The 126,202-nt window shown below is 32.8% G+C and overlaps 4 protein-coding genes and 1 long non-coding RNA gene across 8 annotated transcripts; 2 read left to right on the plus strand and 3 right to left on the minus strand.

Annotated features, from left to right (window-relative positions):
• Positions 1–3,259: 3,259 nt before the first annotated feature.
• On the minus strand, positions 3,260–22,517 carry LOC130892805 (uncharacterized). Of its 2 annotated transcripts, none has more exons than XM_057798437.1 (3): positions 22,306–22,517; positions 15,552–15,803; positions 3,260–3,709 (listed from the first exon to the last, which is right to left on the minus strand). In XM_057798437.1, the coding sequence occupies exons 2-3, from the start codon at positions 15,757–15,759 to the stop codon at positions 3,306–3,308; spliced, it is 612 nt and encodes a 203-aa protein (XP_057654420.1). In that variant the 5' UTR covers positions 15,760–15,803; positions 22,306–22,517; the 3' UTR covers positions 3,260–3,305. The 2 variants fall into 2 exon arrangements, with proteins under 2 accessions (XP_057654420.1, XP_057654419.1); XM_057798436.1 differs by lacking the exon at positions 22,306–22,517 and adding an exon at positions 15,871–15,919.
• Positions 22,518–27,134: 4,617 nt separating this feature from the next.
• On the minus strand, positions 27,135–42,845 carry LOC130892806 (adenosine deaminase 2-like). The gene is made up of 4 exons (XM_057798438.1): positions 42,449–42,845; positions 34,780–35,027; positions 31,418–31,762; positions 27,135–27,741 (listed from the first exon to the last, which is right to left on the minus strand). Exons 1-4 carry the CDS (start codon positions 42,799–42,801, stop codon positions 27,152–27,154), a joined length of 1,536 nt encoding a protein of 511 aa, XP_057654421.1. The 5' UTR covers positions 42,802–42,845; the 3' UTR covers positions 27,135–27,151.
• A 25,199-nt stretch (positions 42,846–68,044) lies between these two features.
• LOC130892414 (uncharacterized) lies at positions 68,045–69,997 on the plus strand. The gene is made up of 2 exons (XR_009059033.1): positions 68,045–68,845; positions 68,903–69,997. It is a non-coding gene; the product is annotated as an uncharacterized LOC130892414 (long non-coding RNA).
• A 5,492-nt stretch (positions 69,998–75,489) lies between these two features.
• LOC130892321 (zinc finger protein 62 homolog) lies at positions 75,490–92,320 on the minus strand. 3 transcript variants are annotated; one of them, XR_009059021.1, is made up of 4 exons: positions 91,980–92,136; positions 91,845–91,929; positions 89,667–91,778; positions 75,490–75,558 (listed from the first exon to the last, which is right to left on the minus strand). XR_009059021.1 is itself a non-coding variant. In XM_057797694.1 (2 exons), the coding sequence occupies exons 1-2, from the start codon at positions 92,010–92,012 to the stop codon at positions 90,300–90,302; spliced, it is 1,647 nt and encodes a 548-aa protein (XP_057653677.1). In that variant the 5' UTR covers positions 92,013–92,320; the 3' UTR covers positions 89,354–90,299. The 3 variants fall into 3 exon arrangements, 1 of the variants encoding a protein (XP_057653677.1); XR_009059020.1 differs by having other exon boundaries at positions 91,845–92,320; XM_057797694.1 differs by lacking the exon at positions 75,490–75,558 and having other exon boundaries at positions 89,354–91,778; positions 91,845–92,320.
• Positions 92,321–93,771: 1,451 nt separating this feature from the next.
• Positions 93,772–119,169, plus strand: LOC130893275 (uncharacterized). The gene is made up of 10 exons (XM_057799238.1): positions 93,772–93,975; positions 94,026–94,190; positions 96,262–96,449; positions 103,754–103,849; positions 107,279–107,364; positions 109,756–109,915; positions 113,528–113,737; positions 113,857–114,185; positions 116,049–116,309; positions 118,572–119,169. Exons 2-10 carry the CDS (start codon positions 94,040–94,042, stop codon positions 118,708–118,710), a joined length of 1,620 nt encoding a protein of 539 aa, XP_057655221.1. The 5' UTR covers positions 93,772–93,975; positions 94,026–94,039; the 3' UTR covers positions 118,711–119,169.
• Positions 119,170–126,202: the final 7,033 nt, after the last annotated feature.

The following is a 126,202-nucleotide window of genomic DNA, read 5'->3' on the forward strand; positions in this document are numbered from 1 at the left end:
AAAAAAATGCGAAAAAAAGAGTTACTTCAGAATAATGTTATAAAACTTCACTGGAAACACATACGAATATTATAAAAAAAAGCAAAAAACTAAATATGGTTTATGTTTAAAGACTAGTTAAGACAAGACTGTAATTTTTAGTAGAGTAACGAGTAATTCAGCCATAGAGAAAATATTAAAGATAGAGAGAGCGAGATATGGGAGCTTCTTCAAGTGGACCCAAACTGCTAGTAGAGAGAGAAAAATCATCGGTATACCAGTCTCTAGTTCTCTCTACTGTATTTTGATTTAATCGAAACGACGGCGAAGTTTCAAGTGGTAAGAATGGCAGAAGAAGAGAATTACAAGTTTGGAATTTATTAGCGAATACAAGAAGATATAAAGCGGCAAATTGATGCTCTTTCTCTCTCATCCAATAGTACAATTTGTCTTACAGTCTCTGGCAACATTTTATTTTTATATTATCCAATCAATTATCGTATAATTTAATAAAAAATAGAACAGCATACATTAAGAAAATCATATGCTTGTTAGGATTCAAAGAAAACTGAAAATAATGTAGTTTTGCGCGGTAATCTGCAAGATTGTTCTGTCTCCTGCATTTGAGGATAGTGATTCCACAGATGAATGATTTTTCAGGAACTGGGTTTTGTTGGTGATCACCTCTTTAGCCGCTTCTTTTTCCATAATTGCCACAAATTTTTCATTGGATTAATATCGGGGCTATTACCCGGCCAATCCAACATAGGGATATTTTCTTCTATCATACAAGCTATAACAGACTGAGCAGTATGATAGGGAGCTCCATCTTGCATGAAAGTGAATGGTTCCCTATCTAGAAATCATTAGCTGCGGAATCAGTTCCATTTAGGACGTACAGACGTCAGTGCCCTTACCGCTGATGAATAAACAAATCATCAATTTGGTTAGGTGGTTGGGATGTTTGACCGTTGGAACGACACAGTCAGGATGATACTTCTCTCCATGACATGTCTCACATTCTACAAAATTTAAAATGTGCTTTCATTACTGGAACAGATCTGCCAACAATAGAAAATATATAAATACTTTCACGTTTCTTTGCTTTATTTAACTGAAAATCATATACGACAATGTATTGATATCTAGTTAGCTTAAACCAGTTCCATGCATAAACAAAATATTGCGTTACCATAGCAACGAACAATAACTTATTAGTAGTGTCAGTGTAAAGTTACGCAATAAATTAAAAGAAAAAAGATGTCTACCGAACTTATGAAAATAGACAAATTGGTGTATCGAGCCTTCATCGAGTACCTGTATTTAAAGAGGGTTAAGAGGTAAGCAGATTTACGAAGATACGCTTAATACCCTTGGTGATCAATTTCCTTCGTATGAGACCATGAAAAATTGGACTGCAAGCTTCAAAGGAGGTAAATTTCACATTGAAGATGATGACCAATCGGGAAGGCTAGTTTCTGTGTCAATACCCGAAAATATCGATGCAATTCATGACATGATTTTATCAGACCATCGAATTGGGCTAAAACGGATATTTTAAACATATTTCATACGAACGCGTTCATCATATAGTTCACGTCAATTTGGACATGAGAAAAATTGCTGCAAAATGGATCCCCAAATGTTTGAATTTTGACCAAAAGCGTGCAAGGGTAGAAGCATCGCGTTCGATCTGTGCTCTATTTGAAAACGATGTAGACTTCTTTAACCGAATTGTTACTATAGATGAGACTTAAGTACATTTCTACGATCCAGAAACAAAGCAACAATGGTTCAGTTTTTTGGTTTTTGGGATTGTCATGGAGTAATTATGATTGATTTTTTGGATAAGGGTAGAACAATAACTGGAGATTACTATTCGACATTACTGACCACTCTACGGGAAAAAAACTAAAGAGAAAAGGAATAGAACAGAAATATACAAAAAATAGCCACATCTATACTAACACTGTATACAAAATGAACTAATAACTGAGTAGTATAACACTGTGAAACAAACAATCACAGCCTATAAAGCCAAAGAACCGTCCCGACGCGATTTTGATACAGATTTGTACTTGTGTATGTTCATATATAATGTTGCCTTATGTTAAAAATGAAAACAACTAAGTAATCCTCTTGTTTTAATCTTTTCAATAAAAATCAATAATATTGTTTGAATTGAAATCACGGTATAGAAATCAGAAAACAAAAAATTATTGGAAAAATACAGTGCCTCCAACAACTTGGCTATTCTATTTTATTCCATTTCAAGTATTTTTGAATCTCTGGCTCTAATTATAGTATTTATTGAAACATTTTTCACGGTTTATGAAGTTACTCCCACATTTCGAGGTTGTCTTGACGTTATAAGCAATGGAATTATACTTAGAAGACTAAGATGAGGAAAAAAATAAATTTTAGCGCCCCGATCTTAGCACCCCATGTACGGAATTTCGATTGATCAACTATACCATATGAAATGTCAGAAATTCGTCATTAAAGATCCTTTAGTCTTATTAATTGGCCATCGTTAGAAAATTTCTTATTATGGGTAAAAGTTTTCAAAGGACATTGACAAATATTAGCACCCCATTCTCAAAAATTATCAGCGCTGTAGGCACATTTTTTATAATTTCTTTTTAAAGAAATCTTAGACGTATACTTACTACTAAAAATTTATAATAGTGGAGAAAGAAATTGGATATTGTCTTAAACTACGTGAAGATCAACGTGCATGCATAGGATTTGGGGAATGATAGTTAAACTGGCTTATTTAATAATAATTTTATATCAACATAGATTTTTCAAATTGAAAATATTTTATTTACATAAAAATTCGCCATGAAAGGCAATCATACCAAATTAAGAAATGAAAAATAATGTTTGGTCCCCATACGTAAGAGACCGCCAGTCCACGCTGACTTACCATCTCCACTGTTTACCAATCAAAACATCGAATCATAAACATAAATTCATTTCTATTGGCCGAAGCCGTACGTACAAAATTTCTTCGAAATATTCCTGCAAGTAAGTCTGCGATAAGCATTGGAGTGGCACTAAAAATTAGTAGGGTTGTTTAGTATAGTAGCCGATTCTATTTTTGCGGTCGATTAGAGTCCTCCCATGGGCGGCTAATTAAAAATCAAAAGGCAATGAATCAAAAATCGCTTAGACATACAAGGCCAATCGTACGATTGTCCGCTGAGAGTGATTTACTCTGAAACTGTAATAGGAATTGGAGGAAAACACAACACAAAACAACTACAATATTGTTTCCATACTTTCTGTTTATAGAAAAAAATATTATTTACAATAAACGACTATTATATAATACGATAATTTTTGGAAGCCAAATTATTTAATAACTTATTATATAAATTATAAGATTCTAGTCGATCTAATTCCATAATTTCTTCGTTAATTCTCGTTTTTCTGTCCCAATCGTGATCGTAACTGTCGTGCCCTATGTGATATCCATGGTGGTCATCATTATACTTATTTACGTGGTAATGTACAGTCGATGGTTGTTTGTCTCCTTTGTGAACGAAAGCAGCAGTTATTTTAGCTACGGCACTACTTGCATTTATCAATAGTAAAAGTATTAGTAATCCAAGAGATTTTATGGAAAACATCGTTAGAAAACCTAATAAGGTTATTATAACACCAGCACCGAAAATTGCAAATGGAATTAATGATCGTATTTTCTTGGCTAATTGAATACATCTTCCTGAAAAAAATAAATGACATTAGTATCACTTTAATGTTACCCGATGTTGTTGTTGATATGTTGTACACTTTATTGGTGGCGCTCCCAAAATTAACAGAAAAATATCAGTTTCTATCATTCACGTGTAAAATAGTTTCAATATTTTTCCACTTTTTCCATAAATTCTGTAAGTAACTCCGAGTTACCATCAATTATTACCTTTGGAAGTTAGTTGTGTGCAAATGTGCTAAGTCTCCAGACTTAATTTGCTATATTTGCGGTGAACACACAACTAAAATCTAAAAAAGTCTATTTTACCATTAAATAAGAAATGTTATCGTGCATATTTCAACCTGCATATCGCAACTAGTATAAATATTAGATGCCACACATCTGCTGAATCCCATATTAATTTAGCCGGTTGGTTAACCAGTAATATGGCACTTATCGAGGAAATCGAAGCGTACGGTAAAATACGCGGAGGTGTCTTCTGTAACAAAAACAATACCTCATTCGGAAGAAGTTCTTGTGCATCCTTTTGTTTATGAAGACGAAGAAACTTCAAGCAGTTAGGTAAACTAAGAAATTGAAATGTCATGATCTCATCAGAGATTTTGATTTGCACAAAAAAAAAGCAGAAGTATTAATATTCAAGTATGAAACAGTGGAATCGGTTTAAGAGGGGAGTTAAAGTTGCCATGTACAGTAAAGTTTATAACTCATACGTTGATTTGTTCTATAAAGGGAACGACATAGTGTACTGTAATGCAATTGAGGCTTTATGTCTGGGTTAATCTGGGTTATAAACATAGGCCAGAGAAATGAAGACCCTTCATTGATTTCTCAAAAACAAGTCTAAAGGCACTACTACTCCATAACGGAAATGAATTTCCATCACTACCTTTGGCTTACTAAGCTCATTTAAAAGAAGCATACGACATTATAAAACTAGTGTTAGAGAAAATAGAATATGGCAAATATCAATGGTTAATATGTGCAGATTTGAAATTTGTTGCTTTAGTTTTAGGTCTAAAAACTAGCAAGTGGAAAAATCGATGAAAAAATGATTACTATGTAAAAGCAGTATGGCCACCAAGAACTGTTTACGTTCCTGGGTAAAAAATAAATGTGAAAATGAACCGTTTGTTCACGTAGACGAAGATAAAGTTACCACTTCTGCATTTCAAATTGAGGCAAAACAAAAATTTTCAAATACTAATGACAATGATAGAGCTAATTTCAAATTTTTAAAACAAACATTTCTTTTTTTGAGTGACGCTATAGTAAATGAAGGTGTTTTTGTTGGACATGACGTCGAAAAATCAATCAAAGATCCGGCATTCATTACCAACTTAAATGAAAAAGAAAGAGAAGCTTGGATGTCATTTGTCAAAGTTACTGAAAACTTTTTGGTTAGGTAACTACAGATCTGCTCAATAATCTAATTCATAAAAAAATGCTGAATGTATATTGGGATTTAATATATCCATAAAAAACACTCTTTTCCATTCCACCTAAAGTTTTTTCCGGAAAATATGGGCTCTTTATGACACGCTTCCATCAAGATGTTTTCTCACAAATGAAAAGCGCTACCAAGGAAAACGGGAACGAGCAATGCTGGCCGACTACTATCAGTCTGTAATTCCAGACACTCCAGACTACGAATATGAGAGACATGTGAAACGGTCTAAGAAAACATGTTTTTGTAGTGCTGATAATAGAACTGGAGTTCATTGAAACATTGAAAAAGTTTCAAATTCTCCATGGGCAAAATTAAAAATTCCATATTGGTGATACTTATTTTTTGTATTTTCACAAAAATCTTTAAACTGAAATTCTCGGGAGAATCTCTCAACGCATACGTAAATATATTTCTCCTAGCTTATATTGAATGTGCTGACATATTAATCGAAAAACTCCATATTTATGTCTATCCTCATTAGGAAGGTTATTTTTAAAGCCGAATGAATCCAAAATTTCACGAAAAATTTATTATACCACAATTCTTGTTTCGTTTCTTCTTCTTTGGGTACTACCCTCTTCTAACGAAGGTTGGCGATAAACCCAGCAAAGTTTCTGTCTCTGGTTCTTCTTATCAGCGTCTAAGAGTCTAAACCGGTACACTCGCGAATATTCTTCAGCCATGAAGCCTTTTGTCTGCCAGGACCACGTTTTCCCTCGATTTTCCCTTCGATCAGAAGTTGCAAAAGTCTGTATATATATATATATATATATATATATATATATATATATATATATATATGTATATATATATATATATATATATATGTATATATATATATTTGTTCCCTGTCGATGCCTATTCTTTGCATTACTTCTTCATTATTGATACGAGCGGTCCAGGGAATTCTCAGCATCCTCCGAGAGATATACATTTCTAAATTCTCTAAGCACCTTATTGAGATCACCTTAAAAGTCCAAGTCTCCGTTCCATATATGTAATAAGGTGTTTTATACATAGTATTTCTCCATCCGGTACCGAATTTTAAGATCGAGTCCTCGGGATGTAAATAATAGGCTTGTTTCCACTAAGAATAAATCGGATGGTTTCGAGTTTCTAATGATTAACCATGATAACTAATAAATGAAAAAACAATTATTCCACAAAAATAATGAAAGATCAATAATATTTTTGGAAAAAAAATTGACAAAATGAGGCGTTTAATCAAACACCAATCAGAAAAGCGTGACGTTTTTTTCGTATAAAGTGACCAGGTTATTTCGAGTTTTCAGCAATTATTGTTAAATTAATAAAGTTCGTTTTAAGTTTAATCTTGAAAGACAGATATAATTTGCCTTGGAATCAAGATTTAACAAAGCAAACTGCAGTAATTTGCCCAAAATTGAAGCCGTTGTGCTTGATAAATTTTTTGTAATGAACACCTAGTTTTCTTCATCGGAAGTTCGCAGTGTTAAAACTTATTTGCAAGTATTATGTGAAAACCAAACAAAGTTATATTTAATTAGCAGTTATCAGTCAGAGAGTCGGATTTACCCACTGTAGAATGAAAATAGTTAACTCATTTTTAGGTTAGCGAATACAAAGTTTCAATAACTTTAACTTAATTAAGACATAACATTTTATATGTTATGTGTGATATATTATGGTAGATTATGCAAAATTCATTCCTTTTACTACTATATTTATAAATATATACATCAAGTTTTGTTTGATACTTACATCAAAATAATCTTCACAGAAATAATTTGTGGAATTAGTAAATAAGGTGAGAGCATCTTGCCTCCTTGCCATTTTTAACCACTTTCTTCGTATTTCTTTATTGTTTGGAACGTATATTAATAATTTGTCTGGTGTTTTTATCATTAAATTTCACATTGGATCACTATACAATATGTATTTATAATACGAGGAATTCATTATTTATTGAAGAAACACAATTGACTTCATAAACAAACACGGCTGTTTCGCGAGGTGTGACGTCATTGAAGACGACATGACAGTCTTGGCCTTTTTCGTGATCAATTTCAAGTTCATTTCTAATAACGTAAAAACCGGCTCATAAAGGGTTAGGGGCCATCCGTAAAGTACGTCACACGTTAAGGGGAGGAAGGGTATCACCGAAGTGTGACATCGTGTGACAAGGGGCATTGGGGGTCAATAGTTTTGTGACGTCACATGTTAAAATTTAAAATACTAAAACGCAAAGTTTGGATCTGAATTGAAAATTTAAAAAATTTTATGAAATGTTGGACTTTATGTTGATTTTATTAGATTATTATTTAATAGAAATAAGTAAAAAATGATAATAGCTGTTTTCTCTCGATTATTTTTAATTACATACATAAATTTAAAAAATGTGTGACGTCACATCAAGAGGGGGGGGGTTATAAAAATGTGACAACCTGTGACAAGGACGGGGGGAGGGGTTCAAAAGTCCTAAAATTCGTGTGACGTACTTTATGGATGGCCCATTATGTGAAATTTATGATACTGATTGCTTAAAAAATTTCGTTCTGGAGATTTTTTCCTCAATGATGAACAACGTTTTTGTCCCCTACTGAAGTTGAAGATGACCAAATTAAAGTCATAATTTATCGTCGTACAACTGTTCGAGACGTTGCGAAAAAGCTACATGTATCGCATACAACAATTGAAAACCACTTAAAATGTCTTATGCTAGTTAAGAAACTTGATATTTGGGAACCTCACGAATTGAAAGAAATTCATTTAACACAAAGAATAAACATATGCGATATTCACCTTAAACGAAATGAAACTGACTGTGATAAGAAATTGGTTTTGTACAGTAACATAGTTCGAAAACGATCATGGAGCAAACACGATGAACCAGCACAAACCACATCGAAAGCTGAAAAACGACAAAAATGCTCATGGTGTCAGTTTAGTGGAATTACAAAGGTGTTTTTTAAGCTGCTTCCAAGGAACCACTTCTGATGTTTAATGTCAATAATTAATGAAACCGGATAAATCACTCAAAAAATCGGCCAGAATTGTCAAATCGAAAAGGTTAAGTGTTCCACCATGATATTGCAAGGCCTCACACATCTTTGGCAAGTCGTCGGAGCTTAGCTGGGAAGTAATGTTACATCTCCCATATAGCCCTGATCTGGAACCATTCATATAGATGTTTGCAGAATTCTTTGAATGGTCAAACTTTTACAAATAACGATGACCTTCAATCGCACAAGGCTCTGTTTTTTGCTGATAAGGATCAGAAATTTTAGGAGCGCGGAATCATGAAGCTGAAAGGAAGATCATCATTGAGCAAAATGGAAAATATATGAATGATAATAATTTATTCTTTGTTAAGAAAAGTGTTTTATTTTGTATTAGAAAACCGAAATTACTTTGTCGCCAACCTAAAAAGAGTAAACGTTCAGTACTATTCAGCAAGGACTTTGTTTGAATTTATTTATATCATATTATGGGACATTACTTTTCGGACACTCATAAAGAAAAATAATTTCAGCATCAATTTTAAATCATATTTTGTTTAGTTTGAATCATAGTTGTGAATAATTCAAGTTATAATTCTTTTGATAACGTTCTCAGAAGCGGAACGTTAAGAGAATCAAATTGAAATAAAAATATTAATCTACGACCTGAGAAGTTTCAATAAAAAAATATACTCAAAAATTTTAAATAAATATATTCATAAATGGTAACCTCAGTATTATTGTTTTTTGGAAAGACTTCCGTAACATCCGTAAATCAACTAGAGTGTAACGATTTAGTTCAAGCTCAATTAATCAATGATTTATCAATGTAATTTCTCCACCTGTTCTTATTGTGGTCCGGAGATACCGAGTATCAATTACGTTTCTTCCAGCCTCAAATTATAGAGTTACTAATTTTTTTTTCTAATATATTGTCCCCAAAGATTTTTGATCGTTATCTAGCTACAAGAAATTACATATCGCTTTCTAGATATTTTAGCGTTAAAACTCGGTCATCGTTATCCTCTCAGCATTGAGAATCCTGTACAATTTTTAAAGGAAAGTATTGATATGTGGCGTATCTAAACAGAATAATAAGTGAAAACCATGAATTTCACCATTTATTCTGTAATAATTTATACTGATTTAATTGTATCTACGAATTAAATATAATATCTTAGTGAATATTTTTCCTCTAAATGTAGGCAACAATTCGTCTACTGTTATTTTTTCTAATTCTGAAAAATCGGAATGTTAAAATATTTTATTACTCAACATATTCTCCTCTTAATTGGATACATTTATTACAGCGAACCTGCAACGTCTCTAGACCTTCATACTTTCTTCTTGCACTGCAAACCAGACCTTCATACCTTTTAAACCTTTTTTTCAGTTGAGAAAAGAGGTGATAGTCAGACGGAACCAAATCTGGTGAATAAGGGGGGTGTTCTAGTAATTCAAACCTTAAATGACGAATTTTGTGCATGGCAACATGAGATTTGTGTGCAGGAGCGTTGTCCTTCAAAAACAAAACACCTTTGGATAGCTTTCCTCGTCTTCTCTCTTCAATTTTTTCCCGCAGAGTGGTCAGTAATGTCGAATAGTAATCTCCAGTTATTATTCTACCCTTATCAAAAAAATCAATCATGATTACTCCATGACAGTCCCAAGAACTTTTCCAGTAGATTTTTGGACACAAAACTTCTTAGATCTTGGAGAACCAGAGCGTCGCCATTCCATCGATTGTTGCTTTGTTTCTGGATCGTAGAAATGTACCCAAGTCTCATTCATAGTAACAATTCGGTTTAAGAAGTCTACATCGTAACCCTTTTAAATACAGGTACTTGATGATGGCTCGATACTTCAATTTTCCGATTTTCATAAGTTCGGTGGACATCTTTTTTCTTTTAATTCATTGCGTAACTCTGGTTTACTGTTTTGACGTCAAACTCTACACTGACACTTCTAATAAGTTATTATTCGTTGCTATGGTAACGCAATATTTATTTATGCATGGAATTGGTCTAGGCTAACTAGATATCAATACATCCTCGTATCAGGCAAAAATGCAAGGAGATAGGTCGATATGAATCGAGTATGTACCTTTAACTATGGATCGCAATTTTTGTTGTTCCGTCATTTCGGAAAATAATGTTATAGGTCACTTTGATCAAATTAAAACACGTACTCCTGCAAATGGTAAACACAATATATGTCCAAAGCATTGAATAGCAATCTTAAGTTTTTATTCATCAATCAACTTATACTACAGAACTAATAATACTTAAGTTTGTCCCTCTCGTTATCAAAATATATACTTGCATAATTTCTTTATGTTTACACTTTTATTTCGTACGAAACTTTATAGAATAAGTGAATTATTGATACAAGTTTAGCCGTGTTCTAAATACAAGACAATAAGGTACAAAAATGCCATGCAGTTGCATAAATTCTTCCAATCAATTTTGTTGCATGTGTAGAAAGTTCACAACTCAGTCTGCGTATATCGAACTATTTTGGAATTGGACGACATCATTCGTAGGTGCCAGTGGTGCCACATGTCTGCTGTACAACTAGGTACAAAAACCTAACCTCTCATAAGAAAATTGAGATGCTGACCCTTTTACACTATGATTTCTGAACATTGCAATGGGATAGAATAACTATTATTATTTATATGAATGTTTTCAGATAGTCTCAACTGTTTTCTATATTTGGAAATATAATTATTATATAGTAATGAAATATAACGGTAGCAGACTAAAAATAGAAGAATTCGTTATACAGTTCAGCAAAATTAATGTGAGGAGCCTTATAATAATATTGAAAATAATATTGAATAAAGGTTACTTTTATACATAGAATGAATCATAGACATGAAGGAATCAACATCAAATTTTAAAAGAGAAAAAAACCGAACGTTACCAACATAAATAAAAAATTTATTTTGTATTGATAATAATCGGGGAGTACAGAGTGAGTTATCGGAAAAAAATTTCAGAATATAACAATTTAAACGGTTACGGTAATATATTCGTTGGAAGGACTTCAAACAATAAAGTAAAATAAAAAATCCAGAAGTGTACAAGCAAATACCTCCAGTACACGTAGTAAAACATATTGAACTGAACTGTCAAAATATATATATATATATATATATATATATATATATATATACGTTTTTTCTTTAGCTCATTTTAATAGTTATTAGAAATAAATGGGATATAAACTTCAACTCAATTTTAGAAATTGAAAGTGTAAATAAATTCTATAACCGATTAAATAACAAGCATACATAAGTCAAAATGTTAAAGCTATTTTCCAACATGTATCATTGATGAAAGACCAAAAATAATGACAGTTTAAAATAATTAAATTAATTTTTGAATATTTGATCTAGATCATTATTTCAAAAATTATAACCATTTTGGACAATTAATCAAAATTTTATGATGAAGTTTTCACATTCACAACTCCCGGAGGGAGTTATTTATTAAACTTTTCTAGTATCGCCACTTTGTTAAAGAATGGTAAGTTTATTATTATTACTCCGTTGAGTTTGTTTTTATTTTAATTTTTATCGTGTATGATAATTCATCATGATTTCTTTATTCCTTCTTTCTTAGATCAACTACACCATTTTATTAGAAAATATAGTTATAGACTTAAAATTTTTACTTATATTATTTAGGTCTTTTTTATCATTAGAAGTTTTCTCGTTCCTATGTATGTGAACCATTTCTAAACATTTACATTTCCGTGTATTTGATTCCATTTCAAGTATTTTTGAATCTCTGGCTCTAATTATAGTATTTACTGAAACATTTTTCACGGTTTAGAAAGTTACTCTCACATTTCGAGGTTGTCTTGACGTTACAAGCAATAGAATTATACTTAGAAGACTAAGATGAGGGCGAAAATAAATTTTAGCGCCCCGATCTTAGCACCCCATGTACGGAATTTCGATTGATCAACTATACCATATGAAAGGTCCGAAATTGGTCATAAAAGGTCAGTTAGTCTTATTAATTGGTAATCGTTAGAAAATTTCTTATTATGGGTAAAAGTTTTCAAAGGTCATTGAGAAATTTTTGCACCTCATTCTCAAAAAGTATCAGGGAAGTATGCACTTTCTTTATAATTTCTTTAAAAAAAATATCTTAGACGTGTATCCAATACTATTAAATTTATAATAGTGTATAAAGAAATTGGATATTATCATAGCTACGAGAAAGTCAATGTGCAAGTATGGGATTTTCCAAATTAGAAATATTTTATTTACATAAAAATTTACCATGAAAATTAATTTCTAAAATACATTTATTATAATTCAAGTTTGTCAACTATAAATTTATATTTATACTACTACAATATACTACTTAATTATAGTTCTTCCAATATCAATCGCAGAGGACAGTTATGCGAGGAACAATCAATATTTCAATAATACGCACGGCACTCATACCAAATTGAGAAATGAAAATTGAAGTTTACTCCCCGTATAAAATTCGGTAAATATCTAACAAACCGTCAGTCCACGTGGACCCATCATCTCCACTGTTTACCAATGAAAACATCGAATCATAAACATAAATGCATTTCTATTGACCGCAGCCGAACGTACAAAATTTCTTAGAAATATTCCTGCTAAAAAATCTGCGATAACCAAGGGCGAATGAAGACAATGAAATTGCAAAGTGTAGTGAGAAGAAAGACAGGTACGAATTTAATAATAAAGATTTAGATATACGAACACTGCAAGTCATAAAGGACATAATACATTATCCAAATATTTCACTAAATTAAAATATAAAACACCAAAAAACAAAAGAAGTAATATTATATATCAAGTACCTTGTACTAATTATGACGTTGCCTACATAGGGCAGTCATCTCAATATTTAGACAATAGACCAAGAGGTCATCAATACGTTAAAAAAATAGAGCTGCATTAACCCCATGAAATATATAAAAAAACATTTCTTCGAAATATTCCTACTAGGAAATCTGCGACAACCAAGGGTAAATGAAGACAATGAAATTTCACAGTGTACTGAGAATAAATACGTGTATGAATTTAATAATAAAGATTTAGATATACAAACACAGCAAGTTATTTTAAATGTATTCGAATGTTTAAAAGAGGAAAATATTGAGCAATCTGATAATGCAATCATAATAAGAATAGCTGAATTAACTAGAGTAAATAAATTTACCATTTATCGAGTACTCACGAAAGGGGTGGATCATTCACAGAACCGGTAAACATGAGAACTGAAATCAGTAGACAAAGCTACTTAAGATTTTATAAGTAGGACAATTTATACTTTATATGAGGAGAACAGGATTACGACATTAGAAGTAATACAGCAAAAGTAGCAGATTATCCAGAATACCAGCTTAGAAACATTGCGCCAAGTTTTTTCAGCATGTGGTTTTAAACACAAAAAACTGAATAAACGGATGGCAATAACCGAATCGTCAAGGATAGTTCGATGGCGACAAAATTATTGCCGTCATATAATAGACTACCGAAGTTCTAATAGACACATAATTTATCTAGATGAAACATGGTTTGACAGTCACGGTGTAGTAAATTTCGGTTGGGTTGACAATAGTAAAAAATGCTCTTTGAGGGCCATGTTCTAAAGGGAAACGCATTATAATAGTACATGCTGGAAGCAAAAATGGTTTCGTGACCAATGCTTCAGTAATATCTGCTAAAAAAATTAAAAACAGTGCAGCTGATTATCATATAGATGTGACAGGAGAATTATTTTAAAAGTAGTTTAATGAACAGATTTTACCAAACATTATACCACAGTCAGTAATCGTTATGGATAACGATTGTATCCTACCACTCGTGGCAACTTCTTAAGATACCAAATAGTAGTAGTAACAAAGCTTAAATTTTAAAATTTATGTCTGAAAAAAATATTCCTATTCCTGTCAGCAATCGTAAAAAAGGCCCAACAAACAAAGAATTGCTTACTGTTATTAAAAGTCTAAAGTTGGAGAAAATTTATTATATTGACAAGCTGTGCTGTGCAGAGAACGGGTTCATACTGTTCTCAAACTACCTCCTTACTATTGCATATTTAACCCTATAAAGTTAATATGGGTAAACGTGAAATCAGAATTACGAAAATGTAATCGGTCTCCAAAACTCCAAAAGAGGTTGTAGAACTTGTAAAGAAAGTTTTAGCAGCAGACCGCCCAGAGCTTTTGAAAACTATGTTGTACATGTTATCAAAGAGGAAGATGAGTATGTGGTATTAGCCACAGTTTTATTTGCACAGAATTTATTTTTATTTATGGTTTTTGCTTTGAAATATGGTAGAAAAAGAGTTCAGTTCACGTCTGGTACCCTGTTTAAGCCAAACGCCCTTACAGGTAGGTACATTTTACTCCTTTATTTACGTTTTATAATTTAATATTCAGTTGTAGCAAGTTAACGAGGTATAATAATGATTTTTTTCTAATCCAAGTAGGACTACAATTAAGGGCATCATATTCATATCCAAGTTATCGTCTTCAGATACTGAAAGTACCTTCTGAAGACGATAACTTGGTTATCTAAATGCGCGTCAGACAGTGTTATTGTGTTGGTGCAGTGGTAGTATAAACAGTGCGTTCAGTATGTTCTCCTTAGGTGAGAGAACAAAGCTATTGTTTTATCGATATTTATGATTGACATTTTGTATAATTGAATTCCTCATTTACCAAAAAAAAATCATGTCATATATCACAACTTGTACTTAATTTCTGTGAAATAATGAGCTTATCCTTGATTAGAGACGTGTCACCTGGGTTCGTGTAAGTGTGTTGGTTTTACCTAGAACGTGTACCAGGTATATCAGAGGTGATCAAGTTAGTTGCGTGCCATTAGGATAATGGGGAGATTATAAAAGAAATACAATTTGGAAATCCCTAAACGAGGTAGCTTGGAATTGCTGGTGTCGAAGGATAATTGTTTTTTTGAGGAATTTATTCGAAGAATTATGTACCTGTATTATATATTTTTGAATACGAGAGCACGTGATGTTGTCTCTACAAAATAATAGTAACTCAATTTAAATTAAAAGAGTTCAACGAATAACATAGAACATATTACAACTGTAACTGAATTGATCGCCATTTTCTTTAAAACAGGGTGTATCTCTTCGTTTAAATAATAGTCTAACAACTCTTACAATGTCACGTAACTACAGCAAACACGTTCCTAATTCGCATTATCATATCATCGGGAGTAATCGTTGGAGTACTAGTTTATACAATATTGTACACACCCATAAAAAGAAATCCATCAGAGTCAGATCTAAGGATGTGGATGTCCATGGCAATCATGTTATCGTGGATAGTACGTACCACCGTTGTTATTATACTTATCTATACTGAACTAAAATTAATTAATAATACGTACCTGTGAAGTTGTTTTCGTTATTTTGATTGAAGAATTTTTTCAAATTGCCTATTACTCTATACAGTAATATTTCAGTAGTTTTCGGAGATGTTGGTACTAATAGAATATCCGTTCTGTTATTTACACGTTCTTCAAGATTCCCATTGTCGGTGCATACGATCAAAATCGGTGATATTATGAATGCCAGTCCTATAAACGCTAATTTCATCTCGGAGATGTTTGAGTAATACCATTCATATTCTTTCGCATAGTCTGGAAATAAATTTGAAATTAATTTGAAATATTATCAAAAATTGGGAGAAATTTGAATTACTGATACATAATAAAAACAGTGAAGGTCTTATAGAAGACATATTCTCAACATACTATCTTGTTCTATCAATAGAAATCAAACATAACAATATAAGATCGATTGTCCTCTTCACAAAATCAACTATGATACATAAGACAAGTAATAATTTCTTAATTGACAGTACAAATCGTGAAACGAGACGATATAATTGACGTTACGTGAATAACTGACCATATTAAAAGTTGAGTTTGACGTGAGCTTTGTTTACTGTGGTATTTTTGGCGAATTTTTGGATTAAAAGTGTATTTATTGTTTAAATCAGTTCTTTTAAAAACTAGTTTGTCTTTTTATTCAATTCTACTTTGGTAAGTACGAATATAATACATCATCAACTTGTTACGTTTTATAATACCTAAAATGCCGTGAGACGGAAATATTACAATACTTATATAACTACATGTGAAACAATCATACAATACCGTCCGATGTTCTTAACGTTTAGATTAAAGTCAGCCTACACTTGAAAAAAATTTAAGGAAATTAGGATCATACTACATGTGGTGTTATCTATATAGAGTTAAGCTAAGGACACATTTTTAACACGTGCCGTGTTAACACATGTAAACACAACACGTCAAAATGCGACACATCACATAGGCCGGACACATATCTGTATTGTAAAACGTGTGTGCCAGCTGTCATTTTAATGTTTTTAAACTGGTGAAGTAGTATCCTCAACCTTCACGTTCACACAACACATATCCAAAATCAATCGAAGCTTATAATATAATGGAGCACCTACCAGAAGAGATGGATTGTTTGGATGAAGAAGAGGTTGCGGTTAATGCAGCATTGTTGTGCTACAATATGAATCCAGGGAGTACTGCGTTCATCCAATAAACCAACGTAGGCACGAATGTGGTGAATATCATGATCTGTGGCCCGAAATTAGCAATGACGATGACAGGTGTAAAATGTGTGTCAGGATGACCAAGAAGGAAATCGACGTGGTTTACAATTTACTAAAGAAGCAAAATACAAATTTTAGAGAAGCAATATCTCCAGAGAAACGACTTTTAATAACTTTAAGGTAGAAAACAACAAAATACAATATTATATTTCCTCAAATACAACCGAGTATAAAATTATTATAAAACTAGACATAATATTATTTTTGGAAAAGTAGATTAACATTTTATAAAGTTGTAAAATTAATTTATGTATTGGAAAAGGAACTTCCTTGAGTACTTTCTGAAACTCATAATTTCGTACCTCTTCTATAAATTGTACCCCAATTAACATAAAGATAATTATAGATATATTATGGAAACGAATATAGTTAAGGAAACACTTTTCAGTCACGCTCAGAACAAACTCGGCCAAGGTGGTGAATATAACCTACAACACTTTGTAACACTTCTGACGAAAATCTGACCAACGTAGATATTGAAAACACGCGCTATGACATGTTAAAGCGTGTTGTCGATCTCTGACGACACATCACAATAATATGCATAGATCTATTTAAAATAATGTAATAGATATTTATATAACACGTGTTAATGCATGTTAATACGACACGTGTTAAAAATGTGTCCTTAGCTTTACTGAGAAAACGGGTAATTTGTTGTAAGTTTGATTATAGAAGTTCTGAGTAATAAAATTTTTAGAAAACCTATTCTTAACTTCAATGTGATAAATAATAGCTTCTACATGTGCTAATTTCTAAGTTGAGTACTATCTCTAAATGTTTAATAATTTATGATTAACTAGTTATTTCTAATGATTTCATAAAAATTGTATAAATCAGTTTTTAAAGAGCGTATACTCATACTATAAAAAAATCGAGTGTTTATTACCCGGTACTATTTAGATATATGTGCTTAAATTTTATTTCTGAGGTCTGTTATAGATATAGATATTTTCATGGTATTGCCCCGATGATGGTAATATATGCACCAAAAACGTTCTAGTATAAATCAGTTCATAAGAGATCACTTTTGTGAACTACATATTGTAACTTATACACCCAGTATATCGATATTTTTATCAAAAGAATTTTGCTAAATATATCGATGTTAATCATATAAATGAAATAGAAACAATTAAAATAGTTGAATTTCTTTCTTAATTACCAATTCGTAAGCGACCGACCTTTGGAATATTAGTCATAACTATTATTTCTACAGAGTTGTTAGAAATTTTGAATTGATTCATTTGAATATTGTGCTGAAGTAAAGGGTTTTCCAATAAGGATTGACAACTTTTTTTCAAAATAAAATGAAAACCATCTGAGATATTTCAAAAACTTTATTATCGGGTTGAAGTACATTCAAAACATTTATGAATGGAACTCGACTTCGCTCATATGGCTACAGCGAGCACGTTTGCAGCGGTTGATTCGTTGGACCCAATGTTCCATGACGCGGCCACACATTTCGGCCGAAACGGCTGCTATTTCGCGTTCAATGTTGGCTTTGAGCTCTTCCAACGTCGCGTCGTCGGCTTATTAGCATAGACTAATGACTTGATGTAGCCTCAAAGAAAAAAATCTAGAAACGTTAAATCGCACGAACGAGGCGGCCAATCGACTGGTCCATTTCTTGAGATAATACGCTCAACAAACTTGTTCTTCGATAAATCGATTGTAACGTGTGCTGTGTGACTTGTGGCGTCGTCCTGTTGAAACTACATGCTGTTCAAGTCCATATATTCCAATTCGGCCCAAAAATAATGGATAATCATGGCGCGATAACGATCACCATTCACAGTAACGTGGCGACCACTATCGTCGACGAAAAAATATGGCCCTATGACGCCACCGGCATGCAAACTGCACCAAACAGTTATCTTTTGTGGATGAAGTGGTTTTTCATTAAGCACATGTGTGTTTTCACCCGCCCAATACCGCATAGTTTGTTTATTGACAAACCCATTGAGCCAGAAATGAGTCACTGAAGAACGTCAAACTTTTTCTACTAGGTCGCGAATTACTACCGAAAATCGGAGTTAATGCTCTTAAGATAGCGGCCACCGACTCCAGATTTCTGTAGCAAATTTTTGAGATTTGCCGACGTTGTTCGTTCGTTTACTTCTCCATGATGAAGAGGTTATGTCTACTGAATAAACTGACAGTGACAGTTGGATGTTAAATGAAAAGGTGCGTTTACAAACTAAATTCAAAATTGTCAAGTTCCCATTGGAAAACTCATTATAGTCACTATAGTCGAGAAAACTTTTTTCTAAATTTTATGAATAATGTTCATAATTCTAATAACTGTACACTTAATATTCATATCACTTAATATCACCCATTTTTCTAAATCGATGAAAGTTTGACGTTGTTGATGACATAAAAATTTAAACATATTTCCTGTTTTATATGGTATCAATCATCACCTCAAAGGGTGGTAAATTGACTTAAAACTCGTCGTCAAGGGCAATCGATACCATTTTGGTAATTGTTAGATATACATAGGTATATATACTTATATCCTTCAAAACATTGTTGTTTACAATATAAGGAGGATAAAAAAGATTTTTCTTCATTCTTTCTAAACAGCAATAGACAGAAAAAACATCTGAACTGCTGTTATCACCTCCAATTCCTTATTTCGTTGTCAATAGTTCTTGATTTATACGTCGAGACAAATTCTTCGTTAGTAGACAATTTCTTGTCTGTGTTATTTGATCGTTATTTTATTCATAGAAAAACATTGCCTCCAACTCAAAAAAAACCTTTTATATAAGTATATAATCTGATCGTATAAGAGTGATTAATATTATTTGGGTGATTCCACTATAGACAATTTCCGATAGACAATTTTTTAATCACGTTATAGTTGTTGTTTTGCGAATAGTACAAAGAATATTCTCAAAATTTGATATAAAAGAATTTTTTTTTTCGATGATTGACCATATTAAAATCTTTGGGGCTTATGAGAATATTTGGTACAAACTGAAAATCAAATCTAACAACACTGACGCGAAATAGCTGTTGCTGAACTTGAACTTGAACAATATTCATTCATTCACCGTTTTGTTCAAAAAGTTTCAGACCCGTACATGGTAAGGTGGGGTCGGATCCGACCCGCTACTCTCAGAAATAACTTTTTTTGAGGATTTATTTTAATATGGTCCCAATTGAAAAGACAAACAAAAACTAATAACCATTCACCCAAAAATTGTGAGAAATGCCATAAATCACGTAAAATGAATTGAAAACCAATATATGCAGCATGTACCAGTTTTAAAATGACTTTTAATTGAATAAAAGGATAATGATGCTGAGAAATATTAATGTGATGCTGGTGATTTAGAATAATTGTATTGTAGTATATTTGTTGCAAATAAAGACCACAGGTGAATCACTTGGTAAGTCTTAATTGCAGAACTTTCCAGGAGTTAAAGAGTTATTCACCAGTTGGATTTTATTGTTATAAAATATTCACTGGATTGTATCTATATTAAGGTACCAAAAACAAGAAGAAAGTTCTCAAAAAATTTTTCTGGAAAAGATTTTTTAGCTCTAGGAGTAATTTTCATCAAAAAATGTGCTAAATAACTTTTACTCTAGTGTTTAAGTTACAAATAAAGCTTTGAAGCAATAAATTATTTGTATTTTATTTTACAGAAAAGTGCAGCTTTGTACAATTTTTTATGATGGGTTCCTTATCTAAGTTTGTAAACCTATTATGGTTCTACAAAATGAGAACATTAGTGATAACATTTTCGCTATTTGATGACCGGCATTATACTTATCTTATTTGCTATTCTAATCCAGCCCTACATAAGTTTTAATGCTACATAACTTTAAACATGATATAGTCATGGAATTTATTTTTTTAAGCTTGATTAAGAAGACGATTAATAATAAACTTCTTTGTATAGTAAAATATCTTTTTTTAGATATTATGTATGAAAAGATGCCTGCTTTTTGCTGTGTAGTAAACTGTAATACTAGTTTTTAAAGGGGCCCATAAGTTCACTTAGTACTTAAGAGGGTAAAGATAAAATTCTACTGCCCTAATCAATCTCTTCCTCCCAATTGCTCCAGATTCATCTAATTCTTTATGTTTTTTATCGCTATTTCGATTGGAAATTGAGTGAATAAAAATCTTTATTATTTCATGGAATAAAAAGGGTACCTTCAAAACTATTTGTAATACATCCATTCAAATGACGTCACAATTTTATTCGAAAAATATAATTATTAATTTATTTCAATTTTATTATTATTTGAAAAGCACATTAAATTAAAATAGGATATACATATAGCTATATAGAACTTTCATTTGTGACTTACATACATTTATACTTGCTAAAAAAATAATCACAGGTAACAGAATAAAAATAAAATATAGGATTAGGTATATAAACATATCACAGTCGTAGGCCAACTCCACCTGAAGCTACAGTTTTTCTTCATACCTTTCAGTTGCCACTGGGTTATCATTTGTTATCACTAATGTTTCATGAACATAAATCTAAACATGAGCGCAACAGTTAAAACTAATGTCCAAAAAACTTAAATAACTCTCAATTTAAACACAACACACATATCAGATACAAGTGTTCTGATATTTGTATATTGCTTGAAAGTTTACTTGCAGATGAACTAAAAAATAATCATATTCAGCTGTATCAGTTCCACTGAAATAGATCTAACTATTCAACACCTTCAAACTATAAAATAATAAACAACAATTCTCACTACCCAAACAAATCAAGAAAATCTAACACGATAAAATCTATTGTTTACCCCACCGTCGCTATATTGACGTAAATCAGCTGTTTACTTAAATTGTCTAATTGATCAAGCTAAAATACCAGAAAATTATATAAACGGATGTATGCAAGAATACTCTTTTAGTCAGTAATTTATTTCGCCCGCTAATTGAATAGTCAAGTAACTTGAAACTTCTAGAACCGTACTTGAACGCGTGTTAAGAAAGTAATTATACTAGAAGCATTCCGCAAACGAAAAACCCGAAATCTATCTCAGAATCCGGTTTTGTATAAACTTTATTGGAATTAAAATTAAATTACGAATCATAAGAATAATGATAATTATGATTCTGTAAAATGTATTATGATGTTGATATTATACTTTAATATATCATAACGTTCATTTTAGGATCACGAGACAAATCGGAATCACAATTAGGTAAGGACCATAAAAAATTTGAATCAAGATAATCAAATGATAAAAAGTGAAAGACTATCGTTTGACCAACAAAAATGTTCCTATATCATAAAAATATGCATCTAGTTAAAGTGCTTCTCGATTGCATATGATTCACTGATTTTATAATACCATGTAGTTATATAACCTATCCTTAATATCTGACAACTGTTAGAATACCCTGTAGAACACATTGTGATACTTGTATAATAGTTCAAAGTAGAACATGGTGTTTTTTTATTCTATAAACTTTATCATTGTTTGGTACAATCACTCACCATTTAAGTTTCACTCTACTGCATATATATAATTTTTACACTGCTGTCCGATATTCACCTTGACACTGATCACAGCACGGCTACAAGAGAATTGACTTGCCAATGAACTAAATTCAACGGAATTATCGTAATTTCACTTGTGGTGGGCTGTTCTCAGTTTCATTTCATTCTTTTACTCAACTGATATAACTGATATAACAATCGTGATACTTTATTTTGGATAAACTGACCTTTATATTTGGGAATTTCCAATTCTACTACTGGCTTTCTCTTTGTATACATAAACAATTAAAAAAAGAAACATGAATATGGTCGAGTGAATTTTTCGTGATAATAATTGAGATACAGTCTTTCACTGATGAATCATTCTGTGTCCCTTTCTATCTTTCCCCTTTCTGCATTATGTTGGTATTAAATTCATTAATATATCAAATTCTATTAACTACTCTGTATCGTGCGTCAGATTAAAAAACCTTATTAATTCACTTAGCTGTTGAAAATAATGTTGATTAAATGTTATTTCCTGTTCTATTAACTTATATTATTCTAAAGGCTCATGCGCTACTCAGCTTAGAGCCGATGAACTTGAACATTGTGTGGCAAGTATTCAATATTACAGCCTTCTGGATATCGGCGAAGGTGTTTTTAGGTAATTTCAGTTTGGCGATGCTATCGTGCAAGGCCTTAGGCACGACGTCGGCTGCTGACATAATAACTGGGACTACTTCCACATTTTCGCTGTACCACATCTGTTTAAAGTCAATTGCTAGAACCGCGTATTTGGTCAATTTCTCCTGGTGTTTGTTGAGAACGTTATAGAGTGTTCGGTATAGCAACATTCTGTGTTTGGTACTTGTATCTGCGGTTGGTACTTGTAATAGGATAATAGTATACGTATTGAAAATACCGAATTGTTGGCCAGTTTCTGGTGGATGATGTTGCACACTTGGTTATGCCGTTGTAAATAGTCGGTATTAGCTAACACACTACAAGCAGATGTTATATGTTGGATGGTTTCTGATGTTTGTTGGCACTATCTGCATTTGGCAGATTGAGTATTGGGATCTTTAAAAATATTTTACTTATATTTATTCGTGTTCATAACATGACCCTGAAGCCTTCGGTCTCTGGAAAGAGATTACCGCTAGTAAGCCACCTGTTTAAAGCTCCTTTGTCAACATAGGGTTGGTTGAGGTCTTGATGATATCTACCGTGTAGTGCTTTTCGTGACCACTGCTCCAGCTTCTCGGTGTTCAAGTCAGAATCCTTATCCGCCTTAGATATAATCCGGTGTAGAGTTGAGATTTCCGAATTAGGATGAAAGAAATCACGTAGTTCCATTACCTGTCGAGAGTGCAGGTTAAGAAGGTCAATCAAGCCTCTTCCACCCTCTTTTCGGGGTAATGTTGTTCTAATAGTGGATGACTTCGGGTTGTGGTTGTTGTTCTTCGTCATTATTGTTCGTGTCAACCTCTGAATACCCTCTGGCTCTGTTTGTGTCCCCTTCAGGATTCCAAAGGAGTGCGTTAAAACAGGTGTGGCATAGGTGTTGATTACCTGAACTAAGTTGCTTGCATTTAATTCGGATTTCATAAGTGACTTGGATTCTAGCTTTTGCCTGCTTGTGGTCCAGCCTGCTGAAATCCTAGGTATTCGTAGGTTTCTCCGTTTTCCATCGCCTGTACGATATCTCCGTTGGGAAGTTGCACATCTCTGCTCATGATAATGCCTTTCTCGATATGTAGAGTCTTGCACTTAGACAGTCCATATGTATATCGGTAGAGAATCGATGTGTTATATCGAGAAGGTGATTGATTTGACGTTTATTTACTGGGTATAGCTTGATATCGTCCATATAAAGAAGATGGGAAATGGAACAGTTGGTGTCTCTGTTCGCTTTAATGTTGAATCCGTACTTTTTATCATTGAGCATGGTAGATAGGGGATTCATTGCAAAGGAGAACCAAAACTAACTCAGGGAGTTGCCCTGGTATATTCCCGTACGAATGGGGATTTCGTCAGTACTGAGAGAGTTTGGACCGATTTGAAGATGTAGGCTTGTTCTCCATTTCATCGTTGTTGAAAGGAAGCTTACAATAGTTGGGTGAACTAAATCTGCAAGATCTCTACAAGCCAGGAATCTGGTACACTATCAAACGCTTTCTTATAAGATGCTAAGATGTTATTTTCCTCGACGTGCCTAGAAATTTTGTTAGTGATATAGGCTGTAAGTATCTTATATAAAGTGGGTAGGCACGTGATAGGTCATTACTGAGTGAATTCTTTCAGTGTGAAATCATCAAACTGCATCGGAACAATTTTTAAACGCATCTCTTCTGCTGCTATCCAGCGGCATTTCTCTTGTGGATTTTGGGAGTTTTCCACATTTAGGACCAATACTTTTCCATTGTCTGTTTCGATGGTATAGTTTGATTGGTGTTTTTATTGGTTGTAACTACAAGTTTCCTGTAAAATACTTTTTGGTTGCTATGAATAGTATTATTCTGAATCTTCTTCTTTGTACACTCAATGTATCTTGATAAACGTTTGGATTTCGCTTTCAGCTTCTGATCAATATACTCACGCAAATGTTGTTTGTTCTGGATGTTCTGGATGCTATGTGTGAGTACCTATTTTCGTGAATATTTTTCTGATGTGGTTTCTTAAGCGGTTAGAGGGTTGTGCATAATTCTTGTACTCCGTTAGGCGTCCTATCTCACTCCTAATGGTATCGATGGAACGTTCCAGGCGGCGTTGCCACCAGGGTTTTCTGTTGGTTTTATTGGTAGGGATATTTGTCACGTATATTTGCTGATTATGTAGACGGAATACTGCAACAGCTCCACAATAAATAAGTTAATGAAGTCGCTCGAGCATACTGTAGTCGGTGTAGAGGCTTCCTATTAATAAGTCGACTCCTGCAATGTTTTTATTAGTCCTCAGCTTAGGTAATTTTGGACGACGTATAGGTTTGTGCTCTTAAAATCCGTTAGTAACTTGTGCATTTCGAGTGACACTTTATCGACGATATTTGATTGATTATTGTTAAAATCGGGTATAGTTTGATTTTTGGTAATTTTATCGTCATGTTTGCCAGTGTGGGTTTCATCGTGTCTACCGCACTGGTGAGATGATCATCTATTCTTTGAAGATCTAGAAGGACCACTCCTCTTATTTGCTGCAGGATAGGTACAGGAAGCAAATTGTTTTTTACAGTACTCCTTCTCTGGTCAGCTATTCGTTGTTCCGTTTAATGCTGGGTACCTCTTAACAAAATCACGATGAATGGCGTATCGGTAGGTGGTCATATCGGTCTCTATGTTGGTTGCTCTATAATAGGAGCGCATAATCAATGAATTCATCTCACTGGTCCATTTCATGCGTTTCCTAGGCAATCCGGCTTTCGTAATTGTAGGCACATTGACTTGCGTCGCCGTAGAAACAGCAACCGATTATCATAGTAGCCCTACTCGGCGTTACGCTGCAATTGCCGCTTGCCGAAGTAGTCTGTAGCTCATTTTTCGAACAGGACCCACTACCTAAATCCTGAACGGGACAAGAGGTTATGGTGGTACAATGTCCATTCACCCGTTTACTCCGTAAATTATACATCATGTTTTTTTGCACTTTAACCCTTCTGCAGGGGATAGGGAAGATATGAAAATTAAAAAGATGGCCAAGGCAGGCAAAATAGACAATAATGGTGTGATCCCACAAAAAGGCTGGTTAGAGAGGCCAGTGAAACATTATTATTCCACATATTTTATGGCTTGCCTTGTATTCTACAGTGTCTTCAGTCTCGATCGTCAGATCGCAAGTCTTCATAGTCTAGGTAAAAGTAACCGTACTATTGCTGCCGGATTAAAAATACCTCGACTTACCGTGTGGGTTACGAAGTGAAAAAGTATGAATTCACCAGGAGCTTTAGCAATAGAAAAAGTTCAGAGCAGCCTCGGAAAACCACAACAGCTGAAGATAAACATATTGTATCGATCAGTAAACGTGATCAACGCTCAGAGGCCCAGAGGTGGCAGCTTAGATCAATGAATCAAAGGATATGACTTTGAATATCTACTTCTACATAAAAAGAAGATTAAGAGAAAGGAGAGATGGCCTTTATCTACCTCTAATTACTTCTACAATGAAAAGGATTTGGAGAAAAGCTGGCCTTTTCTGGAAAGGTGGCAGTGAAGACATCAAGATGATATTAAGAAGTTGCATAGGCTAAAGAACATAAAAATTAGACGCAGATAGAATAGAAGAGTGTTTTATGGAGTGATGAGTCAAAATTTGAGGTTTTTGAGTATAAGAGAGATTATATGTGAACGAATGGTACACCCATTTGTATTACCGACTGTGAAACACAGCGAAGACCTGGTAAAAATGAGGATTCTGAATAAAGAAAGCCATGAAAAAATATTAAAGGCATGACAATAATCCAAAACATTCTTAGAAGCTGTGCAAAGAGTATTTGAAAGAAATGGAATGGAAGAATTTACTGAAAGTAATGATTTGGCCGTTATAGTTGCCCAACCTCAATTCGATTGAGTTGTTGTAGGATAAATTAGGCAGAGAAATGAGAAAGCATTGTCCTATCGCCACTCTACATTTTCAGAATATCCTAAAAAGGAATGGAATCAAATATACGACGATTATTTGACAAAATTGCAACAGACAATGTAAAAATTGTGCACCGAAATGAATAAAGGAAAAGGGGATTACATTGATGAATAAAAAATTTAAACCACACAATGTACTTTCATAATTAAATTATTTTCATCTAAATATAAATATCAAAATCGATCGTACCAAACTAAAAAAGTACGACGTTTTCCTTCATTGCTCATTAATCATTTATTTCAATAACATTTATTACATTTGGCAAATCATATGGATATTGTCTTTGTAATTCGGCCTCAATGAATAAATTCCAATCACTTTCCCACTCATTCATTGCTAATTTCTTTTTATTTTCATCTAGACTACTATATTTTATGGAATTGATGGCCAACTGTTTTAAAAACCTTAAATCGCTATTTTTTCCAGCTAAAGCCATAAACGCCATATACCAATCATAGCTAAGTCCTCTTGATCCCCAAAACGATGGATCATCAGCGGAAATAACAACAGGGAAACCGTTTGCTATTAAAATAACTCCAGGATGGTTTCTTAAATCCGTCACTAATTTCAACACTTGATTTGAAATAGGACAAATTTCGAGTGCTATATCTTTTTCTTTGACTAGTTGGGCCGCAATAGGATGCTTTAAAATGGCGTAACTGTGTCCAATTCTTGTAGTATTGAGCAGAATTGCGTCTAGTATGTTAAAATCTGTAGATTCGCCTTCCCAGTTTGTTTCGCCAGCGTGAAAGAAGAAATTCGCTCCCATTTTCTGCAATTCTTCCAGTTGAGGCAAGAAAGATATCAACGGATTTCCTACAACACATGAAAATTTAACAGTATGTGCAAAAATGAATTGAGAATCAAAAAAATATTGAGCGAACATAGTTTTTGTTATACGAGTTGTCTCAGAAGAGGGTTCACATTTAAAAAACAGAAACAAGGAAACTACTTGGGAATTTATTTCTTAAAAATGATATCGTCCAAATGTATCACAGAATTCATTTACTCGAGCTCTGAAATTGCCTATGACGGCTCGACAGGTATTCTCCGTGAAGGCTGCCATTTAGTGATGGATAATTCCTTTTAATTGTGCCAGGGAATTTGTTAGTGTAAACTTTAGATTTGTCATAAAATCCACAGGAAATCGGGACTGCGTGGAGGCCAACTTATGTCACATCTCCTGGAGATCAATTTACCAGAAACAAATTTAACAGAGATCTATTGGACGTGTGTGAAGTCGCTTCGTTCTATTGGAACCGAGTATAACCATTAGTGGTTTGCAGTTCAGGCAAGAAGAAATCGTCCACCATCTGCACATAGTGTCTGAATTCACTGTAACTGTGCAGTCCCTAATATATTTGTGAAATGCAAAATATTGATGATCTATGCAAGTTTAAAGCAACAGCACGCTTCCAACTTTTTCGACCGTTCTAGAAGACCATGGACGTCCGGATTTTGGTTCATCCAGCGTCGATCAGTTCTCTTCATTTAAGTGAAGAACATTGTCAATATTGCACAATGTTTAACGCGCTACAATCGCCGAATTACCGTTTTTGTAAAACTCACGCACGGACATCGCGAAAATATGATTCTATTGACTAAATGACCTCAATTGACATAAATTGACGTGAATCGACATCAAAAGGATGTCAATAGACATCATAAGGCATCGACATCATTACAATGGACGTCAATTGGGTCCAGTAGAAATCAATAAAGTCATCTGATTGAAAACAACCAATCAGCATAACATTATACTGAAACAGATCCTACGGTGTCGGTCTCTTTTCAAGCAACAAACTTTTGAATTTTTTTCGAATAATTATCTATCTTGAGTTATTGAGAATTGGCAATATATATTGAGGTCAAAATTATTAAATGCATGAAATTATTGATATTTTTTTTGCTCTATCATTCATGGAAATTTCCTTTTAAAAATTAAGTTTTTTGTTAACATTCACCAATTGTTAATGCTTAAAGTGCACTGTAGTTTCTCACACTAAATTTCGAATAGGCGGTGTGGAAAGTTTCAAACAGCTTTATACATTTAGACATTATATTCAAGCAACTGGTCTACTAAATTTTGATACACTTAAATCTTATAAGAATTAAATATTACTCCGATTATTACTAATGAAGCAGAAGATATAAATGTAAACTTTGGGATTCAATACTGAAACAAAACAAATAAACATGCTCATCTACCTCGAGAAGACCAAATGCCTAGTGACGTCCAAAGAACCGATAAGATGCTGGAAGTTGGTAATCGATCTAAAAATTATCGAATAAGTAATTCATTTTAAATATATGGGAGTATAAAAAACGAGTCTTAGAAATGAAAACAATGAAACCGGTACGAATTTCGTGATGCTTAAAGATATCGTTTCGAAGAATAATTACCTGAATACCGAAAGTGAAATCGAGATATATAAAACGACTGTAAGACCTATGATAACAATCCCAGCAGAAACAAGTATACAAGTAGACTTGTTAAGAACGCCCAAATGAAGAACCCAAAAGGAAGAAGACCACAGGGAAGACCACAGCGATGGCGTGAATGCTGGCAGTCAATAGGCAATAGCCTACTAATGGTCATTCTTGTTAAAAAAAAAACAGGAAAAAAGAAATACTTATTCTTATTAACATGAATCGATAGAGTTGATAATAATTAATTATATAGGTTGCATGAAAGGACGGAGATTAACATAAGCGTATTTTTAGAAAAAATTGAGTATAAATCGTACTTGAATTCGTTTAAATGAGAATATGAACAAATCTATTCACCCAAATCAAAAATTAACTGAATCATAGTTGATCAAAAGAAAAGTAATAATTTATCTACTGATTCAATTAGATCTAAACAATGCTCTTTCTAATATTTGATCACGATTAAAATTCGTAATGTGCATGGTTAATAAATTTTTTTTTCCTAAATCGGCACAACCTTTTTTGATGTTCGTGTGCTCCACATATCATAAAGTAGGTATATATTTCACAGCTATTTGTTTACAATGCAAAAAGTTTATCTGGCGATATTGAATATGAAAAAAAAGTGCACAACCAGTTTGCTTGAAATTTTTTGTTTCCAATAGAAATACGGCAAGAAAATTGACGAAATGGTGCTCAAAAATCGTCATAACGGCACTGCTAGCCAAAAGATAGATATTTTGAATAATGTTTTGGGTCAATGCTAGACTCGTACCGAAACAATAAAATCTTTTGTGAAAATAATGTCAAGTAGAGGTCGCAAAATTTTGTGTCCCGAATATTTTGCTGAGATATAGAGCTGAATTTTTTTACATTTTTTCTAGATAGTCTTCGTAAGACTCCCCAGAAGCTTTCGGACACCTTTTTCGTAAAAATCCCTCGGCTTGTCAAGTAACCATTCGTTCACGAAGGATTCTACCTTCGCATTGGTTTCGAATCGCAGCCCGCCTAGTGCCTCTCTCAATGGACCAAGAAATAATAGTCGCGTGGCAACAAATCAGGACTGTAAGAAGGGTGTTCCAGTGTTTCCCAACCCAATACGTTCAACGTTTCCATCATAAGCCGAGCTGTATGCAGTCTGATGTTGTCTTTTAGCAATATCGCACTACGGATTAAGCTTTCACAGTTCGTGATAAAATCAACAGCAATTACCCCTCTTATGTGCCAAAATACGGTACAAAACACCTTTTCTACTGACAGTGAAAACCTCGCTTTAGCTGGCGCGCCTTCGTCTTTCTTCCTCCTCTCCATAGACGCTACTCTCCAGAATATAGAGGTGCAACAAATTCTCTCCTTCTTCATACTGCTACAGTAGGCGCAAGAAAACTTCCCAGCGCGTGAATTTCAGAAGTCTTGGCACCCATCTGGCGGATTTTACAGTATCTGTGACCAAAAAACGAATAATGATGCGTAGCACAACAGACACTGATACATCCTTCTCGCTCATGGATATGATGTCGAAACTGACCAACAATCTAGCGCAAATCCGAAAAAATCAAATCAAAGTTGGTCTAAAATGCTCCAGAGGATCAAACGGACTACTAGTTAGCCATTTTGACGCGTCTACATAAAGTAATTGTGGCTGTTTTTTAGTCAAACACGAAATGAGAGTTGCCTAATTCACCAGATTTGGCTCCTTGTTACCTTTTCCTCTTTTCGAAACCTGAAAATCTGCTTTGGATAGTACGCTGTGTGCCTATTGAAATTAGAAGAAGTAATTACTGAAGGTACTGAAAATCATCCCAGCCAATGTTCACAACAAGTTCATAGAAATCTGGATTCATTATTCGCATGGTTGTTTTATTAGAAGACGATAATAAATCTTGTATTAAAATACGTGGTATGTTCTACTGAATCATGAAGAATTAATACTACAATAAAATACCAGATTTAAATTTCAATCAACTTGAAATCCCACAATATTGGACATTTCTATTTATAGAGCAAAAAGTATTCTTTCTATCTTGATTTCAAATCTTTTTCAAATTATTAACAGCATTACCTGCATCTTCTTGACCAACCAAGTCAAAACCTGCAACAAATCCAGGATATTTCTTCCTAAGTTTTCTAAATGTATTTACATATTCGTCCATAGTAGCATTATCAACATGTCTATTAGGTGCATAAATAAATCTAGCTCCGAAAAAATCAGGATGATCCGTTTGGAACTTTTTAAATGTATGCACGTACATACCAAGAACCTCCAGCTTGGAATAAATATTTCCATCAATATCATATACCTCTGGTAAAAATCCTCTGAATTCTAAATACTTAACGTTGTCTTCGTATAGTTCTAAGAGTGCCTCATAGAAATATTCTTCGAAAATTGGTTTATATGTTAATAAACCTAAAATAAGAATAATTTGAATGATGTTATTTAAGATATAATGAAGAGATAATTTATATGGATTAATAACAGGGTGTGTTTATGGTTCGACTCACAGTGACCGTATCTGAATTTTAAGGACCATATTTGGCATTTACTGACATCTAATGCACTTGAAATTAATATCGCAAATGTTTTCGAAGAACTTTAAAGTTATTATCGTTGCCTAATAATTTCATCATAAATTGCAGAAAATGTTCAATATTCAATTATTTAGAAATAAACAATAACTTTAAAACCTGTTTAAGACGGCTTAGAAGGACAAAAAGGGCTAACAATTGGCAGTCAAATATTGGTATGTGAAAAAACCACATTACTTTCTTTCTCACAAAAATTTATACAAATAATATGTTGAGTAAATAATTATATTTAAGTCTACAACTGATTTCACTCTGCGAGTAAAACTATCCGATTTTTAAGTAAATATGACGACTACTATTAATAATCGTATGCTTAGGACTTTCTCTATACATTGTTTATATTAAATAATTATATAAAGTCCTTTACAAAATATTTCATCTTGCGTACGAAGACCGCCCTGAAATCTACCTTAATTTCCTTGACAACTCTCCCTTATTCATAAGATAAAACCCTTTCTCATCACTTCGTCGATAACCCCACTCCATACAAAACAAAACTCACAAAAAACTTACAAAAAAATCGCCAAACCGAGAAAAACCACACGCAAACTTCACAACTCCATACCTCCAGAGAAGCAACTCCTATATCAGGGCCAACTCCAACATACCTTCCTCCTATAACAAACTTCATATATCCTACCAAAAAATTCTCCAACGAATCTCTCTCTCTCTATTTTTCTTCTTGACTTTTTGCCTGCAAATCGACAATTATTCCAAAAAGCTTTAAATTATAAATATTAGAATTTTTCACAATCTAATAAAGTGACTAAATTCCAATTAATGCATGCAATGATTTTTTTTAATAAGAATTAATTCGTCATAATGCAGAACAAAAAATGTGTGGCGTACTCTACGTAGTTTGGGGTTTTCATTAAAAATAACACACGAAAGACAAGGCATAATGGAGTCAAAGCGTTTGCAAAAACTCAAAATAGAATATCTCTAAAAGATAAATACGCTAGATCGAGAAACACAACGAAAATCTTCGTAGATAATAATGATAATAAATGTGAAATAATAACTTTTCTACATGCGGGGCTAGAAAAAATATGGATACCAGATGTCTTTTTTAGAAGGCATTAATATTTCAGATTCTAATCTGGATTATCATTGCAATAAAACCGCGGCAGTTTTCGATGATTGGTTTCAAAATAAATAATTCCGAATATACCACTGAATAGCTGCATTGTGATGAACGATGCATCATCACATAGTCGGAAAAAGAATAAGATACCTTGTTCCAGTAACAAAAAAAGGGAATGAATGAATACGAGACTTTTTGTACGAACGTAACATCTATTTCCACGAAAGTGATAATGATCAACAATTGTTAGAAACTGTAATAGTTATAAGTTATAATTTTTCAAAGGAAAATGTTTGTGACGAAATTGCAAAGGAAGTAGGTTACGAAGTTATTGGGCTCACATTATAGTATTTTATTTTTAATATGATCGAAAAATGTAGCCGCTGAAAACTGGAGAAACTGTATTCAACACGTGAAAAAAATTAAGAACTCATATGTACAGATGTATGTACAGGGTCCTTCACGACGAGCTGAATCGATATGTATAGGGGAAAGTAATGCGACTAGTCTTCTGAAAATTTGTTTGCATGGCTTTTTCCAAATGCTCGTTTCAGTTAAAATAATTTAATTTTTTTGAAACTTTCGATTATACCGGAAGTGGACCCATACTTCGTTATTTTAAACGGAATGCTATGGTTTTTATTAAATTTTTGGAATCTACACGGAATTTCGATATAACTTTATATGAGGGATTTAAACAAATAACACTTACAGCTTTCAAAATCTGTAAAAACCTTGACAAAAATTTAAATAGGGTGCTCAAAAAATGGTGCCGAATTTCGCTATCTAAAAACTTCGAAAACTTAATTTTTTCAAATGGCAACCTCCATTTTTCTCTTTACCGTTGGATTCTACGCTTTAAATTAAGGGGACTTCGTCAGTAAATTTATACCTATATCTCAAATTAATGGTTTTTGTGGAAACCTGAAACAACTGAAATTTTCATGATTTTTAAATATAAATTGTCCAAATCCCAAAAATATTATACCTGACTCACTTAAAATTAGAAATATATTTTTTTAGTGGAGAGCTGCATGTGTCCAAAAGTTTCGATAATGTGAAATAATTAAAAAGTGGTGGGCTTAAGGTATAGTATGCCTTATATAAACTTATTTTGATATTTTGTGTAAATTTTAAAAATCTAATAAAAACCAAAGCACTCCGGTTAAAATAAAAAAGTTTGGGTATAACCGGAAGTTTCAGAAAACTGAAATTATTTTAGATGAAACGAGAATTTCGGAAAACCCATGCAAGCAAATTTTCAGAAAAGTAGTCCCAGTAGTTTCCCATATAAATATCAATTTAACTCGTCGTGCAGGACCCTGTACACAGATATAAATGATTCAGAACCCCTAAAAAACTCATAAAACTCTCTAAATTCTAACGAAAATGCCAGTTGTCAAAATAGAATAGCCCGGCCCTGTATAATGTCCTCCCAATAAACAGTCATCAATTTACGACTATTGGTTCTTATCAAATTTTAAATAGATACGTTAAGTTAAGGTACTTTCTTAGATTTTGAGAAATACTATACTTAACAAATAAATTTATTTTATCCTTATGTCATATTATTGAATTTGATTAACGGCTTTAATACAAGTTCATTTTTCTCGAGAAAATTGCTTATAACGACCTGATAAGATACTGGGATTAGTATTTCAGATTCCTAACCACCTACTTAAAGATTATTACATGTAAGTACCAGATGTTTATTCTTGTCATGAGAAAATACCTTGGAACCAACTATACTGTACCTCCAATTGTTCTAAAGATGGTTTGAAATGCTTTCCAAACAGTATTTGAATTAGAATATGTCTTATCAGGATCATCGCATATCATTGATATTTTCGATTTCAAGTAACTATCAAAGTTCTTATCAGATCTTCTTAAATCGCTAACCAAAGTCCAATTGCAAGAGTCGCTGATATTGTTTTCTCGAAAGAAATGTAGATTAATTTGATCCTTTTCAATGCATATATAGAGGTTGTCTCTATAAGTCAAACTAAAAATAATGATAATTATTAATTATTTATTATTAATATTATTAATAAACTTAGCCGTGAAGCAAAAAGTGATATAGTCATAGAAGTCAGTAAAGCTCGGTATGGCAATGTCCTCGGGTAAGACAAAATAAGTACCGCGCTCTTTTGACACCTCTTGTTTAAATATTAAATGTTGTCTATTTATACAAAGAAACTCGTGAGCAAAAAAGTCTATTTAAATAGCACGCTCGCGGTCAAAAGTCACGAGCAAAAAATCTGCAGCTTCCATTCTTTTTGTGATTTCAGCATCTGAAAGCCATTAGTCTCATCTTCATATTGAGTAATATATGAAAAAGGTTTATATTTTATAAGCTTAAATTTGTCAAAATAATAATTTATTTGAAATTAAACTATTAATATTTAGTGTTGCCTCCCCTAGTCTTGATAACAGCTTCCTATCGCTTTTTCATGAATCGAATAAGTTGTTTATTCATTTTTATCCCATGCTTCAGCAAACGCCGTTTTCCTCTTCAGATCCAAGTCCGGGATAAGCGCTGGCTAATCTCGGCATCCTGTAAATACTGACGCGCAGAAGTTTCAGTGTGTAAAAGGGCATTGTCCTGCATTAGAAAGAAGTTTTTGCCGATGAAACGTTCTTCTATGTATCGGTCCGCCGTTAATCCTCTCGCTCCACCGCCAGTTTCCCTGAAAACCAACTCGGTTTTGTTTCCATTGAAACCAAACAGAAACTGCGCAAATTTTTATCAGGTCTTCTATAAAATCCCCTTATTCATGACTACCATGCAGGCACACTCTGCTTTCGTCTAAGAAGAGAGCTGAGCCCCATTGTTCGTCAGTCCTATCAACATATTCTTTCGCATACTAAGACGGTCAGCTCGGTGCGCTGGGGCTAAATTGAGGCCAGTAGTTAGCCTTTTTGATTAATGGTTAGATGACTAGTACTTTTCTGATTGTCCAGCCACTCACAGCAATTTATCGCGTTTATTTGAGCTCTTGTTAGACTTTTGTAGACCAATTTGGGCCCAATGCAGCGATGTGCTGATAATGAATCATGAAATGAAACAACAAATTTGTCTGCTTTTTCTAAGGCTTTCGATTGTGTTGAACATAATATTTTAATCAACAAATTGCAGTACTACGTTTTCAGGGGAACACCTCTCGCATGGTTTAAGTCATACCTTACCGACATAAGATAGCTTGTAAGGGTTGATACAACGATGTCATCTTGCAAGCCAATAGAATGTGGAGTGCCCCAAGGCTCAGTACTAGGCCCTATATTGTTTCTTTTGTTTATAAACGCCATCGCCTATCTAGAGATCAGTGGTAAAATATGTTTATTTGCAGACGGCACTAGTTTCTCTTGGAGCAGCCTTGATCTCACGGCACTTCATAGGACTATATCTAGTGACCTCATCACCCTTAAATCATGGTGCATGATGTGATTCTCACCTTCTCTTTCTCAATGTCTCTAAAAACCAAGTTTTATCCTATAAAAATACATTACAGCTTTTTTTTATTAAATAACACCGCCATTGCCGTCGTTGAATCTGTATAATTTTTAGGGCTTGTTGTGGACAATTCCTTGAAATTGGAGTTACATATTGTCGCATTATCTAAAAAATTAAGTTCCTCCTGTTTTGCGCTGAGTTCAGTTTCCAAAGAACTTATCGATCTCCTTAACGACTCAGTTTGAACGAATCTTCAAACTACAAAAGAGAGCTGTTAGTATTTACTCGGACTAAATAGCAGGGCTAATTCGTAAGCACGCTTCTCCAATTTCAGAATTAGTTAAGGGCTCAATATTCCACAATGTATAAAAATGCACAATCACTTGCCAATCACTTAATTACTAATTAATACCTAAAAATTAGTTACTCATTATGGTTTTATTCTGTACATTGAAATTTTATTTCATTTGTTCATCTTTATTTATTTATTTTTATGTTAGTTTCTTAGTTTTTACAAGCTTTTGTCTACAAATTGTAACAATTTTTGGACAATAAAGCATTTCTCTCTCTCTTTCTCTCATTACAAAATTTTATATCATTCTGAAGCTAATAACATTAGTTTTAAGATTTGACCAGTGACTTGCGATTGCAGGGGTGTCGCTGGCTCGATTTTTTTGCTTACTCGCGCATTTGTAAACTATAAATATTTATAAAATATCACGAAACCGTAGAAGCCAATATTGTGGACCAAAATTTTGAGATAATTTATGCCCAAATAAAGGAATTTGTTTGTAGACTCAACGCTAATATAAATATTTCTAATTTGCGCTACATCGCCTGATCTAATTGCATCACTAATTAAGCACCATTTTTAAATTGCTAATAGATTGCAATTTAGAACTTTTAACAGATTCTATATCCATACCATATATATAAAATGTACGGCATATAAAATTCTCGATTTCAATTTTGATTTTTTAAGATTGTTCACATAAGTTTTGAAAAATCCAGTATACCTCGAGTATTTTCCAAAAACACCAATTTTTCTGTAAAGCGTCTTTTATTAATTTCACCTGTTAGTTTGTATGAGTGTAACTGATATTTTTCCATACTTTGAACAATCAGATTTAATGAAAAATTAAGACAATACAGTAATTCGATCAAAATATCTGATTATCCTGATTATATTCTCCAGAATTCATAAGTTTATATCTGTATCGTTTATATAAGAGTAAGAGAGATTGAGCTAGTGGTCAAACTACGTAAGCGCGCAGTACCATACATAAAAAATCGAGATGTAACTATTAACACACCTGTACATATTACAGACGGGCTTCAAATCGCAAACTGACCTAAATAGAAAGAAAGAAAATACAGTTTAAACGAATTTTCTAGTTAATTCTAGAAAGTAGAAAATAAATTATAGTTAAATAAAACTAAAAAGCACGCTTTTAACAATAATCAAACTAAAAGGAAAAAGGCTTTCTATCATATTTTTAAAACTCTGTGTTTCGGAGCGAAAGTTAGGTAAATAGGAAAAAGAAAAATAAAAGAAAGAGAAGACCTACTCAGTGAGGAATTTTCGGTAAAAAAAAAATAATTCGGACGAACCGAAATTTTATAAAAAAAATTATATTTCAGTAACGTGCATAAGAGTTCCAGCGAGAAACATAGTCTAACTTTGAGACTACACTAACGAGAAATGTCATTATTTATCGCGATAATGGACGTTAACCGTAGGTGTAGTCACGACTTGACGCGATAATTCAACAACGGCATTAACATTGCCTTTTGACGTTAGGCGATAGCTCAAGCGGGCGGTGGTACATCAAAGAGATTCACGCGAGAATCAGTGTCATGAAGCGGCCACACTACGTATTGTCTGTGTGCGTCTTGAGCGCGACGGGATCGCACATCTTCAAAATACGTACTATGGCTATGGAGTAGAGTAACGAGAAAGTAATTGCGTTTGCCGAGATTCTGCAAACAGAACCATGTTTGTGGGAACCGAAACTCAAAAGTTTCAAAAATCGTGGAACGCAAAGTAGGGCTTGGCGACGAATAATGGAATTATTACTTTTTAAAACAACTATCGAAGAAATGAAAAAGAAGAAGGAAACATTAATGGGTTAGTATAGAACTCATTTAAACTTTTTTCTTTATTTGGTAAGGATGAATGAATAAATACAAATAATAAAAAATTACACTCATGAAATACAGAGCTATGTCAACGTACATCTTGCTTCAATTCAAGTAAAATTAACGCCGTTTTTATCACCAATAATGGGCATTCGCGTTGACCATTTAAGTGTAGCCACCCGCTAGCGCGTTAGAAATTATCGCGCCTATGGGCATTGACGTTAACCGCTAGTGTCATTAAGATATGCTCAAATATAATATTTTCGTAAATAGAAAATCATAATGGGTTACAATTATCACGGTTTTGACGTCAAGGTAGACGTTTTTAAAATTTCGAAAAAGAAATTTCAAAAATATTTTAACAAATCTTAAAGTATAATATTCTATTGTTAATAATATTAGGAGCTAATATTTTTCATGGCCGATATTTTCTCTGGTTATAATAGTCCGCCAAAGAGCAAAACTTTATCTATAGCGCGAGAATATGTATATATAGAGCTCACATACTTGTACGTTTCGTAGGTGATTAACACACATCCATTTCTGGAATTTACTGCACCTTTTTCTTTTAAACTTGCTTCTAGCACTACTACATACATAACACCTCACATGTGTTGCTCCTGGTTGGAGAGCGGGTGTCTTTTGAGAATATCAAGATTCAATAGTAATCTTCCTCGGATTTTTATTTCTCTTGGTATAGATTCTAAACTGATGCGATGTTCAATTTGAGGTTTTATTCGTTCGAACGCCAATTGTTTCAAAAACTCTATTCAGTCAAGTCAAGATGATTTTGGTTAGTTTAGTAGATGGTAAGGGCATTCACCCCTACAACATTCAGTAAGTGGAAAAATAATATCAGAGGCTATCTTCAATATATCGGCAGCGAACTTTGTCTCATTGTAATCGGTGATAATAACTATAGTTTATTTCAGAAATGTATAGAGTAATAAAACCTCAGGTAGGTATGCAAAGGGACCACAGAGTGACCCAACGAATATTTAAGCCACTTTCATACTTTGGAATTGATTTAATTTTTTTTATCAAGTACAAGTAGTACCCGGGTTGGGGTCAAAATATGGGTTTAGCCTATTGTTATCCATTCACAAACACTAAAAATTTTGTGCCAAAGGCATGCCGGTAGGATACTCGTAAAAAGGAAAGAATTTTATTTCAACATAATAAAAATTAGGCATTATGTACATAGTATTCGGTACACTTATTTTTTATTGAACATTATACAAAAAATACATTATACAGAAATTAAATTATAAAAAATCATAATATTCCTCGTGATCTGAGGAACTGTTATCTTGACGTTATAATTAACGAGTCGACGGTCAGATCGATCAAGTAATCAAGATCATACATTTTCTCTTCTTCTTTAATGACATGCTGCACCAATTCTCTGGTGTCACCTCCTTAATGGCTTGATCAAACAGTAGCTCAACGTCTTACATTTTTAATGTTGCTAATGTTGCTACAAATCCTTTCATTTGCGTCCATATTAGTTCTATAGTATTTAGTTCGCAACGATACGGCGGTGTGCACACTATGTTTATTTTTCTGCTATATCTTCCACGGCGTATTTCATAAAACTATGTTTGTGTAAATTTGCTAATAGTTCTTTTTTATCAAATTATCTTCAAATTCCATACTTTGGGTGGTTAACCAGTCAATAATTTCTTGTTTTCTCCAAGATAAAGTTGGAGTCTTCTTGTAGCATAGAAATCGTTATATGCAGATACAAGGACGAATATTTTCATCTCGTACTTTGAGGGTTTGGTAGACGGTTCCCTCTAAATGAAAAAAGCTGCTCATCTATAGTAAGGTAGTTTGAGGGTTTGTATGTATTCTTACAGTTGTCTACAAACCTGTTAAATATTTCTCGAGAAGCAGCTAGCTTATTAAAAGTCTTTCTTTTGTCTCTAGTGTTAATATTGTCAAACCTAAGGGAACGTATCAAGAATCTAAACCTTTTTTCACTCATCGTCAGGTATATACTTTCCTCTCCAGTACTCAAAAAATTATTTCATATTTCTGATACATTTCTTCTCCCGGATTTTTAGCCCCAGCAAGGTACAAAATTCTAATTAGTGTCCTTATTTTCCGACAATCTGCTTTTTAGCGCCCCTCTCCCTTTCACAATGAAGCCTTATTTTTCCAATATATCAATTCGCAACAATTTTCAAAATGATTTTATCAACAATCATGCACTCAAATGCTAATATAGGTGTAAAAGCTTGTTTCGCTTCACCTGGCCGGTATAACAAAGGAATTAAGTTATGTCCAGGCATGCTTAAAGTCCGACCTGCTTGGGGTTCTAAGTACCATCTTGTTACTTTATCTCTACCCAAACAGAATAAAAGATATACAAAAGGACTTTGAGAAGGTCCCTAAGATAGCTACACTTGAGGATCTGGTTCAAATTCCATATTATCAGGTATATTTGGTGAAATTTTTTTCGATGACACAGAACACAAAATCAACGCGGCAACCCCTTTCAGTTTCTTCTAACCAGCGGCGTAACTCCTCACAATCGTGTCAGATTTTATTTGTAATATGAATATCATAAAACCATAACAGTTGTACTAACCATATGTCTCCATAACATATTCAAAAGTCGTATGGTGTACGGATATACACCAACACTGAATGCTTCCAGAAAACATTAAGCAAAAATTCAGTAAACGTTTCACTGTGTCTGTACTGTGAGGTAGGTGAAGTAGTGCAGGAAGATAGATGACCGCCGAAAGTCATCGGTAGTGCCAACCGCCATCAGTAAGCAAAATGAAATTCCTGGTGTACACCTATATCACGCGTGACCACTAGAGTGTTAAGGAAAAATCGATTTCATTCGGTAGCAATAGATTGAGCTCCTGCCATCAGGCAATATCGGTTTTTAAGCCATCCTAAAATAATTATACCAGAAGTAACTTCAGACATACGTTCAATATTCTATTGTCCTGCATGATGATATTAGAATCAGATTTGAAGACATTTTGTCGAAGGAAATACCTCCAAGATTCGTTGAAAGGGAAGTGGAGAATGTGTTGTTATAAGAGGAGCTACTTGAGCTTATCACTAATGAGGAGTTGCGGTTCACCGAATCCAGCAAAATTTTGAGTTTGGGATCCAATGCTTTACCTTAATAAGCAATGATGTGTAATACTCTTTTGCCTCTTTGAGGATAGTCGAGAAATACAATCCGTGACTATCCCAAAACCAGTCGTCATTACCTTTCTGGTCAATGAAATTGTCTTTGCCTTTTTCGTGAGAGGTTTGTTTATATTAATCCACTACTTTGACTGATTTTAGTTTCAGAGAACCTCTCAATCTGTGCACAACTATAATTTTCAAGTTATATTGATAACAAGGCATCTTCAGATTGAAAATTTTCAGACAACTCTCGTAGATCAGAGTCTCTGGCAGAGATCTCAATGAAATGAGCATGAGCCGTATTAGACACATTACGACACTTCTGTTTACAAAACAGCATCAACGAAAAATATATCAGGCACTATATAGATAGAGAAAATGTTATTGATCAGTCTTGGAAATGTTCAGCAAAGCAAACTAAAATTTCACACTTTCCGATAGACATAATACAATAATTGATGCATTATTATTCAATAATTGGTTTCTAGTTTTTTTTCTCGAAATTTCGTATCATGTAATATTTGAAATTCTCGTTAATTTCTATTATGTTTGGGACCCCTTGAGTTGAGTTTTGAATTAACGAGAGTCGATTGTATTTAAAAAATTTATAAATTATAAAAACAATTCAACGCCCAGTAAATCCTTAAAGCATAAATTAGGATAATTTCGAAACTTACTTGTACAAATATTCTTGTGACACTAAAGCTTCATCGTGTGAATGTAAAGACGATCCTTTTGGAACTCGTTGAATGATGTCAAACACCTTTGATTTCTCAATTTTGTCCTTAACTTTAAAAAAATGTTGTCCGGCCAGAAAATCATTGGGATTTAAAAAACCTAAATCATATTCCTCAAATTTGTAAGTCATTAAAATATCACTGACTCGCTTTTCCTTTTCAGTTAAATTTAGTTTTGAACCTAATGAAAACTGTTTATCATAATTAATCAATTTTTCCCTTTCCGCCCAATAATCTGATGACGAAAGGGGAACGTAGGCACTTAACAAAACTAAAATACACACATTTTTCATTATAGCCGGATATTGACTGTCTAGGATTGAAATTTATATGAAGTAAATTGATTGAACGATTATCTATTAATAGTGAAATCAAATAAGACGATTCAGGCCCGGACTGCTTACATTATGAAATTTAAAAAAATAGATATTGAGAGACGACGCTAAAAAAATTTTTCTCTCATCAAGTAAGTTGGTTATTTGCGATCGATTTGATAATAAAATCACAACTTCTCAATTAAAGACGTATTTAACAAATACTTATAAACATTATTCACGTTTCTCTAGTAGGGTTTTGTAATTTGAATGCATACGCATCAACCATTTCTGTAGGTTTAGAAAAAGGGTTTACCTCGCAATCTATTTTTATCCGGGATTAAGAATAAATCATTGGGTGCCAAAGAACGACTGTATGGCAGATTATCCAGCAATTCGATGTTATCAATGTTTGAAAAAACTATTGTGTGATCTGATGCGTGAGAACTCGCATTGTCGTGGTGGAAAATAATTCGTCTTCTTCGAGTGGTTTCACTGAGTTTTTCGGAAACTTCTGGCAAAAAATGTTGCTGTACCGTTCTACGGTGCTCTAATAGAATAAATATTTTTGTCAGCCAAATTTTCATGGAATGTATGTGAGTTTTCTGGTACAACCGCCGATTGTGGACGGCCGTCATGAAAATCATCCTGGAGCTAGAGAACAACACGATTGAATTCAGATAACCAGTGAAACACTGACTCGAATGGGGCTTCATCCGTAAAAGCCAATGCTTTGGTTGGCATACTGCTGTTGGTTTAATCCATGATAATGTTCGTGATTTAATTCCATTATTCAACCAAGATGAATATTTCAAGTATCTGTAAACAACTCAAATAGCACTCGAATAACGTCACGTTCTGAGTACGTTCACCATCAAAAATGTCAATCTTTATGATGGCCATGTCAGGATTGACTGTACTATTCATTATATGTATATCATTGCATTCTGTACCTTTCTTTTTCTAAATTCGAACGTGTTTTTATATCTATTTACATCTGTGCTATTTAAGTTTGGATGTTCATTGTTGCTCATCACAGTAATGACATGTGACAATGTTAGGGATTATCTTCTTTCAGCTAGTGACGACTATCTTAGTTCTACTTGTAAGCTTTCGATATGAGATGTTCTGTAAGCTCCAGTAATTATGCGCAATACTTGAATGAATATGGCATCTAAACATTTTAGTATCTGCTCTTTAGCAGAAGCTTAATCGATCTGGGATCTTATGAGATATCCGTAGATTGAGCGTAAAGTCTCGTGTCTAGATCCTCACTTCCTGTTTAAAAAAGCTTTTAATGGTTTAGTCTATCCTGACATCTGACGGCAAGATACTTAATGTGTTTGTTCCAATTTAAATGCGAACTGAAGATAGTTGCCAGATATGTTATTTTTAATACATAAGCGAGAGGAATACCATTTAGTTCGAGTTGTGGTTTTTGGTCTTGTCGCATTAAGTATTTGATTTGCGATGCAAAGAAGCCAATCCGGATTCTGTAGACCATTTATTTATATGTGATTGTAGAATTGTGAAATTATCTTATTGAAAACAAGTGAAATGAAGTTACTTAGTTGCTAGACCGCATTGGATTGTTGGATGAGTAAGATGATTGTAGCACACATTTGAAGTAATTATAGATGAAAATGATGAATGATAATTGGAGGACAAAAAATGGTCAAAAACTACTCTACAAATCATAAACAGCTCAAAAATATTTAAGGAACTACGAAATAAGAAAAACATCTTAAACAAAGATTGTACATATTAAATTTTCCCATAAAATTGTATTGAAGCATTTTAGATGTATTTTCCATAATTGAATTCTATATATTTCATACACTTGGAAAATATTATTTCACGGTTTCAATGATGATGATAACAAGTATTCTCAAAAATATAATTTTGTATAAATTCGTTCAGACCTACTAAATAGTTTTTTCTAAAAATATATTTTCAACAATGAAGCCTTCTTTTCTCATTGAGAAAATTGCACAAATGGTATATTCCTTTCACCATATCTTCACATTATCATGTCAGTTAACTTAACCCATTAAATACGGAGAGTGTGCCAGCGCGCTCTTCGATTACTTACCTACTGACGGTGCGCGTGCCGGCACGCTCTCCTCTCCCTTCACCAATGATGGAGAGCGTGCCGGCACGCTCGTTTCCCTACACTTTACAACTCGACACCAAACTATCCGTTACAACCAAAGGACTCAGCTTTGAACTCCCGTGATTCTCGAAGAAACCGTATACCGTTTTAAAATCGTGCCTTTTTTTAAATTGAATTTCAGGTAAGTGAAAAACATTTTTCTTAGATTTTACTTTTGTTACAGCTATTAATTTTCAAATTTCACGTGTATATAAGTAAAATCATGTTGAAAAACCAATATGACAATTAAATAACTAAATCGTTAACATAAGTTGACATATTTTCTAATTAAAAATATTTAATTCCAACATTTCGTTTAGTCTATTTTATAAAACTCTTGATAATTAACTTTGCAAGTTGTATATAAAGATTTTTGTAAATTGGACTAAACATTTATTTTTGAGACCATAATTCACTTCATATACACAACACCCAACAATAAAAAACGCCAAGTATAATTATTATAATTAGAGGCTTATAGACCTAACCAATTTAGTAATGTTGCGAAAGACACATGGTCTTTTGTGAATCATTTAAGAAATAAGGCCTCTTGGTCTGGCACAATATCTACTTCACCTTAATAATTAGTTTGTGAATGTAGCCAAAAAATCTAACGAATTCCTTCTCACGACCTGCTTTTATATTTCCATAAAGTGAATTTACACAGGCTTTTAATCATATCTTTTTGAATATAAAATACCCACTTTCTCCTGAAAAATATTTACTACAGCCCAAGCAACCATCACGCCCCTGCAACAACTTTCTGTGATTTTTCTATGGCTCTCGATTGTGTAAATCATCAACTAATACCTTTCCAACAGACGTTATCTTGTAAAGATTGATACAAGATGTCTCCTTGCAAACCAATAGAATGTGGAGTACCTCAAGGCTCAGTACTAGGCCCTATTTTGTTTGTTCTGTTCATCAATGACATGACCTATCTAGACATCAGCGGTAAAATATTACCTTCTGCGGACGATAGTAGTTGAATTCTTTGAAAAAGGAGTTACATATATACAACATAAGTTTTGCATATTTTGCGCGAAGATCACTTACCCACCTCTATAACAGTTCATTATAGCCTTATTGAGTTGCATCCTTTGCCTTCTGGAGTACATTTTGTGTGACCCAATTTGAGCGAATCTTCAAACCACGGAAGAGAGCTGTTAGATATTTACTTAGATAAAACGTTAGAGCTCACTGTCGGGATTTTTTTTGAAAATTCAAAGTATTGACTCTTTCTTCCTTATTTATATTTGAATCCGTTTGCCTAATCGTAAGCATGCTTCTCCTATTTTAGAAAGGTCATTACACAGCTATCCACTTAGGAGCACAATCTTAATCTACTCACTCACATGTCAGAATTAGTTAAGGGCTCTATACTGTACAATGCACAATCATTTGCCAATTGAAATCAAATCTGTAACATTGTTCCCTGCATTTCGCAGGGATGTGAAGACATATTTGCTGTGAAGCACCTTTTACTCTATAAATGACTTTTATTCTAATAATAATATTTGGAGCATCCTACATACTAAAAAAACTTAAGTGAAGCTGTGTCAGAGAGAGCGCGGAGGTCTAATAGCGGTTTTTTTTATCAGGATAACATCTAAAGCAGGTGAATCTCTATTCGTTACTAGGTACTTTCTATTCTCACTAATTTGGCATCTTAAAACCTGATATCAAGCGTTACTAAGTGGTAAATTGTTCAGTTCAAAAGCTTAACTCTTCTCATAAGAGCTATCAAAAGTAAAAAATCCATAACTTCGGATCGTACACCTCCAGTCTTCAGAATTACTAACTGTCTTTTAATATCAAGCCATCATCGTTATATAGTATTCGCTTATTGAATCTTTTTCTAAGAACACTGAGATCATTATATCTCAACCTTCAAAGAAAATTTGCTAAATATTCTCCTCAATCTTGTACCTCATTTGAAACAGGATCGTTCTCTCGTATTTGCTTTTCTACCGTATGAGTCCACTCATAAATAATTACAATTGTTTTTTGTGACGTACTTCCTTTGGATCCCTCTCTGATGCATTATGAGTTCACTGAATTTTCTAAGTTCAATTTTTACTCCATGAAATGTTTGATTCTCATGGATGTTCCTTTTTTCTTAACATTCTTGTTAGCCATTCTTCAGTTACAATAAGTATTAATGGTTCGAGCTTTCATTACCATTAATATTTTTCTCATTAATTATCCTATACTTCTAAAGTATCTCTATTACCAGAATGACTGTTTTTTTTCTCTCAAATTATTTACTCTTTCAAATAGTTGATCATTGTCACCTTTAAGTGGAATGTTGGAGTTTCTACACGATTTAAATGTGAAATTTCTTTTAATTCCATCTATTTTCCCTCGTGACGAAAATCCTTTGTTCTACTGCTGACTCACTCACAATTAGAAAGTAGGAAGGTATAATTTTAATTTTCCAATATAAACTCCAACAACGTTGAACCTGGTTACCCGTAAAGACGATTGCATAATCCGAAGAAAATCGTTTACATGGCAAGTTTCTTTAACTCATTCCAAATCTGCTATATTGCCTTCCAAAATTACATTTACAATAATTAGCATGTCCTTTGCTGCTAAAGACTGTATGTTCCATTTTTTCGTAGAACATCGATGTTTCCACTCCTTTATAACAATCTTGCAATCAAATTTTACGTTGTCTACATTGATAACTTTCGAGGTACCCATTTTGTTGACAATTCTTTTATATTCAGTTCTGCAGAAGTATATTTTAAACCACGTGGTGTTAGGTTAGGTTGATGCTGCAGTTTCTCCTAATCCTCCCCAGTAATCACTTGCTTGTTGAGGTCTCTTAAATTACTCATTATCTTACATTTCTGACAACTATGCAAAATTGTTATTTATATTAACATTATACAATTCATAAAAAACACTTATACTTTAATCTATTTATATTCAATTCAGATACTAAAGATTAATAAAACGTTCTCATGCAAAACATACATAAAAGATTCTATAGAATTCCACTTGTTTATTAGTTGATGTTAATAAAAAGCAAGTGGCCAAGTCGCTTCTTGTGGTAGTATTTTTTTGACATAAAAAATATTTTAATGTTTCTTGCCCTCACAGTCCAAAAATATGTTATGATCGCTAACTACCTTTTTCTGCTAAGTAGGAGTAACTGATTCCTAGAAAAGGTTATCTGCTTGACTTACCACTATCAGTTAGCCATCAAACGTCAACCGATACACATCTCCACTCACAACAAACAAGCATTCGATCTTTAATGGACGCAACCAGTGATAAAGCTACTCAAGCGGTCATCCTTTTGCGACAGGACCAGAGTCAGCAAAAAGTAGCTAGTGCGCTGAACATGAGTCAGTTGGCCATTTCCAGACTTCATCGTTATTACCAAGAGAAAGATGATGGATTGATTGTCAGCATATCGCTGAGAAATATGGCCCTCACTGGTGTACAAGTCCAGCAAGAGCTCAAAGAAATGCAAGGACTTGCTGTGAGTGGCAGGGTAGTCATAAAAGGACTTAAGGCAGCTAACCTTGAACCAAAACTATCTTATGGCCCCAAATTGACTCCAGCCCGTCTACAATTTGCCAGAGAACACGTTAATTGGACTGACGAACAATGAGGCTCTGTTCTCTTTTCAGACGAAAGCAGAGTGTGCCTGCATAGTAGCAATAAAAGAGGACAAGTCTCCAGTATTATATAAACGAAAACTTGGCTTTGAGAGAATGTTTCTGGATGGTTTAGATGGGCATTTGAATATAAGCAAAAACCGAGTTGGTTTGCAGTGCAGAATAACGACAACCCGATAAATAGAAGAAATTTATGGGATCGCGTCTTTCCCTACGTCAGTTGCATTGGCAAAAACTTCATCCTAATGCAGGATAATGTCCGTCCATATAGTGCAGGTTTCCGTATGGCAGAATGTCGAATATGCCGCTATGGATTGGCCAGCGCATACCCTCGACTTAAATCCTATCAAGCATTTATGCGGCTTTAGGGCTAGAAATCTTGCACCACCCACGAAATCGGACCTGATGACGGCATTCGCTGAAGAATGGGGTAGCATCGAACAAGCTTGAAAAAAGAAAATGATTCGATCCATTAAAAAGCGATTGGAAGCTGTTATTAGGGCTAAGGACGGGAACACTCTTTATTGATAGGTTAATTTTTGCTTTATCAAAACATAGCTCAATAACAATATAGACGCTGAGACTAATGGTTTTGAAATGCTAAAATCGGGAAAACAATGGAAGCTACAAATTCTTTGCTAGATGCATTTGACCATGAGCGTACGACTTGAGTCGATTATCTTGATCACGATAATATTTTCAATATTTCACTCGACTCAGTTATAAGTTTTTGATTACAAATATGTGAAATGTAAAGAAATTGTTTTCTTCCATATATTTCATTTTTCTTTTGGGATATTCTCGAATCATTGATCTAGAGCAGGAGTCGTTAGATAAGCAGAAATGATATATTATTAGAATTTGTCAAACATTTTGAGTAGCGGGGACTAGACTTAAGCTAGATTTGTATCTCTTCCTACTGCATGCATTTTCCAACTACTTTTGAATTTCCATTGTATTATTCATCAAAAAATCAAAGTTTGTACGCGAAGATCTTGAGCCTAAGCTGGAAATCCGTGATAGATACTATTGTAAAAGTACATTACGTTGACTTAGCAGTGGTAAAGTAGTTTCTAGATTTGTGCTAAGTATGGGAGAAACTGGGTCTGTTTTGTTGCCAAAAAATCAAGGTGAAATCTTTTCTGAGAAAGATAATAAAAAATGGAATTATAATAGAATAAGTATTACGCTTGAACAGAAATTGAAGATTTTATTTATTTTCCCAGTTATTTGCAATCTTTAATAATTATTATAATAGGCAAATTGAGTAATAATATTGAGTTGGCACGCTAGACAGCTGTTAATTAGATCGTATGGACCATGTCGTTTAAGTCTTCGCTGGGCTGCTGGTTGTACCAGGCGACTATATTTCAATTTATTTGGATCTTAATCTATTTGTATAGCTTATTGATGAGCTTTCACTTGAAAATCACGGGCTTTAACAGAACTTGGCACAAACCATTCTTATCACTTTCGATTAAAATCGCTCTAGAATTTCAATATTGGAATCGGCTATTGATTCCTACCTATAAGCCAATATAAATCTATTAGTTTCCAGCCCAATTGTTTGCACTTGGAAAAGACATGTATTCCTCAGGTCAGGCGCTTATCTAGATGCATGTGTAGATATTTGATATCGTTCGGTTGTGGTAGAGTTTGATTGTTTATAGTGACTTATGGACATTCGCCTTTTTGGCTGGCGAAAGCTACCTCAGTAGACTTCAATTCATTCGCTATTTCTTTAAGCAGTTTTCATTATTATTGAGACGAAGCTGTAGCATATTTGACGATATAATAGAATCTTCGTATGATAATAATATAGCGATACCACCTGCAAATACAGCCGATAATACGTCATTGCTATTCGGTAGACGAAATACAGTAGCACCCACAGAACACTACCTTGAGGAACTGTGGAATTTATTTAGAATGGTGTCGTTTGTTTATCAAGGTATTCAACTAGAAGAAGTAATATTTGATGTAGGATTGATTGATTTGGCGATAACTGATAGGTAAGGATTTACTGATTTAAAATAATAGGTCATCATGTCAAACCTTGTCAAAAACCTGCGTGATGTCTAAGAACGATGCTCTATAATATCTTCTATTTCTTAAATCTTAGTTATTCGATAAACTTCTTCGATTGTTGCGTGATTCCTACTAAATCCAAACTAATGATTTGGTAGTATATTTCTTAAGTAAATGATAGGTTGCTTTTCGATTTTGATCTTCAGCATATTGGACTTAGAAGCTACGAGTTATGGAAGACAAAATTTGTGGAAAAAAAGGAGTTTCAGAAGGTGATCCTCATGATAAATCGAACAACATTCTTTATCGGATCAATTAATTTGCATATATACTTCCTTCAACAATTAAGTTTGAGCTATGTTCCCATTTAGATGAAAATCGTTCTTTTATTGCATACATTATTTTTTGCTTAAAAATAATACAGTTTCTATGGTGGCTCTATAGTAGGCTTTGTTTAAAATTCTAGATGTTCAAGAATTGCCGAGTCCTAATCTAGAGATTTGTTCCTATTTTCAAATTATCAAGTCAAAGCAATCGCATTCAAAAATGAGAGCTTCTGGATTATTATATTAGGGTTGCTTCTTAAGTTTTGAATTAGACAAATAAAAACAAATATTTATAAATGAATATCGCTTTATTATTATTTTCCGAAAAAATTAATTTCAATACACTTTTGCATGGGTTTGAACCAATAATTGTCGATTCTTCAGGTGTAGAAAAACGTTGACCTGGCAATTTATTTTTTATCTGCGGAAATAAGAACAAATCATTGGATGCCGAACAAGGACTGTACGGCGGATAGCCCATCAATTCGATGTTTTTACTGTTCAAAAATTTTTTTTGTTTGAACTGATGTATGCATTGTTGTGGTGGAGAATTATTCGTTTTCTGCGTTTGGTTTCCCTGATTCCTTCAAATACTCCTAGCAAACGACTGCTGGAGTGATATTCAGAATTGAGGGTTCTACGTTTCTCTGATGGAACATTGGCGGCATGTCCAGTTATTCCTAACAAATAAGCGACCATTTACTTCGAAGTGTTTCGTGCGAGATCAACTCTTGTTAAGTTCGGCTCGTCTTGAAAGACCCATACAGTCGATTATTGTTTAATTTCGGGTATATATATATATATATATATATATATATATATATATATATATATATATATATATATATATATATATATATATATATCCATAGATCCATGATGTTTTGCATGTCACGATCTTATAGACGGCGATTAAATTTTTTCAACATTTCTTTGCACCAATTGACATAAGCGTTTTTTGGGCGATTGTCAAAATATGCAGTATGCAACGCAATCAAATCTTTTTGACAGCCAAATGTTCATGAAATTTTGAATGTATGCGAGTATATTTTCTGGTACAACAGCGAAATTCATCCTGTAGTGAAGTGCGACCATGAGTGAATTCGGAAAACCAGCGAAACACGGTGACTCGAGATGGTGCTTTATCGCCAAAAGTCGAAACGAGTTAATCTGCTAACTGCTATTGATTTATTCGACGTCATAGTCATAGAAATTCATCGCTTGAAATTGTTCACGATTTAATTCCATTTTTGACCAAGATGAATGTTTCTAGTATTTGTAAACGACTCAAGAGTACGTTCACCATTAAAAATGTCGTCCAACTTCATGCTTCTAATGTCAAATTTGACATATTAACATCAGTGTTGTCATATTTTAAAACTTCATGAGCACTCCTCGTATTAGTACCACTACCAATCATGTAGGAATTAACAGAATTTAGAATTGAAGTAACTAATCGGTAGCGCGAAATTAAACTCATAAATTTCTTAAATCATGACATACAGATCGCTAGAAATGATTTAAAACAAAAAGAAACGCAGGAAAGTTATTTACGACAGAAACTACAGCAGATGGTCCAGTAACAACAGGAAATTACGAAACAATCTATCAGATAACAATAACCAAAGAAGAGCAGAGCAATTGACAATTAAAAAACTGCGAGTGATAATAATAATAATAATAATTTCTCACCTTTGCATCTTAAATATTAAACGACCTGCTCCGAAACCTATCTCCAACTTGTTGCTCCATTAGATTCTTGTTAAATTCCTTAAATTCGTTAAATTCGTTAAATTCCTGTTCAGGCAAGTCTGGACAGAACTATCTCAAAGGATCAATCTTCTGAACGTGTGTTTAAACGGCTGGACCGATTTTGATGAAATTTTTTGTGTGTATTCAAGGGGGTTCGAGAATGGTTTAGATTCACAATTCGATTAACTAGATAATGTTTTATCAATTACTTTTAAATTGTTGTTGATGTTAGATATTCAAAAGTATATTTGAGTTTCAGTTGCACCTGGTAAATGGCGCTGAGATCAGATTCTAAGTTAGCATGAGTATAGTCTAAACTATGGAGACTATAGACTTCATGTGTATGGTGTATACTGTCTAAACATTCATACTGCTATGCTACTCTATACGATACACATCTGAATGTAGATTCATAAAGGACAGTTCGCTGAAACCATTTGTTACTTTTTGGTACATCCATTACTTTCTTATTACGGATATTACTTAAAACTATTTATTTTGAAATTTGCTACCGTTTCGATGTACATATTTTACATAATTGTTCATAAAATTCTCCAAACCTACATAACTATCCTAACCTACAATTTTTTTTGTAATTTATAGATTTCAGAGATACAATTTCAAAATTATTTCTTATTTTGAATTATACTGTACTGGAAATAGTGAATATACAAAACTGAGAAATGAAATTATAATTACAATATTTATTTAGCCCTGTAAACTTTCACTTTTAGAAGTTACTACCTACATTGGTTGTTGTGTATTTTTCATAGTATTCTATTTCTACAAAAAGATGCCACGTCTTCGCGGAAGAGCAAGAAATATTGGTCGACGTTCTCATAATGCGCAAATGGTCCATAACCACCGACTGAACAGAACAGTAGAAGAACACTTGACAACTGATAGCAATGTAAGAGAACAAATAGCAAACTCACGTGCAAATGAGAATTCAGAACAACGCAATCAACGTCTTTGTGCTAATACATTAAGACAACGAGAGGCGCGTCAACGAGTCACCGACGCTCACAGAGTAAATGAGCGACAGCGGGTGCAAAATCATCGAGCACTGGCACGAGCATCGTTTAATCGCTTTGCGTTTGAATATGACCCTGAAATAGACTATTCATCACATTCGCTAATCATGATTGGTAGTATGGACAAAGAATGCCAATATTGTCATGCTTTCAAATACAAAAGCCGGTTTATGTTGCGCATCTGAAAAAATTTCACTGCCATCGTTAAATCCGCCACCCGAACCTTTGAAAACGCTATTAGCTGGAAACACATCTCAATCAAATTTATTTTTGCGTGAAATCTGTAAATTTAATTCTTGCTTCTACGTTGCGTGCTCGAGAGTGGGAAAACCATCGAATTTATTTGTTTATGCCTCTCAAGAATTAATCAAAAATATTGTACATCCAATGGCATTACGATAATTTCAGTATTTGTAGATAATTAACTCTAAGAATGAATACCCGTTATAGAATAGTTTAAGACTCAACCTTTTCACCTTTCACCTCAACAAGACTTAAAGTTTTTATTCAACACAGCTTCTACATTCAACATCTCTGAAAGCATACTAATACACATACTCACACGCTATCAAATGGTTGAATTGTGATAAATATACAGTGCTTTTCAGATAAAAGTATCCACCTTTAATAACTTTTGTAATACTGGTATTTAGAAAAAATCCAAAAACACGTCAATTTATGTTGGAAGGGGCAAGCATTATGGCTTATTCAAACTTACTGGAAAAGCCACCCCCTCACCCCTAGCAGCATCCCCTTTATTTTTTTAAATTACTTCTCATATTTTTTATGTAAAATTTGGATACTCCTCTTTGAGCTGATTTCAAAAATGTATAATACTTGTAGGTTAAATTGGTTAGTTTATGAGATAATCAATTTTTCTTTTAAGAGCACAAATTTTACTTATTATTTACTTTCACCTTATTTGCCTGTACTAAAATGGGTTGTACAACAGTTCAAACTCTTTAATCTTTTTAACTGTGCTATTTATTATGAAGTTACAATAAGTGTTCAAAATGAGTACCATTCATTTCCATACAATGGTATAATCTATTTTGAAATGCCTCTCTGACATTGCTTAATACGGCTGGATTTAATTGTCGACATTCATTTTCTATCCTCTCTCGTAAATCATCCAGAGATTCTGGTTGGGTAGCATAAACTTTTGTTTTTAAATACCCCCATAAAAAGAAGTCTAGGGGTGTTAGATCCGGTGACCTAGGTGGCCACTCCATCATCTGCCCCCTTCTACCTATCCAACGAGCGGGGAATGTTTCGTTTAAAAATTGTCGGACAGGCATAGCATAGTGTGGGGGAGCTCCGTCTTGTTGAAATACCAGTAAATCTTCGGAAAGGTTATCATCATTTTCTATTATTGTTGTAATACGTGGGTCAACCCCTTCCCTGAGTAACTCAAGATATGATTCACCATTTAAATTTCCGTTGATGAAGAAAGGTCCGACAATGTGGTCACCTAGGATACCACACCAAACGTTTAACTTTTGGGGATGTTGTGTATGGAATTCACGCATAATATGTGGATCACTTTCAGCCCAATATCTACAATTATGCCTACTTACTAAGCCATTTAATGACCATGAGCATTCATCAGAAAAGCAAATATTGTTTAACAATTGTGGATTGTTATTGATAATTTGCGTTATTGATTCGCAAAACTCCAGACGACGATCAAAATCATCTTCATTCAACTCGTGCACCAACTTAACTTTGTATGGGTGGTACTTGAATTTATGTAGAACTCGGAAAACTGTAGAAGATCACACCGATCGCTCTACTTATTGTTGACAACGATTGGGGTTGTTGAGCCTCTAAGCTGACTTGCCCTAAAATTGCCACTTGGATTGCTTCGTTATTTACGAGTCCCTCTCGCTTATGCACTTTATTGCAAACAGACCCTGTTGTGGTAAATTTCTCCATCAGTTGAATTACATACTTATGAGTTGCATGTCTTCCGTCATGTAATTCGTTAAATATTCTAGCAGCAGCTCTTGCACAATTATTATTTTGGTAGTATAAACCTACAATTTCAATTCTTTCTTGCAAAGAGTAAACCATTTCAGAGAAACAAAATAAATAATGTATCAAATTACACTATCAATAGTGACTACAAATTCTAGTTGACAATGTCAAACTTTAATAAAAAGTAGAGTTTTTTGTTGTTTGGATTTTTTAAGTAGAATAAATAGCACAGTTAAAAAGATTAAAGAGTTTGAACTGTTGTACAACCCATTTTAGTACAGGCAAATAAGGTGAAAGTAAATAATAAGTAAAATTTGTGCTCTTAAAAGAAAAATTGATTATCTCATAAACTAACCACTTTAACCTACAAAAGCACTGTATATGAATGACTTTAGGTATTGTAATAATTTTCTGATAAAAATTTTCATCAAAACGGTCTAATTGTTACAGCTAATTTCCGAAAGTTTACATTTAAGATGTGGGACAGGACAACGTCTGTCGGGTCCGCTAGTTTTCTTGTATTTGAAATTGATCTATTTGTGACAGTTCAAATGTCAGATGAAAGTTACGTTCAATACCCACACAAGCTTGATATAGTTATTTGTTTAGAGATTCTCAATCAAGTCAATACAGCTTTGTACCAATTTAGAGGAGATAACCACAACCTCTATTTAGTCGAGAGCTTGAAGGCTGCCTTAGCATATATAGATGTATTTGTTTTCATGCATTTAGTGTCCAACACAGGTTCAGATTGCCCATATTGCTGCATGAAAGATTGTGGCTGGTCAACTGATCCTGAAGGCTCATTCAGACATGCCAGTGTACTTGGCCGAGTAAAATCCGCGCGTATCACTAGCAAGAAAATTGGTGTTCACACATGTTAGTTTATTGGCATGCTTTTCTCATGTGTGTTAAGTTGATGTTCTTTGAATATAGCATAGCATTATCTAGATCAATTTTAGAAGTAAATAAAGGGTACTAATTCTAATACGAAGTAATACTAGTTATCAGGTTATGAAGTGTTGTATAGACAACTTGACAACAGTTTCAACTGACGACTTGGAGGATATATTATCACGTGAACAGAAGCCAAAAGGAAAAAGAAATAAAATGTGGATCAGAAATGGGATCGCACGAGGTTCATCTTTGTCCTATTTACAGCTCAATAAAATGAATAGTTTCTTAGTTTGGTTGTCCGCTCATTTTTATTTTTTTTTTAACACGACTCGCTAAACAGACGAAAGAAACGTAAGTGTATACACTTGGCAGTGTACTGGTGGTTACGGCCCGTCATGCATGCCAGTGGACTAGCAACAATGACTGTTCACGTGATTAATTTGTAAAGTACTCAGCCGAGTAAACTGGTATGTCCTAATGAGCCTTTAGAGACTCCTCTTTTCTCTACCTATCGCTACAAAAAAACTGCTCCTTCTTCCAGTTGTGTTTCGGAGCTATCTGTATATCTGTATATCGGTCCTTTGCTGCCTTAAGAAATAGGAGAATCTTCTTTCCAACCTCGCCTACAACAGAAGATGAATTTGGTTACGTAGTTGAACCTGTTGGGACAACAGTCAGACACTCTTTTTTTATTTTTTATTTTATGATGAAAAATTCCACTACTTAACCCAGAGCACCTAATACTACTCTGGATTGATGGATTAATTTTTGTTAGTTATTTCAGACGAGTTCACTTCTAGTACAAAAATTCGAATGAATGACACATATTGTATGTTTCATTGACCAATTTCCTTGACACAGTATAAAAATGAGGGAATTTACGGAACATAGTTGAAAAGAAACCACATTAAAGGTCGAGTTTATAACTGCAAATAATTTTTTTCCACACAGTAGTATGTTGAAGTATAAATTTATTTGGCACAATTTGAAATTTATTTATTCACAAATATAGAATACATAAAAAAGTTAATGCTGGTAATATTATTAAATTGTATTATTGATAGACTATCAATAACTTTTTTGGTAAAGAGAAATCAGAAAAAGGTTCAGAATGTAGATTACTTGTCAAACATCATTCAATTCAAAATCTATTCAGTGCAATTATTTTGTGAGATTCTTGTGATTGCAATGAACTTAATAGGATTCAATGTTTTAATAATTAAGTACAACATCCATTTAAATTGAAATATGTGATATTTTATTGTTTTGATTGTAACTTATGTATGATTGTGATGACATTTGTTTTTACGAATATTAATTGTGCCATTTTGGGAATTTGTCTGTCGACTACTATATATTTCGCGTACGAGATTAATGCTACCTACTACTAGAACAAGTGGTTGCTTGGATGAAGTCGAAATGTGTGAGAGTACTCCTATAGTCCAAAATAGGGCTTGGAATTTGAAATAAAAAGAAGAGGTGATAAATTCGTTCGTTTCGACGAAGGGTGAAATATAAAGAATCTTAAATAAAAATTATGAATAATTTTTGAGAACTTTCATATCTCTTCTTGCGAAAATCGAAATTATTTGAATTAGTTAGGTTATAAAATAGGAGATGATAATAAAAACTCTAATGGATACGACGGTTAATAGAAACGTTCAATCAAGGTATGACCCCTTGTCACTGCTAAAGATGTTATGCATATTGGTAATAATTCCAAGATTTAATAAATATAACCCATCATGTAATATTGACAGGCTTTCATATTTCAAGCCACTGTTCACGTCTTTTATAGTTAAATTTTCAAAATAGTATTATTATTTAATATTTGGCATAAACACAGATTTGAAAGATTCAAATAACAAAATCTACGGAATTTTATATAAATTATCAATATCTATTTAATCCTCTTAGAGGCGGAAAGTCTAATAATCATTAGTTAGTGGGAGGCACCTACTGCCTAAATTTCATAATACTATCTTCGGTCGTTACGGATGTGCAAGTGCAATAATTGGTCAATCATGTTATATATTCAAAAGATTATGATTAATGAAATGGGCAAAGATCAATATTAAGAATTATTTATCTATCATTGATAAGTGTTACATTTGTGGAAGTGAATGGAAAATTTCATTTATCAAATTGATAGCTCAACATATTGATATCAAAGGAGATGATACGGGTCTTATCTACATTCAAGTATGCAACTAACAAACATTTTGAACAAATATAATTGGAATAAAATAGATAGTAGATGCAAACAAAGTTGCAGGTACCAACTAAAGAGATTGTTCAATTAGCATAAAACACTTCTACTTTTTTATAACTAAAAAATTGACAAGACCATGAAGTTTACAATATAATGTCAACAAAATATTATTATTATTTCAAGTCTTGCGATTCCAGTCTTAAAAAATATATTTACAGTAATTTCCGAAAAATTTTCCAGTTTATGGTGACTCCGGGAGCATGTTGCGATGAGAGAGAGAGAGAGACAGAATATTATTAATTCCCCCAATAAACAAGGAAAGCGTAAAAATTATACGCGCGCATTACAGTTGTCAATAAACGTACTAGAATAAAATAGAAGATCGGAATTGTGATATAAAAAAGATAAAGATAGAAAGGTTGCTACAATTTTTTTTACAATTACGGTATTTTATGCAATACTTATTTATTAAAATAATTATCCAGAAATGAGAGGTTTCGATTCAAAGATTAAAAAAATAAACTTTTGAGAAAAGTCAAAGGAATAATTTCCCATTAAAATTAAATTAAATTCAAATTAAAATTCCAATCACCTTCAGGTCCCTACATATCTGCCACTTATACTTGTAGATAATTTTGTTTAAATGCAAGCGAATATTTTCATAAGTTTCTTTCATCTTCACAGAATGAACAACTGGTATAAAGGTCAATAAATAGGCGCCATTCACTGGGATTATGCTCAATATTAAGTTCCTTCATTAGACCATCAATATCCATACATGCACACAACGAATTTTCTATACTGTAGAATGCAGAAAATGTAGCATTTCTCTTTCTAAAGGTCGTAATTTTTGTCTCTTTGGCTAACAAGTTCCATTCCTTAAGACTGTTGCTTTGATAACCCCAAGTCACGTGCTAAATTAATCAACTCACTTTGAACAATCAAATGTGGCTCGCCGGAACCGATACTTGGAGTAAAAATAGGTTCGGTGCATTGTTCTTCGGATCTTCCTGATAATACGTTATCTCCAGTATCTTTTAATACAAAATTTTGCGGATCTAAAGGCGCTATCGGTACTGATAAATCTTCGTTATGAGGAACAGGTCGTATAGCAGATGGCAAATTTGGTTACTCGATCTTGTACTTTCCTTTCTTAGAATAACCTTCAGTCTTTTTTAGACAAAAATAGCAGTTGTTAAAATAGTTAGTAGGTTCCCGCCATACCATTGGAATTGCAAAAGGCATGCGTTTTTTCTTCCTATTCATCCACGGCACCAATGACACGCTACAACTAACACAGCACGCGTAGGGGGGCCACTACTTGTCTTGGTCTCCAATTAAAGTACCAAAATATTTGAAATGGGCTTTTTTCACATTTTCGGACAATAGCCTGGCTTGCGATTTCACTAGAAATTCTCCACAAATATAGCAAAATTTGTTAGGAGAAGTTTTGCAACAACGGCGCGTTTGATTCGGCATTTTCGTCTTAATAATCACTTTTTGCACTATGAACAGCGACCCACTTACCACGAAACTAAACAGAATACCAATTTTTGATGTTATTTTATGTTTATTATTTTGATTAATACAGTTTAAAATTACCTACCTGTTTATGTAAACAGAGATAAATAATTAAGCTATTGAAAACTGGTACATGTTAGGGCTTAATAAATATTCTCTGTATTATTGGACGGGTATTTCCATTTTAAAAATTGAGGTCTCGCCTGTGTTACAAATGAATTATTTCCTAGGTATTTATGATTGTAGTTTAGCCCTGTGAGACGGAATTACGTGCTGTGATTTATACTTTTTGGACCAAAATATCTTATTGTAAAGTTCGTATTCGAATCATTTATGATCTCACAAATTCAGACTTGTAAGCTTTAAAATGGTTTAAAACCAAGGAACTCGTGCATTAAACGGAAATCTTCATAGTCTAGGCAAACGTAACCGTACCATGGACTATATCGTAAAAACATATGCATCAACATGCAACAACAAAAGTGATCGGCAACTCACGGGGCCAGAGGTAGCAGCTCAGATCAATGAGTCTAGGGATCTGCTTTTGACTGCTTATACAGTGAAAAAGACGTTTGGAGAGGTTGGCTATTTTGGGCTAAAGAACATTAAAAATGGACGCATCAAGAGTGGAAAAAAGTTTTAAAGATTGACGTGTCAAAGTTTGAGGTTTTTGGGTAGAAGAGAAGAGAATTTGTGCGCAGGTCTAAAAAAGAACGGATGTTAGATCCATATGTAATCCCGATTGTGAAATACGGCAGTTGCTCAATGATGGTTTAGAGATGCTTTGGAGTAAGGACGACTGGTGAAAATTGAGGAGATTTGAAAGTAATAAGGCTATACAAACATATGGAAGGAAAATATAGTGAGCTCTGATCAGCGCCTAATTGGCAGAAAATTTATTTTCCAGCATGACATAGAGTCCCAAGCATTCCTCGAAGAGTATTCGAAAGATTGAAAAGAAAGAATATACTAAACGTCATGATTTGGCCGTAACTGCCGTCCGATCTCAATACATATAAAAAAAATGAAAATTAATAGGAAAATTACAAATGTGATAATGTCAACATTTTTCTTTTTCTCTTCTCCTTTTTCTGTTCTTTTAGATCTCTGGTGAGATATTTAATAACATAAAGTATACTAAGTCAAATGAACAGTTGAAATACAAATTCTACGGGAAAGAGACGGCATGGATGAACAAAAAGTATTTTCGTAAATATTTAATATAGCTTAGGTGAAATTCCTGTTGTTATTGAGATAACAGAAATGTTTTCAGAAAAATATTTCTCTAACATCTCCTTCCAGAATAAAATACTTTAAAATATGTGAGGAAGTGAATCATGTCCAGCTCCTCACAATCTTTTGAAAATTGCACAGTTACTATAAGTTGGAGTTTTTCTTAGTATGTTCCCACAAACAAATTTATACATGTTTTCATTCAATTATAATCTGGCAATGACAGTGTTTGAGCTGCATCTTCTGTGCAATTTTAAGTCTGGATAGCTGCAATATTTGTAGCATCAAGCTTAATTAATAGTTGGTCAAAGTCGTCTTTGCAATTCATGTTGTTAGAATGCAAGTAATTCTTAACTAACAGCTTTCTAAAAGGCTGTTCAGATTGAACAGCCTTTTAGCAGCTACGATTCACAAAATTTCTACATTGCTGTCTTATTGCTCTAAAAATTTTCTAAGCAGTCTCAATTTATTCTTTGTCTTAAAATATTTAGGCTTAAAATATTTAGATAGTCTGGGCCACAAATAACTTTCACATATGTATAATATTCCAAACAATAACGTTTGTTTAAAATCGCTTTAGTTATTTATATTAATGTTCAAGCGTACTTCACTCCCATTCATTGAACTGGATTTTAACCATCTTTTTTCACAGAAGTTACAAAGGCCTGTATATTGATTATCTAGCAACAGTGTTTTCTGAAAGGGAGTTTGCAGAATCATGTAGTTCTGTAGAAGGTCGCAAAGAAAAAGTAGTAGATCCATTCACTCACACAAAGGCACATATATACACAATCGCACCATTTTGTATATACCTACCTAGAATGCGTTATTTGTAACGAAATTTTGTGTAATTACTTTCTACGACACAACACAACGGTACATTGCGACAAACCACTGAAAGATATAAGTTACAGCTTTCTTCAAAGATACAAGGAATTACATGATACCAATGAATCTGTTTTCTACAAATAATGAAAACGCAACAGAAACATTATTCCAGTTACACAATTGTCATGATGACAAATTACGGTTGTAGGTAAATTGATAAAACAAAGTATGACCAAAATTGCGAAGAGAATTGCAGCAGTTCAGTGTTCTAAATCGAATTCATAAGATTTTAAAGCACATTGAAGATTAATTTATTGGAAGATTCAGAGAAAGTGAGATGTTTACAACACAGCTTGAGTAAAGTACAGATCTATTGAAGAAGATTTGCTTCTTCAAGCACCTTTGGAGACCAATAGAAAAGGAGAAAAAAGTTATTATTACATGAGTAAGTATGATTGCTGATTGAAACAATTGTGTGTGGCTATGATTGACAAAATAAAAAGCACTGTTATGTGAATAAAGCATGTTGCACCTAAATGTTATAGCAGTCTCCTAGTTTTACATCCGGTTCATCAAGTTTTTAAGATCTACAAATTGTGCATCACGACCACTCTACTCAAGACGTGTGGAGGAAGCCAGCATGAATCAGTGAGATAGCTTTTAACAGAAAAAGTCGTTTATGTGAATTGTGCAACCAGCGTAAGATATTCCTTTATTCCTTACCGAATAGCTCGTTTCTGCACCCATCTGTAAAATTCACAGGGAGCAAATGGTTCAAAGCAATATATATATATATATATATATATATATATATATATATATATATATATATATATATATATATATATGCACGAACACGTTAGCCTGTACAGAACGTCGGTTAACATCGTCGTGATTGACCCATACACTAGCAATTTTGTACGCGCAATTTTAACTGTCCGGTTAAGATTGTAGTGTTTACCCGTAGTGTATGGGAACCCTCAGACAAATGAGGATGTGCTAGCACATACTATGCGCTTTTTGCGAAACTTCTGGGAGATTATTTTTCTTGTGATTTGAAAAAGCTGAAAACATGCCGGTTTTATTTTATTTCTTGATACTCATTTCATTTTTGACGTGAATTTTTGTTTCTAAAAAACTTAGTTGCAAAGGTCACTTAAACAAACGTAGATCATTCTTAAACTGAGAGACTTTTGCAATTTTGCAATAAAATGCGTTCCATTGCTGCGATTTTTCTCTTGACTAGTCTTGTCATCATAGAAGGCAAACAACATCATCCCCATCAGCCAGTAAAAGCAACAGGATCACTAACAACGCCAACAAGACCATTATCAACATCTGGTAAGTAATTATAAAGCCATCAAAAACATGACCGAAGGTAACCATATTTCGCGATCAATTCTTCTACTCTAAGAAGTTGTGAGATCCATGTAATACCAAATCTGTCAATTTATTCAGTACCTACTAAAGGTCCTTATATCTTAAGTAATTACATAATTACGCGATTCGATAACCAAGCTATCGTCTTCAGAGACTGAAAGTAAACTGAAATCTATTAATTTGACCTACCTATTTGTATTAAATTTTCTCACCAATGAACTTATTTATTTCATCGAAAAATAATTCTAGCAGGAAATAACCACTTCGGGGTATCTTAAAAATATACGGCTTTGAAAAATGATATGAACAGAAGCATAAATTTGAAAATTTATCAGTTGTTCTGAGGTAGCAGTATAAATTTCCATAAAAAATTTAAATTAAGTCCTGTTAATGAAATTCAAATTTACAAGTATTGGATGTCATATAAGTAATTCAGGTTTAGTCTCCCAATCCATGTCACTTTGGTTAAAACAAATATCATTGTCTTGAACCATCTAGATATAGATGATCTAGTGTCTTCTTGGGAAGAGATATACATGTAATTATTTTTTTTATCTTATTGTATAATGTAACAATTTCTATTTTAAAACAAAACAATATAAAGCGGCATTACTTCAGCAGAAATACAATTGAGTGAGACCGTTGAGGAAGGATAGAATTCAAAAAATCACAATGTAGTGAATCGGTAACAAATATTTTTTTCACAATTCACTCTAGGCATCGTTATTACGGGCTTATTTTATAATTAATTTAAAAATAGCGAAAATTTATCTAAGGGGCAGTTTGTTTAAAGTGCCAAGTAAACGTTGCAGATCTTTTGTATCCATAAAAGAAGAAAGAGAGCTCATCGTAACGTACTACTGTTCGAAATATGAAATTTATAGATTAGCTGATTAGTTCAAGGGTACAGGAAATGTACGCTTTCAATGGTTGGTTCACGTAAAGGTTTCATCAATACACCTAAAGTGAAATATTGGAACTCTTGTTTGAATGGACGGTAAAACTAAATTCGCAGTCAGTTGGATCATGCTGGATATTTATCTTTTGGTATTATTAAGGTATAACTTCAGCCATAAGAATATGATAATTGAGTGAAAGGTTTTCTAAACTTCTACTGTATAGGCTTATCTATTGTATAACTCTGCATAATTTTTATTAGCTGCTGTAGTTAGGCTCTCTCTAGGTGTATATGCTGCACTCAGAACAGTCACAACGCGTTCTGTGCGCATTACGTTTGCCAGAACTCGTTGTGGCTGTTTTGATATCTCTAGAGCCCGAATTAAATTATTTTAGGTTTAGAAGATGTCAACTTACGTAATAGTCCGGTCAAATTAGACCAAAAAATAAGAGTGAAGCTACATGTATTCCCACCAAGCTGAAAATCAGTGAAATTGTTTAGTATACAATTGAAAATAAAATTTTTATGTTTCCCATCATTTCCGTATATGGAAAAAATTTTATTCAAGGTTAAAGATCAAAAAAATGAGTTTTTCGCGATTATCAGCTAGACGGTAAGTTTTATCATAAAAATACCTTGGACACAAATTGCAGATCATAAAATTGTTTACAAGAAATATATGAATACCTTTTTTTCTACGAGCCACCGTTTCTGAGATGTAACGATTTAAAAAGTTGTAAAAGTTATAATGTTTCAGATTTACTGTAGTATTTAATGGCCACAATGATTGCACGAGAAATACCAAAGCTGCATACCAACATCGGCGAACTTTAGCAACATCTTCGTCAATTTATAATTTATTTGGTAAACGTATGCCACTTCCCACCAGTCAACAGAAACTTATAAATACTCACAAGTCTCGGTTCATTTCAATGTTGTAAGGAAAGTTTATTGCTGAAAATATATTGGCGAAACCATTAAATATGACAACTTTTTGAATCATTATATTTCAGAAACGTTTTTTGTAGATAATTTAATGATCTACAATTTTCGTTTAAAGTATTTTTATGATAAAACTCACCACTTCGCTGAAATTTGCGAAAAACTCATTTTTTTGACCTTTGACCTGGACTAAAATTGTTTACATACACGGAAATTATGGGGAACATTCAAATTCTATGTTCAATTGTATCTTAAACAATTTTATTGATTTTCAGCTTGATGGGAATTTATCTAACTTCGAATGTCTAAATTGACCGGATTATAATATAATGCTGCTTATTAATAATCATTTGCTAACAAAATAGTACAACACTCATTATTTGATTAAATGTTTAATGACAAGGTTTTTATATATGTTTTATATTCATACAGTCAATAGTTAATATAAATTATTAACAGTCGTTTTAATGTAAAAAAATATATTACTAAAATCAATCTTCGCTGCATATCCATCTATTTGTTTTTGCATGAGGAATTGTTGTGGTATATTGAATTGCATTGAACTTTATGTTTGACGCAGTTAGGTTAGGTTAGGTTAGGTTAGGTTAGGTTAGGTTAGGTTAGGTTAGGTTAGGTTAGGTTAGGTTAGGTTAGGTTAGGTTAGGTTAGGTTAGGTTAGGTTAGGTTAGGTTAGGTTAGGGTGGGTTAGTTATATTAACTATATACATAATACATATATAAAAACCTTGTCATTGAATATTTATTCAAATAATGAGTGTTGCACTACTCTGTTACCAAATGATTATAATTAAGCAGTATTATATTACGTAAGCTGTCTTCTAAATTTAAAATAATTTCATTCGGGGTCTGGTTACATCAGAACAGCCACAACGAGTTCTGGCAAACGCAAGGCGCACAGAACGTTTCGTGGCTATTTTAAACGGCCACTGTCCGTTTTTGGTCTTTGAGTGTAACATATATAGATTTGGTTAGTTACTTTAGTTTCTGCAACTGATACTCTGACTTTGGCGATTATTTGTTGTCTTTGCTGACTAGTTAGCAGCTAGAACTGGGGAGATATGAAGGTTCCAGCAAAATTTTTAACTAATCCTATCCTTCCGCAACGATTTTTCCAATCAACTGGGAGAGTATATATTGAATATTGATTTCCAAGATGTCTGTATAACTTTGGTATTATCAACCAATGCGGATCAATAATTATTCAAAGATGTAACCGTGTATGTGTACGCATGAATTAATTTTTTTTCTAGATTCGTATTGCCCTCAAAATGAAGTTTTGAACACGTGCGCCTCATATTGTGAACCTGAAGCAACTTGTCAAAATCCTTATCCGCAGCAAAAAGAAACTTGTATTCAAGTTTGTTTAGAACGATGTGAATGTGAGAGAGGATTAATAAGAGACAATTCGACTGGAACATGTATCACTAGGGACGAATGCGGCTTTAGTGATAGTAAGTAAATTTCAGTTTCAATTTGGTAAATTGTTAGATATTTGATATTGCTAAATTTCACTTTTATTTACACTAGTTTCTCTAGTATGCGAAAGAAAAATCGTCAGGGAAATATGTGATCCTTTCAAAATGACAGAAGAAGAACTCTTGTAAAAAATGAAAAAATTTCGATTCAAATGTGCCTATCAGACAATAACGTTCTACTCAGATGAATGACTTGTCAGTTATTTACATATAAGGGAATCACTTAGATTTTAAAAACTTCCAAGTAATATTTATCACTGATCAAATCTTTGAGTGTGTAAACTAATGCTTAAATAAAAATAAAAATTACTATCTATATCATGTACATGCTCATTTTCGATTATACGAGGATTTCTACTCAAGTTTTGAGATAGAAAAATATATATTTTTGAACTAACTGTCAAAACATCTTTTCCATTCCAAATAAGGTACCTCCAAACCATGTGATCTGATCGCATCAACCGCTTCTCCAGATTATGTGAGGTAATAAAAAGAAATCATTGGGTGCCAAACGGAGAGTTTACGGCGGATGAATCATCAATTTGATGTTTTTACTGTTTTTGCTTGAACTGATGTGTGAAAGCTCGCATTGTTCTTATGGAGAATGATTCGTCTTCTGTGATTGGTTTCACTGATATTTTGGCGAACAAATGTTGGTGTACTATTCAGAATTGACCGTTGTACGTTGCTCTAATAGAACAGTAATTTCCTTCGGTGGGTTCGTGCGCGATTAATTTTTGTTGGGTTCGGCTCGTCTTTAAAGACCCATAAATCGATTGTTGTTTAGTTTCAGGTTCATATGCATAGATCCGTGATTTGTCGCCTGTCACGAGCTCATAAACGTAGTAGTACTGCGATTTCAAAGGCGGAAAAATCTTTTTAAGTGCCATTTTTTTGGTCACGATGAATACCCAAGCAGCACAGTGTCGTTATAATGACGTCAATTATTGGACATTATTAGTCGGCGACGTCGTAGACCAATAAGCGACGTCCATATGACGTGACATTTCAGATGTCATTTTGACGTCGTCTAGAGACGTCTTTCGTACGTTTGTTTTCGGTCGTTTTAAGTGCTTTTTAATCAACTATAAAAAAAATTAGAACGAAAGTTTATTACAAAAACTAAGCCCTATACGTGCTTTATAAAAAATTGTACATTTTAAATTGTTGTTTACCTAAAATTTGGATATAAATATAAATTCATTAATTAGCAATGAAAATACTAAACTGACGTTTTAAGTGGAAATGCAATTTGAATTTAAAGATGAAGTGAGAATGTTGTAATTAACAATTATTTAACTATTTTATTAGTAGGAAACAATTATTTTTAGCATCGATTCCTGTCGAGGCTGTCGACCAAGATTTAATTTTGGCGCGATTTTAATCGAAATGCCACGATACGATACGAGACGTGCAGGCGCATGCGTGCTGGACTGCTGGTGTGAACGCGTGTGCGCGTAATGGCGGACGGCAGCAAAAAGTTGTTTGGCGGTTTGGTGGGTGTTCTGTACCACTTAATATGTATTTTACAATTTAAATTATGTGATTCCAGTCGGCATATCTATCGACTTTTGGAGGGAGAGATTTTACTGGACATACAAACCGCATTTTAAATTTTTTGTTCATTTATTCTCTTGCAACTAATTGGAATTTTTGTGGCAAACGAGGTGAGAAAAAGGCTTTTAAAAACTTAAACGTAAAGGATGTGATTATTGGTAAGTGTTTTCACTTGTAGGTGCATACTTATTATTAATCTGAAACAACATTTTTAGGTGCTGTAAGAAAAAGCTAACCTCTAGTCAGTCAGAAAGAAATAGAAGATACCATCAAGGTGTGGTTGAAACATGCACCAGAGAAATTGAAAAAGCAGCAGCATGGCAACCCGTAAGAAAAAAAGTGTTGTTAGTCAAAGACAACTCTACAGAAGGGTGGCAGAAGCAAATTTAGCACCTGTGAGTCAGAATTGTTATAATACATCTTTAATAGTTAATAATGATTCCAATGAATCATCAAATTCCGTTTTTTTTTGCTGGTTCAATGTGTGAAAGTGAAAATGACACCTGTTCCTCAAGAGATTTAGATTTTAATGTAAACTCGCCTAATGAAAATTTGCTCTTCAATGATGCGACGTTATACAACCATTTGACTTCCTATTCCAGTAACGTGCCCCCTAACGATTTATTTTCTAATGAACCGCCGCCTAGCGATTTGCATTCGAAATTGTCAAACTGGGCAGCTTCAAGGTACGTTCGACGTACAGTAGTTACTCATCTCTTGCATTATCTCCACCATTTAAAATCGTTAGTTCAGTCTCCGAATAAACCGTTACAACAGATTAATAGACGCTTAAAAGAAATTGAAATGACAGTGTACGAAAAACATGACTCTACTTCACCTGATGATGAACACTTCTGTAAATGTGAATTGTCCCATTTCTTAGGACCAACGCCAAATTTCTCTTGCAAGCAGTATAAAAAGCTTCATTATAAAGATTTTATTTTTTCTATTGCATCATATTCAGAAGCAAATTGTTTTTGTCTTACCTTAGAAGGACTGGTTTTCAAAATAGAAAATGTAGTGGATAATAATGGAGCAGTTTTTATATTAGGTAGGAGGTTTCAGGATTACCGTTCATTTTACAAATACCCTGTCGACTCAAAAGAATTTATCCAAAATTTATCAGAGTATATCGAGTTATTGCACTGCCACAAAGTTTTTTCGAAATGTATTGTTTTTCCTTTCAAGCAGGAATGGTTGTCATTTTCATTATTGCATCATTAGTAATTCCTTATTTCAACTTTTATGTTCTATAAGTGTAATAGTATGTAGTTTTTTAAGATTTTGTAATAAACTGGTATTAATTTGAACGCATTTTTTTATATTTTTGATCCTACTTATACGTCATTTGTCAAAAGTAAGTACGTCATTTTGACGTCTCACCAGCCGGACTAGGTACGTCATTAGTTGACGTCTGTAGGATGTGACATTAACCTGTCATAATCACGTCATTTTAGACGTCTTTTTAGACGTCCCCATTGGTCGCCAATGGCCTATAATTGACGTCATAGTAACGACACTGTGCTGCTTGGGTATTTGAAGTATTAGTAAACAATTCAAAATGCACTCGTATGGCAACACGTTCTGAGTGCGGTCACCATAGAAAATGTCAAACTTTATGAGATTAATGTCAGATTTGACACGTTCACATCAGTGTTACCATATCTCAAAACTTAAGTAGCAACCCTCAAATACGAGTATATTGAGTGAAATTTCTGTAGTTAAGCCAAAATTAGTTCAATATTATTTTAAAACGCATTCGATTCTTTGCACTTTAACTATTAATTATTTCGTTTGTTCAACAGGGGACAGAAATGCTTGAAATGCTTATTGGTCAGCAAAAACACCAACAGGAATTATGGAAACCTCATCAATAATATCACCAGAATTACCTGGTAAGTCATATCAAGTCTACATTTAATGTACTATTTAAATTAGTATAAAACATTTGGAAAAAATTAATCCCAATATTGAGCATCAAGATTTCCTTTTGGAATGGTTAATCCAAATGAAAATGTCTTACACTGTCCTGATGAGATGCAATTAGACTGCAGCAGGTCGATTTCCTTTGTTACAATTTCGAAAGATAACGTTTGAACATGAAATAAAGTGTAATATGCAATTGAAATAACTACGTGATAATAGTGAGGAGCAATTAAGTTTGAAAATGTAAAATAAGAATAATAATTATAAATTAACTTCTCATTATGTATATATAGAAGACATTTATTATTTTGGGCGTTTTCCTAATAGCAACAACGAAGGGATTTTAAGAGATTTTTATTTCAGAAAATTAAATCTAGAAGGAAAAATTGAAAACTTAATATCACTTACCACCTTTCTGGGAGACACTTTTTTATAGAAAGATTCACTTAATTTCGTAAATATCAATTTATTCGCGTAAACTTGAGGGGACAAAAATCTGTAATAATTGCACTTTACTCTATATATCTCATTTAACTGAATTATTTTTTTTTGAATATTGCATTAAATTATGAAATACTGAATCTTGCGTTTGCCGGAGTTTGCTCAAAACTCTCTTTTTCAATTCTTCATAAGTAGTTGCTTCCGCTTGAGGCTACACTTTTTATTAAAAATACTATAGGCTACATGCTTAGAACTGTTTCTAGGGCTGCTGTGCAGTATTTCTCATGGCTCCGGTGATTCCCAGTGCTGCTATCCTCTTGCTACAACCAGTATAATACCTTTGGTTGTAATACCCATTTTCCTAATCGTCTTCCAGGTGTATAAAGCGTTGGTTACTTTTTTCATATTCCTTTTTCATCTATTATGATTCCTAAGCATGTCGTGAACTTGGTTATCTTGCATTTTCTTGTGAACAGAATTAGTTCGTTCTTTCTCATCTTCTTATGCCCTTTTCATGATGACGCTTAATTTTTGTCAGTCTCTCTAAGAAATCAGAACATCTACGTCGTCAATATACGCTACTATTTTCATTCTTCTTTAACATTTTTTTTGTCTTTGTGCGTGATCCTGACTTTCTTTCAATGGAAGTACCTGTCTTGCCACGCCAACAGATATTGTAAATTATTCCTTTGGCTATTCTCATTCTTACAAAGTGGTTAACCGTAAAAGATTTCTTCAGATCTTGATTTTGTTCATAAAACTTGGCAATTATTTTATATCGTTCGTTCTCTTTTAAATCTTTTTTACTTGAAACTAAACTTCTTGCAGGAACGCAATTTAAAAATGAACGAATTTTTTGTATCGACACCTTTAGAAACACACTGCATACACTTTCGTGAATAACTGTTTTTCATAAAAATAAGACATATTTTGAATATTTTGATTCGCTTCCCTCATTTATCAAAGTATTACTAGACATTGAAAATCCTAGTATATAAATAAATATTACTTTTTATGTAAACATGAGTATTTGAAATGTTTAAATTGTATAAAGACATTATGTCTTCAAATGCTGGAACTAAACTTTCAATACTCAAAGAATGAAGAATTCATAGATACGTCAATTGGATTTATAAATTTACATATGATATTATATCATAAGTAATGCAGTCATTCTTTGATAAAAATACCTACAGCTCAATCTGAACATGTCGTAACTTGTCTTTAATTTTATGAAAAGTATCTATAATTACTTTACTTTGTTTGCCGAGTTTCAGGATCGTTCGTACTAAACTCGACCGCCTGCATATGATATTGAGGATACAAAAAAAAGTTTCTAAAATCCACCAGTTATCGAATTCCCTTGGACCTTGAGATTCAAACGAAATGTTGAGTAAAGATGTGTAAGCAGTTCCTTGCCTTACTGAAAAATAATCATTTTATTGGACGAATTTCTACTTATGATCAAAAATGGATTCATCTAAAGAGCCCTGACACGAAAAATGAGTAGTCTGACAAAAAATAATTACCAATACTTCAAAATTATTCCAGATGGTCAAGTTATAAATGCCAAGGCGAGGTATGCAGTGGACAGCTGATGCAAATGTACGAGCCCCGTCCCATTCCAGTTGGACCAATTGAAAAAAATTAATAATTATTGCTTTTTCAGCTATTAAAAACCTGCAAATTGTTTCGTTTTGAGCATTTTATATTTTCTATAAATATTTTAGATACTTTTACAGGAGTTACAACATACTTTTAAAAGTTACCTTTATTTTTAATAACAGCCGTAATTCTTTGAGGCATGGTGTTTATTCAATTCTGGCAGTATTCGGTAGTGAAATCATATCAAATTTCTTGTATTCATTCTTTTAATGCCATGACAGTTCTAGCTGGATTTGCACGCAACTGCTTTTCCATTTCATGCCAAAGTGTTTCTATTGGTGATAAATCTGGACTACTTGAAACCCACTCTAAAAGTGAAATATTGTTGTCTGGGAACCATTTAAGGCCATTTTTGACTTATGGCATACTGCTCCATCTTGCGGTTAAAGTTACTTCCCTTGTTGGCAACAATGATTATTCTAAAATATCCAGGTACTTTTCAGTAATGACAATTCCATTTATGAAATGCAGGAAAAATATCCAGCTTTAGTTAACCGAAAGCGAGTTAACATCGATGAACTTAGTAGTATTGAAGTCCTATCGCATCCATAATTCAGGTCAGACCTTGCACCGTCTGATTACTATTTATTAAAATCCATGGCAAAATTATTGCACCGGAAAATTTTTAATTTAAAGGATATATTGAAAATGTGGGGTGACAATATTTTACAATCATGCTGAAAGAATGGTTTCACCAAATTCTGACAGAACATTAGATTTTAATACCGTAAAAATCGTGAAGGATAACACTTTGACTAACCTATTTTGAGCCCGGACCGCTTACCAGTCAGGTAGTATCAATTTTCCAAAGTCTGTCTAGAGATTAAGGCTCTCCTTTTCTGGGTTTAACTATAGTTAAAATAAGTACCGTAGCTTTTGTCGATAGATATTCTGACATTTACAGAGGAATTGCTCGATTGTTTCTTTTGTTTGCTTGAGTTATGGGAATTTTTGTGATTTTCTTCAGGTGGTAATCCACCAGACGATGTCCAGGGACCAAACAGGAAATTCTTCATAGCTTGTCTTTACATAATGAAAGGACTTTTTGGTTGCAGTCTAAGTCATAGTTGTTTTCTTTATTTGAATATATATATATATATATATATATATATATATATATATATATATATATATATATATTGTTATGGTATGAATATATCCAAAATAAATTATTAAATAATAATAAGATATAAATAAAGCAATAAGTTCAGTTCTGTTATTCGGTTACTTAGAGCAGTTTATCACAATAAAATAAATAACATTCTTTATATTAAGTTTTGGCCAACACTATATTCTAAATTATTATTTAATTTTGACAAATCCTGTATAATTAAAGAATTTAATCCATAAATTGACAGATAAAAACAGGAGCACCAACTTCAAAAATTTGTGTGACATACCAACATAAATTTTAAGGTTATAAATGATAAAATATAAAAATTTTGACAACTGCAATGATAAAATTAATAACATAGGAATGAAATAAATACAACAAAGAAATTATAGAATAATATTATTTGAATAAAGTCACAATAATTTAAAAATTTAGAAATGACAATTTAGTAACTAACTTTTAAAATAAATATCATTGGTTAAAAAAAAAGAAAAAAAAGAATGAAAAAGAGAATCAACAACGAAAAAGAAAAATTTTTTTTTGCAAGAGAAAAAAGAGTAAAATAATTTAATTGAAATTTAAAAAAAATAAAATCTTGATATAAAAGGCATAAAATATTCAAAGGATTGATAATTAATAATTGTATAACTGTAGTAATAAGAAATTAGTGAAACAATTAAATAAAGTGAAATAAGTGAGAATACTCACAAAGGGACAATTTCCAAGATAAAGAAGTTGTGAAAAGGAAAAGAACAGGAGTGGAACTACAGCGGAGTATCTGTTTATTCTGCAAGGCCGTAACAATTTCCAATTTAAAAAAAAAATAAAAACACAACATAACAAACACTTAAGGTACTGTTCTATTAAGTTTAAGTATTTCTTTTAGTATATAATATTTGAGTTCACATTTCCATTTAATTTAGTTTTATGAGTGTAATTATGAGTATGAATGAATGTTTGTAAAATAAAATAATTGTAATAGCTAGTTAAGAAATTGTATATTTTGAATATTTTATTCATTATAAAGACCCGGTCTTAAAACTATTATAATCTGACCTTATAACCATAACAATTTATCGCAATAAAATTTTTTAATTTGACCTCACAATATAATACCCTGAGAATAAAAAAAAATAATAATAACATAATAAAATAAAGAAATTCAAATAATTATTAATGGCGCCCAAATTAAAATCTGATTTTATTTAAAATAAAATTTATAAAAATATTACATTACACACTATAATACCATAACAATATATATCCCACGTAGGCTTTTGTTTAGATGTATGACCTGGTGATACGCGCTCTCACATCACATCACATCACTCCGGAAACAAAACGATCATCATCTGAGTGGACTGCAGTCTGCGAACCACGTCCAAAGGCACAGTAAGCTAGGAAGGTTTTGGCTTCAGTATTTTGGGATGCACATAGCATATTGTTCATTGACTATCTCCAAAAGGAAGAGACAATCAATGGCGAATGCTACCTAGAATTGTTGGATCCCTTGAATGCAACAATCAAGGAAAAACTGCGTCATTTGTCGAATAAAAAACCACTGTTTCATCAAGACAGCGCACCGATTTACAAATGGTTGGTAGCGATGCCAATGGTTACATTGAATCAATATCGCTTCCTTATCCACTATATAGTCCAGATCTAGCCCCCAGTGACCACTGACTATTCGGTATCTTTAAAAATGCTCACTGGTAAGAAATTCAGCTGAAATAAAGAAGCAATTGCTAAAACTGGGCTGGAATGATTGTTTTGCTCTTGAAGGAGATTACATTGATGAATAAATAAATAAAATGATTTTTAAAATGTTATAACGAAATGACAAGTTTTCTAATATACCCTAATACTTATTTTCAATGAATATTCGGATCAGATATCATGTTAAGTAGATAGCAAAATTCAACAAAATCCTATGTATTGTATTATTATTCTTTAATACAAACTATTAATTAATTTTTTCAGTGTGTGGTGAAAACGAGTATCATAATTCATGTGCATCGAGTTGCGTACCTGAGCCTACATGTCAAAACCCCAATCCGACATCTTCAGAAATGTGTATTCTAATATGTGTACAAAAATGCGATTGTGATATTAATAATGGATTTATAAGAGACGAATTCTCAGGATTGTGCGTCCCAATCGAAAATTGTCCAAGTCGTATTGCTCCAAGTAAGTCTATTATTCGATTTTTTCAGATAACGTATCACACTATTAGGACTTTTAATGGTATTTTCTTGGCTTCATGTATACTACGCCATAATAGTAAACAGGAATTGAATTTTTCTCTAGATTCGCAATGTCCTCAAGATGAAGTTTTGAATACGTGTGCTTCGTATTGTGTACCCGAAGCGACTTGTCAAAATCCGTATCCGCAACAATATCAAATTGTTTGTCCAAAAATTTGCGTGGAACGGTGCGAATGTGGCAGCGGATTAATAAGAGAAGATGTAACTGGTAAATGTATCAAGAAAGATCAGTGCTCTGTTTGTAACAGTAAGTAACTATAAAATAATTGAGTTGATAAGCTGTACCTCATAATAAAAGTGGATTTCAATGTTAATTTGTAGTATCTTTTATAATTTCGAAAACTAGATTTCAATTTTCAACAACAAAATGAGTTTGTATGATCTATTAAAATTCTGTTCTAAACTCCAATAAGTTGTATCTAACAACAATCTTCATATAGATCTATATATAAAGGGGGTGTACAGGAGATTCCTGATTACGTTATTTTTTAGTTCATTTGTAATGGCAAATAAAAACACTAAACTTTCTTCTTATTCACCTTTACTACATCATTAAACTATAAACCAATAAGTAGTGGACTGTATTTACTATTTAACTAAATTGTACTTTGAAACTAAAACATTTATCCACTCTTGCTAATTGACATAAACCAAAATACAAAATATAAAAATATATTATAAGATAGTAGCGCAATAATAATCACACGCACATTACCAAGGCCAAAAAGCAAGTGTTACATTTTTTTTTTTCTATTTATCTTACGGCCCAGCGTTAGCCGATTAGACAAGCAAAAAAAGGTCTAAAAATAGAAACCACAATACAGCTTGTTGCCACGGTAACAAAATTCAGTATATGCGGTGAACAGATTAATAACACCAAAGAAATATACATATATACGAGGTGCGTTCACAACAGGGGGATTTGTACATATACTGGAACATGAAAGATCTCTTGTGTGTTACTTGGAGCTAGCCTCTACATGTATGCTACAGCTCGTCGTAAAGTCCCACAGCACTGATTAATGACTGAATGCTCAGATTTTATTTCGATACATACGGTGTGCCCGTATGTCACACTCTCCTGCAATTGCCGGTGTTTTTCACTTTTATTGACCCTTCAGGAACTTTATGAATATACATAGGTGGTTCCTACTTAAGTTGATGTATTTATTAGACCTTTAACGGTTTTACTTTTTTTTTATTACCTCGTGAGAAATAGAACGGTTCTGGTCCGGTGACAGGGATCTTGCCCCCCTTTTCACCAAATAATTTGTTTTCTCTTTCCATTGCAAACTTATCTGTACTGGCACCGATATCAGGAGAACATTATTTTCTTTATTTAGCTAATTTAGTGTTTATAGACAATCCACGACCACTTCCGCATAATTGTTTGTGAATTGATCGCTCTTATGAATGTTTGTTATCAAATATATCTACTATATCTCTTTTCAGATAGTTCGAAATTATGCACACCTTCAAATAGATAGAAATTCCGCCTAAATGGATTCTTATTGATTCGGAGCTTTTGGCTATTCTGCCTTACATTCTCACAGGCATAAGTATACCATACTATGACGTATGATATAATTACTGATCAGGTCAAGTGTATCATACTTCCAGTTCTTACTGCTAGAAGTTCTAGAAAAAACTCTTTTTTGGTAAGTCATCTACTAGAAATGAATTCCACAACTTTACATAAAAAAATTGTCTTTTTCTTGAAATTTATTTTGTGATATTTCCATTCACAAAAATAAAGAAAATATGCCACATCCCTTGAAAAGTTTGCTTTTGTGGTAATAAATTCTCTTTCTTGAGTTATTAGAAGATATTTTAGAAGTTACAAATAGACAAAAATGTCATCTCAAAAGTGAAAATATGATGCTAATACGATATTTAAATCTTTGAAGCCTACGAAGCTTATTTTAAATTCCTTGTTCGTAATTTAGGTAAACCGTGAGCTCCACACGTTACTTGCAGTAAATGCAAAAGATATTTAGACGGTAGGTTAGATTAGGTTAGGAAAAGTAACATCCATACTTATAATATTAAAAATGTGAAAGCATAGATGTTTGTTACGCTTTCACGCAAAAACTACTTGACTAATCATCATGAAACTTGGTACATATATTCTGGGAGGTACTAGAAGTAGCATAGTATACTTTTAATTAAAAAAAAATATTTTTTACAAAAATAAAGAAAAATTGTCAACAAATATCAATATTTTGCTACTTCGGCGCCATCTAGCATACTAAAATACTAAATTATCGTCAATTATCGTCGTACGATATTACCGGCAGTCAAGTCAATATCTATTTAATCTATACATCCAATTCAATTGACTATAGTTTCAGCAGTTTGGAATTTTTGAGGTTAGGTACAATAGTACTTTCAGTGACGGTCACTGAAAGCGTATGTCTAAAAAATGCCTCGGAAGCGTAAATCTACATTATCAAAGAATTCGGCCCGTGCAGCAAAAGTTGCGCGAAATCAAGAATCTACGGTGCATGCAGAGCTGAGAAGACAAAAGCAAGCAAGGCGACAAAGTGATTTGAGAGCTGCTGAAACACCTTTTCAGACCCAACGTCATTTAGAAAGACATGCCCAACAGCGGGTAGATAGAAGAGCGATAGAAACACCAGAACAAATGTTTTGAAACTTCATTTTATGTAGTAATGTTTAGAAATCGATAATACTAAACCAAGCAATAGAATAAAGTCATCATATTGATATATTTGTATTATAATGTTTTCTGATACTTATTTAATGGATTCGATGCGAGCGAAGCCGCGGGTAAGAGCTAGTTTCTTTTATATAAATGCATTTTCATTATTTGCTTAATTTCATTTAGATGGTATAGAGGTGAGAAATGGAATATAAAAGTCGCAGCACCAAGACCACGGTGACTGTTATTTCTAAGTTGTTCATCCAAAATAAAAAAAATTAACGAATTCTTCTTCTTCTAGTTCCTAAACCTTTTACAAAATTGTCTAAATCAAGCTCTTCTCAAAGTTCAAATAAATATATTGAAGATGAAGAGTTTGTATTGTCACAGGAACCACCATAACTTCATTTTCTCATACCAGAAGACTTTAATGACTTAATTTGAGTATTGAATTTGCCTAAAAATAAATCAGATCTTTTGGGTTTCCATTTGAAGCAATGAAATTTGATTATTTATATCAAAATAACAGACCAACGAAGTCGACATGAAATGTTTTCTACGTTTTTTGCCAAAGAAGATGGACTCTGTTATTCTAATTACATAAGAGATTTGTTTGAAGCAATTAGGATGCTCTGTGTTTCCAGTAAGTGGCGTGTATTTATTGACATCTCTACGAAAAGCTTAAAAGCAGCTTTATTACATAACGGAAATAAAATTCCATCATTCTGTACTTCTTAAAAAAACTATGAAAGAGTAGAAATTTTCACTAGAAGCTTTGAAATATAAAGAGTGGCATTGGAGATTTTAAGATAGTAGGATTCTTAATGGGGCTACAGGGTGGATATACAAAATATCCGTATTATTTTTGTTATGTGAGATAGTAGAGCCGATGCTCAACACTATATTCAACGAGCATGTCCACTAAGAACTAAATTTTGTATTGGGAAATGCCTTATGAAACAATTCGTAAAAAAGAGGTGAAAGATCTGAGACTTTTACATTTTTAAAAAACTTTTTTGCAAAGTTGGCGGAAGCAAATGCTAAAGCTGAAATTTTTGTTGGTCCACAAATAAAAAAACTCTCTACTAGTGATGAATTTCCAAAATTTCTTACCGGTGCCCAACAAAAAAAACACTTTCAAAGGAGTAGTTTTTAGATTTTTAGGGAATAAAAAAACTGGAAAAAGTTACCATATGTGCACTAGAGGCTTTAGTTTATCCAAAATTTTGTGGGTTATACACAAAAATGGTCCAGGATTTAAGTTTCCGAGAGTTTCCTTATCTCAATGAAGCCAGAATGGGGGAGAAACAATATCGAAAACGAGGCTTCCACACACGAGGGTTGCTACTTAAGTTTCGAAATATGGCAACACTGAGGTGGCTCACTTATAAAATTGTCGAAGCAGAAACTGGAAGTACAAAATGACTGAAATTTAAATGAGAATCTCAACGCATGCGAAAAAATATTTCCCAGCTTATATGGATAAGTGCTAACATCTTCAGGAATCTTCTCGGACAACTTTTATCAAATTCCATTACTCTACCACTATATAAATAGTAAGTGCGTTGAGCCTAACACTATAATAATATAGTGTTAATCTTATACCCTTTCTTTGAGTTGGATAAATGCTAAAGCGAGAATTCGAGCAGTTGATTTATCTTTTAGTTTTGAAACACATTTATGATACAAAATAGTCCATCAAAAGATGAATTTAGTCATGGTATATTTTTAGTTTTTCTATGGAAATGTATTTTGTGGTCTAATGCTACAGATACCGGAAATTCTTTTTTAAACTCACCATGTCACAAAAAAGATCAGTGATAATGAGTCTGGCTATAGATCTATTCAACTATTAGATCCTGAATTAAGATGCTTAGCTATTCAAAAAGCAAAAACTGCATTGAAAGAGAATAATTATCCGGAAAAAATGATAAATAACATATTCAAGAAAAGGATAAACAGACACTATAATCAATCAAAATACATAACAGAAACGAAACATCAAAACATAAAACATTTTTCCTTACCCTATGTACAAGGAGTTTCTCAACAATTATCGAATTATTTCAATAAATATGATATCAGTATAAGTCATAGAGGACATAATACATTATCCAAATATTTGTGACGCTGTCTACATAGGGCAGACATCTCAGTGTTTAGAAAATAGGCTAAAAGGTCCTTAATACGATAAAAGACAACAGAATCGCATTAACGAACCATGAAATATCAAAAAAACATAAATTCAATTATGAAGATTAAAAAATTCTTTGAACGGAATCTAATACACGAAAAAGAGAATTTTTAGAAATGAAAATGAAAACTACAAATAATTGATCTATAGATCAATATAAATAAGCAAATTGTCAGTGTCAATATCATATTTTGATAAAGACTTAAAGAAAAGTCGAAACGTCAAATTTTATCTTTCTTTTAAAAATTATCAAAAGAAAACTAATTTCAAAACAGAAATGACTTAAAATCAAGAACATTTAGAAGCATTAATATTTCAAAAGGTCTAAGATATTAAATAAATTTATATTATTTATTTACTCTAAGACCGCCAAATTAATATCATTTCAGTTCAAGTGAAAAATTGTTACACAAAATACTTAGTTGTAGGTCCTACATTATTGATTATCTATTTTTATAGGTGAATCCCAAGTACCAGGATGCCAGTCATGTTGTAATAACGATGACATTCCAACATGTAGAGACCCAAACCCATTGTTAGCTTGTAACTGTTTAATTTGTACTCCTGGATGTGTTTGTCAAGATGGATTTGTCCTCAATGAATATACAGGTGAATGCGTTCGTCCTTGCGATTGTTCTGTACTTTGAAAAATACTAAATATAGTTAATTCTTAATAATCTTGCATATTTAAATTCAAATAACATTCTGTTAAATAAAAAGCAAATCCCCCAATGGATTCATTTATTTGCGGGAACAATGCACACATTGGTCTAATATCTACCTACAAACTTTGGCTAAATAATGTCAGAAATGTTGTATTAAATATAAAGGAAGAGTTGATCCTCTAATATTGGGAAATATAGGTAATTAAACCAATTTTTAACAAGGATAAGAATATTGAAGGTGAGGAAAAACTTTGTCAAGCATGCTCTTTAAGTTGTATGAAAAAATATCGGGAAACGAAAAAATGAGGAAAGAATTCACCGTAATAAACTGAAAGTGGCGCTTTCACTGTCGATTTTCACTTTTAGCATTTTAATAATTGAATAAATATGAAATCAAAAAAAGTTCAGACAATAATATCGAAATCAGTTACAATTTTCAAATAATGCATGTTCTACAATATTAACAATTGACCAAGACGTACTACCACAAAGTCAACTCCACGACATAGATCCGTAAGTACAGAAAGACAAAAGGGTTACGTGGAGTGGAATTTCATCCAAATGACTGATAACTAATTATAAATATGCAGTAAATGAGTACTTAAGTTACTGAAGATAACGTCTATTTTACAAGTTTTTTTATATGAATGTTCAAACAGACTTCTTCAAATGAGATCTTTTTGTAAAAAATAATCATATACTTGTAGTCTTAACTCTAAGATTAAGAAGTCAACGCTGATTCCTTCCACTACTACTGATCCTAAAAATAGAAAAATGAGCATAGCCTAGAAATAAGATTAACAATTTTGATATTTTAGTTTTAAATAAAAGCATTAAACTTCTATACTCATAATTGGAGAGTCATTTTTAACAAACGACAAAAATTTTAGTTAAATGTAATAGTACTGGTAACATGTTTAGCAAAAAATGTTTTATTTATGTTTTCTCGATGTAAAAATCCAATAGGGCAGTTGAACTCAAGCGATCCACGGCCTATTTCAAACCCTTCGACCCTATACTTTTGTAGTAGCCATAGAGACTGAATTTTTCGACACCATGACTGATTCCAATGTAATCGACAGCCAATTATCTGTATTTACAACCAGGCATCACTTTCACTCTGTTATTAATTACAAAATTGCAAACAATTCGAAGTGGAGAAAACTTTAAACCTATATTATTACAATAAACAATTAACAGTCTGAACGTGGAATATGTAGTCATTTGCTTATCAATTAAAATCATGGAAGAGAAATCATATGTTTGGTTTGGTATGGTTAATAACAGAGTCTGTCTAGTTCAAGATACTTTTTTGCTCGGCAATTTTTTTTCTTATTGTAAGAATCGTGGTACTTACCACCGCCCCTTCCCTATATCAGCCGAAGCCATTCCTCCTACGAATTACGTCACTGATAATTGAAACTAATGTAAAACTAAACATATCTTTCATTAATAACTCATGTATCTTTTTTCTTTTTAATTCTCTAATGGAATTGCAAAACGTCTATAGAAATAAATCCTTTCTCTATATAATCATAAACCAAAAATGTGAGGAAACCGAATTCGGTCTAGGTAATATCTAGAGGTTCTTATTTAAACTTAAAATTATGTGTTTAAATGGTGTTATGCAACATTCTATCTAGTTGAAGATACTTTCTAAATATGAACCTGTTTTCCTAATAACATTGTTTGTAACTTCTAAAGTAACCCCTACACAAAACTTAGACATAAAATTGGTACACCCTGTATATTGTAATGATGATATTTTTTTACAACAAAAACTGAATTTTCGCGAACAAATGTTAATAGAAGAAATATTATAACAGGCTACATAATGTTACTACCAAAATTGAAGATTAAGTAGATAAAAGAAGTTTGAGCACGCTTTCACGATTTTGAACCAAAGATCCAAAAAATAAAAGTGAAATTATTCACATATTACAAAGTTCACCTAATTAGAAAATAATTGACCAAAAACTGTGATGGAAATAGTTTTCATAACGCCAAAAAAATTCATAAAGCCTTACATTTGAGCACTGACGCGCATGGTTCGTTTTGAAATCGAAGACCCAAAATTTCATCAATTTTTCTAACTATTGCAAAAGACACTATAGTCCAGTCATTATAGAAAGTTCACCTCGGAATTCGAGATACCCAGCTGTAAGTCTGTAAATACCTGTATATTGACACCCTAAAAGTTGTCTCTAAACCTACATATGGTAGGGTGTACGCAACTATCAAATTTCAAGGTCAAAGGTCACAAAAATCGGTTTTTTGTGCTTTTTTTGTAAATATCTCATTTCATTCGTTCACTCCGCCCTCTATCTTGAAAACGGTTCGCCGTAAAAAAATTTTTTTTAAACAAAATTTGTAGAGAATTTTGTATTTTACAATATTGATAAGAAATACAAATAGCAAAAAACCCATAAACTTTATGTTGGAGTGCTGAAGCGCATAGTTCGTTCTGTAATCGAAGCCACAAAATTTGTTCAAATTTTCCCAAATTACTGCAAAGGAGTAAATAAGGAAAGCAATAACAAAACATTCTGTATTTTTGATTACGTCAAAACTATGAATAACGGTCTGTTTCGCATCCGCTTGAGTAACTTCTGTCGGTGTCTGAAAGGCCCAAACTTATATTGAACAATTAAATGAACGTAAATAGAAAACGGTTTAGATAACAACACAAGAATTACAAAAAAAGTGTATGGATATGTTTAATTACTATATAATTCACATATAATTGTGTGCAACGTCACATCTTTGATATTTGCACATAATTAGTGATTATACCTGTTACAAGAAATATATATTTTTCGGTGGAAAAGAAATCGCTTTTTAGTGCCTAAGCACTGAAGTAACTGGATGTTATCCGCTTCATGTTCGACAGGTGTCGATTATTCGTCATCCAGCTTACAACCTTTTAATATTACGAATAATTCAAACTGTTCTATTACGATTAACATAAAAAAATGAAAAGATATAGAATATGCATTTTGATTTTAAAAAATAATCGTATTATTTAGCTCTGTAACTAATCGCTAAATTCATAACCTATTCGAAATCAGGGCGATTTCGAAAAAAATACAGAGTGAGTTTTATGTATGGAACGCCTCAATTATCTCGGAAACGGTTTGTGTTATAGTACAAATCAAATAAGAAAAACACACAGCGTAATTATGGTGTCACCACTCAGTTAATGTCGATCTCTATTTATCGTAAATCCATATCTTTTATTCTGAATAGCCAGACCAGAGAAGTATCAAATTCAAATAAAAATTCAAACAGCTGATTGTTAACCGTATACTTGAGTCTATGTCAACTAAAGTTGGTAGATCGCTTGAAATTGGTTCAAGATTATGACAAAAGCGGATGATCAATTAACAAATTACAACTCGCAATTTTACCAATGTTTAAACACTATAAACGTTCATAGGAGCAATGGGTAAGATGGAAAAATCATTTTTCCCCTTTTTAGCATATTGCTTTAATAAAATGGTCTTATAAAGCCCTTCGAATTTTAAACACATATCTCAAAAAATATAAATAAAGGGGACCTAGCTATGATAGAATAAAACCTAAATGTTGTGTTGTGCGCCACTACCCAGTTTTTTACTAACGACCAAACTTTTTCTATGAGGTTAAACTTGGTACGTAAATAATTAAGTATGCTTATTAGCTGAATCCAATTTTATCAGGAGAAATAAGATCAAGTTTTCTTTTCTTAGCCTCCTCCATTCAACTTTTTGAGCTTCCTTACTAATTTTTGGGACACACCTGTAGCAGCTAGTGTCCTTTCTCTGCAATATTATTTCATATTTTTCAGAAAAAGTAATGTAAAGTGTAAAAGTTGCTAATATAAAACTCAAAACACCTCTTGATCAGTTTAGCTTTGCTATTAAAAAAGCGCAAAATATACTAAAATCAGTTTTAAAAGACACTTAAGTTGGCCAAGTTGAAGTGGCAAAGTGCCCTGTTTTTTTTTTAGAACGCAAGTAAAAAGAAAAATAGGTAATATATTTTATGGTTTCAACCACACATTTAATTACTCTATGCAAAAAAAGGCCTTATTATGTAAAAAATCTTAAGTGTTTACCTGTAATTTTTTGAAGGAATGGTAATGTGGTGTGTGTGTGTGTGCAAAATATTTATGTGTAAATAATGTCGCCGAGATTAAAAGAAAGATTGAAACTCTTCTAGTGCAATATAGACAAGAGAAAAAGTTACTAGCAATAAATTGTAAGTCCGGGATGGGGACCCAAAAAAAATAAGCATTGGTGGGGATTAACTTATTTTGATTTTTTGGCTGACAAATCAACACCCCGGGAAACGTTTTTAAGCGTTGTATCAGTCCAATTGAAAAATAGTGACAGTCAAGTAGGATCGCCATCCATTAACACCGGTGTGGGTTCGTCAGAAAAAAGCTCCAGTAGTGGTATGCCGTCGACGAATTCTAATAACTAGCAAGAGGTAAGCTTCAAAAGAAGCTTACATGATAATGAAAGAGTGTTATGAGGGAATGAACAAAGAGAGAGATGAACAATCTGTTTATGGCGAAAATAAAGAATCTAAAGAGACTTTGTGTTTTAAAAAACAATATCGATAATTTATTATTTTAATATAAAATGGAGGAATATGAGGAAACAAGGAAATTTGTAACACCAGAAACGAGAATCGCAGGAGAGCTTAGCAATGAAATTGAAAATGAGGAAAAGGGCGATATATATGGACGAGTTCAGAGATTCACCGTTGACACCGTTTAGTTCGCTATGTGGTTTCAATTGACTAACCTTTATGGTTCATATCAAATTTTGAATTGGGTGTGTAATTTACTATTTATCATTTCGGAAATCATCACCACTATATTCATAACGTCGTAAAAACAATTGTCTTTGCCACCATCGACGATAACAAGGTTCTTCCATTAAAATATAAGCTGCTGCAATGCAGGCCAGACGACGGCGGCGGTTCAAATCACCCATTCTTCGACAAAACCTAACTGACTAATGTTTCATGCCGAATCGCAATTATTTAAATCTGTACTTTAATCAACGTGTTTGACAAACTTGTTTCCCCATTGTTTGTTCAATGGAGACGCACCTTTATATTAGCACGACACAAAACACAAACAAACTCTAAACAACTACAAATACATATATATATATATATATATATATATATATATATATATATATATATACCCCATGAATGAAATCGAGCAGCATCGGAAATCCGATGAGGATATTCTCACGCTCTTTGTCAGGTATGACGTGCCTGTATTTTTCTTATTTGATTTGTACTTTACAGCCGGTATTATGGTGTCATTGTTGTCAGATCTTTCCTTTTTCCGGAAAAGTAATAAACTTTGTTGTTTCAAATAGATCACCCTATATGTTTTGTTATTTTAGAAATCTTAAAAAAAATACTCAATATTTTTTATTTAATACTGTCTATAATAAAATGCCATAATTTCGGAGTTATAGCTACATTTACAGTGTCTCCACCAAAATGACAATAAATATTGTACATTTAGATGGCTACAATTAAATAAATTGCTTTAATTTGAATATTCTTCAATAATTCAGTTCTAGTAACAGTAAATTAGTAAAAAGTTTAACGAAACTAGTGTAGTAAAATATTTATCCAAATCTTTAAATGTTTGTGTCATGTTAGAAGTAGATCCACATTTTTGAAGTAGAAAAATTACGACTTATAGAAAATATACAGTAAAGGCGATTACAGCAGATGCTCAAAATGTGTCCATTTACTTGAGTACAAGCCATGAGATTTTTTAAACTTTTAATCCGTGACTGCTCAATTCTTCTTATTTCTGATGTAATCCTATCTTTTAACTCCTGAGTATTGGCAGGTTTTGTTTTATAAAAGATGTTTTCTAAGTGACTTCACAGGAAATAGTCTAAAGGATTCATGTCGGGTGATCAGGAGGGGCCATTCGATATAACCGTGCCTTCCAATCCATCTTCTAGGAAACAAATTATTTAGGTATTCCCCCACTACACACGCATAGTGAGGTGGGGCGCCATCTTGTAGCCAAATATTGTCACTTGGGATATTGTCATTGTCTGAAACTTCTAATAATGAAGTTTTTTTTTAATATAATTGAAAATATTTAAGTTCTTGAATTTGGAAATATCCGAGCCAACTCAGGTTATACTATATATACTAATAATACTATTTTCCAATAAATCTAAATACGCAGGACCATTTAAGTTACCCTAAATGAAAAAGGGACTAATTATATTGTCGCCTATTATTCCAGCCCATACATTCAGTTTTTCGGGATATTGGGTGTGGGATTCACGCATCCAACGAGGATTGTTACGTGACCAGTACCTACAATTATGCCGATTTACGTTTTCGTTAATATAAAAAGTGACCTCATCGTGAAACATAACATTACTTAAAAATTTTGGTTCGTTTTGAATGTAACATTTTTCCATCATTAGGTCTCCAAACTCTTCGCGTCTATCAAAATTGTCATCTGACAACTCTTGAACTAACGTTACTTTGTATGAATTGAATTTATTATCACGTCAAATTTTCATTACGGATGTTTGCGAAATATTTATTATTTCCTGGATATTTATCTAGTACTCAAGTGTGGATCGTCTTCTAACAGGACACAAACATCTAAAGATTTGTTTTCAGTTTAGATTTAGATAAATCTTTTACTGAACCAGTTTCGTTAAACTTTTTTACTAATTTACTAACAGTAGACCTTGTTATGGGACTTCCGTTAGGATATACATTATTAAAAATATTACACGTTTCTTGTTGACCTCAACGCCTATCACTATATCCTAATATCATTAATTATTAAATTTTTCTTTTTCAGATAAACGATCCAATGGGACTTTCAATAAACTTTAACAATAATCATTTAGTGCAACGTCAAATTTGTTATTGTAGCAGTCATAGCTACCTAAATGTATTATTCTAACTTCGGCGGAGATAAAGCAAATATAACTATAACTCCGAAATTATGGCATTTAGATGAAAAATAACAAGTATTTCTTAAGGATTTCTAAAAGCACAAAATATATAGGGTGATCTATTTGAAATAACAAAGTATATACTACCATAATAACGACCGTATCACAACAACCTTGTACACAAAAATTTATAATAATCATACAAGTCGTTGCCGAGATACTTGAGGCGTTTCATGCATAAATCTCACTCTGTATAATACGTGTATAATACGTATATAACACGACACTAAAGACTCTTCTTGTCGCTCATCTCCAGCCTCGTGAGAAAATGTATGACTTGACACATAAATAACTATTAATTCTATGTTTTGTTTATCACAGTATTAAATATTTTTTTATATCATCCGTAATCGAATGAATTATGTATTGCAAGTATTGACGATAGTCATTATATATATATATATATATATATATATATATATATATATATATATATATATATATATATATATATATATATATATATATATATATATATATTATTTTTTGCATTTTGGTTATTCGCATTATCCTGTGTGAAATTTTCCTAGATATATAAAACTTTTTGTATCTGATAACCATTGGATGAAAAGTTTCATTTGATATTCAAGTGTTATTTTCAATAATTACTGAAAATTTGAAAACATTATAGGGCTTAGATTTCAAAACGAACGTTGCGCCACAAGACTGAAACGTAAACTTCATGAATTTTTTTGGAGTTATAAAAAATACTTGCATCACAATTTTTTGTTAAATGTTTTCTATTTAGGTGAACTGTGTAATAGTTAATTTTTTTTCTACTTTTTTAGTAGTAGCAGACAGTTTTTCCAATGACTTTAAATTAGTAGATAGTGCAAGAAAATAGGGGAGCGATGTGAGTGAAATTATTATTAAATTAATACAAAAAATTTTATTGTAGATATGGAGCTATCATGGTATAATCGTTTCAAGTTCGAAATATGTTAATTGTTGTCAATTTAATTATTAATGTCCTAAAAGATATTATTGTCAACAATTTAATAAATTTATAAATAATAAAAAAAAGAAAGTGCCTACCTTTGTTGCTAAATAAACATTATTCAGTGCATCCTGAAGAAATTTATCAAATTGGTCTTTTGTTAATACCTTTGATTTTTTTGAGGTATATTTTTTTTCTGGTCGCTTTAAAAATGCAGCTAATTTGGTATAATTTTCCATTTTTACATTATGTTTGATGTTTAATTGAGTTTTAATCATTGAATATTGAGCCCATAGTGTCGAACTTTTAAATTTTCTTGACAAATACATATAATAAGCAAGCATAAGATTTTCTGTGTATATTCGTATAATATTTTCTTTGCACCATCTTATAAATTTTTCATAAGTCAAATCATACATTTTTGGTGACTTCGTCGGAAATAGTGTTTGAATAGTGGAATTAGCTATTTCAACTAATTCCGGAGGTGTACGTTGAAATTCTTCTTCTTGAGGCGTTTTCACAATACACTTTTCAAAACTGACAAACACCAAAATAAAAATTAAATGACAGTTCCAGTATTTGTATTAAATTTGCATGAGCCCAAATGATTCACCACTGATGGCAGGCACAACTCGAACTACTCAAGTGTAATAGGATTTATCTTGTGCTTGCTTTTTGCATGAAAAATAATAGAAACTAATGTAAAACTAACCACAACTTTTATTAATCACTCATGTATCTTTTTTCTTTTGAACTAAATTTTTATGTTTAACTCTATAATGGAATTGCAAAACTTCTTTAGAAATAAATCCTCTGTAACAATATTCACAAACCGAACTTCCTGTATGATTAAACCAATGCACTTTCATATTAAAATTGGATCTAAAACCTTTACTACAGTATTTACACTTATAAGGCAAAACCCCTGCATGAATATATTCGTGTTTCTTCATTTCCCCTGTAGAAAAAAACCTCTTTGGACAAAACTGGCATTGATAAGGGCGCGCTCCTGTATGAGTTAAAGTATGTCGTTTTTTAGCGGTTAGCGTATAAAAGGTTTTTTCACAATAATCACAATGATACTTTCTTTCGTTGGTGTGTTGTTTCATGTGATAAAAGAGTCCGCCTTTGTAGTGGAAAGTCTTTCCACATACTGGACAAATACATTGTGTTTTATTTTTATTGTGAACTTGCATGTGTGCGTTAAGTGTAGTAGCAATAGCGAACTTTTTCCCGCAAACTTGACATACGTAACTCGTTTCACTATGCTTGGTAACTTGGTGGTACTTGAGAGAGCTACTGGTATTGAATTTTTGATCACAAAAGTCACATGAAATGTTCTGTTTCTTATCATGCAATTTTAAATGGTTTCTTAAACTTTTTGAACAACTGAAAAATTTTGAACAGTGTTGGCATTGTAAATTTGGTATTAAAGTCTGGTCACAAGTAACGATATGTTTCTCGAACCTAGCTTTTGAACGATACAGTTTTTGACATACACTACATTCATATCTTAAGTTCATAGCAGATATAATCAACTCATCACAATTATCACTTTTCTGTGAGGTATCCGTATTTTTTTCTCTATCATCATGAATAACATGAATTATTGTATCATTAATTTTATCACTTTCAATAACAATATACTCATCATCATCTTGCTCTTCTTCACTTTCAACAGAATTTTCTTCAACTATTTTCTCTACTGAAGAGCCGGATTTTTTATAACTTTCAACACAATTTTCTTCAACTATTTTGTCAACTGAAGAGCCAGATTTTTTATCACTTTCAACACAATTTTCTCCAAGTATTTTCTCTATTGAAGAGCCGGATTTTTTATAACTTTCAACACAATGTTCTCTAACTATTTCCTTTATTGTAGAGCCGGATTTTTTATAACTTTCGGAAAACGTTGCTGTAACTTGTGTCCCTAAATTCCTTAAGAACCCTCCAAAATCATATCCTTCACGACAATTTTCTGGTTCCACGATAACTAAATCTTTTAAATCATATTTGTTTGTACCTACAATAAGATCTACAGAAGAACTAGTTGTATTATTGGCACAATCTTTTGGTGCAATATGCTGTCCTATATATTGTAAAATAATTTGATGAGATTCTTCAAAGAGTATTTTGAAATCATAAGCTATTTTCAGAATACCTAAGCACATGGAACATATTTGTTTTGGGAATTTTTCACTATCAGTCTCCTAAAAAAATAAAAGAATATTTTCATTTAGGGTAAACAAATATTTTTATTAAAAATATATTAATACCTTATAGTTAAATAAAGCTGACAAGGCATGTTGAATTACTATATTATCATCTTCATTTTCATTGTTTACAGATTCTGTTGCTTCCCTAAAAGTGTAATTTAAAGGAAACATTTCGGAATTTTTACAAAGACATACTCGGCAAAGTGAATTTAACTGAACTTTATTCATTGTAAAGTATCCTTTAATGTAATTGTGTATCCTTCTATATAATAACGTTTTAGTTTATATTCGCAATGAAATAATTTTAAATGGCACTCATATTTAGTTTAATTCAAATGATTATACTTTTCGCCATTAGCATGAAGTTAGATGCAAAAGTGCAGTGGCGTTCTGTCAAATCTATTAAGCTATCAAATATACGTTTCATGCAGATCTCAATTAATTTTTCATTTTCTAAATAGATCTGTAATAACTTTTCTATAATAATGATAGATTATAGATGTTCAATAATTACAGTTATCAACGATTCATCCCTCACACTAAAGCATAATATTAACAAGCTATTTTCATACTGAAATGGCAAAAAGTATAAAAACTTCTAACGTCAATAATCTATCAATCGCGTTATTCATGTTAAAAAATAGTAAGCAGAAATTTGACACTATCTGTTGATTGCAACGCTGGCCTGGCGGCCACAAAGTAGGGTAATTAAACGTAAAAATGAATAATTTTGTGTTAGAAGTGCATTGGAAGGTACTGGTAGACAATGACGCTTCCACAAAAAAGGGCACTTCGACATTAAATTGGTCCATTTCTAATAAGCTTTGCCAATGACTTAGCGAGCAGTGCTTGCACGTGTTGTGGTTAAGTTTATTTGGGCCCTCTTTTGATTGAATATAGATACAAAAATAAACGAAGGCAACTCTATTAAAGTAATTGTATTTATTACTAATCATCATAGAAACAAAAGTGAAAGTATTAACCGGTATACATAATATTACAATTAACAATTTTTGTATTATTAATTTGTTCAAATATCACTTGAGCAAATAATAAGATTTTTTACAATGTTTTCAATCGTTAAAACAATACACCTCGAAAATATCCAAATTTTATTTTTTTTTAAATTTATTTCAGAAAATATCTTGGTTTTATGAAAATATATGGAAATGAGAAACTTTGTGATCAACTTAAAGAAAAAAAGATAAATTAGAAAATTGATCACTTTGTCTGAGTACTGGTCTTAGAACATAGAGTAGTAAGGAAGTATGCGCTATATCTCGTATAATAAATAAAAGAGTATTTAAATACACGAGTATATTTCATTTGTAAAAGTATTGCAAATATTGAGAAAATTTGAAAGTTTATACAAAACTCATTCAATTTAAGGATCAATAATGTTAGTGTAAACAAAAATTTGAATGTTTGTTTGTTTTTTATTTCCATAATGTTTTGATAAATTATTCGCTCGTAAAAATTTCCAATTGAATTATTGAAAATATTAATTTCATTTTATAGAAATAATTTTATCCTGTCTAAATTTTAGGTTTTGACGCCACTGATAAAGTCTATTCGGCGACAGCCATTTTGGATAACCATCTCGGTTAACTGATCTTGACGTAAGAATCCTTCCCTACATCTTCTATGTTTTAAGTTACTGGCATAACAACAACTTTAAATGCCATTAAAATTTCGTCCTTCTAATAAAATTTCAATTTGTCAATATTTCGTTATGGATGTGGACTTAGTAGTTAAGAATTAGACCCCTGGTTGGAGAAGTTATGAAAACAAATAACATTGTAAGGAACTATCTACATATACGTGACCTGTGATATCAAGTAAATAACTTTGTTAATTCAAATTAAATATTTGAATATTTTACTTATATCTGGAGCTAAAGGATATTGCCATGGAAAAAGTATATTGTTACTGATTGATTTGTTACTAATAACTAATGATTTTTCTTCTATAACAAATTTCTCTTTAAATTTTAAGCTGAAAAATATTTATGCTGGCAGAACTGATTGTTCATACATTGACATTGACAGATGCACTGCTGACTGATTCTGATCAATATGATAATGGGAGACATATTTTTCTTTGTTTATTATGATCGTTCTAATTACAGTTAAATAAGATATTTTCCGAGAAATTTCTTTCTAAAATACAAGCAATTTTAGATTATCATAAGGTAAACAAATGTCAATATGTATTCTTTTTTTATAATTATTTAATTTGTAGATCCGTTTTCAATAATGTTTCGACATCTTTTAATAATGTCAGGACTAAGCTCCAGCTGTTCAAGAGATTGTTCAGGTAGAGGAGAATGTTACAATGGTACTTGTATGTGCGACATAAGATTTACTGGAGATCTGTGTGATGGACCTAATTTACCATACCACACTGGTAAGTACATGATCAGTTAATGTAGGATAGAAAATAATAAACAAATGTTATCACTTACTAGTATAACAGCATTTGTGAAGAATTCATAATTGGAATTAAAATTAATATAGTCAACATTCAAATATTCATAGAACAGAACCCGTTTCCAATCATTGATGGTCCAATTCCTATGTAGTCTTGCAAAATTTAATCTCTGAACTTTGTGTTCTCTGGTAAGCAAGGATTTTTTGGCTGGTTTTCTGTTGCTTAACCCTGCTTCATGTAAAAGTCTTCTAACTGTTCGAGATAATATAGGTATAAATATTTTGAACTTCTGATAATTCATTTTGTAGCAAATTGCTGGTGACTTTCCTGTTTCTGAGAGCACCTTGTCTCAAGAAGGGATCATCAATTTGATTAGTGCAACATTTTCGCCCTTGTCCTGATCTTTGATGGTATGAACCCATTTCATTATGTTAATGCTCGCACTGTCTCCTTCGATATGGAAGCAATAGTGATAAATGAAATGGATGAAGAAGATCTGATGATAATCGAGAGAAAAATTCTGAAATCTATATTCGGACCAAATATTACAGGAAATGGAGAGAGGAGATTGAACAAAAATAAATAAATAGAAGAACTGGGAAGAGAAAATATAATAAGGTATATAAAAACACAAAGACTAACTTGGGTAGAACACATTATGAGAAGGAAACCTACAGATAAGGTGAGGAATATCTCCATGGCCAAAAGACAGAGACAGACCTGGAAATACCTGGAGAAACTAAATTGAGGAAGATACCAAATTCCTAGAACTAATAGACTGGAATGCAAAATGCAGAAACAGTAAAGAATGGGGAATGCTGACAAATGAAGCTAGGACCAACCAAATTCTGTTACAAAAAGAACAAGGGAGATAATCCACCCCAATAAAGGGATTTGTAAGCATACAAAGGGCTAACCATAATCCAAAAGGTTGAACAGCATAATGATGATAATGATAACCTCAGATCATCTTATAAAATCTCAGTTGCCCGTTAGTACCAGAATTCCATAGCATATGTATAACAAATTATTGTTGAATGTACTAGATGCACAATGTTACCATATGTATACAGATAGATATTAAACTAGCATTGTACTGGTGAAGGAATTACTACAAATGGAATGCCATCTAACAGATACAATAAAAATCAATCGCAAGGATATACTTGATCCAATAAATAAACTCAAATTGGGTGAAAATAAATCAATTACTGGATTCATTACAAAAACAAGATTTGTAAGAGGAGGTAAACATCAAAATATGGAAAAGCCAAAAATTGTTAACTACATGGCTCCAATGAATGGTTGATCATGTGGATCAATACCCGTTTTATACTGTATACCTAAGAAAATATTTCATGGGGCAGAGGTGAATTTTGTGAAGATCCATCAATACCTTCCACTTCAACACTTATAACAAGACTAGGAGAAAAACTGTACATGCTGCAAAAAGGGAAGAAAATAGATTGTCCTGTGTGTTCTAACAGAGAGGAAACCACGAATGCATATGGTTAATTGTTTCACACTTGAAATTAAAGCCCTAAAATTAATATATTCACAATATGAGTTAGAATATGTTTCTCTATAATATAGCTAAGAAATAAATGTCTCCATGTACTTATAATTAATAAAGTGCTGAATTATTTGATTACTCTTCGAGTTACTACACTGGAGTGCAAAGGGTTAAATAACAACTGTCACTGTCAAACAAGGTCCATGGCAGTACAGTAAGTTATCAATAAATAAAGAGTATAGAGAAAAATAAGAGTGGTGCTTTAAATTTCCCAGGAGTTTATAGGTTTAAGAATATGTTGATTCTTCGATTTTAATTTTTATTCACTTCTTTCGTTCAGAGATAGTTGACTTTATATATTTATCTAGCGGGAGAGGTTGTCTTAGCCTAGACTTCAATTGAAGTGAGGAATTGAAGAATTCTTGAAAAAATTCATATAGAAACTATATATAATGAATAAAATCACAGACTGATTGGCGCCTTACAAATTTAAATTTTGTAATTATATTTTATTAAAATACTCTTTTGTTATAGGTATAGGGAGTGTATTTTTTTTCATAAGTCTGGTGTGTGCTATTCAACTAATAACATGCATCCTGTCCGAATATATGAGATTGAAAGCACCAAGTGTTTTAAAAGCTTGCAGAGTGACGACCCAGAAATTAATCTATTTTGTCATATTTTTGGCAAGCTTGATAAGGGGAGCCTATTTTATATTTCCTGTAAGTATTAGTATTTTATGTGTACGAAAATTCTAATTTTAGGTATGTTTTACGGGGTCCGAATAATATTCATAGTACCATTGTCTAATGCAGATCGTTTGTACTAGAAAATTCATTACCAGTTCATTGATGTGTCTGTGGTATCTAAGTGGTTTGTTCTGTTTTTCTGCTGTGCTAGTGCTCCTTTGTTCTTGTTTCGTTTTTATTATACTAAGTCCAATTAACTCTGAAAAAGTTTCACCTCTATCACTTCACATTAAACTTGAATTTATGAAACAATTTGTTAAGGCGGTAAACAGAGAAGGAAATTGTGTTAAATATTTTTGGCTTTATCAGACGAAAAATTAAAGGAGAGAATACAATGGTGCCACAGATTGAGAGCTTGATAAAAGCTACAGAATTTGCAAATGTAATGGAGGATAAAAAGGAAAAGTCATGGAGTGCTTTTAAAGAGGAGGTACATAAATTTCTAGGAAATTATAGTTGAGATCGTTGAAAATATGTTGAAAAAATACAGGATTCTTGGTTGTAATATGAGCAAAGTAATACACTTTTTTCATTCCAATTTGGATTATTTCTTGGAAAATCTTGGTGACATATGTGAAGAGCAAGGTGAAAGATTTCATCAGGATATAGAGATGAAAAAAAGAACCAAGGGCGCTTCGACGCATAAATGATGGCAGATTACGGACATTAACGATAGATCTTCCTTTAGCTGAATATTATATAAAACAACCAAAATAAGTTTCCTTCAACATCTAAACGTTAATTTAAGACACGTAAAAAATAAATAACTGATTCATATAATTTCCATATGGATATTTTGTATATTTTTTAAATATATCATACAGCTTGCTAAGAAATGAAATAAATCCTAGTGCGTGATACAAAAAAATAAAAAGCAGATTTGAAACCAGCGCCACCTAATCACTGAAAATCAACTTTCAATGTGTTTTAAAAATTAAGGGTATTTAATTTTCTGTAGTATACTCGTTGATAAAACAATTTTGAGTGATTTTGATTACTAACTGACAAAAAAATTCATACAAAGTGTCTCGAAAGAAAGTTCACATTTGTATTGGTTATGGCACAAACCTAGTTATTTGGAGAGGCGCGGGAGGTATGCGAATTGGTATAGCAGACTTATAAAATTCAGTTGGTGTAAGAATTGGAGCCTTAGACTTGAATTCGTAAACAAGATGATTGAACGTTTACCAACAGCTTAATGGACGAGTTAAGCAGCTACTAGAGTAGAACCAATCAAAAAAACAAACATTAGAATACATACACATAGACGTCTTGTTCGTATTTGAAATGCAAAACTTTAATGGCTTTAATTCGGGAGAGGTGACATAAGTTTTTTACTTCAACAAAGTCCCGATTTAACACCTACAGGCTTTTCCTTGTGGGGTTATGTCAAATTTGAAGCTTACGCTAACAAACCGACTTCCCTGGCATAATTAAAAGAAAATACCCGCCACGAAATGGCAAACATCACAGAGAATACCTGCCGAGCTATTAATTCGCTTCAAATTCAGCTATATGGTACCTCTAGACCAGTCCCACACTAAAATACCACCAGAAAACAGAAATTTGAGATCGTCATCCAGTAAAGTAAGGTGATTAGTAAATTCCAAAACGTGCACATAACCTCAAGCCCACAATGTTATTGATAATGCCAGGACTACTAGTTTATATTATTCCATCACAAATTTGGGAAATGACACCATATCTTTTAATATGGGTAGCATAAGAGGAGACCACCAAGATTCCGATTACTGAAAAAAATTATATCTAACCAACATTTATTCAATAAACTCCTTACTTTTTCTAAAATTGTGAATGTGAATTTTCTTTTGAGACACCTTGGTGGTATTCTTTGTTTAACTCGATAAAATTTACAGCTTAGGAAATATGTAGATTTTTAGATCTTTATACATGCAGAGGAAACTGTTCTCCATAAAGAAATATTCTGACGAAAATTATTGTAAATTGTAATTATTTATTGAAATTACTTACAGGAGGTAATAAAACACAATTAAACATTTCTAATTGAACTGTAAACTGTGAAACATCGTGTAACGTATGTAAGGAAAAAATTGGAATGCACAAAAATTAAGTTGATAGTAGTATAGTAGCCTACAACTTATCAAATAAAAAAAAATTATAATAAATGTCCGAAGTGGGCTCTTTGCACTTTTACACCCTTCAGGAGTCTACGTAGGATATTTATTTGGACTTAGAAGAGAAATCTGCAATATAGCGTTACAATGGAAGTATATTTTTTCGATCATATCGTTCTTTGTCTTTACCGGTGTTGCATATACCAAGCTTTCAAGATATCCCCAAAAAAATGAATCCATTGTATTGTACCTCCTCGACCAATCCACCTAATAGGAAAAATGTTATTAAGATGATTTTCAACATCATTTAGGATATGGGGTGGGGCTCCATCTTTAGAGCAAAATGCATTAGATACAGTTGATGCTGATCACTACATATCAACGACAATTATTCATAAGATTCTCCAGAAGCAACTTCTTCGTCCCTTTCATATGCAGAAAGTGCATGTCATGGAAGTAGAGGCTTATCCAGCAAGATTGGCCTACAGTCGTTGGTTTCTAGATAAACAACGGGTTGATAATACATTTGTGGGAAAAGTACTGTTTACTGATTAAGCTCCCTCCATACGAGACGGTTTTATTAATTCCCATAATTTACATTTATGGACAGATGAAAATTGTCATGGTACAATTCAAACAAAGAATCAACATCGATTTTATGTTAATGTGTGGGCAGGAATAGTGGGTAATAATTTAGTAGATCCAAATGTTTTTGATAATAACCTGAATGATCGGCGATGCTTGGATTTTCTCCAATGATTTCCCACCCATGTTATGTGATATTCCTCTAAACAATCGCTGATACATGTGCTTCATGCAGGATGGAGCCCTTCCCCACTTCCTAAACCATGTAAAAAATCATCTTAATAACATTTTCCTAATAGATGGATTGATCGGGGAGGTCTATTTACATGACCATCACGTTTCCCTGAATTAAATAAATAAATTTATTTGGGGGAATATCTTGAAATCTTGGTATATACAACTCAACTTTTTTTATTTGATAAGTTGTAGGCTATTATACTACTATCAACTTAATTTTTGTACATTCTAATTTTTTCCTTATGTAAGTAACACGATGTTTGGTAGTATGCTGCTCAATTAGAAATGTTTGACTGTGTTTTAATACCTCGTGTAATTTACAGTTTATGATAGTGTTCTTCAGAATGTCTCTTGATGGCGAACAGCTTCCTTGGCGTGTACAATGTACATGTACAACCCTTTTATTAAAAAATCGAAATAAAAATTCAATTTGCAATTTTTAGATTGTTCAGGTTGTTCCTGTAAAAGTTACGGATTGTTAACCATTGGGCTTGAGCTACCCCTGGTTTTCAGATAGTAGTGTAGAATTATTTATACCGTCAAACACACTACAGGGACATACGTAATCATCCATAAAAAATTCATAATGTTCGAATGTATAATTTAGAAAATATAGTTGAATATAAGCTCTGATTTCGCAACTTTATAGTCCTCTAACTCAGAATTGAGGGGTCGTATTAGACATTTTTTTATATCACAGCATTGTTTTATAATCGTAGTTTTTGTTATATGTATTGTGAACAATCTACAGCTTGGGTTGGGGCATTTTTTTATTTCGGCAGTTTGAAGTGTGGAACATTAGTTTTATTATCTTTGTTTTAATTGGAATTCGTCTAAGATTTGTTATCTTTTCTCATTCATTTCTCATTAGTTGTAACTATTTCAAATTCTTATTAGTACTGATATTATTTACGAGTAACTATTGTAACGGTTTTCGTATTTACACTCGTTCTATTCGTGGGGTGAATTAATAAACACTGTCTCGTACGTTCTTAATTTATTTACACGCTATACAATACACCTAACTTATAACAATTTACTAATTTCTGCGACTACTTTCACTAATTCAATCTTTTCACTACGACTATTTATTTAAAAATAAAATGCGCTATATTATCCATTCCAAAAGAATTTTCTAGATTTAAAACAAAAAGAAACAAAACTTAAATAAACAGATTCCAGGATTTTATTCAAAAGAAACAATGTAAATAAACCGCTTGCCGAAAAAAAATTGTTTTCCGCCATTTGCGCCGTTACCAAGTTATAAAATACCATTGTAGCTGGACTGGGCTGGCCTACGGACCCATTTCGCGAATTTGTTCCTAACATTATTGAATTATAATATAATTTCATTTTCTTCTTCCTTGTCAAATATTCGACATAGCACCCTAACCTTATCATTTAATTAGCTCATCTCGAGGATATCTGTTTTTAATTGTACTCTCCTGAAGGACTGATACTGGGGTTCCAAACCCAATCGCTCGTTGAGCTAGCATTGCAAGTATTACTACAACTCGGCACGTATTGATGAAATGATTGATATGATCTGGATATTGGGAACGTTAAGTTCAGTTAATTTTGGAAAGTATGAAAGATTAAAAACTTCTGTGACAGTAGAAATTGGTATTAATGTTTTGCTGCCAGTTACTGAAAACCCACACACAAATGCCAGGAGTATTTTCAGCAAAAAAGAACTGAGCTACTAAGGTTTGTAAAGACAAAAAAGCAAAATGTACCATTTACTAGCAACACGAATTAACTAAAATTGATTTTGAAAACAGACTAGCATTTTGTTGGTGGGCTTTTCGAACACACAGTAAAAATAGATGGTGAAGCTGGATTTTGTAGGTTGCAGACTTTCAGGAAAACGTTTATGGTTAATTCTTGCTGATAGTATAGCGTTTTTATTGCATTCTCCCAATATCCAAATCATATCAATCATTTCATCACTAATGAAATTCATTAATGACCTCGTACAAATTTTACAAAACACCAAAAAGTGTACCAAATCGCCAAATCAAAAAACAATGTAGGGGATTATATCTTTTCAAATTTTTCAAATAACTAGTTTCGTTTCTTTTTCACTTTCGTTTTTCGTTTTTTCCCATCTCTATTCTCTCAACTTCAACAAGAAGTTTTTTGTGCCAGCTGACAATATCACGACGACCCCATTTTTAAGAGGGTTCATATAATATAATGATTAGACGAAAAGCGCGCGAGAGTTAGTAGCTCAATTGACGTGAGCGTTGACTGTTCAAGATATTCTGCGAATCTGAAAGACGTATGGTTTCAAGACGTATTTTTTTGTTTAAAGACTTAAAGATGACGTACAGCTGAAATCTCCGACTTGGACGTGTGGATGAACCATTATTTTATTTCGTTACGTGTATATTTCCATCGTTACTTCTTTTGTTTTAAACCTTATATTTTTATCCTTATATATTTATCGAATCTACTGGTTTTAAATAATACCCTAGACAACACGAACTAAATTAGAACCCTACAATCATGTATCTACTCTACTGTCCTGTCATTGTCAGTTTTTGACCAATGCATTATAGCCAACTTACAATAAGGTACTTGCATTTTTTAAAAAACATTTATTTTTTGATGATTTTATAAGTTCTTGATGTGAAATAATGTCAAAAAATAAAATATTTAATCAAAAATATAATATGTAAATATTTTATTGAAAATCACAAATATTTCAAATTTTTAACTTCATAAGAGAACGATTCTCATTGGTTTTTAGTTGTAACGTCATAGGTTTATTAAAAGCATTGAGAAGTCTGCTTGATGATCACGAAGTTATCGTTGTCGGCAACGTAGCGTGTGCAGTTATAATACAGTTTTTATTTATTAGTTCCGTATAAATAAAACATTTTTCTATGTATAAGAATAAACAAACCTTTTATAGGTCAAGTTCTTACATTATTACATTATCACGCTAAAAATTAAAATAATAATTAACTTGATTACTATGAAATATTGAATTAAGTTAAATTTGAATATTACTTACATTAAAATGATCCTGGCAACAAAAATATTTACATCTCGCTGGATTGTCAAAACGAACCGACCTTTCAAACCATTTTAATTGTATCTTCGAATTTCTTGGCATCATAAAAAAACTTGTGTTTTACTCGTGGGATTTTTACATCCAGGCACAAAACACGATTTACATACCATTTTTCAGATTAATCAAAGTTTAATAATAACGGTTATTTTAGAATAACCGAGAGAATAACTGTCGTATTTACTTTGTATCATATGTTCATTGTTTATTTTATATCTATGTCGTCACGCAAATGGCGGCTTTACTGAAATGCTTAAACTACTTACAAAATTTTGAAATTTGCAATAATTTTTTTCTCTATAAATATTTATAAAAGAATTAAAAGTTGTATATAAACTATCCAAAACTATTTTTTTTCGAACCATGCAAGTACCCTATTAGTTGTTAAATGATTGGATATAGGTACACAATCATTGTTCTGTGCAGAAAAATAAAAATAACTCTAGAACAAATCATTTTAGGTACTGGAAATGTTTGATAAAAAAAGTATGTCGGTAGTAGTTTTCCAAACCCACAATAAATTAGAGTGATTCATTTGATAAAACCGAGAAAATAATGTATTCATATTTTAATTCCCACTGCATCAGATTTGGTGGATATTAACGGACAAGGGCCTATCTAGGTTCTTGACAAAGGGGGGGGTCATTAGTCTTAGGACGAGTCTTCCCCCAAAGACATGGCATTTTAAGCCTTTTACCCACAAAATATAAGTTAATTACGTTGTTATTGATAGCATAATGACGAATTTTACGCAATTTTTACTTTAAACCTCAATTTCTCATCGACTTTGAAGCAAAATACCAAGTTAATTAATCAGGGTTTTAGGGGGGTCATGAACCTCCACCTGGATCCGCGCTAGTTAACGTAATAGATAAAATTTCCAGAATATTTACTACTATTCGAATGCTTTGACCGCCAGAAATTTTTATTTTTGTATTTCTCTTACATTGTACAGAGTATTGACCTTGTAACGTTTTCTATAAAACATTGGTTATAATTTTTTAAATACCCCGTAGAACACATCACATCCTAATATTATAGTAATGGAGAAGTCAAGGTGATTCCAAATATACAATGATGTTTATAATCACTCAAACCTCAAAGGACAAAGGACTAATAAATCATCCTGTTTGGATACATTATTGTGACACCACATTTGATTTAGGCCATTCCACTTATTAAATTAAACAGCCGATTTCCTTAAAAAAATTTGTTTACCTATTTAAATAGTTTAAATAAATATTTTCCTTTTTCTTAGAATGAAATTTAATGTGTTGTTATAGGAATTGTTTGAATATGGTTGGTCGAACAGTTTGTTATCATCATACTATCCTCTATTGATGTCGAGTGCTTCACTAATTGTGTGCTTTTGGGCAGAGGTAAGTTTGCATTTGATCCATAAAAGGTATCGCTAATTATCATTTGTAAACAATCGACCGTGAATAACAAATTTTTAATAGACAATATCGCCAATTTTACCATTTCAATAGGCTTAAATAGCACATTTAATTGCAAATTAAATATTTTATGTGTATTAGTTATTTATGTGAATCAAACAATGGGTCGTGGTTATGTTATGTAAAGGTATAATTTCTAGTATGTAATAGAGTGTCGTTAGAAAACGGTAAAAAATCATTTTTTTTTGGATTTACGCCTTTGGTTTTCATATTTGTGGCGAGGTAAGCATTTTTTATGGAATTTATTGCCCCCTCTCTCATACACTATATTTTTGGAACATTTTCGACCACTTACGAGTGTTGTTTGAAGAGTTTCCGACCTCAACCTGTTGATGTCATTACGTCTCACTAAAATTGTTGCCGTTTGGTACTCGATATGAAATTTGAATCCACAAAAACGGTTTCATCAACTGGAAAAGTGAAAGCGACTATTTTTTTGGTTAATCATCTATCTTATTCACCAGATCTAGCTTCCAGTGACTTTCTCCTGTTTCTCCTAACTCTGAAGATTCAAGGAGAGATTTTTATTAGAGAAGGACGTTATTGTATACATAGACGCAATTTTCGAAGAGAAAGACGGCAAATATTAATAAGATTAAAGCATACGAAGAAGAAGGAAATCATGCAAAAAAATTAAGATATGAAAAAACTTGTCAGAGAACCCTCATAAAGTCAGTTATGTAGTTAGGATTGAGCGAAGTGTGTCTACGCCCACGTGTACTGAATATTGAGTTCATCACATCTTTCCTTCTGGAAAGAAATTTTCTTACAAAAATGTGTCCAGAATTATTGAACTTTAATATTGTTATTTACGAGGGCCGTTTTTTTTTCAACTTTCGAACTCGCACTACACACTCCGCCATTGTTGACATTCAGGAGTTAGTCGGCGTTGTACTATAGCCACCTAAATATGTCCGCCATTATTGACGCTCCCGCCAAGAGTGAATTGCGAAGTTTGATTCGTTTTCTACAGGCTAAAGATCATAGTGCTCCAGAAATTCATCGGAGAATGAGTCGTGTGTATGGAGAAAAATTCATGAGTGATGGTGTTGTGCGTGAATGAAGAAAACCGAAGATCCACCAATACAGCTTTGTCTACGGAATTTTCCAAAGTTTCAAGGTTTGTTTTGCACTCTATTGTTACTGAACGGTTAGGCTACATTGGCTGCAACTTTCTTTGAAGAGAGTATTTAAAAGCTTGTCCGCAGATATGACAAATGTTTCAATCACAGAGCGTAATCACCACCTGGCCTAGCAATCGAATCCATATTTCACGAATATCAATGAACGTTGCAGACAGATAGCCGCAAAATGGGCGAAAATGCCAAAAAGCTGGCAATAATTAGAAAAATCGGATAATCTTATTGAAAATTGGTAGTAGGGGTCGCTGATTAAGAATTGATCAATGGTTTTTCGAAAAACATAATAGCGGATCCAATATGGTGACCAAAAAAGGACGAAATTAATTATTAATTATTAAGTTTTTCTTTACATTATCGGAGAGTCGATATAACCAACGCAGTTTCTCGGAAACTTAATTTTCCGATTATCAACATGACTACTACTTCATCATTTATACAGAAGTCTGCATACTTCAGGCAACAAATTTGCATTAAGAGAAAAAAATACAGCTTCAAGATAAATTTATTAAAAGGCGTTTGAAAAAGGGTTACTCAAAGTGTTCAAATTGTAGTTCATCTTGATCAATGCATCTACGACAACGTTTTTTAACGACAGATCCGGCAAAGCTTGCCAAGCTCTCCACGAATAGTTTCAAATTCTTCGTGAATTGCAGTTCGGAGGAGGACCCCACAGGAAAAAATCACAGATTGTCCCGTCACCTAACCTTGTGGGCGCCTAAACGATCCTCGTCTGCCTATCCATTCTCCAAAATGAGGTACTCCCACACATATAAAACGTAGTGTGACAGAGCTTTATCCTGCATGAAATGACGGATATTCGCGAGTGTTGGATCGTTGTCTATTTGTCCACGTAAATCTTCGAGCATTTCCAGATAACTTTGACCCCTCAAAAAAGTAAGGACTCATGAGACCTCCTGCATGGATACGTGCCTGCACACACACTCCAGGCAGGTTTGATTTTTCTTCAATGAAGACGTGAGGATTCTGGTCGTTCCAATACACGCAGTTATGCCAATTTTTATTTTTGAGAGAGTAATAAAATAATAAAGCATTAGTAATCCACAGGCGTATCACTTCTTTTAGTAGACAGTTAAGGTATTTTTTTAAGTTACACAGATGAAGGTAAAAAGGTGCAATTTTTTCAAAAATGTTTCATTGTTTCACAAGTTGTGAAGAACACTGGGTCATAGTGGCTATAAAGGTACGAGGGTTTGGACTTTGATTTTCAAACACCCTTTCGTTCAAGAAGAATAATTTCAATATAGAAAGTCACCAGTATAAGTAGAGCTACTTCTTACAAATCCAAATCAGAAGATGAACTATTGCAACCAATATTCACAATGAGTGGCTTGATCCAATCCAAACTATCTTTTCCTCATTTAAAAGAATTTTTTTTCTTATAAATTGCCTCATCCGACCACAAAATGTAATGTTGGAACTGGGGATCATGCTGACTGCATCTGAGGTACCACCCGCAAAATTCCAATCTCCTCCTGGAGGAGACGCGGATGGTAAACTCGATAGTGCAATCGTTTCAGCATTCGTCGTAAAGAACTGTCGGATATTTCAAGTTCTACCGATAGCCGAACTGTAGATTAGTTTGGCTGCTCAACAAATGCCAGCGCCACTGTTTCTATATTTTCGTTAGTTGTTACAGATACCGCGCGTCGGCAACAGAACCAGTTTTTAAGAATTTCTGCTACATCTTCCACACTGTTGAACGATTTGGTAGCGGCGAGTTCGGAAATTGTACCGACTGTAAATATCCTTTAGTATTTGAAGCAATTTGTACACCGACCACTCCTAATGGGAATCAACCTTATAGTTAAGTGAATCAAAGTGACCCTTATTAATGAATACGCACTCGAATCCCATCTTGTGACTCTAAACGACCATAAATATCCTTATCTACTGATTTTATAATTATAGTTATTATTGTATACGATAAGATTTAGTATTTAAGGTAGTTTGTATACTGAAACTGGGTTCTTAATAGTTTGATGTTCGTCGAGAACCCTAGTCAGTTTATTGGAACCACTTCTCAGTTTTTTGCTTAATAAATAGTTTTTTTTTTGTAAATCGAGTTATTTAACTCACGGTAGACCACGTTGGTTAAGTAAATTTGATACTCTTGACGTTCATATCCTTATAAGTAATTCAAATCGCGCTTCAATAACTCTAAACTTTCGTTTATTGGTAAATGTTACAGGTATTCCATCTTCCTGGAATCCGTTGGGATCGCCCGCAGTTTCTTTCAAAGTCATTTCTTGCCTTTGTTACTTTCAATATAATCAGGTGAGTTGAATTTCAATAATATTTACATAAATGCATCAATGTATTAGCGATTCATTCATATTTTAAGTCAAATTAAATAAAACAACAGAAATGATAGTTTTTAACGATGACAACCATTTTTTAAAAACCAAAATAAAAAACAAATTGGGGAACTAAGCAAAATTATTGAACGAAATATGCATAGGTTAAGAAGCCGAATGATAATATAAAAGTTTTGATTAAGTAGTATACAAAAACTTGGAAAACTTTTTTTTTTAAATAATTTGACAGCTCATAATTAATTACTGACCGGTAACCGGAAACCCTATTAAAATTACGCTACCTGATGATTATAGAAAAAATATTCCGAATTATGTATAATAAATACTCTATTTACATATGTCTGTGAAGCTAGAAATCTCAAGTCAAAATGTAGCGCTCATTTAGTGCTGCAGATATTTGGTGCTGTGATAGGTGGATCAAAAATGAGAGCACTGCTAACTTTTATTTAAGTGTATCGCCCGTGACCAAGCTATGATACAGTTGCAGCTCTAATAATTTAGTGCTCAATTAGTGCTGCCTGTATAAGCAAATATATTTTTCGAAAAATATTTTTTCCGTTTTTAACTATAGTAAGACTTTAAAATCGGTATGGGTGAAATTGAAAAAAATTCTTTAATGAGTGCTCTATTAATGCTGCCGGAAAAGTCCGGAAATATTTTGGAAAAATAACTTTTCTCATTTTCTTTATTTTTTATATCATTCCGTGCTAATATAGCGACGCAAACAGTATTATGGGTCTAGAATATGAACCGATAGAATCGACAGACGTCACTATTTAGTGCTCAATTAATGTTGCCGTTGTAGCCAAGGATTTTTGAAAAATAATTTTTAATTTTTTGAAATCAACTACTGCTAATATAACATCAGCAATCTTAAGTGCTGGAACGAGACTCTAAAATGGGTATTAGTGGAATTGAAAGACGTCACTATTTAGAGCTACCAGTGTAGCGGAAGATTTTCGTAACAAAAAATTTATTTTTATTTTTGTCAAATCAACTGCAGCTAATATGACGACGCAAACACTCTGGATGTAAACCCAAAAATCAATACTAGTGGAATTGAAAATCGCCACTCTAGTGCTCAATTAGTGCCGCTGCAATGGATACAGTTTTTTGAGTTTTAACAATGTTATCCTGAGTGCAAAATCGATTTTTATGAAAAATGATTCTAATTAAAAACCATTCATTTAATTCTTTATATTTTTTTTTCGTTCGCGATATCTCACGAACGTTTGTTGAAAAAATAAAAAAAAAATTCTACAAAAATTCTTGGCCACAACTAAGTGGGCACCAAATATTCACGTTTATTAATTCTAACCGTTCAGAATCTAAAGTATATTTATCGGAGAAAAGTGGTGAACCAAAACATATTCACGCCTAGTGCTCGTGATCAGGGTTGAAAACGCCAAAATGACCATGTAACAGGACCGCACTTTGTACTTCAGAAATTATTTGCGGATTCATATAGCAGATTAATAATATAAATTATAACTAATTATGCAGAATTGTTATAAAAATATACAATGTGAACGTGAATACAACGGAATATAAAGTGAAGGACTAAAATATGGAACACATTAATTTGAAAATAGCATCTTATTGCTAACCAAGAATACTTGTCTTGTGGATTGTATGGAAGAGTCCACTCAAACCTTATCCTTAGTATATCCAGCGTTTATCCATGTTTCATCCAGGTAGTAAATTCTTCGATTTTCTTCACGAATTTTTTTAATTTTTCTAAGGTATCCTTGCCCCCACTCAATTATTGCTGCTTTTTCTAATAATAAACTGCTCCTTCCTAGTTTTTTGTATTGAAAATCCATTTCATTCAATAAATTATGAAATGTTGATTTTTCAAAATCTGGCATTAAATGAGCACTAAATTTCGATCTATAAAACCAGTGATTCTGACTACTCGACCTTTCTAGCTTTACAGAAGTAATTCACATTTAATATTTTTGTAGTATTTAGTAACTAATTTTATTTGGGAATTCCAAGGGATTAATTTTTTGTGTAATGTTGTTTATCTATACTTTTAAATAATTCACTGAATCTGAAAATTAAATATTTTAATGCGGACCTGAACAAGTTGTTTACTATGCACTTCACAGTGGGGTGTCTGACTTCTTTTTGTAAAGATATGATTTTCGCTATTCGATGATCGGCTTTATAACTTTTAATAAATACCATCAAAATTTTTTTGGTTACAACTTTTAAAATCGAATTTAATAAATACCTTCATAACAGCTGTTTAATTGAGTCGGTTTATTGATTTATTTGTTGAATTTACTAATATAAACGTGGAAAAAATTATTCTCGATTTAACTCGATTTATTTTTCTTTCTTTCAGTTACAGTCTTTTATTTGCCGAATTTGTGACAACTCAACTTGCCGAACCCCCTACAGATGATCCTGGATTTTATCATCATCTATTTAATGGTTGCTACGCTGTGCTAATGTTCATTGTAGTTATTTTCTTCCTTATTTATGGGGTCGAAGTTTATTTTAAAGTAAGGCATTCACATATATATATATATATATATATATATATATATATATATATATATATATATATATATATATATATATATATATATAGCGTTTTTTTATTGGGGACGTAGCAATGAAACTCCAAAGTAGACTTTAATATTATAATAATGAAATAAGTTATATAATAAGCGGAAGCGCGCGAGTGGCAGTTTGCTCCGAAGACGTAAGCACCTTGTTCTTTTCAACTTTTTTTGACATTAGCTTTTCGTCTTACCTATTTCATTATAAATAATAATGCAGACAAAATGAACCGAATTAGAACCCCACAATATAATTCTCGAAATATATTTGCGCTTACTTTGTGAGATTCTTACTAAAATTTCAGCCATTTTGGACCCTCAGATTCTCTTTGACAATTTTATAAGTGAGTTGTTTTGAGGCTTTCTTAGAAAATGGAAAAAATTGAATTTCGGGCTATCGTTTGTTTTTGAGAGATAATACGCCCAAGCAAATGAAATATGACCTAGATACTATGAACGGAGACTCAGCACTATCATAATGCCTGGTTCACACGGGCCGAGTAGAGTCGGCGAACTAATGGTCAAGTTGTTGTTTTAACTTGCCCCAGTACACGATCGAATATTCAAACGTATCACATTTCAGACCGTGGTTGTTGACAAACAGCTTAAGGTTTATTGTTGTTTCTAGAAGAATTTAAGTTAGAAACAGTTTAAAAGAACCTATGAGGTTACATTAGAAGAAATATATGAAGTTTTACGAAAGGATATTTAAAAAGAATCTAGAGAGGTTGAAAAAAAGGGACGCCTTTGGGGAGTTTCCTCTTTTGCTATGCCGTAGAGGTTCACAGTAAGATTTACTTGATTCTTGCCGCTGTATCGCTATCTAACTCAATTATAATAATATTTGGAATCGTTTAAATATAGTATTATATTTCGCTGATTTCTAACTCGTATTGAAAATGAATCTTCAATTTGGAAGGAAAACTGCACAACTTTGAACAATAAGTGCAAATATACCAATAGTATCAAATGAAACTTTAAAGAAAAAAGAAATCCGATGGTCGCTTATTGGGATACTAACCCAATTCAGATTGCTGCATATATATTGGGAAAGGGGTGAAATTGCATGAGAAATTGGTGGGTTTTTGAATGATGATTGCGAGTATGTCTACGGCATTTTTGCAAATTTGGGAAAAAAATGGCATATTACTTTGAAATGTATGAAGGGATTGCAAAAGTAAAAAATGTTACAAAACAATTTGCAATAACTCCGAATGATATTTACAAACTTCAAATTAAGACCATTCGAAAAAAACCTTCAATTAATAATGCTAAGAATATCAGTATACTTTTCTAACATGCACAATCATTTTATATTTTGTTTTTTCAAAATCTATGTATAGATTACACTCAGTTTATTTGAATCAGTTTTTTATTAATACAATTATCATTATGTGCAATTTCTAAAAACAGGCGTTTTTTGTAGTTATTTTCAGTTCCTAAAACTTTGGCATATTCATAATCCATAGATAACATGTTTGGCCAACGAGCATTTGTTAGGGTATAATTTGCTATCACTTTTGTCATAGGTTATCTGATTATTCTATAAAAACTCAACGACATTCATAATGGCGTAACCTATCAAAATTCAACAACATTCGTAACAACCTAAATTAAAATAACTTTCAATTGGACGGATTTGAATTGAAAAAAAAAATTGACTAGCAACCAACATCAATATCTTAATATTTATGTTGTTATTGTCATTTTAAAGGTTGTTTTTTGAAAATAATTATTTCAAAATTTTATAAAAAATGTATTTCAATATGATTCTTGTTTAATTAATTTAAATAAGTCTAAAATGACTATTATACTAGAGTAGAAGGCTTCAAAAATGATAAAAAGTGAAAAAAATACAATAATAGGATGACACCGATTGAAAAATGAAGAGATTATAATTAAAATGAGAGGAAAAATAATTTACTGGCATTTTAAGTTTGGGGAAGGGAAGGCGGTGAGTTTTTAAGGATAAAAAACAGTTTATATCAATTTAAAGCATAACTAAGTTTTATGGAAAAAAGTTAAATGACTAAGTTGTAGTTGATAAAAAGATTTATAACTTTTGTATTTACATTTTTTTCAATTCAAGTGAAAATTCAATAAACCAAGTTTTTAGTTTTTTATTTTCATCTTTTACAAAAATAAAGAGTGTAAAATTTTAATAATAATAATAATAATAATAATAACTAAATATTGTACAAATGATTGAAGAAAATTTTCGGATACGAGTTTTTTTCGTTTATTTCTTGCCTTTTCTGAGAAAATTTACCAAGGTGATTATAATATGTTTTACATCATCAGAAAGTAGGGAACAAAAACTCGCCGACTTTCCAAAAAAAGCTGATATTTTGATGGAAGAATTTTCAATCGAACATTAGAGTGCTTTTTCGATATTAAGTCAAAATAAGTGAAAAAATGAATATTTCAAATTAAATAAATTTCAGTGTATTTGGGACATAAAAAGGTATATCCACCAAATTTCGTGAAAATTGTTAGAGATACAAATAAAAATCCAAAGACTTGGTTTTTTTAATTTTTCATATAAATTTTAAGTTGAAATTGAAAAAATTGTGATACAAAAGTTGTCGGTCGTTTTATCACTAATATTATTATTTCACTTTTTCCCATAGGACATATAGTTTTGCCGGAAATCGGGATAAATCGTTTTATACTCTTAAAAACTCGCCCACTTCCAGTTCCTCCTTTTCCAATTGGCTTCATCCTACTATTATTTTGTTTTGTCTTCACGGTTATTTCTGTAGTGGCTATCTGCGGAAATTACAGTTTCCATTCTGAATTCTTGGCAGCCTTGCTTGTGTAGTTATGTGCTGTTATCTTGATTATGTTATCTTACTTCACGCGTTCTGATTTGCTTGTATTTCAAATTCATTTCTCTAGTAATTAAAACTGGTAAAATCATAAATCCTGATGTTCTGAGTCTGTTTAGATTAGAACTTAAAATTTACACATTAAAAAACCTCGTATATTGAGCGAGAATGAGCAGCTGTTACTTGAACATCCATGTTGCCAAGTTAGGGTACTTTAATAGACTGAGTTTCTCGCGAGTTTGTACGGATGTGTGGACAATGCTTTAAATCTGCCCTTTAATAAAAATCCTGCAAAGGGTGTTCGATGTCCGCGATTATGAAGGGATATACATTCCTGCACCGGTGACGAAATACGGATAATATTTAAAATATATATTAATATTATTTTCACTTATCGGCCCCTTTTGATTTCTTTTTTCCACACGATTCTTCCGCCAAACTTTAAACCCTTCCAACATAACCGACAAGCACCGGCTTCACGGTCCAAGTCGTGGGCGAGTTCGTAAGAGTAGAACTATTTGAAAAGGAGAGGGGAAAGTTAAGAGTTGTTTCCAGTTGGCTAGACCGATACAGAATGAATTAAAACAGCACTAACAGGTGTCGAAGGGTTGTCGATGGCCGCCATGGAAAAGAGCGCCACCGTCGAATACCATTCGACGGTCGCACCAACGTCTTAAATTTCAGTTTAGTGTAATGGATAATCCAAACTGTATATAATTTCTAGGTTCGCGGAGGTTTCGTTGCAAAACCTTTACAGCTTGCCAGCAATTCTTTAGAAACCGAACCTTTGAAGGATGAAGCGTTTGTAAAAACGCAGATTAATTTATCCCAATTACATCAATCACGAATTGGGTTACTGAGCCAAGCGTTAATGTTGATTGTCATATCCGGATTCCTATTCTCGGAAACCCTATCGGAATTTTGGAAAACTAAAGTAAGTATCACTATTTACTTATAAGTTAATGATGTAAAATCTTGTGTTGTATGTGTGTTAACCAATCGTCTTGTTGATCGTTCAAAATTCTACTAATCAGTTGATTGTTCCCTATTCAGGTACCGATAAATTCAAGAAATTTGCATAACGTTGTATTTCGCGTAGTCGAAATTGGCGTCGCCATATGGTTTCCGGCAGTTTTGTGGAATTGCATGCAACCATCGGAATTATGGATACTAAATCCGCGGAAACTGCTGGCAAGTAAACTCGATCAGACGAAAAATGACAACGTTTTAGAACAGAACGTAAAATCCGAAGTAGACGATGAAGCGTTTTTGGATAGAAGAGAATGTTGGATATGTTATGACGCCGATAAACAGGAACCGCTTATACAACCTTGCGATTGCACCGGAGATGTTTCTAGCGTCCATCACGAATGTCTCAGAAGGTAAATATCAAAATAATGCTGTGTCATCGGATGAGTGAAACCATTCTTGTAAAAGATGAAAAATTCTCGACTTAAAATTTTATTTGTTTGTAGTCCAGCAATGCTTGTTTGAAGACTACGATCTAACACAGTTTCAGTTTTGCAGAATTGAGTATTTGGAAAATGTTGGAACACACATTTTTCTTTACAGTAAAGTGCCTTTTAAAGAGAAAAATTAATAAAAGTTAATGTTTAGATCCTTTCTAAAATTAATCAGGGATATTAGCTTGAATATTTGTACGTTACTAGGCAAATTGTTGGCTTGCCCAAGAGTTTGAACCTCTCAACAGATCGTCGCATAGTGTGTATATGGCCATGCCATGTTTAAAAGGTCAGTCACCAGTGGAATTTCGCGGCCTGTTTAAAAAGAGCAGTTGTTTGTTAAGAACAGCTGTTTTCATTAATCTTCGCCTTGCGAGCAGACTGCTGAAACTTAATAGCAATTATTTTGGCTTTACTCAGAATGGGTTCTGGTCACCCAAATGAATTGGACCTTGCAGCCATCGCTAATCAGTTATTGTGAGACGTTTTTATAATCCAAGACAATCCTATAGCACACCGTTTTAGCCATTACGGAATAAATGACAACAATGCTACCTGAGCAGATTCAGATTACTGTATTTGTGGCGTCGATTGAGTATCGCGCGTATATATTCCATCACAGTAAATACCTCGACTTGAAAAACGGCAGCATGTTTCCTAAACGAGAAAAATTCACCTATATTGGGACGTCCTCTGTAGGAGCCTAGTGCTGTCAAGCGAGGTCGCTTCATTATTTAGTATTTCGAGCTTAGAGTCGCCAATCTACTGTTTTTTTATCATTAATACGTACCTCAAGTCCTTATTATTAACAGTCGCAGATGCCATTTGGTTCGAATGGTCAGTTGATCCAGCCTGCAATTCATTGAGGATATTTAGCCTGTAGGCTGACTTCATGGTTTCAAATTGTATCGTTAAGTCCAAAGATCCAGTAAGACTTCAAAGGCATTATACGGGGCCGTACATATAAACCTTGTGATATTACTAAGATATGTGACATGCTGAACTCTGTTCAGTTACATTCCTGTTTTCACTTTCTTCATACAGGGCCACCACACGATGGTACACCCAGTATATGAGAAGGGGCTTGATAATTGAAGTATACAACTTTGGCGAAAAACCCTAATACAATTGAAAGCCCTTTTATGTAGCCCAGAAGGTGCAGGTGGCATTTTGTATTTTCGTGTCCACGTGCTCTTGACTGAGCAGTTTCACTACTCTACAGTACTTAAATGTCACTTATCTCAGTATTATACTTAAGAGAGTGCCAATTTGGCGGTTTCTACAAAAAAAAGAAGCTCGATTTTTTACTAATATTCAGCCACTTCGACTGGCACCACTTTTCATATGGTTTAACGAAGCGGCGGTGACTTTTCCGTAGTAAAGAATAGCTAAATAATCATCATAAGTCTGTGGATAGAAGCCTGCTTTCTTTAGGTCAACGACACCACAGGGATAGAAATTCCGTCCTTCATTGTTTAATTCGGGGGGGGGGGGCACTCGGCGTTGAGAGAGCATTCCCCCTATCCATCTTATAAGACGGAGCTCAAGGCCTCGTCTGTAGAGTGCTCGGCGAATTCCATAGGAGTAATTTCAATAGTTTAAATATTTAATATCTGAATTCTGCAATTAATAAAAATACTGCTTGTTGCTTGAGATTTTAACTGGGACATTCTGTTGGCTGTAAATAATTTTCAACGGTAGGTGTAATATCAAAAAATGTTACCATCACTGTACATTTGCTTTGTTACATTGAAAGAGATAAATAATTAAATAATTTTCCAGATGGTTAATGGAGAGTTCTTCGTCTAGTAACGAACCTTTAAAATGCAAAGTTTGTAAATACGAGTACGACATCTGTAAAAGCAGCGAAGTAAAATGGGATAAAGGTTTTACGGCTCAACATTGGGGTAGTACCGTTTGTATTGTAACATGTATGTGCCTTGCTGTGGCCGGCGCTTGGATAAGTATCCAGTTATATGCTAATCCATACATCAGAATGGTGAGTGCAAGTCTTGCACTGATGGTAATTTATGTGTGTATCAGGTAAGTGCGTTATTTGAAAAATACGATGTGAAAAATACGTCAATGTGGATCTAATAGATTCATCAAAAATTTTCTCCGAGACTTTGTATAGAATCGAAGTCGAAGTATTTACTTTTTCGTAAAGTAATTCTGATTTTTTTATCAATTTAAAGACAACTTTACGAGGGTTGCTTTTCAAGTTATTGCACAAAGTGAAACAGAAGCAAATTCGAAATAGTCGCCCTTGATGTTTATAAATTTTTGCTTACGCTCAAGTCAATTTTGGAAACCTCCACTCCGATATCGTAGAAAACATTGTTTTGAAGGTTTTAAACAGCTTATTAAATTAAATTAATGACGTATATTAATATTACAACTAATGCGGGATAGTTGAAAATAATTATTTCTATACCATACTACACAATGCATTTTGAGTTTATGGGCGTGATCATGAATTTTGGTTCGGGCGGCAGTGCGATCATATTCATTTTCTTGACACATACCGCAAAAATTGATGCATTCGAATTGTTATTTACGGTTATGCTCTTGTGCCAAATGTTGGTAAACGATGTTTTACCGTTTACAGAAGAGAAGGTGATGAAACATTTGTAAAACCTTGAAATTATCGATTGATTTGAATTCATGGTATTTGTAAGTAAACTTGTAATTAGAAACAATAGAAAGCGTTTATTAATACTAGCATCAAAATTAAACGGAAAATGTAAAGGATTGAAAAAATTTTAATTATAGTAATTGTTTCAAAACAGTTTCTTTTCTTTATATAGTTATGATAATGATAATATACATAGTATAGTCATATTCGGAGTTTCACTTTGAAATGGGGCTTAGTAAGTTGAACACTCGTATAGACCAATATTTTCGCGTTCTAAAAGTTGGCTAAAAAGTCTCAAGAGATATCGTGTGGGCATCTTAAGGTCAATGGTTTGAAACATTAGCTTTTTTAAAGATATGTTGCCTCTGATAGTATTACTGCTAATCAAATTCTGTGCAAATTTATATAAAAGTTTTTTTATACATCAAAACGTTTTTCAAATAGGGGGTGCAGTAAGAAGATGGTCCCAGAAGTACCATATACTTTTTCCAGCGATGTTCAATAATTTGATACCTTTTTTAAAATAAGAAGCTCCTCAAAATAGCCATTAACTGCCGACATTACCTTTTTATTGTTGGAAAATCTTATCTTTAACCAACCTGCAATTTTTTCAAGTCTGGGAATAGAAAATAATACGAGGGGGCTAAATCTGATGAATAAATAGTAACAATATCGGATGTGTGAACTGGTGCTTTGTCTTCTTAGACAAATGCGGCCTTTTCTTCGCTGAAACGTTGCAATAATACTCGCCGTTGATAGTTTTTACTTTTTCAAGACAGTTAATGAAAATCATCCCAAGCGCATTCCAAAAAATTGAAGCCATGACCTGCCTGCAGATGGAACGGCTTTTGCCTTATTTGGAGCGTGCTCTCCCTTTTCATTCCATTATTTTGATGGTTCTTTTGTTTCGGATGTGAAGTTATGGACCCACGTTTTATCAATGGTTATGAAACGGCATAAAAATTCGCCTTTATTTCTGTGAAATATTGCTAAAAACTCGATGGAAACATTTTCACGACGCTTGAGCAAACGCGGTACCCATCTTGCGCACATCTTTCTTATATCCAAATTTTCAGTTAATATGCAATATATCGCACTTTTTGAAATGTCTACTGCTTTGAAAATTTTCTTCAATATTTCTGGAGTCGTCACCTCATTTTGTCGAACACTGCGATGCTGATCTTCACAGGTCGTACGGCAATTTCACCTAGAGTTGAATCTAGTTCAGATTTTAATTAGTTGGACTAATGCCTTTCAAATAAAAGTATTGTGTCACATAACAATGACCAAGTTTTTCCATGTTTACAAATTCACTGAAAACGTTCACTATTTATGGCTGTAAAACAAATACTAAACAACTGGCGTCTTCAAACTCGAAACGAAACATATATTGTTTATATTGTATACTTCCTAATACAGATACTTCTGGTACTATCCCCGTACCAGCAGCTTTTCATTTTCAAGAGTATAATGCAATATCTACCGTTAGTCTCTATAATTAATATGTAATAACAATTATTACTTTATTATATTAGGTACATATAATAAAATTCTTCATTATTTAAATATACAGGGTGGTTATATTAGTGTGATAAAGTTCAGTGCCTCCTTTGTCTTTTGACATATCATTTTTAGGAAAACTCATTTTTTTATTTATTATTTGTTCTCAGGTTTTTGGGCCAGAACACATTAAGTGCATACCAGCGTGCCAAAGTTGCTGCCCTGAGCATCGGAAATCATGTCACTACCATCAGTGGTAATGTTAATCATGATTCGGAGGAACCGCAACAGGCACAAGCTACTCTTTAAGAAATTGAGATGTTAAACATTCCAAAATATACTCAAAAAATTCGAGAGTATTAAAGACAAAGCTACAGATTCTGTTTATTCAGCGCAAAATTACCAAATTTTGTTATTTGCTTTAGTTTTTGGTGGTCATGAAAGTATTACAAATTTATGGAATGAAAGTCATGTGGAATTTTGCATGAAAACAATTTTGATATCTTTCTTCTTCTGTTTTACGGCTTTTTCCCTATATTTTTGACATATTTCACATGACTTTTCACATTTTGATGCAGTAGTAAACATTTTATTTTCTCGAGAAAGTTTAAAAGTGTAAATAACCGATATTTTCTTACAATTCACAGATTTTATGTAACTACTCGCTTTACGTAGTGGTTTGAATCATTTATTAGAAACTTTTGTGATAAAAGTATATGTATTATAGTGTATATTCCTGTTCTAATATATAATTCCTTTTGTTAGAAATATTATTTTACGTTTACTCTTATGTTAACTTTTATTTTAAAAATAAGTTTGAGTACCTGATTTGAAAAAAAGTCGTTTGTTTATATCAATCGGCAATAATTGAAGCGATTATTGTATAAAAGTCTAACATTGAGGGAGATGACAAAAAATTCAACTTACAGAGTTTTCAACTTATGCGGATTCTAGATCAAGAGGTCGAGATTCATTCTAATAAATGATGAATTAGAGTGGTCGATTAAGGAAAAACATTGCTTCAAAACATTTTCAAAATAAAAAAATATGGTATTAAAAACAATCAGGCATTTTTTACTTCAGATAAGCAAGCCCGAGTGCCCAGGCATCAAAACGAACTGGACTTTGTATCCATCATTCTCCAGTTTGTGTAGAATATTTTTGAATTCTAGTATAAACACCAGTTTGGACATTTTGGCTTCTATAGCAGCTCTGCTATCTGACAGTTTGTCTCTATGGCGCCATCTACATCTTAGAAGATGATGGCGTCTTTCCCAAGAGAAAAAATCTGCTTATTATAGGGCGTCTTCCATAGAAGCGGAGTTGAGTTTGTTGTTCATTAGAACTTTAGAAATGTACTGTAACAATCTTACATAAAAGTTAACAAGTACCACTGCATATTTGTTTCTTCTTTGGTGTATATTTAGGTTTCTATGATAGTTTCTTTATTGGTTATGACACTTCATCGTAACGTATTTGACTTAAGAATGCCTCAAAAATTGTTATTAATGTGAATCTCGATTTTTGAAATTATTTTAATAAATCTCGTTATAAAATAATGCCAATTATCAGAAATAACAATTATACTTACATTATTTAATTTTTTGATTTGTTTCATATCAAATAGGCCTAGAAGAAAATTTCCAAAAAGAATTTCTGCCTTTTAAAATCCCATATTCATTGTTTCTAATTCAATTTTAATGCTAAAAATAAGCCTCCACTAGTTAGTTTCAGGATGCATCTAGGGCGTCGAGTACGTTATATACAATAATTGTTATAAAAAATTGAATATTTGAATTTTAAGGAGATATGAGACCTATGTGCTAAAAATAAAGTATTTCTGCGAATTATTTTGGTGGAAACAATCAAAAATGATTGAAATTATTTTGAAGATATGTCCGAATGGTTTCACATTTCGAAAATATTAGACTGTAGATTACATTTTAATTGTGAAAAATTACTTTTAAAATAGTTTAAACAAAAAATCTTAAAGATTTTCCACTTTATCTGTGCAGAAATGTTAATTGAAGGTGCTACTTTACATAAAATCGAAGCTGTCTCATAGCAGGAAACTTTCTTTAGTAGAATATTTAAATACCTATAAAGTATTTAAAAAAATAATTGGAAAAAGATCTTTAATGGGTAGTACATACATTTTATATTTTTTTAATAATCATATCGTGAGCCAATATCGAGTGTGTCCACCAATAAATTTTTTAAAAATTGTCGACCAATTTCTTAAAAATAGCTCTAGATCAAACGATGGCTAGACCTTTATTATTTTATAAAATTTCTCTGTGTATGTCTCTGTAACAAAGACCAGTGGTTCTAGAATTTGGATTGTGGTACAGGTAGTAAGGGTGTAGTACCCTAAATTCGTTACAGCTATTCTTAACCTAACAGAATATTGTAATGTTTTTCTTATTTATCTAAACTATTTATAAAAGTGGGGTGAATTCATAGGTACACACCATCTCTTACTTCCTTGAATCATCTATACACTTACACTAGACACTATTTATAATAACTAATAACTACACATTTTCCTGAATCATTTCCAAGATCTTTCCAGGATAAATCTTTTACTCAAATAAAAACTTTCCGATTTTAAATTCATCTTTATATCCAGTTCTTGTATTGTCTTATGTGTCTTGGTTTTCACTTTCATTTTCTCTCGAGTCCTGGTCTTTCTCCTCCTAAGACATGAAGATTTATTTTTCCGAACAATACTAGAAATCGCAACTGGTTGTTTTTGAATGTTGCCGATTGAAATACTTCTTCCAGCTATTACACTGACTTTTTTTGTTTGTTCTCTTGGGCCGGCGAATTATCTTTCTTTGATTAGGTCAATGACGGAGGCACTGACATTTAATTGGACGTTAGGTTCGAGATTTTCATTTGATGGTATTCGCTCCAAGATTTTCACTTTGTAAATTGTTAATCAGAGAGTTTTCTTTCTAATTACGCAACATACACTATAACCTGTCAATACGTCACACCCGGAGAACATCATTTATATTACTATTTTTTAAATTTATAATTAAAAAATATGAAATAAACCTATATTTTATAAAATGCAATGGAAAAAAAATAAGTTCCAAAAAAAAAACAATAACAGCATAAGTGAATACATTGAATTTAAATATTATTAAATTCACAAACAATGACAATCAATATATGTATACTGGTATATTATTTGGATATACATTAATGAATAAAAAATGCAAAAACAATTACGGATGGGTGTTCACAATATTGTTATTAACTATTTTTTCTACACTCTATCAAAAAGTGTAATCGATCCAAATGACTATCTTTTTTGTATAAAATGTGTGCATTTAGGCCGCACATATCAAGAAATCGTAGAAAATTTTTTTAACTTATTGCGTACAGCTGTGTAGGTCACCATAACTCCATCTCCCAAATCTACACCTCCCATTTTCTCGTTGTAATCCAGGACAACGTTAGCTTTTTCCTGTCTTCTTCTTCTCTTTTCTGTCATTATGAATAGAACTGAGCATCAATACGTCTTTCTTTTCCTCCAACTTCATGCCAAATCTAGCTCGTTTCGTTGCTATATATTGTTTTCAATATAAATCCCTTTTCCACAATGAAAGATGATATGATGGTATCACAAACACACAAACATAAAAAGTTTAAAAGTTTTGTGACAAATTATTATTTATGATTGGATAAATTTTGTACGTTTTTCCACGAGTTGCTTCAGGATCAAAACTTAGATTGTCTGCAAAGTATAAAAACTTACACACAATAATTCAAATCTGTTTTCGCTTATAGTTTCATAAAAAAAGGTTATTTCAATAATTCTTCTTCTATAAAAATATAACTGAAATTAAGGACCCTCAAAAATATTTTCATCTTAGCTTCATTTGTATTTTTCCATTTTCGAAGTCTCGAACGTGATTTCAATTCCGGATTATTGGCGAAAAATTGGGCGGCGTACAAATTAGTTTCTTCTGTAATTAATTTTTATAGATAAAATAAGGAACTTTTTTTAGGGATGTATTGAATGTTTTTCTTGGATGTGCTCTGAAGGGTAATGCTGGTCTTTCCTCATTTGAAGCATCCATATTTTAGAAACAATGTTATTGGTAGGACCTTCTTCATCAACTTCTTCATCAAACAAAGGTTCAGAGGATGTATACTTAGATGGGAAGAAAGGTTGTCACCAATAAATACAATACTAGGATGGATCACATATCTAAATAAATTTATTCTGATAATGTCTGAACTAACAAATTCTCTGAGAATTTGTTACACAGAAATACAGGCTTTATATGCGAAATTCATCACGAAGAAGCTCTGAACAGAATAAAACAAGTTCTCCAAAGCCCTCCAGTATTGAAACTATATGATGTACACATTAAGCGTAGACGCAAGTTCAATAAACCTTGGCGCTGCTCTTCTTCAATAAACACAACCAATAGTCTATGAAGCAAGACCGTTAAACAAAAAATATACAATCTGCACCAGCGAGATTACAACGCATAATATTTAATCTTGTACCATACGCACCAAAACTCATATTTTTTTAGTCGAGACTGCGATGCATCTAATCTGAAATATGAACAAGAAGAAAATTTGAAACTTGCGTAATACTACCTATCATTTGACGCAAAAGAGTAGTTAATTACAGCTACAAAGGAAAATCCACATTCACAATTACTACTTCAGACATTAATACTAGGTTTCCCAGAAAAGCTCAGTGATTTTTCCACAGAACTACAACATACTTTGAGCACAACAAATTCTATACTGGAAGGCACAATATAACGACATCACAAAACTAGTTAAAACCTGCTTTTTCTGTTAACAAATACAAGAAGGAAATATTAACAATATAGTGATAGTTAAAAGGATACCTACACATAAGAATATCGATTTTCGGTTAATTAAACTATTTCAAGGAATTTTAAAAGTTATGAAATATTTAGTAATGGTGACACACTAAATTATAAACATCTAAAAACCATATCCTATATGACGACAACTTCATTTTATTCTATTTAAGAAATTAGTAATAGTTTGGAATATATTATGTAGAAGTAAACGTTTGATGCCAAATTTGGATAGTTTCTTAAATCATTTACATTAAATAAATATAGATAGATGAAAATTTTGTTTTTAATATCCACAATCCCATACAGTAAGTTTATTAATTTCTATTCGTTTCTAGAACCGACAGGTTCATTTCTATACACTAGCAAAAGGATATAACTCTAGCTTACCCCTAAAGGCTGAGACATTTACAGACAGACATTTCGTAAACTTTAAGGAAAAATCCTGAAATTCGTCGATTTTATTTTTAAACAGGCTATTCGTAAGGATACCTTTTTTATTTTTGACGTCATCTATGTAAGCGTGATGAGCTAATTGCTAAAATTTTTAAATGGAAATATGTATGTTATAATACATTGAGTGTAAAGGCGACCCGGAGGTAAATTACTTAAACGTTTAGTGAGACCGAGACTAACAAATAGGATACAAACCGGAGACGACCTTTCAAACCCGCAATCGCAGACATCCTGAAGGTTTTCTTGCCTTTTTGGAACTGGACAGACACTGCCACAAGGCGCGACCAATCGTGATGCTAGTAACACTAGACATAAAGAACGCCTTGAACTCAGCCAGGTGGGTGTTACATAAGATAGCATTAGATGGCTAGTGTATGGTCTCCTATATCAACTACACATGACCACTAGGTGGCAGCAGAACGGACGTCAACAGAAACGTCAGTAGCACTCCTCCGCTTATCTTTAATCTTGTAAATGATATATGTTTCATTAATAAAATAGTATTCAAAAAATCCAGACTATAATTTAACAAGTTATAAAATATGTAACACTAGAGGCTCTTTGATCAAAGTGGATGTGGAGGTCTCTATGCAGCGAAAGTTTAGTCAGAGGCCCTGAAGATAAAGAAATATTGGAAAACGATGACGATTATAGATACAAGTACCGCTTAGAATCGCTAGTTCTGGACTGTCTGCACAGACTGTCTTAGTGGTGGCGGGTGTAATCCCCGTGAACTTCCAGACTTTTGCGTGAAGAGTAATACAGAAGCGCTCAGCTATAAGGCGACAGGATACGGTAACCATCAAACGCACTAGAACAATACAGACGTGGCAATAACGGGAAAAAGAAGGAAAATGAGGCGATTGATGCGATGACTAATAAAAGATCTTAGACTGTGAAACGAAAGTTAGTTCGGAAATGTGAACTTCTACACTACCCAGGTTCTAACGAGACACCGCTACTTCTGAGGATATTTCCTAAGAAGAAGAAAGTACAAACACCTAAATGTAGACACGTTCTTCGTGTATAATCACTTCAAGGATTTAAAAGAGAGAGTAGAGAAAGCTGTTAGGAGTTTAAACACTGATAAAATCATCCACACAGTAGAATGGTGGCAACTGGCTGCTACCTACACAGAAAGAGTTCTTAGGCAATGTAGACGTCTGCCCGGTATGATGATATAACAAACGAAGAGATCTCCAATCAGAAGTAATATCACCATAATTAATGGTTAGATGGAGATGACAGAAAATGGTGGTTTAGTGTGTAGGCTAGGAAAGTTCGAAATATCCATCAGCTTTTCTGGCGGAATTCGTTACTTGGATTCCGCATTACTTAGCCTACTATAGAACCAAACAAGACCTCCACAGCTTTTATCACCTTCTCGTTGGAAGAAAATTTACGACCTTTACCCTCAATCACGAATTTTATGCATGGCAACATGAGATTTGTGTGCAGGGGCGTTGTTCTGCAAAAACAAAACACCTTTGGATAGCTTTCCGCGTCTTTCCTCTTTAATTTTTTCCCATGCTTACTACTCAATGGCAATCCCAAAAAACTGAAGCAAGAACTTTTCCAGCAGATTTTTGCACACGAAACATCTTAAGTCTTGGAGAACCAGAGTGTCACCATTCCATCGATTGTTGCTTTGTTTCTGGATCGTAGAAATATACCCAAGTCTCATCCGTAGTAACAATTCGGCTTAAGAAGTATACATCGTTTTCAAATCGAGCATAGATCGAACGCGATGCTTCTATCCTTGCACGCTTTTAGTCAACATTCAAACATTTGGGGATCCATTTTGCAACAATTTTTCTCATGTCCAAATTGACATGAACTATATGATGAACACGTTCGTATGAAATATTCAGTGCTTTCAATGAAAAATTTACCTCTTTTGAAGCTTCCAGTTAAATTATTATCACGGTCGCATACGCAGGACATTGATCACCAAGGGTATTAAGCGTATCTTCGTAAATCTGTATACCTCTTAACCCTTTTAAATACAGGTACTTGATGATGGCTCGATACTCCTATTTTTCGATTTTCACAATTTCGGTGGACATTTTTTTCTCTTAATTTATTGTGTAACTCTGGTTTTGACGTCAAACTTTACACTGACACTTCCAATAAGTTATTGTTCGTTGCTATGGTAACGGAATATTTTGTTTATGCATGGAACTGGTCTGGGCTAACTAGATATCAATACATCCTCGTATTTGTGACCCGGTCGAGTATGTTCACGCATATTTGAAAATCTATATCCCCACCGATGAAAAGGTATGCATTAAATAACAGTTGTTTCTTTTTATCATCTAAGTTTTGTAACCCAATAGGGACGCTCGACGGAATTCTCATTTAGCAACGTGGGATCCCCTACTATTGCTCAAATTCATCCTACGTTAATTTAGGCTACCGAAACAACCAAGAGAGAATTACTACTTTTTCAATGTACCGTTATTTTAGGTACCTATCTAGAAAAAAAT

This window comes from Diorhabda carinulata, chromosome 4 (genome assembly GCF_026250575.1).
Source record: "Diorhabda carinulata isolate Delta chromosome 4, icDioCari1.1, whole genome shotgun sequence".
In the NCBI taxonomy this organism is placed as follows: domain Eukaryota; kingdom Metazoa; phylum Arthropoda; class Insecta; order Coleoptera; family Chrysomelidae; genus Diorhabda; species Diorhabda carinulata.

What these genes read in the sequence shown, in the direction of transcription:
- LOC130892805 (XM_057798436.1), bottom strand. Translation starts at nt 15,904, where the DNA reads ATGTCTTCTATAAGACCTTCACTGTTTTTATTAT. An exon ending in ACCTTCACTGTTTTTATTAT is followed by an intron (nt 15,804 to 15,870) that starts GTATCAGTAATT and finishes ATTTATTTCCAG; the next exon opens with ACTATGCGAAAGAATATGAA. An exon ending in TAACGAAAACAACTTCACAG is followed by an intron (nt 3,710 to 15,551) that starts GTACGTATTATT and finishes TATTTTTTTCAG; the next exon opens with GAAGATGTATTCAATTAGCC.
- LOC130892806 (XM_057798438.1), bottom strand. Translation starts at nt 42,801, where the DNA reads ATGAAAAATGTGTGTATTTTAGTTTTGTTAAGTGCCTACGTTCCCCTT. An exon ending in TCACAAGAATATTTGTACAA is followed by an intron (nt 35,028 to 42,448) that starts GTAAGTTTCGAA and finishes CATTATTTTTAG; the next exon opens with TTTGACTTATAGAGACAACC. An exon ending in GGTTGGTCAAGAAGATGCAG is followed by an intron (nt 27,742 to 31,417) that starts GTAATGCTGTTA and finishes CATGTGTTGTAG; the next exon opens with GAAATCCGTTGATATCTTTC.
- LOC130892321 (XM_057797694.1), bottom strand. Translation starts at nt 92,012, where the DNA reads ATGAATAAAGTTCAGTTAAATTCACTTTGCCGAGTATGTCTTTGTAAA. An exon ending in CAGCTTTATTTAACTATAAG is followed by an intron (nt 91,779 to 91,844) that starts GTATTAATATAT and finishes TTATTTTTTTAG; the next exon opens with GAGACTGATAGTGAAAAATT.
- LOC130893275 (XM_057799238.1), top strand. Translation starts at nt 94,040, where the DNA reads ATGTTTCGACATCTTTTAATAATGTCAGGACTAAGCTCCAGCTGTTCA. An exon ending in TAATTTACCATACCACACTG is followed by an intron (nt 94,191 to 96,261) that starts GTAAGTACATGA and finishes CTTTTGTTATAG; the next exon opens with GTATAGGGAGTGTATTTTTT. An exon ending in CATCACGAATGTCTCAGAAG is followed by an intron (nt 114,186 to 116,048) that starts GTAAATATCAAA and finishes ATAATTTTCCAG; the next exon opens with ATGGTTAATGGAGAGTTCTT.